The following is a 144,179-nucleotide window of genomic DNA, read 5'->3' on the forward strand; positions in this document are numbered from 1 at the left end:
ACTGATACTATGTCTGTTATTTGACTTTGAAAATGATTTTGTTTCTACATTTAATTGACATAATAGCAGCCTGTTTTATACTAGGAAAGAAAAGAGGCACTAGCACTTAGAATCTTGGGCAAGGTGCTGAATCAGGGACTTACCTGATACAAACACTCTAACATTCCAGGCTTCCTAAGCCTTTGGAAACCTTCCTCTAAAGCAGGGGTGGGGAACCCTTTTCTTCCAAGGACCATTTGGATAGTTGTAACATTATTCACTTAATATAAACTTATGTTGCTATGAAAAAAGCTCCTAGGTTTATTGAAGTTTGAATCCTACCTGTGATTGCCTGGGCATGACCAAAGCAAAAAAATCTGTGGGCTTATGTGACCCTTGGTCTGTATGTTCCCCACCCCTACTCTAAAGTAGAGCTGGCATTTCAATTTCCTTTAGTACAGTGGTCGGCAAACCGCAGCTCGCGAGCCACATGCGGCTCTTTGGCCCCTTGAGTGTGGCTTTTCCACAAAATACCACATGCGGGCGTGCATGTACAGTGCGTGTTGGGGTCCAACCCCAGCAGGTCCAGGGGTTCCCAAAGGTGTGTACGGAGTCAGCAAAGAAGGAATGACACGGAGACAGCATTCAGTTGATCAGCAGCCTAGCCAGGTTCTCTAGCCAGGATCCAGCCAAGTTCTGTGTTTTATTGTCTTGTTACATCTGTATTTATACCAGTTAATTTTAATCCTATCAATTTCTATTCCAAAGGTTAGGGCGTTTCTTATCTCCATTCCAGGGAGTAAAGATTATGTAGCTTAAGCATAATTGTTCATAGTTAAAGTGATTGACTACCCACCTGGAACTTAGTTAAGGGGTTTTATTCCCTCCCTAACTTCAGGGGAAAATCCCTACCTGGGGAAACAACCTTTCTCGGAGAGGTGACCTTCGTTAAAACACATAGCGCCAAGAAGGGGAGCAAACATATTAAGAACAGTATGCCATATACGCCAGGTCCCTTGAAACATAGGCTGTGCAGATGTTTCTTCCCTGCAGCGACTGTGTCAAGCAGCAAGGATGGACCGGCTTCCGGCAAATTCCCCCTTTTTTATTTTTTAAATGATAGTGTGTGTAAATCAGCGGCCACGTCTTGGATTGCATTGTTTAAGACGCAGAAGGAGACTGGGAAAAGACAAATAATTATTAAAGTTATGAATAAAAATAGGCCTGTGCTTAAAAGCATGGGGATAATGCTTTGTTTAAAGATGTATCCTTTTAAGGGCTTCTTCAAGAGCATTAACCTTGGCTTCTAATTTTTTTTTTTTCTGTTCAGATTTTATTTGAAATCTAATTCAAATTGCCAAAGCTACAAAATGGGGGAAGACATCTGTATTAGTTTTTCTAGGTCACAGCTTTCTAAAACAAAATACTACAGCCAGCAGATCCATTATACACATTTCTGATGAAATTCATTACCACAATAATTTCATATTGAAAAACAGCCACAACAAAAGTAATTTACACAATATAAAACAATGACAGGTCTACAGATGCAGTTACTCATGAGTTTACACATGCTTCACAAATAAATAAAAATCCCAGGAATGCTCTTTCATTTGATTTTTTTAAAAAAAAAACAGACTGTTCAGGCACAAAACAAAATTGCATTTCCAATAAGTGACAGCATCTTAAAAATGTATGTCAATGTTTGTTTTTCTTTAACTTTTTATGAGACCTGTGTGGAGATCGGGACTGGGATCTGGATTCCTTCCCTGGTTTTTTAGGGGATCTAGACCATGATCGCCTAGACCTTTTAGGTGTTCTTGAACCAGATGGTGATCTTTTGGCCTTTTTGCTAACATCTCGAGGAGAATCTTTGTGAGATGACCTGGACCTTGAACTCTCTTTATGTGATCTTTCTGAACGCTCTGATCGCTCTGACTTTGGTGATGGTGACTTCACTCGTCTACCACTGCTACTGTGAGATGGGCTAGGGGACATACTGTGTCGCCTTTTCCTTTCTTTCCTTGTTGGAGTACACTCATCTTTTTCCTTCTTGTCTTTGGATCGAGATTCCAATTTTTCTTTATCCTTCTTATCTCTTTCTCGTTCTCTTTCTAATGCTTTCTCTTTCTTTCCTTGAAGAAGTTTACCTCTGTAGTGTTCTACTTGCTCCTGAAAGCTCTGGCCTGGTTTTATAGGTCGTTTTCCAGATTACAGTTCATCCTGAAACTTCATAACTTTGAGCTCAATTTCATGAAGTTTGGCTCGTTTTTCCTCACTCATTTCAGAGTACTTAGAGAACTTGGACTCGGTCATTTCTTCTTTGATTGGATTAGAATATAAATGATGTTCTTCAGATTTGGAACTTTGAGTATCTTCTTCATCTTCACTTTCTTCTTCTTGATTTTGATTTTTTTCTTTTTCTGATTCTTCATGCTGGTCAAATAACTCCCATTTAGAAGTTGTGACAGCCTGTGCTTCCAATTCAGATTCATCTACAGCTTCCCATTTTGATGGAGCAACTTTAAATATAGGCTCATTCTTCTTTGAGTCTTCAGTGGCATCCACTAAAGGCACTCCATCAAGATCATCAATGGGAGTAGAATCAATAGGAATTCCATCCACATCTTTCAAAGGTGCACCATCACGCTCTTCTTCAATAGGAGCACCATCAAGGTCATCTCTTACGTCCTCTGTTTCCTTTTCTTCAATAATATTTACAAGTCCTAAGAAAATATTTTGCAATTTGATCAAAAATGGTTCTGGATAAATTGCCCAATCTTTCCATGCTCTGAAGCAGGTCATTACCCGTTGCTTAAAGTTTTCAGACTGTAAATGGCCTTGAATTGTACGATAGGTAGCATTGAGGTCTGAAAATATCTGACATAACTTTGTTTCAAAAATTTTTCTATAATATGAAGCATTGGCAACTTTTGCTGAAGAATTGTACAAAACATCAGAAACCAAATACAATCTGGCAATCTTTTTGGGAAGGGGCGTCTTTAGGCTTGACAATGACTCAGTAATGCAATCCACTATTTCTTCAGCAGCTTCAGCATTATTAAGACAGAAAACCATTGCATCTCCAATATCATTTTTCCTTGGAGCTAACCGCTGCAGGATTTCTTCTAATTTGTCCCTCTGTTCTTTCTTAAGTGCTCCTTTTTTATTAGACTCCTCTACAAAAGCTTCTGTTTCTTGCTTTTCTGACATCCCATGCAGGTATGGATTTAATGGTGGTGGCCTCCAAAAAGACCCATTTTTGAACATACGAAAATCTTCCGTCCGCCACTTAGTTGGAGAATCTCCCTGCAGAAGAGAATAAAGCTTCCACCTATAGTAAGCATGGGCTGGTGTCTGGTTTTCAAATAAGAATCTGAACACGGGATTGTTGCTTTCTCTGTTCATAATCATAGCTTCAAACATTGGCCCTTCACGTACAACAAACTCTATCATTTGATGTATCAGGGCGAGCAAATTCCTTTCTGTTGGGATAACCACTTTGACTATGGCTTGCGACAGAGTCTTCTCAAAATCCTCCTTGTTTGTAGGTGGTGGTAACATGGGAGCATTGGGGTTTTTTAACCGCTCTCTAGGCTGGGCATTAAAAGGCAGTCCTGATGGAGGTGGGGGAAGCACATGTTCCATCATAGACGGCGGAATGTATATTGGATGTGGAGGAATAGGCATAGCTTTACCCCAACCTAACTTCATTTCAAAAGACATAATCATCTTTCCATTTAAATTTTTTAAAGCTCTTTCAGCATCTCTTCTATTCATAAAGGCCACAAAGCCACAATTTCTCTCCCTTGCTCTTTCTTCATCAGTTCTAGGCCACATAATTTTCACACTGGCTAATGGTCCAAATCTTCCAAATTCTTGGCACAGCATTTCTTCATTCATCTGTGGATTAATGTTTCCAAGGTATAAATTAGTAGTGCTTGGATCTCCCACATCATGTGACCCAGGCGCATAATCATCAAGAACAGATGATCTACTTCTTCTTGAAGGCGCATCCATGGAACGCCGCTGACCATCAGAACCTGACTGAGGAGGCTCAAAGCGACTTAACCTGCCTTTTGTTTTATGTCTCTCATCACACTCTTCTTGAATTTGCTTCAATTCTTCTTTGAAGAGTTCCAAATTGCTTTTTTTCTTTTCTTTCTCCCCTTTCTTCAGTGGAGGTTTTTTGGTTTCTATCACAAGAGGAGAGGGTGGTCTTTCATTGGATGACTGATTTGGAGGGTTTTCTTGATCTTTAAATCTTGAAGATGGCTTATAGATTTTGCCTCTTTTTTCATCTGTTTCATGTTCTTCTTTAGCTGCATTAACAACACCTCCACGCACAAATGTCTTCACTTTATTACCATCACTTCCTTCAAAAGCAGCAAGAAATTCCTCATAAATCTCAGCAGCAGCCTTTTCATCCTCCTTTTTCTTCAATTCTTCTTGCTCCTTCTTACTTAAAGTTCGCCTGGCTGTACTCATTTTTCCAATACTGAATGCTTTAAGTTTGTTTTCTCGAAGAGGGTTTGAAGTATTCTGGTGAGGAGAATCACAAAGGCTTTCACGGGCACTTCCATTCCTATAATTATGTTTTCTTGGTCTCTTAGGTCTAGTTTGACTTGGCATATCACTTTCTGAGGGTCCAGATGCATCCATATGTGCATCTGAAGATCCAGATGAATGAACATCTGATGATCTTGTCTTTGAACTGGCCTTCTGAGAGCCACCTGGCATTTTGTCCGCCATCTTGAGCTTTGCTCTTCCTTCCGGCTTCTAATTTTTTGTCTATTATTTCTTGGGTACCTAGGGGTCCCTGTTAGGGTGCCAGATGTTGGGGTCCAGCCCCATCAGGTCCAGGGGTTCCCAAAGGTGTGGACGGAGTAGGTGAAGAAGGAATGACACAGAGACAAGCGTTCAGTTGATCAGCAGCCTAGCCAGGATCTCCAGCCAAGTTCTGTGTTTTATTGTCTTGTTACATCTGTATTTATACCAGTTAATTTTAATCCTATCAATTTCTATTCCAAAGGTTAGGGCATTTCTTATCTCCATTTTAGGGAGTAAAGATTATGTAGCTTAAGCGTGATTGTTCATAGTTAAAGTGATTGACTACCCGCCTGGCACTTAGTTAAGGGGTTTTATTCCCTCCCTAACTTCAGGGAAAAATCCCTACCTGGGGAAACAACCTTTCTCAGAGACCTTGGTTAAAACACATAGCACCAAGAAGGGGAGCAAACATATTAAGAACCGTATGCCATATACGCCAGGTCCCTTGAAACATAGGCTGTGCAGATGTTTCTTCCCTACAGCGACTGTGTCAAGCAGCAAGGATGGACCGGCTTCTGACAAGTGCGATTGAAACTTTGTGGCCCATGCGCAGAAGTCGGTTTTTGGCCTGGGCAAGTCTATTCTGAAAAAATGGCGTTAGAAGAAGTGGTGGGTGTCGGTCGGTCGGGCGACAGGAGACACGGCGCAGATGGGCTGCGGGATACACAGCCTGGGGGGGGGGGGGGCGCGAGCGATTCATGCATGAGTTTAGTGAGCCAGTCAGCCAGCAGTCTCATGTGTAGTGGTTAGTGCTAGTCGCATCCGCAAATCGCACGCAGGTGACAAAAGTACCTACTCGAAGCATAAAGTTACCTGTATTTTTCCAACCAGCTGCAAATCCTACAGGTATTTTTGTCATCAATTTAAGAATTATAATTCTTTTGTGTTGGTGGCTTTATTATTATAAAATGAAACATTTTTTAGGTGCCCTGTTTGACATGGCTACAAAGAAGAAGCAAAGAAAAACAGAAGATGAAAACCGTGAATTTAAAGTTGAATGGATCAAGACTTTAGCATTTATTCAAAACTTAAATGGCCTTCCAACCTGTCTTATTTGTCAGGAAAAATTGGCACATAATAAGAAATCAAATTTGGAGAGACACTTTACAACTAAACACGTGTCATTTAGTACTAACTATCCTGTCGGTGATGCAAGGAAGAAAGCAGTTGAGGAACTTCAGAAGAGTCAAGAAAAATCAAGTTCTGTATTTAATTACTGGATGCAATCTTCCAACAAGGTTAATATTGCAAGTTTTGTGGTTAGTCAAGAGATTGCTAAGAGGAAAACCATATACAGACGGCGAATACATAAAAAGTTGTTTTATAAATGCATCCAAAGAGCTATTTCGGGATTTTAAGAACAAAGCAGATATTCTAAAAAAAATTAAAGAGTGACTATTGTCTGCTAAAACAGTGAAAGATAGAACAGTCAAAATGTCTTTGAATATTACCAACCAGCAAGTCGAAGGTCTTAAATTGGTTTCAGCTTTATCAATAGCAGTTGACGAGTCTTGTGACATAAATGATACAGCGCAAGTTTCACTTTTTGTACGATTTATTTCATCTACAGGTCCTAAAGAAGAACTTTTAGGATTATTGCCACTCAAAGGTCAAACACGTGGAGAGGATATAGCAAATGCTGTAATTGAGTGCACTGAAAAACAGCATATTCCACTCGATAAAATTGTCTCAATTTCAACAGACGGGTCAAAAAGTATGACCAGCATAAGAAACGGGTTTGTTGCTATTTTGAAAGAAAAAATAAATCACGAGATACTTACTTACCGTTGCATCATTCATCAAGAAGCGCTTTGTGCACAGACATTTCCAGAAGAAATTTGCAAAGTTATGGAATTGGTGATTAAGATTATCAACTCCACTATAGCTAAAGCTCTTAATCATCGCCAATTTAAAGAATTTTTAGTTGCAACGGAGAGTGAGTACGCAGATCTTCTGCTGCATAACAAGGTACGTTGGTTATCAAGAGGAAACGTTTTGAAACGTTTCACTTCCTTATTAACAGAAATTAAAGCATTTCTCCTTGAGAAGGGTGTTCACTATCCAGAACTAATGAACGATCGGTGGATCCAAAAATTTTATTTCATGGTAGACGTTACGTCTCATCTAAACCAGCTTAATAGAAAACTACAGGGGAAAGGAAACACAGTTTTTTTGATGTTAGGAGAAGTTATTTCATTCGAAAACAAATTATCTCTTTTTGCTCAAGATTTTGAAAGAGAAACTTTGATTCACTTTCCAAGCCTGTTGAAACATCCCCAAGAAAATAATTCTGATGTTGACATTTGCTATTTCAAAACAACACTTTTACATATGAGGGAAGCTTTTCTCAACAGGTTTCAGGAATTCACCAACAGCAAAGCGATGTTAGCCTTTGTTAAAAAACCTCTCAATTCTACTGTAACAGAATTAAATTTTTCTCCCTTTAATATTGACATTGGCAACTTTGAAATGCAATTACTGGATTTAAAGAACAAAGAACTGTGGAGCTCGAAATGTGAACGTCTTTGTGCTGATATAGAAATATTGGAGAAAAACAAATGTGAACTTAGTTCACAGCACAAGTGGTCTGCTTTGAAAGACCTGGAGAAGAAAGATATATTGATTTTTAACACCTGGAATAGTATTCCTGACTCATATAATCAACTGAAAAAACTAGCATTTGCTGTTCTTTCCTTATTCAGGTCTACATATTTATGCGAACAACCATTTTCAAGCAGGAACCTTATCAAAAGTAAATTGAGAAGTCGTCTTATTGATGAGAACCTGGAATCGTGCCTAAAATTAAAAACAACAACATACAAACCTGACTTACCCAAACTTTCCAAGGAGATGCAAGGCCATTGTTCACATTAGTGTTTGTCAGTCATTGCCATGATTTAATTTTATGGCTATTGTAAGGTAAATTGTAAGGAATTTAATTTAATCAATAAATAATATTGTTATTAAGTATGATATCAAGTTTTATTCAATGTACCTATAGTTTAACTAAGACTTAAAACTTTAAGTAAAGTTTATTAAGTTAATTTTAGGGAACATTGTGGAGTGAAAGGAGATGTAGTGTCGAGGATTGAGAAAGGTATGTTGAGATGGTTTGGACATATAGAGAGGATAAACGAAAGGAGATAGATGAAACAAGTACACAAGACGAGTGTGGATGGGAGAGTTGGAAGGGGTCTACCTCAGCGAACGTACCTCAATCAGATTGAGGAAGTTTTTAGCAAAGGCCAGCTTAGGAGTACCCTAATGAAGTTAATAACAATGTACCTATCTATATAGTCTAAGTTTAAAAAATTTGGCTCTCAAAAGAAATTTCAATCGTACTATTGATATTTGGCTCTGCTGACTAATGAGTTTGCCTATCACTGCTTTAGTATAAGCTGTTCTCTAGTCCACATTTCAGTCAATGGACCAAATGGTTAAAGCCTATTCCATCCACTGAAACTAAAACTTGAATCCAGAATCTCTCATACTTGACCTCATATAAATAAAATTATCCTGCTCCAACAACATATTCTTCCACAATTATCCCAAACCTTTAAGATCCATTCTCACACACATTACCACTATTTCTGTTGCTATAAATTGGACCCGAAAAGAAGAATAATACAGTTCTTTCAGTGTATAGTGAACCTCCTCTTGGGTTAAAATCGCTACCTCAACTTTTGGGGCCTTCTGTGAACTGAATCCAATCATAGGTTTAGAATCCAACGCGATATTAAACAGTACTTCCTTCGGAGAGTAAGTAGGGCCTTGTCAGACAACTGCTTCAGGGAGGCCATTGTGGTTTTTTTAGGCAAAGATGAAAGAACTGCTTTTCCTAGTGGGGGGGAGACTTGGCAGAATTTAGGGGTTCAATATTCCCCGGCTTTATCAGGAGCTTCCTATATGACCCCATTCTAATTTTAAGGAACTCATTCCTTCCCAATAAATGCCCTCAGTTTAATAGCACCCTGGGAGGGAATTCAATTTGCATTTAATTTAGGCAACCACAATATGCGACTCTGGGTTTGGTTCTCAGAAAGCATAGCCCTGAAACTAGGGTAGACAAGAGTTTTTTTCAGGGAAGATGTTGAAGCTTTAAAGTGATTTATGCAGGGCTCATGCTGGGAATTTCAAGCCTAGAATTCATTCTTATTTTTTTTCCATTTGTTCCAGCACAGGTAGGACAACCAGTCAATCCCATTATACTAATTAGTTTGACTAAAATATCCTAACATAGCAAATACATGGTTACCCAGAACCTCACCTTCTATAGGTATTTGATTGGGAGTATTCAGTGGTAATATTTTGCATACCTCTGTTGCCACATCAAACCATGGACCATCAGTGCTGTCTTTACTAAGAGCAATAGAGTCATTGGTAACTTTAAATCTATCAACTAGAGAATCAATTCCAGAAACCCAGAACCAATTCAGAAAATTCATCCTTCCGATTCTGTTCCTCTCGCCTCACCAAAATTTGTATCAGTTAGGACTCACAGTAAGAGGTGTGAAATACTAAATATATTGTAAGAAGTGTGTTCATGCAGTTGTCAGGTCTGATAAAGCAAGTCCAAAGTCTGTTGGACATGACGTTAGAAAGGCAACCTGGAATTCTTAGGCACATGCTAAAGCTGCAATCTGCAGGTAGAGCTGCTTCTACTTCAGGGAGGCCTCAGCTCTGCTCTTAAGGCCTTTCAACAGAATGAATCTAACCCATAATCTTCTTTAAATTAAACTGATTATGGACTTTAATCAGATCTACAAAATACCTTCAAGCAACACCTAGATTAGCATTTGATGGATAACTCGGGACTATAGCCTAGCCAAGTTGGCACATCAAAAGACTACCATATGCTTCTGTATTTTTAAAGATAGAGCAGGTTCTACTTTTGTAATTAAAAATCATAAACATGGAGAATATGGTGCCAAAAGCTAAGAAGGAAGCCCCTGCCCCTCCCAAAGCTGAAGCCAAAGCAAAGGCTTTGAAGGCAAAGAAAGCAGTGTTGAAAGGCATCCACAGCCACACACACACACACACACACACACAAAATCCACAGGTCGCCCACCTTCCGACAGCCAAAGACACTGAGGCTCCGGAGGCAGCCTAAACATCCTCAGAAGAAAACACCCAGGAGAAACAAGCTTAACCACTATGCCATCATCAACTTCCCCCTGACTACCAAGTTAGCCACGTAGAAGATAGAAGACAACAATACACTAGTGCAGTGATGGCGCACCTATGACACGCGTGTCAGAGGTGACACACGAACTCATTTGTTTGGTTGATTTTTCTTTGTTAAATGGCATTTAAATATATAAAATAAATATCAAAAATATAAGTCTTTGTTTTACTATGGTTGCAAATATCAAAAAAATTCTATATGTGACACAGCACCAGAGTTAAGTTAGGGTTTTTCAAAATGCTGACATGCCGAGCTCAAAAGGTTCGCCATCACTGCCCTAGTGTTCATTGTGGACGTCAAGGCCAGCAAGCACCAGATCAGACAGGCTGTGAGGAAGCTCTATGACATTGATGTGGCCAAGGTCAACACCCTGATCAGGCCCGATGGAGAAAAGAAGGCATATGTTCGACTGGCTCCTCACTATGATGCTTTGAATGTTGCTAACAAAATTGGGACCATCTAAACTGAGTCCAGCTGCCTAATTCTAAATATAAAAATGTTACACTGGAAAAACATAAAAATAAAAACCATAAATATATCATTGAAAATTTTTCTATTTAAATGATAGCAGATATGTTAGACTGAAGGTTTTTTTTCTTCTTTGTACTTAGGCAACAACATAATTGAATCTCTTTTCCTCCTTTCTTTCATCCTTGGCCCATCCTCCCTGCATTTGAGCTATCCAAGACTAATGATGCAATACATGTAAAAGTTCTTGGATGGTAATTCCAAATTAATACAGCTTCCGAAGGTAGTTTTCTTTTCCTAAAATGATAGGCTATACCCTGAGAGAATTTTACTTTTAAATCCCAGTAGCTCCATCATCTTCTATCACATCAAAACCACTAGTCATCCTTTATGATATTCTGAATTTTTAATTTTAAGTGGATAAAAAGTACACAATGACTATTGGTTAATGAAATAAAAGACATATTCATTTAAAAATAAGAAGGGAGACACTTTGCCTTAGTTTCTTAAACAGCGCAGGGATAGATAGTCCAGTTCTACACAGTTTAATATTCTGTAATCTTGTTTAGTCTATGTTATGCTCCTAAATAGTTAAGCAGAAAGATTTTAACCTACTATTTCCATTCACATAAATTAATTTTCCAGGAAATCTCTATGCTGTCTCTTTTCATTGGTAAAGAAATGACTAACCAGTCAACCAGCAATGTTGGTGTCTTTGGCTACAAAACAGGGTGACTTCTTTTCAATAAAGACCCTAGAGAAATTCATCTGTGTTCTGAACACATATTTATCTCAATTAATTTTTTCAAAACAAAAACAGACTCCTAATTAAATCACACTGGACATAAACCTGTCAAAAGTGTAACGAGAACCGAATCACATTTTAAAGAATACATAATTTTAAAATAGGAGGAAGATGTTGCATAGGAATTAACACAAAGGACCCATTAATTTGTTATTTGTGAGTTCTAAATAAGTAACGGATTTTTCTCCTAAGCTAACATTTTGTGATTTCTGTGCTGTTTTATCATTTTCATCAAGGACTGAAAGTGTGTAATGTACAGCATGCTGACTACATTTAATAATAGTGTGTTATATATTTGAAAGTTGCTGAGAGTAGATATTACATGTTCTCACCACAAAAAGGGTTAACTATGTGAGGTGATGAATTTGTTAATTACCTTGATCTTGATAATCATTCCACGATGTCATCACGTTGGAGACGTTAAATATATACAATTATATTTGTCAATTATGCCTCATAAAGTGGGGGGGAAACTCAATGGAAATGTTGTCTTATGTAGCGTTGCTTCCTTAGAATTATTGCTTTAAAGGAAACCAATACACTTGACTTCAGAGAAGTTGGGGAAGGACATTGTTTACGTGCCTTTGGAGTGTTTGTCCTCTCAGTCTGAGAGACGTGGGTGGAGCTTCCTGCCTGAGAATGGTCTGAGGAGATCAGAGCCACTGTCTGTGGGGGTTATCATTTTTGTGTCTCTAAAATAGAAGATTCCCAGGATGGGTGTGGTGGATCAGGATATTTATATAATTTTTTATAGTTGACAAGGCACTTCCTTCAATTATCTTATTTAATCATCTAATCCTCACAATAATCCAATAAATTAGGTACTATTGCCTCTATTTTTAAAAAGAAGAATTTGAACCTTTGCAAAATGAAGTTCCTCACCCAACTTCACACAGCATTTAGCTACATTTCTAACTCACAGGTTTTTTTTATCAAGTCATTTTTGTAACATCTCTTATGCTGGGTAAATATCTCGGATTTCGATTAGGGATAAATAAAGCTCAAGTCTCCAGACAATATCTGCAACCTCAACAACCTCCTTCTTCATCACTCACTCAGTTCTTAACCCCGCTAGCTTTCTTACTCTTTCTCGAATGTGCCAGAATCATTCATATATCTATGATGGTTCTGTTTTAATGGAGAACCCTGCTACATCTCTATGTATCCCCAAACTTTGGACAACTGTAAAGTGATATTTACCTATAAGATATTACTCTTACACTACTTGTATCTCTTTGGGACAACCTCCAGTTACATTATACTATGAACTACTAGAGGAGCCCAATAGCCAATTACTTCAAGGAAAAGGCTACAGTGATGACTTTTGATCACCAGAGGGCACCACTGGTTCATTAATGGGTTCTTTAATGCTAATATATTTTATTACTTGATCCATATATAAGGTTCCTTCTCTTATTCAAAGAGCATTTACTGATCACATAGTATGGACCAAGCAATGTACTATGTCCTGGGGGATACAGCAATGAGTAAACAAAATAAGATCTCTATTACTAAGCTTGTTTAAAAACAAATAGAAAGAAATCTCATGTTCATAGATTATGACTTAATATTATTAAAATGTCCCTACTACCTAAAGCAATGTATAGATTTCATGCAATCCCAATCAAAATCACAATGACATTTTATAACAAAAAATATATAAATTTCATATAGAACCACAAAGTACCAGGAATAATTAAATCAATCTTAAGAAAGAAAAATCCACAACTGATCTTTGACAATGTTGTCAAGAATACACAATGGGAAAAGGAGAGAGAGTCTCTTCAAGAAATGCTGTTGGGAAAACTAAATTTCCACAATCAAAAGACAAAATTGGGCCCATACAAATAACAAACAAAACAACTCAAAAGGGGTTAAAGACTTAAACATATGATCTGAAAGTTTAAAACTCCTAGAAGAAAACATGAAGGAAACCTTCATGGCATTGGTCTTGGCAATGGCTGCATTGACATGACACCAAAAGCACAGACAAGAATAATAAGCAACCTAAGGAAGATGAGTCTAATCATGAAAGGATTTGGTATAGAATAGTGGTTGCCTAGGAAACTATATTTTTTTCCTTCATCATACTATCTATGCTAATCTGATACCTGATTTGGAGTAACCTCATCCTTCCAACAGCCCCAAGACCAATCTAGAGCTGTAAGACTTAGGACAAGAACTGGAATGTTGTTGCCAAAACAAAGTTCATCTCGTTGGGTTTAATTAGGATGAGACAAACTTTGGGCCTGTAATAAGTTACATAATGATACATGTGATTCATAAACAGCCAATAAAATAAAAAATATGCCAAAAGTTCAAAACAAGAGATGCATCATAACACTACACAATCAAAATTGGTTTCTTTTTAAATAAGAACGGCAGTTAGCAATCCCAAAGGTACCGGAGGTTAGAGTAAAGCCAGCAAGAAAGCAAGGTACTGCTACCAAACTAAAGGGGTTTGTTTGCCTACACGCATCAGAGCCCAATCAAATGCAAACAGGAGTTTGCAGCCAAGAAGTAAAAGTTTATTAATTAAGGAAATGATGCCACACCAAGAGTCACTGGTGACCCAGTGTTCCAAGACCTGGCTCCCTAGGGTATGGCTTCTAGGGGATGGGTGATACAGAGGACTAAGGGAGTAGGGTCATGTTCTGTATTGATTGGCACAGTGGTCTTAATCCTAACCCTGCTGAAGTCGAAATTAGACTTCTTCCATGGTGGGACAGATGGAGATGGGACCTTGGAGGGAAGCCCTCTTAATTTTATATCATCAATAAAGCTTTCCATGCAACCCCATCCTCCCATGGGAGACTCAGGAAATTCCTTTCCAGTGGTACCCCAAGAACTCTACTTTCACCAATAACTGTGGACAAAAGAGGACACATGCTCACCTGACAAGCTCAGGGAAGGCCTGCATGTCAGTCTTGCAAACTCAAAGTCCTAAAGGAACTACAAAGGATGGTCTGAAATGAAACTTTAACTGAAAGCAGTTATGGTGGGCAGTCAACTCCTAGGCCGGTATCTTTTTTGACAAGGTCAATCTTTACCTTAACTGAGTTTATTGTCTTTTTGCTTCTATGATAATATATCATCGAAATGTTGGGGTAATTTGTAACTTCCTTTTTTTCCCGGACCTTTCAGGATACAACCAAATGCCTGGGTACCAAGATAGAGACCACAGCTTCCTTCATTGTTATTGTTACCATGTTAATTGTTGACTATTAACTATCCTGTACCCACCTGAGTGATGTGTCAGTCATTTCACTTTTTATCCAATCCCAGAGATTTCCCCACCCTTTGCTTTCTCCCACCTCCCTAATCTATCACCAATGGATTTCATGTACCCCACTTACCTTTATACCTTTAATGGAAGGTATAAAACAAGGTGAAAAACCACCATTCTCCGGAGCATTATCCCAATCCATTGAGATTCTGCTTCCCGGCAATTGTTGACAGTTTGGCTCAAATAAACTCACAAAAATTCTTTAAAGGCTTGAATATTTTTATGTTAGTATAACAAAAGGACTTTTAAGGGCAGAAGAAGAAGACCAAATAATGCAAATATAGAGATAAGGGGAATAAAATAACTGCATGCTATTATTTAGTACAAGTAGTGATCATCTGTTGAAGAGCTCCTGAGTGCCAAATGCTGGGTCACACTCTGAAAATGAAATAATGCAACATAAAAAAAACATTAATAATAGTGGCATCTTATATTTAGGATGTTCTGGGTTTGATGAAAGGAAGACATGTGACAATAATTACAATGCAACATGGTAAATTCTATAATCTAGGAGAATACAGTCTAAGGTCAGGTGTGAGAAGAGACTGAAATGGAGAATAGTGAATAGAGCAGCAATCGCCAACCTTTCCAGACCTCACGGACCGCCAGTTGGGGACCGCTGGAATAGAGGGTAGTAACTACCAATATTTTTGTCTTTTCAGTATAGTTTCCCCTCCTTTTTCTGGTGACCAAGCTCCTCTTTTCTAGGAAAAGTTATCTCATGTGTTTTTGTGGAGCTATATGAATATTCTTGTGACTCAGGTCTAGTCAAATTAGGTCAGTAATGATCTTGTGTTCCAAGCCAGGCCTTTCTGTGTGTTTTCTTTCAAGGACTCTTGAGAAGGATTGTCCTTCCCCTGAGGCCAGTGAGCTTGACAGGTGGGGGCAGGGCTTCTGGTGGGCATTTTGTAAGCCAATGGAAGAGAAGGGATGGGAGAGACAGAATCCGAAGGAGCCCCAGGATCTAGTCCTGCTGAAAATCAGCTACACATCATATCCAGGAAATCTCATGTGAGGCTTTTTCCTTCCGCTTGCATGTAAAAATAATTCTGGTTTTTACAAAGGATATCATATATTATAGCCCTTTGGTATTGTCAATGTAAGAAACTTCCAAACCTGTAAGGATTTTTATGGGTTTATTTGAGACAAACTGATGACAACTGCTGGGAGGTAAAATCTCAATGGATTGAGAAAATGCTCTAGAGAAGGGCAGGTTGCACCTAATTTTGTGTGTTACAGTCAAAAGAGGAGGGGTTTATGAAATTCATTGGTGATAGATTAGGGAGGTGGGAGAAAGCAAAGTGGGGAAATCTCTAGGAGTGGATAAAGAGTAAAATGAATAAACACAGGCTTTTACATTTGTAGTTATAGGATAGTTATCATAATAAAAATAACAATGAGGGGATTTGTGGTCTCTGCTCAGGTGATGGTGGTTGTGCTTTGAGGGGTCCAGAAAAAAGAAAATTACTTTAATATTCCAAAGATATGTTATCATAGATGCAAAAAAAGACAACAGAGAGACTCAGTTAAGGCAGAGAGTGACCACTACTAGGCAAAAATACCAGATTAACACATCACTGCTTGCCATGAACTGCTTTTAGTTAGGAAGTTGGGTGGTTTTTTTGTTGTCTTTTTGTGTGTTTCTTTGTTGTTGTTAATCCTCACCCAAGGATGTTTTCCCATTGATTTTTAGAAAGATTGTAAAGGAAGGGGAGAGACAGAGAGAGAAACACTGATGTGAGAGAGACCCATAGATTGATTGTCTCCCACACATGCCCCCACCAGGGCCAGAGATTGAGCCTACAATCGAGGTACATGCCCTTGACCGGAATTGAATCAGGGACCCTTCAATCCGAGGCCAATGCTCTATCCACTGAACCAGTGGCTAGTTAGGAAGTTTTAATTCAGACCATCCTCTGTGGTTACTTTTGGTCTCTCGGTTCAGAAGGTGGTCAAGCAGGCCTCTCCTGAGCCTGTCAGGTTTATCATGTGGCTCCCTTTTTCACCTACAGTATCTACATAAAAAAAAAAAAAAAAAAAAAAAAAAACATTTTGAACTTCAATCTTGAATATTCTGTTAAGGAATAATAAAGTCATAATTTCTCCATTCAAAGGCAGACATGTCTAATGAATTCTGATTTGTTTATTTTTTTTTTGCATTGTTGTTAAAAGATATCTAAAATAGTTCAGAAACAAAAGAGAAAAGCAAGTTTATGAGCTATCAGACTACAGGGCTTCTTAGATTATTCAACCAACACAATGGCTTGTGTTTGATTCTGAGATCATGAATCTGGTATGAAGATAAAAATACATACAGGAAATAAGGTGGATTAGTGAGTGAGTGGAGAGAGACTAATTTAAAACACATTGTAAAATTTACCCATTGCCGACTTAGGACACTACACTTTCACTTATAAGTGTATCTTGAGAGACTTCACAATGAAAGTGAATTTATGACTGTTTAGCTCCCACCATAAAGCTGTTGGAATTGACGAGTTCATTTTTAATATTTGATTTGAAAATCTTGGTCACAGCGGTAGCAAGTTAAGATGCAAATTACCTTTTTCAGGCAATAGGAGAGGTGCACATTTTAATTGCATTTTCCATGAATAGCAATTATAAAGTCCCCTACTGGATAGAAAGAGGCATCATTGTTTCACAGCCTGAATTTTACTTTGGATGGTTTTGGAGGAAGTCTTAATGATCTTCTCTTTTGTCTTGTTTTGTTCTCCGGTTGCATTAACAATCTCCCCTGCTGCATCAGGGTATTGTCAAGAAGGACTAGCAGGAAATGAGCTTTTTAAAAGCAGTCAGTTAGTTTCAAATGAGACAAAGTGAATGGGTTCCATGTGACTTGGGATCAGAAGTGAATGTCTAGATAAAGGGACTTCCCTCAAGGACACCTGCCCAGAAAACAATGAGCTTGGGTTTGCATTTAAATGCAATCCGCAGATTTTTCCTCTAAGACATATCAGTGAGACTAAACAAAAAATTAAATCCCACCTCCTGTGACCAATCAAGGACAACCAGCTTTTCTCCTGATGTAGCTGTAGCTCTTCACAGCTTCTTGGTCCACTCTTAAGATAAACAAAGACGCTTTAAACAATGCTGTTACCAACTCTATTGCTGGTGTAATGAATTACCATATTCTCTTGCTGGGAGACCCAGAGGCCCACATGTGATAGGCTCCCATCTCCTGTCTGATGCTTTCCCCATAACACAGTAATCATAAAGATGCATGAGTTTGCTAAGAAAAGAGCAGGAGAAGGGAAAATGGCATTGGGGATTAAAATTTGAAAGGGGAAAGACTACCTTATTCCTTTCATGATGCCACTGATAAGATTTTAGAGTGAAGGTCCCAAAGCAATATCAAGAGAAGTTACAGGATGGGAGGTGAGCACGACTAGTAGCTCAGGTCCAGGGCCCAAGGCTGTCATGTTATGTACTGTGGTGGGCAGTTAGAAAGACATGAGCAGACATGGGCCAGGTACAGAGGTCATCAAGGCAGAACGCCCTGGGTGCCTAGCAGTGGACAATTGTAGAGTAGGACCTTGTCCCCAAGGTGACCTTTCCTCCCCTAGCATGCAGTTTGAACCCCCTGACCTTTCATATCACTGGCCATGCGGTTTGGATGACCTGACCTTGTCTTCCCTGAAGATAACAGGCCTCAGCTGTGTTTCAGCTCCAGGCCCAGAAAAGCAGCAAAACAAGACAAATTATGCCACAGCTGCCCTCAGGACCAGCTGCATTGAATAATAACCCCTGCCCTGGCACCAACCAACCAGTGGAGACCCCCAACCCTGAAAGCACACACCTTGGAAGCTGCTGAATATTCTGTTGAAATCTTCCCCCGGGACCTCCCCTAAAATCTCCACCCTCAAAATCCATTGGATGGAGGACCCAATGGGCTCTCCCTCCTGGGAGCACCCCCTCCTCCAACCCAACCCACACATCACCTTTACCTTCCTCATGTCTAAGCTCCCAGGGGCCCTTCCTTTAGCTCTGGAACTTGTTTCCTAAACCCATTTCTTCTAAAAATCACTTCTCTTAGCCAGAACTCAAGTACCGGGATTGTTGAGCCCAGGCCCAGTCTGACCCCACCAGTCTAATACCTGGTGCCGATCCCACTGTGTACAACAGTACCTGTGTAGTCGCATCCTTGCTGAGCTGGTCGCCACAGTGGTAGCTGGGACAAGGGACACGTGAGGCTGAGAGACTCCAAACAGTGCCAAAAAGTGTCGGATAAATAGTGACTAATAGTAAACTTTGAGTTGCATTGGTAGACAACCAGTGCAGAGAATTTATGCATTTTGTATATTAACTCCATTTGCTTTTGTATTTAATTTTAGTGCTTTTTCCATACTTACTCAATTTTTTTTTTCTCTGCCTTGAAGCAAACAGGACTTTGCAATTGTAACTAAACTTATAACCAAAAGAAAAAGAGTACTGGTAGATGCTATACCATATTCATTGTATAAAGGACAGGAAAAATTCAATATTGCAAAACAAAGAGGAAATTTTACATTTTGCTGTGTCTGAGATAGTTGGAATTTTACCAATACAAGCTTCTGCCATCAGGAGCTTCCTTTCCTTCCTATAAGCAAAGACGTTTACTATATTGAAAATATGTTTTAGTTTTTACCTTTATATCTCATTTCTATTTTAGGTCATCTTAACTCATTAATTATTTCACTATTTCTGGGATGTCCACAGTGAAATTTTTGGATATTTAGAGTATATGTATGTATGTACACAGAGGTTATGAATGCATACACATATGTAGGGAGAGGGAACACATATACATATGGCAGGGTTATGTAAACTTTGTAATTTCCTACTCTGATAAAACATGAAGCTGATGTTGCTATCAACACTTTAATTGGTTAATGCACATCTTAACATATTACAGTAAACAGAAAGTCAATTCCACTTCAGTAATGGTACTGTTCTCATTAACAGTGATCCAGAGAAGAAATTACATTTTATCAATTTAGTCTGCAGCTTATTCCTGGGAAATGTAAGTCATTACTCTGTGCTATATTTGCATATTTAAATATTTATGATCGGTTTCTAAATATTTATACTTTAATACTTCTGTAGACTAGCAGTAAATGAAAACCTGCTATTAAATGTGTACTCCAATTGAACAATTAAGCTGAATCAATGGAGAATGGTAGGTGCCAGATTTCTCATTGTTGTAGTGGGAGGTTACAGATAAGCCAGGGGAGGAGGCTAGAATGATCCGCGTGGTAGTGGATTAGGTTGGAGATATTAATGTGAGCTGATTTAGCTTAAGATAGATCAAATGCTGGCATATGGAAATATATGTAGATATGTGTACATGCCTAGGATGGTTGCTTTGTCAGCCGAAAGGGCCTAGAAACAACCCTATAGTGCTGAGCACATCTGGTGCCCTGATCTTAGTTGCTAATGCTGTTCTCAAGTGAACAGAACCCAGGCTCTTCAGATCCTTGAAGGAAGGGTTGATATTATACTGGGACAGGAATTATAAAAGATAAGGCTAGGCATTTTGTGATGTCAGAAAGTAAGGAAGTAATAAAAAAATGTTTTAATAAAAATAAAAACAACTATGTTGATGGGAGTATGTTAAAAGGACATAGGAGCCCAATGAAAGAGCTCCAAATTTCCAAAGCTAAACAACAAAGTGAAGTAACATTGGATTTTAACCCAAAGCATAAAGTAAGTGCCAATGAGTTCATATTAATATAAATAAATCAAGTAGACTAGAACTCCCCTCTCTTTAAGTGTGTATTGCTCATAGCAGCTGTGAATGGGTGAATTGTGTCCTCCTCAAACTGCATTTGTGAAGTCCTGGCAGTACCTCAGAACTTGATTTTATTTAGGTTAGGGTCATTGCAGATGCAATTAGTTAAGATGAGGCCATACTGGAGTAGCAGGGCCCCTGATCCAATAAGACCAGTATCTTTACAAAACAGAGAGGTTTGGACAGAAATATAAGCACGGGGAGAACGCCTAGTGTCCCTGAAGGCAGAGATCGAGGTGATGTGCGTACAAATCAAAAAACTCCAAAGATGTCAGTCAGCAAACCACTGGAAGCCAGGAGAAAGGCACGGAGCGGAGTCTCCCCCATCACCCTCAGAAGGAGCCAACGCTACCTACATCGTGATCTTAGATGTTCTTGCCTTCTGAACCATGAGATGATACATTTCTGATGTTTAAGACAGCCGGTTGGTGGTACTTTGTTATGGCAGCCCCAGGAAACTAATGCAGCGACTTCCTTTCAAAGAGTAGAGTATGGAAAGAGAAAAGAAAATGAGTGACTTGACAGTGGAAAAACCAGACAAAGACTATCTCAGCCAGATGGTCAGGGTTAACATCAACAGTGATGAGCAGCCTTGAGAGCATGTACCTTAATTTGATGTGCTGAAAAGAACACTGTGCCTCTGTGGGTTTCCTCACAAAAACCCATAACCCCAGTCCAATCATAAGAAAAATATCAGACAAATCCCAATGGAGGAACATTCTACAAAACACCTGACCAGTACTCCCCAAAACTATAATCTAAATCAAAGAAAGTCTTAGGGACTGTCACAACCAGCAGGAGCCGAAGGAGGTATGACAATTAAATGTAATATGATGTCCTGGATAGGGTCCAAGAACAGAAAAGAGCCTGGGTTAAAAGGAAATCGGATTAAATTAAAGACCTTATTTAATATATCAATATTGGTTAATTAATGTATCTTATGTTGATAATAGGGGAAAATAAGAATTCTCTGTGTTCTCAATTTTTATATAAATCCCAAACTGTTTAATCATGAAAAGTTTGTTTAATAAATTAAAAAGATTGGATCAGTTACCCATCTGGTAATGGACTTAAAATGCATAAAGCAAAGTACTGTGAAATATAGCTTTATTTTATAGAAAATTTAGTTTGCAATAATTCCCAACATGCTCATAAAAGCTAATGTACACATTAAATAAAAAATAGTACCATCATAAATTATTAATATAAATTACACAGTTCTGTGAGGCAGGATGTATATTTCAAAATGATCTCCAACAGTTCTTTTTATCCTTTTAAAACCATAACTAATAAATGTTTTTTTCCTCTCAGTTTACTAGGAATCATAATATATTTTGACATATCCTCTGACAGTTACATAAACAACTTGTGGTTCATTTAATTTTAGCTGAACCATTTTTTATGTTCTATGGTAATGACTTAAGAGAAAATAAAGGCGTATAATACAATATTTACTAGTAACTTTTTATCTTTTGAATTACATACAAAATGAAATTTGTCTGAGGGTTTGGGGCAGACTTGTTCTGTCATTCCTTGCCTTGTCAATTTCAGGCCATTGCTTGTTAAAATCAACCTATGAGGCATTAAAATACCAAGTCATGTGTGGTATGTGGTATATTAACTTTCCCAATAATTTTTTCATAAATACTGTGTGCGTGTGTGTGTGTGTGTGTTCACAACATTTAAGGTCTACTCTCTTAGCAACTTTCAAGTATATAATACAATTGTTAACTATAGACACTAGGCTGTACATTATCCCCAGAACTTATTCATCTTATAATTAGAAGTTTGTACCCTTTGACCAACATCTCCATATTTCCCCACCACCCAGTCCCTGGCAACCACCATTCAACTCTGTTTCTATGAATTATATTTGGAATTAGATTCCAAATATAAGTGTCACCATATGGTATTTATCTTTCTCTGTCTGGCTTATTTCACTTGGTACATGCCTTCAAGGGCATTGGTGTTGTCACGAATAGCAATATTCCCTTCTTTTTTTTACTGCTGAATAACATTTCATTGTCTATACATCCATTCATCTATTGATAGACACAAAATTTTAGCTGTTGTGAATAATGCTGCAATGAACATGGGGCTACAGATATGTCTTTAAGATAGAGATAATGCTTCTTAAAAAGAGATTAGAAATATTTTTACTCAGAATTTCATATCTGGAAATAAATAACTGCCCCCTTGCTTTCTTTCACTAATAATTAAGGTTTTTCTTTGTTGGTGAATCCACCTAGACTTGTCAGTCTGAGTGTTTTGGAATAAGAGAGTTATCATAGGAAGTAGGCCTTACACAATTGTTGGAAAACACAGGTCCAGAGAGGGGTTAGACCAAAGATTGAGTCACCAACTACTGAATCAGAGAAGCCATAGATGCAGAGTTTCTGGAGAAGCCTATGAGTAGCTACTGAATCAATGGATGTACAGCCAGGTGTGTGGGGAGAGCCTGAGGTCACTGTTGCTCAGCATGCCGGGCGTCTGGAGGGATAACTGGACACAGAGCAAGCACCTCTGTGCATGTCTGTCCCCATATATGGTTGGGAAAGGGCCTTCAGAAAACAATGGACCCTGCTGTATTTCCGCATCTCAAGTGCACACAGGTCCTTTAGACCAACTCTGATTTGGAAGCATATAGGGAAAGGTAGCTTCCGGCCTACCCACTTTCACCACAGTGAATGTCCTGTGTATGCTCCATTCTTGTAAAAATCAGATTAAGTTACGAAATGTGTCTGTGCGTGAAGGCTTAGACGAGCTATAGACCAATATGCAGGACTTTATTAGAACACATCTTTGACCATCTGAGTACTAGAAAACTTTCTTTATTAGACAAATGAATGGGCCTATGCCGGGAGCCGGTCCATCCTTGCTGTTTCAAAGGACCTGGCATATATAGCATACTGTTCTTAAAATGTTTGCTCACCTTCTTGGCACTATGTGTTTTAACCAAGGTCTCCTCTCTGAGAAAGGTTGTTTCCCCAGGTAGGGATTTTCCCCTGAAGTTAGGGAGGGAATAAAACCCCTCAACTAAGTGCCAGGCGGGTAATTAATCACTTTAACTACGAACAATCATGCTTAAGCTACATAATCTTTACTCCCTGGAATGGAGATAAGAAACGCCCTAACCTTTGTAATAGAGATTGATAGGATTGAATCAACTGGTATAAATACAGATGTAACAAGACAGAAAGAGACAGAACTTATAAGACAGAATCAAGAGAGATAGAACCTAGGCACAGAACCTACACAGAACATTCTCTAGAGACAGAAGAACTTCACTGGAGAGAACATGGCAAAAGATCCTGGACAGAAACTGGCCTCAGAACCTAGAGACAGAACCTAGCGAGAGAACATGGCAAAAGATCCTGGACTGAACCTGGCTACAGAAATTGGCAAGAGAACCTGACTAGAACCTGGTGACTGAACCTGGCTGGAGAACCTGGACAGAACCTGACTGGAGAACCTAGCGAGGGAACATGGCTATAGAACCTGGCTGGAGATCCTAACCAGAACTTCGCTGGAGATCCTGACCAGAACTTGGCTAGAGATCTTGGCTAGGCTGCTGATCAACTGAACGCTGTCTCCGTGTCATTCCTTCTTCGCCAACTCTGTCCACACCTTTGGGGACCCCTGGACCTGCTGGGGATGGACCCCGGCAGGCCTAGATGATTATATTTTAGTGAGGTTCCTACAAATTGGGGTTTCATAAGTGCTCTCATTAGAAATATACCAAGAAAAGAAGCACTTATGGTGCTACTATGATTCTGTGTATGTCTGGGTGGAGTCAACAAATAATACCTATAAACAAGTCTATTATGGAGTGGAAGTATCCATGGACAGAGCAGAGGAGACAAGGCCACACTGGTACCCTGAGGTTAATGGCAGAGGACCAAGGAATTCACAGAACACAAATGGGTATAGTACGAGGTAACACAAATAGTGCTTAAAAGTATTAGACCCCTAGACTTTGGAGTCAGGCAGGTCTGGGTCTGCAACTTAGCTCCCTTGTTACTGGTTCCTGGACCTGGATCAGTGACAGTCCTTCTAAGCCTCACTCTTTACATTCTGTAAGTGCACAGTGCCTTCCAAGAGAAAACACCTCGGTTGTTATGAGGAATCAACACTAATAAAAGAGAAAAATGGTAATTGGCGTACGCGCTACCCTTTTCATTGGCTAATCAGGGCTATATGCAAATTAACTGCCAACTAAGATTGGCAGTTAACTGCCAACAAGATGGCGGTTAATTTGCATATGTAGGCACAATGCAGGGAGGTGAAAGGGAAAGCAGGAAGAAGCCCCCTGCCACTGACAGTGATCAGAAACCCAGGGGGGAGCTAAGAGCTGGGGGGCAGGGCAAAGGCGGCCCTGGGGCCGCCTTTGCCCTGCCCTCCAGCCATGATCAGAGAATCAGGTGCCTTTTCCCCCCTGGCCAGTGATAGCAGGAAGTAGGGGTGGAGCCAGGGATGGGAGCTGGGCACGGTCAAAGCTGGCAGTCCCGGGAGCTAGGGGTCCCTTGCCTGGGCTTAAAGCGAAGCCCACGATCATGGGGCTGCTGCAGCTACAGGTCCCTGCTGCCCGGGCTGGACGCCTAGGCCAGAGGCGTCAGGCCTGGGCAAGGGGCCGATCCTGCGATTGGAGGGTGATGGGGGTCAACGCCTGAGGGCTCCCAGTATGTGAGAGGGGGCAGGCTGGGCTGAGGGACACTCGCCCCCCCCCCCCCCCACACACACACCCAGGGCACGAATTTTGTGCACCGGGCCCCTAGTCTATAATAATAAAAGTGTAATATGCTGATTAGACCGGACATCCTTCTGGATGTCCTTCTAGATGACCTTCTGGATGAAACCAGGGCTGCGAGGGAAGCCCAGGTCCTGGGTGCCAGAGGGAAGCCGGTGCCAGCAGCTGGGGGAAGGAAGGCCTACTCTTGCATGATTTCATGCATTGGGCCTCTAGTAACAGTAATAAATGTCTATGCAACTCAATAGTGTCTAGCACAATGTAAGTGCTTCATAAGCATGCACTCCATGAAGGCAGGGCATTTTCTCTGCTTTATTCATTGCTAGTTCCTCAGCTCCTGACACCACCTAGTTACCTTTTATATGATTAACTAGAGGCCCGGTGCATGAAATTTGCGCACTGGGGAAGGGTCCCTCAGCCCAGCCTGCACCCTCTCACAGTCCGGGACCCCTTGGGCAATGTCTGACTGATGGCTTAGACCCATTCCCCACGGCAGTTGGACATCCTTAGCGCTGCCACAGAGGCAGGAGAGGCTTCCGCCACCGCCACTGCGCTCGTCAGCCGTGAGCCTGGTTTCTGACTGAGCGGCACTCCCCCTGTGGGAGCGCACTGACCACCAGGGGCAGCTCCTGCATTGAGCATCTCCCCACTGGTGGTCAGTGTGCATCATAGCGACCAGTTGTTCTGCCATTCGGTCAATTTACATATTAGCCTTTCACTATATAGGATTGCTTAATTGGTGGCAGCTGCTTGTACTGCTGTTCTTATATTTGTAAGATCCTGAGGTGCATGACATTCATGAGCAAGAGATGGGTTTATTTTAATCTTCAACTCACTTAAGCATGTATTGCCCTCAAAATGTTTAGGGAAAACAGCTTTGCTCTTGGGTTTCAATATACCGGGAGTCTCTACATTCTGAGTTCAGCCATGAGAATCAGTCTTTTTTAATATCCTTACTGCTCAACAGCATTCCCCAAAAAAACCTCTTCACATGAATGCTGTCTTAGAGGCTTGTGGTGGTCTCTTTAGACTTTTGCTCTGGCCTTGTGCATTGTAGCATATCTTTGGTGAACAAAATGCTGTTATTTCCCAGCTCCCAGAGGCTGTTTTATGACACTTTAAGTCATGTGTCATGCTGTCTCCTCTTTTCCTGTTAGTCATAGGAATAGCAAATGCCATTGTTGTTTCGTGTAACCCTTCCAGTGTCTTGCATATAAAGTGGTGACAAGAATATGCCATTTTAAAGGTTATAGCCAGTTCTAAATTCTAGGGTGAATTGGAACATCCTCCATTTGCTCTTATCGCTATCTCTTTAAGTGACCCCTTTCAGACATGCATTTGTAAGACAGCAGAGAAATGAAAATCAAAGTGCCTCAGACCAAGCTGTTGTTGCATAATTAATCATGTAAAAGGCTTTTTATTTTGAATTGTCAGTCTTTGCAGAGATTATTATGTCCTTAAGACATATTGATTTTTCTCTGGCTGAGGGATGGCAGTGAGGGTGAATAAAGAGCTGAGAAACAGCCCAGGCAGTGTGGCTCAGTGGTTGAGCATCCACTTATGAACCGGGAGGTCATGCTTCAATTCCCAGTCAGGGCACATGCCCAGGTTGCGGCTCTATCCCCAGTGTGAGGTTGCAGGAAGCAGCCAATTGGTGATTCTCTGTCATCATTGATTTTTCTACATCTCTCTTCCATCTTTTCTGAAATCAATAAAAATATGTATATTTTTTAAAAAGAGCTGATAAACAATGAATTTATCCCAAAGAAAATAATTTAAGCCCCTGTAAGATGGAAGTAAGCCAGCAGCTGAGAAAGACTTGTCTAGTGGGAGAACTCAAAGAGAATGACACGCATTAGAGGAAGAAAGCTATCAGAGAGCCAGTTTTAACCTTTTCTGCATCATAATTCCCTTTTATTTAAGAGAATGAACTCTACAGCCTGGAATCACTTATGAGTTACATGTCTTTGGGAAACTTACATAGAAAATGGGGATAATAATAATACCTATATTATAGGATTGGTGGGATCATTAAGTGAATACATATGATCTAGTTCTTAAGTGCTTCATATGTGATTATATTACCAACACTATGTTTGTCCCCACCCCAAGATTTAACAAACCTTAAGCATGAGAGCATTGCTCTAGCTGTGTTTGGGGACGTGTGTCCATGTTTTGGAGTGAAGTATGCTCGGGATTGAGGCAGCGGTGATGAGGCAGCTGGGGTGATCTGTGAAGGAGAGAAAGAAGTGACAAATAAGATGGTGAATTTCTAGGACACAGAGTAATCTCAGAACTACTTGGGAAAAGAATTAGACGTCCTTTAATCATTCAGTATGGACACTCAGCTTATCGCTGTATGTATGTTAAAAGTAAGAAGCACCCTCAAGGTCTAGAGAACTTTGGGACACTGAGGATTTAATTCCTGTATTAACATCAGTTTATTTAGATCACAGACATAATTTATTGATCACCTGTGTGATCCTAACACTTTCCTAGGTGTGGGAGATATAGCCAGAACTTACATTTTGGTTGGGGAGAAAGATCATGTGCATTATGCAAACATATACAGGATAAATACAAATTGTGATGTCTATTAAAATAGGGCACAAGGATACAGAGTAATTACAGAGCACATACTTTACATAAGGATATCAGGAAGGGAATCTCTGAAAAAGGTAGTTAGACTGAAACCTGAAATATATAACAGAGGAAGCTGATAAAAACCCAAGAGAACAGTTGGAATAGCAAGTGCAAACGTCCTGAGGCAGGAAAAACGTCAAGACATAAAAGACATAAAAAAGAGGTCAGTCCGGCTGGAGTTGAGGGTGGCAGGGAGTGTGGTAAGAGATGATTGCTGGCCAAATTGGCAGAATCCGGGTCATGTTCAACTTTAAAGGCAAAGGTAAAAAATTGTGGATTTTCTTCTAAAACAATGAGAAAATCGTTCGCAGACTTTAATTGGGGGGAATGAAATAATATGTTTTATGACTTAAAATATAGTAGATGAATTGTCAGTGTGTCTAAAGCAAATCTCGCCGAAACCGGTTTGGCTCAGTGGATAGAGCGTCGGCCTGCGGACTGAAAGGTCCCAGGTTCGATTCCGGTCAAGGGCATGTACCTGGGTTGCGGGCATATCCCCAGTGGGAGGTGTGCAGGAGGCAGCTGATCGATGTTTCTCTCTCATCGATGTTTCTAACTCTCTATCTCTCTCCCTTCCTCTCTGTAAAAAATCAATAAAACATATATTAAATAAATAAATAAAGCAAATCTCTCTACCTAGGCCCTAGATCAAGGACATGAATTTGTCCTCTCTAGTGGAAATGCACAGATATGTGTGTGTGTTTTTGTATAATTTAAAAAAAATTTTTATTAATCCTCCTTTCACTTTAGTTACCATCCTAGTATTTGATAAACTGAGTAAAGCAGATTGCTCTCAATGATGCGGATGTGCCATACATCCAGTCAGTTGTTCTAATTCAGGCCTGAATAGAACAAAAAGGCTACCTTTCCTTGAATAAAAGCAAATTCCCCCTGCCTTCTAGCGAGGGTATTGGCTCTTTCCTGCATTCAGGCTGGAACTAAAACATCACCTTTTCCTGAGTCTCAATCCTGAAGGACGTGGGCTAAGTCTACACCATTCGCTCTCCTTAGTTGTCAGTCCTTCCTCCTTGGACTGGAAGTATGCCGTCACTGTCCTAGTCTCTAGCTTGCTGAATGCTGATATTGGGATATGTCAGCCTCCATAAGTGCAGGATCCAACCCTTACAATAAATCTCTCTACATATAATCCCATGGGTTCTGTTTCTCTGAAGCATCCTAACTCATAAATGAAGTTCTGGCTAACATAAGAAAAAATAGTTAAAACTTATCATCCTAAGTATTAGCCATCAACAATCACTATGTGCTTGGCATGAATCATGGAATCATGTAAATACATGTTTATTTTCATAAAAAATATACAATTGGTTTATTGACCCACTGGGTATAAACTGTGTCTTTCACATTAGCTTGAGTAAAAACAATAATCTATAGTGATGCATTGTATTTTCTCCCAACTAATTATGATATGGCCACTAGAGTACACAAAACTCAGTATGTAGCCCAGGGATGTCCACCACATTGTTAGGGATCTGGAAGAGAAAGATAATAGTAAATTGATAAAATATGTGGGTGGTGAAAAGCTTGTGAATGATGCAGCTGAAGGCGAAGGGAAAGAATGAACTAAACATATCTGAAAGGGGTCTTTTTTAGTCAGAATGAACAGGGTAGGATTCAATATGAAAAAATTTCCATATTGGTATAGCATAAAATGAAAAAAAATTATCTTAAGATATAAGCAGTCTTAGAACAAGGTGTGACTGTCTTTTTCTGGGTGAAAGCTACTCTTTTTGTGTTTAACAGGAAGATTTGGCACCGAATAATAGCATTTCTTCGGTCTAGAGCACTGTCATAAATCTATACGACTTAGCCATCGATCAAAGAAACAAAATCAATGCCAGTGAAAGGCACTCTAAATTTTCCCTGTCCTCCATACATTAAGAAACAGAGCAATTACTAAACTATGATGGCTTGAATACCAGTGAAGAATAATTAGAATACTTGTATTTTAAAATTAAGATTCAAATATAAGAATATCTGATCTATCTCACTCATTCATGGACAATAGAGACCATTATAAACTTTTGAACAATAATAGATACAGAGGCAGAGCTGCCTCAAACAGATTGTCAAACTGCAGCGGGAAGGCCGGGGAGGGTTGGGGGGCAGGAGGTAGGGGGGTAAGAGATCAACTAAAGGACTTGTATGCATGCATATAAGCATAACCAATGGACATAAGACACTGGGTGATAGGGGAGGCTAGGGGACTGTCTAGGGCGGGGGGATAAAATGGATACATATGTAATACCCTTTGTAATACTTTAAGCAATAAAAAAAAAAAATAGAAAAAAAAAAGAATATCTGATCTGATTACTTCTCTTTCTGATTGCTTCTCTTATCCCCAAGCTATTAAATATATGACTGCTTCTCTTCCCCTCAAACACATTAAAACATAAGCTATTTTTTCTTAAACTTGCTATTTATTCTCAACGAAGGCAGGGATAGTTCTTGGTGTTACAAGAATTCTTTCTTGAACTCCATACGCTGTTGTTCGTCTACTGCCAATAAGCAGAAAAACATGCACAGGACTTTGCACGACATCTGCTGGTTAACGTTGTACATGATGCAAAAACTCTTTTTTCCCCCCAGTATATCAGTGGATAACTTTCCCAAGGCTACCCAATGTCCACAGGCCTGGAAGGTTTTCTTTCACCCAAAGTTTCTCATAGGGTCCATTCTTTTTCCTTTTCTTTAACTCTTATAGTCTGTGTTTATTTTCATAAAAAATATATTTTGATGGTCCTACCCAGTTTAGCTCAGTGGATAAAGGGTTGGCCTGTGGACTGAAGGGTCCCTGGTTCGATTCTGGTCAAGGGCACAAGCCCAGGTTGCAGGCTCGATCCTCAGGAGGCAAACATCAGTGATTCGCTCTCATCGTTGATGTTTTATTTTCTCTCTCTCCTTCTCCCTCTCTTTCTGAAATCAAATAAAACAGATTAAAATATATATATTGACAATTTCCCCATGCCAACAGTTATTCTCCTATACTACCACATTTGACCGCAATCTGGAAAGAATTGAAAGTTACAGAAATGTACAAATGACAACCTATTAGATACCTCTGCACCCACATGTACAATTAACAACTGTTAATATTTTGTTATATTTATAGATCCATTCTTTAAATCACAGTGTTTCATTTTGCACAAATACACACTAATAAATTAGAGGATAGAATCTAATTGGGATACCCTAACCCTCTCGTTGCCTAAATCTGATTATTTTCTTGAGCACTAGGGCAATTCCTCTGAAACACATTAAGTTAGCAAACCAGCTAAAGGAGCCAGCTTGAAAGATAGTGAATGACTGAAGGCAGCAGTGAGTTCTAGTAACACTAAGGTCTGTGGTAGGATTGTCACTATGACCATATCTAGTCATGTGAGTGTCCCTATCCTCCAAATTAATATTTTGTTCCTGGGGGTAATTTTTGTGTATTGCTTAAAACTTCAGCTCTATGAGAACATGGTAGTTGGGTTTTTGTTGTTGTTCTTCTTGTTTTTTTACTGTTTTGTCTACTTCTAACCAAATATGTAGAATGGAATATATGTATAGTAGCTCATCAATAAGGACATATTAAATTGAAGAAGCAACTGGATTATTATTTAAAGGCAAAAATTAAGGGATGAATGGATGGGTGGATGGATGAATAATCATTGATTATTTAAATAATCTAATAAATTCTTAGATTATTTTCTTTAATTTATTCTTAGATGCTATTTTATGAGACACAGTGATATCCACTAAGGTGTAGTCAGGAAAAATAGGGGACCCTAAAGAGATGTGTGTGATAGAGAAGGATTCTACTTAAATACATTTAACCTATGTACATTGTAGAGCAATAAAGAAGTACATTAAACTTCCTGGTTCTTGCAAAGATTAAAAAAAGTTTATATATTAATTACAGCAAACATAAAGACAATCGAATCTCTATTCTATCTTTTGAATAAATTATTTAACTTTTCTAAGTTCCTATTTCCTTATCTACTAGTATTTAATAGGATACTGCATAATATACTGGTTAAGAGCAGTGATGTACTGGTTATAAACTGTCTCTCCAGGAAAAAAAGAAAACACATAAAAAACAATTTATACTGTTTGCTGATGTGGTGTAAAGACTCACACTCAACTCCTCAGATATCTGTTGCTGCCATAGCAATTTCCTTTTCATTATACTTCTCTCTGACTGTGCTCCTATGTTTACATCTATTTCTCTGACTTCAATTAGGGGAAGGTACTTCACTTTTAAGAATACCTGTGATTAGACTCACCCAGTGATGGCGAATCTTTTGAACTCAGCGTGTCAGCATTTTGAAAAACCCTAACTTAACTCTGGTGCCGTGTCACATATAGAATTTTTTTGATATTTGCAACCATAGTAAAACAAAGACTTATATTTTTGATATTTATTTTATACTAGAGGCACGGTGCACAAAAATTTGTGCACTCGGGGGGGGGGAGGTCCCTCTGCCCGGCCTATGCCCTCTTGCAGTCTGGGACCCCTTGGAGGATGCCCACCTGCTGGCTTAGGCCTGCTCCCTGGGGAATCAGGCCCAAGCTAGCAGTCAGACATCCTTTAGCAGCCAGTCAGCCCTTGGGGGATGTCCACTTGCCAGTGGGGAGCAGGCCTATGCTTCAGTCGGACATCCTTGGCACTGCTGAGGAGGCGAGAGAGGCTCCCATCACCATTGCTGTACTGGCAGCCATCAGCCTGGCTTGTGGCTGAGCAGAGCTCCCCTGTGGGGACGCACTGACCACCAGGGGGCAGCTCCTGCATTGAGCATCTGCCCCCTGGTGGTCAGTGTGTGTCATAGTGACCAGTCATTCCCAGTCGTTCTGCTGTTAGGGTCAGTTTGCATATTACCCTTTTATTATATAGGATAGAGGCCTGGTGCATGGATGGGGGCTGGCTGGTTTGCCCTGAAGGGTGTCCTGGATCAGGGTGGGGGTCCTGCTAGAATGCCTGGGCAGCCTGGGTGAGGGTTTGATGGGTGTTTGCAGGCTTGTCACACCCCCTTCAGGGTGGGGGTCCCTACTGGGGTGCCTGGCCAGCCTGGGTGAGGGGCTGGTGGCTGTTTGCAGCTGGTCACACCCCCTTCAGGGTCGGGGTTCCCACTTGGGTGCCTGGCCAGCCTGGGTGAGGGGCTGATGGCTGTTTTCAGGCTGGCCACACTCCCTTTAGGGTGGGGGTTCCCCACTGGGGTGCCTGGCCAGTCTGGGTGAGGGGCTGAAGGCCACTTTCAGGCTGGCCAAGCCCCCCCAGTGATGGAAGCTCCCAGCCTCTCCTTTTTTTCTTTTTTTATTCTGGGATTTATTTACCTTCTATAATTGAAACTTTGTAGTCTTGAGAGGAGCTCAGAGCCGGCCAGGGTGGGCAGGAGGGAAGCTTAGCTTCCTCCATCGCCAGGGGCAACCCACTCTTGCTCGCTCCAGCTCCGTGGCCATGGCCGGCTGAAAGCAGGTATCTGGGGTTTATTTACCTTCTATAATTGAAACTTTGTTGCTTTGAGTGGAGCTCAGAGCCGGCCGTGGCAGTGGGGAAGCTTGGCTTCCTCCATCATTGGGGCAACCAAGCCTCCTGCTTGCTCCAGCTCCGTGGCTGTCGGCCGCCATCTTGGTTGGGTTAATATGCATATAGTCGCTCTGATTGGCTGGTGGGCGTGGCTTAAGGTGTAACAAAGGTACAGTCAGTTTGCATGTTTGTCTTTTATTCATGTAGATATTTAAATGCCATTTAACAAAGAAAAATCAACCAAAAAAATGAGTTCGTGTGTTACCTCTGACACGCGTGTCATAGGTTCACCATCACTGGACTAACCCACCTGGTTAATTCAAGATAATCTTTCCAGGGTCTTTAATCTTAATTGTATCTACAAAGTCCCTTTGCCAAGTAAAGTAACATATTTACAAATTTCAGGTATTAGGGCATTGACAACTTTGGGAAGCCATCCTTCTATCTATAACACCCTCTACGGCCAATTTCAAAGTAAGAAAAGGACATCAACTGGTTTATGAACCAAAAAAGAAAAACCAGTTTCTGCTATCAAAATTTAGAGCATGCATTCCTAAGTCAGATTTCTGGGTTTGTCTTGATTGTGCAATATACTAACTATATGACCTTGAGCAAGTTATTTAATTTCTATCTATCTATATAAAACCCTAATATGAAAATAGACTGAATGGCGGAACAACTGAACAACTGAATAACCAATAGCTATGACCACCAGGACATGTGCTGACCACCAGGGGGCACACATGGAACATGGTGGGCATCAGCCACAGTGGGATGGTGGAGCTGGTGAGCAGGGGCACCAGACCCAGGCAGGGTGCTGGTCTCTGTCATCTGGGTGAGTCTCTGGTGGTTACTGAAAATTCTTTGCTCCTGTGCACTGCGATCTCATCTGGCGCTCGCACCTGCTTCTGGCGCTGGCCCCACTTGCACCCACTGCCAGTGCCGGTACCTGGCCTTGATTGCTCAGTGCTGCCAGTGGGTGTGAGTGGTGGCTGTGGGCCTTGATCGCCCCTCAGGGCTTCATCACCTCCCCCTGCTCCTGAGGGGCAATCGGGGCAACAGCCGCTACTCGCACCCGCTGACAATGCCGGCCCTGCTTGTACCCACTGCTGGCGCTGGCCCTGATCGCTCTGCACTGTCAGCGGGTGCAAGCAGGGCCTGTGCCATCAGTGCATGGGAGCAACAGCAGCGGGAGTGAGGCTGCTGGCAGACAGGGGCCTAGGAGCCACAGCGGGAGGGGTCAGGTGGGGGCATGGAGGCTGGGCTGAGACCCACCCCTGTGCCTACCACAGCCTCATGGCCCACAGTTCCTTTCAAGGTGCACAAATTCATGTACTGGGCCCCTAGTATATAAATAAAAAGTAGTATTTCTTTGGGTATTTGTGAGAATATTCAACAGAGATAAATATGCACATGAATTAGAAAAGGCAAATACATGTTAACCATTATTTTAATGTTTGTATCATCTTTTTTTAAAAAAAATATTTTTTAAATATTTAGAGAGAGGAAGGGAGAGGTAGAGAGGTATAAAACATCAATAATAAGAGAAAATTATTGATCAGCTGCTTTCTGCATGCCCTCAATCAGGGATTGAGCCTGCAACCTGAGCATGTGTCCTGACCGGGAATCAAACCCTGACCTCCTGGTTTATATATCATGCTCAACCATGGAGCCACACCAGCTGGGCTATATTATCTTTTCAATTGTTAATAGGAGAAAAAACATTCCTTATCCCAGTAAACTGAAACATTAAATACCCACGTATTCAGCTTTTATTTAAAAGCTCAAAGCACCTGCTTTCTCACAAGCAACATGTAGTTTATGTTCATAATATTTACTCTAAAAGGTATCAAGAGGCTCATGAGCCTTCTGAAATTTTAAAGAAAGATGCAATCAATTTTGCAATGTTTGTGCTACTTCTAATATGTACCAGCCACATTTTGAGATATACTGTTTAGAATATTCTGATAACTACAAGATTGAAGCTTAAGAAGAAAAAGGGACTCTAAAGTATATAATAAAGTTGGAGTTAAATGGTCATGCAATATAACCTTGAAAGAGAGAAAAAAACTAATTCATTTGGAATATATTCCTCTCAGTCGAGACTTGAGTGAAACATGAGGGAGGGGCTGAAGGTACCAGAAGACAATGCTCTTCTGTGATCTACAGAATTCTGACAAGGCATTATCTGGAGCAAAGGCTAACTTACAACATTTTGTGTGTTTTACAAGAGGTTGGAGAAAGTACCCTAAGTCTCTCTCTTAAGCCTTTGGACCAAAGATTCTGCAAAGATTTTTCTCAAGTATCCAAAATATTCCATATCTTTGAAGCCAGAATAAGGCTTCCAGTTGGGACACAATTCACTCAATCATATATTTAATTATTCAACAAATATTTATCATGAAAATCCAAAAATTATTCAAAAAAGAAGCCAAACTAGAATAAAGGATGGATGGATCTGTGAGTTCGCTTGCTGCTCCAGCTACAGGGTAGCTCCTGAGTCCTAAGGCCATGAGTGCGTCAGGTATTGACTCTCTGCCTCATCCACATGATGGATATAGAAGTGTGTGGAAGACACATCCCTGATCCCTAAAAATTTATGAATAAGGTGGGGAAAATATGAGATGTGTCCACCTGGAAGAGCTAAATACTTTTAAACGAAATGTCTAGCAATCATAAAATTTTAAAAGGTCTGGTTTGTTATTCAGTGACTCATGAACCAGGAAGCAACTGGTATAGAAAATAGCAAAGAACTCCAAAGCAAGAGAATTTTATAGACCAAAGTGAGCAGGAACAAGGGCATTTGCTGATGGCTTAAAGCAGGCTTACTTCCCTCGTATGGAGCAAAGATAAGTGTTGGATCTGGGTCAGGTGACTTGTCCGAGCAGGCAAGCACGGATTGCTTGGGCTACGTCTTCCTTTTCCGGGAGAGCTAACTACAGAAAGCTAGCTAAGTTATGGTTTAAGTTACGTGGGGCTTAGCATAAATGCCTGTGTTTTGAGCCTAGTCTGGACGCTTGAACAGTAACAACAGATGAGTGATCTGAAAGAATCACAAAGCAGCATGTGGCTAAACAGAGAAGTGGGTGAAACACACACAGCGAGTTCAGAGGAGAGCACTGCGGCTGGAAAAGCCACAAAGGAGGGAACAGTGGACTGATGTTTCGTTTGGTGAGAGGTCTGAAGGGAAGAGTTTATTCCATGTAGAAACAATTAGCGTGTGCAACAAGGCCAGTGCTGTGTGTGACAGTTAGGAGATAGCGAGGAAAGCCCTTGGACTGACCTCTATTCCTATTTAGTATTGTCCCTTTTCAACCCCATGTAAGATTTCCATTTCAGTCACCTTACACCATGCTTTCCAGCTTTCCTTATGAGAAAAAATCAGAACCAACCGTAAAAATAAGCCATAGTTTGTCTTTTATTTTCCTCGTGTCAAGTTCTTGGCGAGGCCTCTATTCAACACCTAGAAGGCCTGGGGTGGAGCCTGGCAGCTTTGGCTTTGCATCTGTTCCTGGTGGTCCCGGTGCCACTGTCACCGATGTACAATTGCTGACTTCAGCTGCCAGGGAACCTATTTTTGCAGAGTCCAGGGAGAGATGGATGTATTTTGAAGTACATCTCTGGTGTTCAATTGTAAGATTAATGAACAGAACAGATATTTCTACTAAGAAAAAAAGATGATAGAAAGAGTGTCCTTCTCCAAAGCAAGAAGCACATCCATCAGTCTCACACTCCAGCTGGATCTCAGGGCGAGCTCACTCCTCTTACCTGCTTGGCCTCTGCATTGATCCAGGCGCCTCCTGCCGGGTAGCAATCATCATTCAATAGTAGTGCCCTTTGTAGTCAGCCTATACTTTGACTCCCAATTTACAGGATAAGCCTGCTCAAAAATGATGTTTTTTTTTTAAAGATCATTGATGTTTAGATTTTTTTACTCTTCAAAAGAAAAAAAAAGTTACAGGGATGTAAAGTTCAGCATAAAGAATATAGTTAATGACATTGTAATAACTATGAGGCCAAGTGGGTGCTAAATTCACCAAGGTGATCACTTTGTAAAATATATGTGTCTAATCATTATGTTGTTTACCTGAAATAATATATTACTGTATGTCAACTATAACTGAAAATATGTTTTTTAAAAAAGAAAGTAAAAAATCAATTCAAGTGATATACTAATTTCAGAAATGCTGAAATGTGAGTCTTAGAGTCAGATAAATACATTCTTTTTATTTATTTAGTTTTAAATATATTTTTATTGATTTCAGAGAGGAAAGGAGAGGGAGAGAGAGATAGAAACATCAATGATGAGAGGGTCATTGATTAGTTGCCTCCTGCGTGCCCCACACTGGGATCCAGCCACAATCAAGGCATGTGCTCTGACTGGGAATCAAACCTTGACTTACTGGTTCATAGCTCAACTGTCAATCACTGAACCACATCAGCTGGCCACATTACTTTGAATACTGACAAATATTGTTCTTCTGAATTCTGGGCAGACACTAATTGCACTTCTGATCTATCTACAGAAAACTGACATAGAGGTATTGTATTATAATTTTCCCACACTAGAGTGTGTCATCTTTTTGAGGACAAAAACTGATGCATTCATCTCTTTAAGCCTGCTAACAGTAGGTGCTCAATAAATGTCTGTTGATTAGTGTAATAGATGGATGGAGAGAGAGATGGACATATACCAGAGCCAAGTAGCCCTCAACATGGAGACAGTGTGAAGAGGAGCAATCTCACTTGACCAAAGTCCCAGAGTTGTAAAGATAAATAAAACATCTCTCCAATTCTCAAAGAGTTGGTAATCTAGCAGATAAATGATGCAATGGAAAGTTTGCTCCTTTAATTTGCCTTCTGGAAACACTTCCTAGAAGTGGAAATTCTAGCAACTTTTTGGAAAGTTGTACCTGATTGGTGGTCACAGCAGCATCTTTCTAAGCAGTAATAAGCAGGTGCCAGGTTAGGTGATATAGGGAGGTGAGTGACTGCCCTTGGCCTCAGTTGGGATGGACCACGCTTAACTTGGCTTATCTGGTAAGTCAGAGGTGACTCAGAGCTTTCCCAGAAATCACACCTGGGACAATTGCCAGGCTGGGAAACATTGAAAAATGTGATAGAGTGTCTTTTAGTCTTCTCCTCTTCTAAAAAAAACTCCTATTCTATAAAATAGAACTTTTTACCTTTCTATGTTCATCTGAATTTATTATCTTTTTCCTTTAGTAATGAAAATAATGGTAATGTATTTTACTTACACAATTTTTGTCTAAATTGACTTTCATATATGTTTTATTATAAATTATTTTAGTGAAAATAGATGAGAAGCTGCCTAAAAGAGCAGCCTCACAAATAGGCAAATTTAATAACCTTTCTGGCAAGAATTGAAAGTGGCCTCTTGCCCACACTGCCACCTGCCACCTGCCAAAATGCCTGAATTTGCTCATAGAAATCTATATTTTAACATTTAACTTTTTCAGGCTTTCATAGGCCCCTATGAGAGTGGTAACACGTATCAGTGTCAAATAGTGGTCTTCAAATTGAGCTTTCCAGGCGTGTGGCACATGACCCACCAGGGCATCATCATTCTCTCTCCTTCACCCTTAGTTTGGTCATAGCACTTATGACCTCAGACTCCTCAGGACAGGGGAGGAATTGGCCTGGGATTGGAATTGGCCTACAAAATGCTACCTATGGGTTCTGCCAGCTCTAAGCAGATTTACTGAGAACTAATAGAGATGAAGAGATTCACCTACCTTGAGCTCCATATAAGGTAATGCAAGTGATCACAGAAAAAAAATGCCCGAGATAATTTTGGGATTATCAATTATCAAAATGTTAAAGTCACTCTACAGGAAAATATAGCAAAAACTCTGGGATTCTCAACACTTGAGAGAAATTAGTAACATAAAATTAAAGAAAAGTGCAAAGAAGCTTGCATCATCATATGAATTGGTTTTGTGAATAAATGCTTTATATCCATTTTAGATAGTCATATAGGACCCCAAGGGCATTGAAAAAAAATAAAAGGCATATGCTCTGCACTAATGAAGCTTCCAATCAGAGGGTAAGTTATGTTGTGGAGCTATAGAACCATAAAACACCATTAAAGAATTGAGTAAAAATGTAGACCCAGGACCAAGAAATTCAGAATTTTCTCAAATAAATTTCTAATAGCATGGTATAGTATAATCACTTAACTGTTTTGCTACAATGTTCCCTAACCTCCGTATTCCCATACCACCTTCACAATTTTTATCATTTCTGCATAAGATGTGTATAATTATTTAAATGAGATTTAAAATCAAAGTTTTTATTTTTAAATAGATGTTTTATTTTAGAACAGTTTTAGATTTATAAGAAAAATGTGAAGATGGTACAGAGATTCCCATATACCCCACATCTGATTTCCTCTATTATTAAGACCTTACAGTAGCAATCTGATACATTTGTTACAATTAATGAGCCCATAGTGATATGTTATTATTAACTAAAGACCATAATTTACTGGGATTTTTCTATATTCTACTTTGTCATTTTTTATGTTCCAAGATCCCATTCAGGTTACTATATTACATGTAGTCTTCATAAGCTCCTCTTGTCTGCACCAGTTTCTCAGAATTTCTTTATTTTTGATAACATTGACATTTGGGAAAGTAAGGGTCAGGTATTTTGTAGAGTCTCTCAATTGGGCTTTGTTTGATATTTTTCTCATGATTATATTGGATTTATACGTTTTTGTGAGCAAGACCACAGAGCTTGGTCTTGCTCATCATACAGTATCAAGATTACATACCATCAATATGACTGAGCTCTGTTGCTGTTAACGTGTTTGTTTTTCACTTCAACCTCAAATAACAAGTAGAATTCATATCACACTTTGGGTGAGCTTTTTATGTTTTTCTAATTCATTTCTCACTCTTTTTTTCTCTTAGTGTTTCAGTTTCAGTAAATTCTGTTGACCTATTTTCAAGTTCACTGATTCTATCCTCTGCTCTGTTGGATGCCCTGATGAGCCCATGGAAGGAATTCTTATCTCTGTTTCTGTAATTTTATATCTAGCATTTCCACTTGACTTCTTCCTATAGTTTCCATCTCTCTGTTGAAATTCTCCATCTATTCAGCCATATTATCCAACTTTATCACTAGAGCCTTTCACGTATTAATTGTGCTTAATTTAAATTGTCTGATAGTTCTAATACCTGGGTCATATGTGAATATGATTTTATTTATTGTTTTGTCCATTGACAGCATGTTGTTGTTTTTTGTTTACTTCTTGTGTGTCTTGTAATTTTTGTTGAAAGCTTAACATTGTGTATAGGACAGTGGAGGCTGAAATAATTACTATTTATGCCTGGAAGTGAGCACACCTCTTCTTCTGCTGGTCTTTTAATTAAGGGGGAGGAGAGATTTTTTTCCCACTTTCAGTGCACTGCTGACTGCAGTCTCTTCTAGTATTACCTTGTGCTTGTGGGGAGGACTGGTTTGCTGAAGGACTTTGCACACTGTTCTGTTCCACCCTCAGCTTTAGATCTTCCTATGCACCTGTGCTTCAGAGAGGCTTTCTCTCCAAGCTTTGGTCCACCTCCCAGCAGAAGACTGCTGCTGCTTGTTACTGAGTGGTTGCTACTCGGGTGGTAGGGGGAGGCAGGTTCATTGTTGCCTTGATCCTGGCTCGATCTTAGACCGACTCTGTATCATTGCATCTCTGGTCCTTCAGTGATCTTTGCCCTCCCCAGTGGCTGGAGACTTCATGGCCTTGGCCCAGGAGATGTCCTGCCCCTGCCAAGACGTAGAGAGTATTGTCCTATTTCTTTTTCTAAGCCACAGCGAGTCTTGATCTGTGACCTGGGTGTAGCAAGATTTGCTCCCTCCTCCCAGTAACATAAGGCTTGCCCCACCGTGGAAAGAAGCATCCTGATGGACTTCCTGTCTTTCCCTAGTCGAGGCCCCTCCCCTTCTCCACACCAGCACCACGAGGGAAGCCTTTTCTCTTTTCTCACCTATTCTAACCTTTCTGTGAGCAGCCAGGAGAAAGCCGGGAAAAAGAGCCTCTGAGTGGGTGAAAATCCCCCGTGTATTCAGCTCCTAGGGGCTCTGTGCTCTCACACTTGCCCCCACTTCACTTTCAGGAACTTTTCATTAGAGTTTTTAGCTGAGTTCTTCCTATCAGCTTGTGAGGAAGACCCATCTTCCACCTGTGATCTTTCTTGTGGGTCAGTGTCTGTGGCCTGTCGTTCCTTCGACTGCGGGTTAGATGGTGAACCTGCAACCCCGTCTCTCCGATGGATTCAAGAAAACTTTGTAGATTATCTTGCTTTTTATGATTGTTAGTGTATAAATAATGTCTTTCCCAGATTTTTCTATCCTATGCAGAAGCCAGAAGTTGCCAATACATTGCAAAATAATGTATAATGTATACAGAACATTACATAATAGCTTTTTAAGTATTTATCCATAATAACCGATAATCATCTAGTTTACTACCAACATTATTTCACTCTTTTAAAAATGCTACTATGCTGGAAGATAAATAGGTTTGATATCAAGACACCTGGATTCTAGACCTGCTTTGCAATGATTAGGTACATAGCCTATGGGAAATTATTTAAACACTCTGGACTTTAGTCTTCTCGTGTGCAAAATAAAGGTGTCATATCACATTGATCTCTAAAATCCTTTCCAGCTCCAACTTCTGTTATATTTTGTATGTTTGGTAATATGTATTTTTACTAGCTTTTAATTGTGTGTACATTGTTTAATGAATAAAGAGTTGAAATTATAACTCAGAGAAAGAAATTTTCCCTATAAACAAACTACTTCCTGGCACCAACTTATGTGCTTTATAAATTGCAATAAATGGTAACTTTAGGAAGTGAGGTATTAATTATCCCATATAGAGTGCCTGTGCTTTAACGGCTGAGGAGTTCATTAATTTTAGCAATTGATTGAATTATTGGCAACATGTAGACAGTGGTAACTGCACAAATTGAAAAATTGTTAAAAGTGAGTTTTTCCTAAATAATACCCATGGAACTGTGCCTCAGATTTCTAAGCAGCAGGTGAGTTTATAATTCACATGGAAAAATCAAATTACCCAGAATCTGAATGTTTTTATATATATATATATATATATATATATATATATATATATATATATATGTATATATATATATGCTTATTTGTTATTCATTTTTATACAAATAATTGTTTATATTAATCTTATCAAGATTTCAGTTTAAGTCTTGATTTAGGCATAAATAAAAATTACTTATTAAATTTTTACTATAATAAGGAAGCACAATATTTAATATAATTTACAATAGGGGAAATATGTGCTACCCTATTTATTCCTTGATTTGTTATCTTACAGGTCTCCAGAAGCAATATTGAATTTTTAAACTACGTTGAGTCTCCTCTTCTAGTTTCAGTTGGTAAATATTGACATAGAATTTGTGTGAATGTCAGATATTGCATTAGAAGTATTGTTGTTTGTGTAGTTGAAATACAGGCTGTAATCTGACCAGATGGCTGATCTACCATACTGAGCATCTAGTGCTCCAGGCTGATGGACAGGGTGGCTTCTAGGTGAAATGTGAGACACAGATCCCCCAGTTCCAAAAGCAGACTCGACTCTAGGTCCTTCCGAATGTGCTGGTCCCAGCCCCCACCCCTTCCCTTTGTGCTGTCATGCCAAACCCAATCCAATTTGTTGAGTACACACTGTGCACAAAATAGCAAGTGTAATGATACAGTGAGGCATATAAAAATGTAGGTAAGACAGTTTTGCTTTTAACATGCTTATAGTTTCAGGGAAAACAAAGACAAGTACTCAACCTTGTAAGGATGAGTGTCAAACCCAATACAGACAAGCTCTGTAGTTTCCAATAGGGTACCATGCATTTTTGTAGTGCTTTAGAGCCAATGATTCTATAACCTAACTGATTGTCAGAATTACCCAGTAACCAACTGAACTGAAATCACCAGACCCACTGCAAGAGTTTCAGGGACACCACCACCATCACTTTTTGAGAACCATTGTACTGACAGTTAAACTAAAAAATGTATTGGTGACAGCTCTCTGTAGCACAATTTAGAGTAGCAAAATGACATGAGAAGGTAAAATTGAATGTATAGTTTCATTTGTCCATTCATGTAGCTTGATGTTTACCTGCTCAGGTGCAAAGGTAATTAGAGATAAACTCGACCAGCACCTCCAGTGCTGTTGCTACCAGATCCTCAACAGTGTTCGCACAAGCAGAATGGTCCTGGTGGGTGGAATGTGCCCTGATCTTAAAGCCTTTTTTATACCCATCCTTCGGGGAGGGAGTTCATGTCTCCTGCCATGAATCCTTCTGGCAGATAGAGGAAGCCTATAAATTCTATTCAGAAGGATATTTTCCATGTTTAATATAAAATACATAAAATTACGGAGAAGAAAATACATTGAAATACAGGCCACAATATATTTTAAATTAAGATTAATATGTGTTCTCATAAAATAAAATCTAAGGAGTTGAAAATAACCAATTTCATGTCAAAGTAGTGATACGGATCAAACACATTTCAAAATATCTGAAACAAGTGTGCAGTATTATGAAAATATCTCTGATTTTTATTGTGGCAAAGTCAGGTACTACTAATATTTCTCATTTGTTGCCTACATTCAGAATAAAAATAAGGATACAATTTTTTAAAATATATTTTATTGATTTTTTACAGAGAGGAAGGGAGAGGGATAGAGAGTTAGAAACATCGATGAGAGAGAAACATTGATCAGCTGCCTCCTGCACACCCCCCACTGGGGATATGCCCGCAACCAAGGTACATGCCCTTGACCAGAATCGAACCTGGGACCCTTCAGTCCCCAGGCAGACATGACTAGGCCAAACCAGTTAGGGCAAGGATACAATTTTATAACCCATCTTTTTTATTTTTTGCATACTCTCTGAATTCTATCCATAGATGCCTTTGGGATCTATGAACTCCAGGCTAAGGAATCTTCTAGAGAGCAATGGCTTTCCCAATGCAATCCTTAGTCTAGCAACATCACAATCACCTGGGATGTTGTTAGACATGCAAATTCACAGGTCCTACCCCAGACCTACCGAGTCAGTAAGTGCAGATGAGGCCCAGAAATCTGTGTTTCATCAGATGGGGATGCACACACGTTTAGGAACCACTGTCCAGCAATCAATTCTACTCAGAAAAAAAAAAGAAACTTCTGGAACTAAGGAAAGGGCAGCCAAGCAAGACACATAGTCAAGAACTGGAGCAAAATGGAGCCTTCTTAGAGTTTCATGCAAAATTTCTTATAGGAAGATGCATGCAAGAATTATTGAACACTAGAAAAATAGAAGACTTGAAGACCATCTATTCCAGAAGCAGTTTGTGTTAAACAATAACTTAACAGTGTTAATAATTATATTGAAATCTGCTGACTTTAAGGAAAAAGGTTTTGATTGAATTTGAATATGTGAATGAACGAATTGTGTCATTATCAACTTTGTGCTATGGATGTATGGATGGATGGAAGAAGAATAACATCCCTCACTCAGCATATATGCTATTCCAAATATATCCAATTCTTCATCTTCAAATGAAAAAAAAAATGAGAGAGGGATATTAAGGGACTTGCCAGAAGTCAACAGTGAATTTGTTTCAGATCCTGAACTAAACAGACACCTAGGCATCTTATGCATAATCTAATATGGAAACTTTTACCCATGTCACAGCCTATTCTATACAATTTTCATATACTCTAACCCAGACTCTCTCCAAAAAGCAGAATTGTTCCTTTGAAAGAGTTTGCAAACTAGGTAATAATGCCCTCATTGAGCAGGTAAACTCAATGAGTAGAAGCAACAATTTAACTTCTTTACATGTTATTCAAAACAGGCAAGTCACACACATACATGACATAAATGATTCTCTTTCAGGAAGACAACTTGAGACATTAATTGAAACAATGCTACTGAGTCCAAAGGTAAGTACATTCCCAAATACTCGGGAAGAACAAAGAAGAAGGGGGTTCTTTTCTTGAATGGAGACATATAATTCAATGTAACAAGTCAAAATGAAAGAAGAGGAAATTGAACCTGGCTGGAGGGCACCCTGACAGTACATAGGAATGAATAAAGCAGCACACTTGGAGGGAGACGCTAGAAGATCCATTACACTTGGGAAGCGTAGGATAGTTTCTCATGGCAAGGTGTCACTTCATAACACTGTTGGTTGGATGACCAATTTGTTACTTTTGTGTCCAATTTTGGCATTTGTGAATTTAACAAACTTTCACGATCATGCTGTATAAACACTTTTATACAGCTTGTTGTCCAAACCCCTCTAGTAATTCCAAATAACATTTCACATAGATCTTCAAATAGAAAATAATTCTCTTAAAATAAAGGTCATTTATTTCCTATGTGTTTTATCTGACATTTTATTATAGAAATGTATTATAAATAGAAAAAATTTAAAATTATTCATGAAACTATTGCTACAGAAGATTACTAAGAAATAAAGACAATCTTGCACAAAAATTATGGGGACTTGTCAAAAACATGTCAACTATTCAAAGAATATTTAACCTATGAGATACAGATAAGAACAGGCAAAGAATAAATGAGGAGAGATCAAGGCTATTGTAGGAAATATGTGCATTGAAGTGAAAGACCATGATAATAAAAGTGCTCATAAGTTTGCTCACACTATTCTCTTGGGAAAGCTTTTGTACAGACCTCTGAATCTCACAGAAAAGGAAGAGTGAAGATGTCTAGTTCAACTGCTGCAGAGCCTTGCATAGTCATAACAATTTTGTTAAATGGAAATGTTTAAATTAAATGACTCATGGCCATGAAAAATATTTCATGTTCAAAGTACCATATTATGGGTGGACTACTACTGCCACAAACCTTTACCCAGATTCAATAGCTCATAAGATTAGGTCTCCTTATTCTACAGTTAATTGTGTCATACAGTATAGCATAACTGAATCCTGGGAGTTCAATTAATTATATCCATAGTCCTGGGGATTATTCAGGGTATATATGAGTGGGAAATCCTGAAGGTCATCTTAGAATTCTACCCAGCACAGAGTTCTGTGGAATGGTGAGAACATAGACTTGGAAATCTGACAGACATTAAGAGCTTAACTTTACCCAGCTGGTATATCATAGGTGCTTAATTAATACTTGTTGACTGAATTATGAATAAGTGAACAAGTGAACAGGGAATGAATGAGATGAACATTTCAAAACTTGTGTTTTCATCTAAGAAAGAAAAATAATAGCATCTAATTAAAGAATAGCTATAAGAATGAAAGAAAATGATACATAAAAAGCGCTTGGCACATGTGTCATTCAGTACATTGGTATCTATTATTAATCTTTCTACTTGGCATAACATCTGGACATACCATTTCATAAAGACTTTTACCCCCCTCCCCCAACCCCATTTTCTGTAGCCGTCTGCTGTTAACAGTGATTCTGCCACTCTTCTTACCACTGTTTCTTCTTTTTGCCTTATTTATAGAGCCCTTTTTCTAAAGTCTGATAGCATCGGGAGCCAATCATAGTATTTTCTTTCTTATGCTTGGTGAATTAATTGTATCAATCAGGAAAGTAGAGTTACAGCAAGAAAAAAAAATAGTTTTCACATATATTTTTCATGCTGTGTGCCATAGGTAGGCTGTAGACCTCTTCTATGTTCCCAGATCCAGGCAGATGAACCAGCCCTCTATAGGACATTGCTGGTCTCAACGCAGAGAGAAGAGAAACATGGTGAGCTACTCACTGGCTTGTAACTCTCTGTGCAATCATGGTGCTCATTTTCCTGGGGACCCTAAATCTCATGACCAAGGGTGGCATCAATGTGACAGGACTGTACAACCCTCTCTCAAAGAGGAGCAGCACATGTTTTAAGGCACTCGACCATCCTGCATCTTTGCACATTTTACTACTCTGGGGTGTGCTGCTCATTGCTGCTTGAGTTTTAAGTGTTGCTCTATCACCAGCCCAATCTTTGGTTTGTGTTTTGTGATGCTTTGTGAAAGGGAAAATATTCAGCTTCTTTTAGAACTTATCTCAGGAAAAATGATTTTAGTAAAACACAATTAAAAATAATATTCTGAAAAATATTACTTGATTGTTTTTAAATAATCTTAATTTAGAGATCCATTTTAATGTACGTTAGCCATTTTTTATTTATTGATAAGCATAGCAATACTCCATTCAGAACCTTTCAAAAATTAGAAATTGTTTGAAAATCACATCACTCAATAGCATTTATTGGAAAATGAGGTGAGTCAAAAGTACATTTATTCTATAGTATTGTCAATAGTTTATACTCTCAATTTCTACTTCCAGACAACTTAAAAGAAATTTTACTTATCCGTTTCAATGATTAATAACAGATTGCATTATTATTTCTATTGCTTTGACTGAAGGAACAGAATGTACACTATAATGTAAAGGCCAGGATAAATACAGCAGTTTCTAGATACTTGGTTGCTCGTCAATTGGGAATTAGACGTTTCAGAATATTAGAGAAGTTAGCCACAAAATCATCTACTATTACATTAACAACATATTAACCATAAGTCAAATTATGCCCCCTTTACCCTAAAACAACTTTTTAAAAGAATCATGTAGAACAGTTCTTTGAAAACATAAGAGAATTCCTCTAGTCTTGAAAGTTTTCTTAATTTTATCTGAGACACAAGTGCCCTCTTGTGGTATATTGTAGATATTTGCAGTGACTTTTTAAATATGTTTTATTTTTTTTTTTCTTTACTGTTGAGAATATTATAGATGTCTCCCCTTCTCCCCTCCCCCCTCCCATTGCCTCCCTCCACCTGGTTCCCACCCTGCCCTAGCCTTCACCACCTATTGTCTGTGTCCATGGGCTATGCATACATGCATGTAAATCATTTGGTTAATCTCTTCCCTCTGAAATTCAATGTCAACTTGTCTGGCAGAGAGACAGCCTTTCAGGTAGAGCAAGGGGTGGACCACTCAATCCTTCAGGCCCTCAGCAGATGCAAGAATTATCAAAAAGGAGTCTGGAGGGAGAGAACATAGCACAATGCATTTCTAAAAATCGTAGCGCACAAAAATGCAATGGAACATAAATCTGTTCTTTAAAATGAGAGAAAATTTTTAAAAATGCAATTTACAGTATATGATTGGGTATGTAGTCTATTAATGGAACCAGATTGAAAATATACATTAATCAGCTTCCAGGGAAGTCAGTTCATCTTCATGATTGTGGCACAGATCTTCTCCTTAAGGGAGTAATAAAACTCTATATTTGGTTCCTCTGTTACTAGTAGGCCTGGGTCAAGGGTTCCTCCTTCCGAACTATCCCAGTTCCTGGCCTCAGCTCCTGCCCCACCCTGCTCAGTCTTGTGAACAGATAAATTGACTCAAAAGACAACTATAAACTAAGAGGAAAAAGCCTTTTCCATTCATCACAGCACAAAGCCTGCTCTGTTTCCTTTTGTTTCTTTCCTGTGTTACGCTTGGTTCTGTGCTAACCATGAAACATAAAAATAAAAACTGAGAGAGCGCTTTGGACAGGAAGTAGGCAGTTCCCTAAAACTTCCGGGGATATAAGCATCACTTCATGTATTCACCAAGAGTTCAGATTCCTCAGGTCGGTAGCCATCGTTTCTGATTTAGAAAACTGAGTTGCAGTTCTATAAACCTGATTTTTCACATTCACTTCAGTTATTTCTGGGTCCATTTGGCTACAGAAATAATTCTTAGACGTGGCTGCAGAACCAACTGTGACTCCCAGGATCTGCTCTAGAGCATGTCAATCAGAATTTCTCAGAACAAGTCCAGGCACCCCCTGCTGGTTCTAACCTGCAGCCCATCTGAGAGCCACTGAGTGAGAGAGCACACAAGCAGGGGCGCCTGAGCCCAGTCAGTTTAAGGCCACCAGGGACACACCTAAAGTTCAACAAGGTCAGGTTTATTGCTTCTGCAGTGAGGGAGATTGCATGCCAAAGGAACAGTGATGTCTCACTAAACAAAGGCAAAAACAGAGTTATTTTAGGACATAGGAGTTGGGTGGAGTTGTGGTTGGATGGGCTGGAAAGAAAACAGAGCTGTGTAGGGATCAGCTTTGGGTCTGCACTTCAAAGTAGACCCAGGGCCCCGCTTTCTTAGAGCATCATTGTTGAGATGGGTGTGCAATGTTGCATCCAGAAACCCTGTTGCAGAATTTCTGCCTGTGGCTTGTCAATCAAGACTGCTTTTCTGTGTCAAGGTGACTTGGACCAGAGAGGGGTATTAAATTCTTACTGATATGATTTCAAACAGCAACGTTTCTCATAGCCTGTGATTTTGGAAAACAGAGTTTTTCAGTGTATAAAAGAAGCAGCAGTCACCCAAAGAAGGGGACCATTACAGCTGCAAGGGTGTTTGGGGGGGAAATACTGTATCCCGTTAACTGTGCAGCTGCCTTCCTCTGTGCCTGTTATTCCAGTCTGATAAATGGAAGGGCAGATGTTTGAAGTCCAAGCTAATTTTTACCTTTTGAAAAATAACCACGGGTTTCTTCCAGAAGGAAGAAGAAACAGGAAAAGAGGGTCCTAGCATGTGAGCATGTAGATATCGTTCATGCATTTATTTAACAGAAACTTATTGGGTGCCTACTATGTGCTAGGTCCTGTGTTGAGGTCTTGGAAATTTAGTAATGAACAGAAATCACTCTCTGCCATCAAGAAACTTACACATATACTGGTTAGAGAAAAACTCAGAAAGGTAGGTGATTACAGCAGGGTATAAAAGTACTATCACTTGAAAATAAAGTGCTATAACTTACTTAAGAATAGGTGCCACGGACAATTAACCCAGCCTTGGGTATTCAGGGAACTGGGAAAATGTGACACGAGGCCATGGAAGAGTGAGGAGTAAGGTGGAGGGAAGGAAGAGGCAAGCGCAGAAATTTGGAAATAGAGGAAAAAGAACTTTAAAAAACAGAATCATCTGCGCTCTAATCCAGGCTGTACCACTGGGTGGGCATCACTGTAACTCTGAGCTGCAGTTTTCTCACTTGACAAATAAATATAACAAAACAAAGAAACATTCATGGGTGACAGGAATGTTCCTAAGTGATAGGATTACATCATTGAATACAAGATACAAGCTTCCTAGCCCTTACATAGCCTGCACTAAGGTGGGGGATTACCAAATAAATAATAATTACAATTACAATGTACAGTATTTACTGTGTTATGTGATAAATGCAGAATGGGGGAAATTGGAAGTGCCAGTGGAGGAAACCTGGGAGAAGTAGGGAGTTGAGGATTAAAAGAAGTGACATCTGTCAAAACACCTAGACATGGCACAGGGACACGCTGATGATGTCAGATTGGTACAGGCAACTCTCTCAGACGCAAGAAAGGTGTTATGGGACAGCCACCTGAGTTAGAGGGAAAGGGCTGTCCCTACCTCAGTACCTGTCTTCTCGTATGAATGAGTTCAAATGAGTGATTCTGATGTTTGCGTTGTGATAAAGCCACTTTATTAAAAAAGTAATTTATTGAGAAAGCAAAACATGCAAGTTTATTAAAGAAGCAAGGCAAGAAAATCTATAATCGGGCATAATGCACTGATGGGCTCTCAGCTAATCTGAAGAGCGAGTAGAGTGGGTGTTTTTTTTTTTCCTTATATACTTTTCTGTCTATAGATCTTTAAATTCCTCTGCCAAATGAATATCTTGTAACTGATCAATTTTCTTTCTTTTTTTTTCTTTCTTCCTTTTCTGGTGGTAAGCATTTTATTTAATTTATTTATTTTTTAAACATTTTTATTGTTGAAAGTTTTACATGTGTCCCTCCCCCCCACAATTGACCTCTTCTGTCTTCTACCACTCCCCCCCCCCCAGCCCACCCCCCGCCCCCTGCCCCAGGCCTTCACCACCCTATTGTCTGTGTCCACAGGTTATGTATCTATGCATACAAGTTCTTTGGTTGATCTCTTCTCACCCACCTACCCTCCCTGGTCTGGAACAGCTCAGTTTTCAAGGTCCCTCTTGTACTTTGTTGTGGCTTGCCCAGAATGTGTGAGGAGCACCTGGCAATTTTATCTTGCCAAGCCCCAAGACTGCTGGCTTTTCTGTTTAGGGAGTGGGATGAGATAAGACTGCACTCTTCCATCCCCTTCCTCCCTCTCTGCTGTCTTTGGGGAGACATTAACCATTTGCTTTCAAGTGTCCTTGGTTGGGGAAGGTAAGGGCTTGCTATTTACAAGCTGGCTGCAGGCCGCCAAACTGTTTGGCCTTGTTTAATTCTTTTTTTGTTTGTTTGTTTATTTTGTTTCAGTTTCCCTATTCCTCCTGCCTTGGAATTTCTGTAGCTTCTCGCTATCCTGTAAGAAAATCACAGAAGCCCTGCGTGCTTGGCTAAGCTATGGGGAACTAGGGAACCTGCCATAGCCACTATTTTGACCTAACCCAGTATTTTCCTTTTCCTCTGAACTATTGCTCTTCGAACCCCAAGGAGCCTGCTCTGACCCTTAGACAAACTTCTCGTTCTGTACCACAGCCCTGGATTCTAACTCAGAGGGGATCCTCATGGAGAATACGTCCTCATGGAGGAATCAGACAGCAGTTGACTTTTCTTGCAAACAGTGACAGCAGTTGGAGAATTTAAGGTAGGGCCCTCTTTTGCTTATACTTTCTTTTATTCTTAGTTTCCCTTAATGTATTCTCCCTCTCCCCCTCCCCCCCCCCCCCTTTATATTATGCTCTGCTTCAAACCAAAAGCTGATTAAAACAATGATTCTCAACACTCCCCCTTAAGGTCCATGGAACCCACTCTTAAGTCCAGTTATAGCATTTCTGTGCTCTCCCACCCCACCCCCCTCATAACTAGAATGTATGGGAAGAATTTTGTTTCTCACATTTACTATGAGTGAGAGGCTCTGTCCACATGGTGAACACAAATCAGGGGTGCTGAGTGGCCTGCAATGCAGGCGCCAACTCAGGTTACGTAAAAAATATCCCATTGAAAATGCCAATAACACCTCCATTTAGAAACACTGAGTTAGGAAAATGGAACTTTCCCCACAAAATTGAGCTGTTTTGAAAACTGGATTATGATGCCGTCAAAGTCTCCCTCACTTGTTAAGGTGCTTTTATTTCACTCTCAAATGCTTCAGAATATACAATGTGATAGTGTGTATGTGTCCATTTAAGCTGCATTTTTTTAGGAATAATCAATTGTTTTTCATCATAAATGTACACTGCAGATCTGGTAAGCATTGGTGAAGGTTAACTATGGTTTAACATCACACGTTTTGTTCAGTAGAATAACATACGTTAGGTCTATTTTATTTGTAAAATTTGTTGTTTAATAATTAGCAAAAGGGTGGTTGTAAAGGCTTTTCATAAATGAAATTCTTGTTATTCAAGATGCGTAGATTGGCTCTCTATATAGTGAAAGCATTCTTACCCTCTGGTATAAAACAGGCACCTCAGTAACGAGGTCTTAGGCTTAATTGCTAAATGGTCCTATTTTACAGCCACTGTTTTGAAGGGCTTTTGATGTACCTGAATAGTCAAGTTGTGGCAAAGTAGCTCTAATTACTGGTGACTACTGTTATTTGCTGGAAAAAAAACCAAACCCACAGTATTTACGCACCACCAATTTATGATTAAGTCAATTTTCAATATTGCCCTAACCTGTCAGTCCCTTAATCAAGTCTAAGAGAACATTTAACCAATTGAGCTGGGACAAATATCAAGGATGTCAACATCACACTCCCCTCCCACCACCTCCCCCTCCCCTATCCCCATCCTTAAAATTTCTATCTATTCGCACCACTGATATGAATTAGAAATGTTGTTTTGCAAAATGAGAAGTAGAAATACAGAATGTTTAGGATATGGAAAAAATATATATATCCTTTTCCTTTCTTTTTTTTTAATTTGGTGGCAGCATGCATTTGAATCCTGGTTATGTCACTCACTCACTTGTGATTTTAGGCAAGGCACTCAATCTCTCCAATCTCCAGTTTCCTCTCATAGAATGAGGCAGTGTACCTACCTCACAGGAAGTTAGGAGAATTGAGTGAGTGAATCCCTGTAAAGAACTCAACATTAAGAGCCTGGTTCATTACAGGCAATAACAGCCTGTTGATCTCCTTCATTCACTCTTCCTTCAAACAAAAACATATCCTGGAGGCTGTCTCTTACTTGTTTTTGTTCTCCTAGCATAGAATAGACTGCCTGATCCAGAATTTGTGTTCAACATATATCCATTGAATAAATGAATTTAACATCTTTTCATTGGAACTTAGCTGTTGTTTGATACCATAGCTCTCTGACATCCTGGGAATCTGTCCACATGTCTGCTATATTATTCTTCTTCCTGATACTTTTTGAAATGTCAATGAAAAATACTCCACTCATTAGTAGAGGAGATGCTGTCAAAGATTTAAGTCAATATCTTTTTTCCTCAATAAAGCAATTGAAGACAATCCAGGCTTTCCTGGGATGTAGGATTTTATGTTATGTGCTTCAGGTTGATTCATTTTTAGATATATTTGAAAATACTGTTTTGCTAAGAATCTTCATAACTTGATGATTAGAATATAAAGTGGAAATCTGTCGATTTGTATCAAGAGCCTAAAATATGTTAACAGCAGGTAATCCCATTTCTAAAAGTTTATCCCAAAGAAATAATAATTCACATGCATATGTAGAAAAGTAGTCATTGTAGTGTTATTTTTATGAAAAGAAGGAAGTCACCTGAATCCTATATAATAAAAGCCAAATATGCTAAGTGTCCGACCATTTGTTTGACCGTTGGACAAGTTGCTATGACGCACACTGACCACCAGGGGGCAGATGCTCCAACCAGTAGCTTAGCTTGCTGCTGGGGTCTGGCCTATCAGGACTGGGCAAGATGGGCTGGACATGCCCTGGAGCCCTCCCGTGGTCCTTCCCTGGTCTGGATCATGCACTGTTGAGGTCCCTTAGCCTGTCACAATCTGCAGGCCAGGCCGAGGGTCCCCACCAGTGCACAAATCCAATCTTATACAATAAGAGGGGAAAGGTTAAGTTAATTCTGATAACCACTTATTATGCTCTCAGCTACATACTGAGGAGAAATAACTATATATATTCACTAAAGGTAGGTACAGATGTTCATAAAAACACTGTTTATAATAGCTCCAAACAGAAATCTACTGAAATGCTATCTACAGTGGAATAGACATTTATTTGTAGTATATGCATATAATGGAATATTATATATTAATGAGAAGGAACAAACTATTGCCAAACAACATGGATAAATTTCAACAACATAAAGTTGAATAAAAAAGCCAGAAATAAAAAAGTACTACATCATTACATTTTTCAAAACAGGTAATACTAAAATTAATATGGCAATGCTATGAAACGAGATTTTAAGCAGCTATTAAAACATTCAAAGACATTGGTTACTAATGTAATGTCCCTTTCATTTCATGCTGTGCAGGGAGCAAAGGGGCTTTAGGTTTTTCAAAGTCTCAGAGCTTATGCATCAGACATTAGCAGGGATTATTAGTGATGAAGGGGCTTAGATAATTACTATTTTTTTCTTTTAGTTTGTGGGTTGTTGTTTTTTTTAACTTTTTAAATAGGGCTCATGTAATAAGTTTTTTCTCAAACTGATTTATAAGCAGAGTTTTTTCCTAAGTAGGTGAATTCTTTCAGTTCCTCTGCACTTCCCTCATCCCACGAGTAATAAAACATGAGGTTTTTCCCTATTCCAGGCTACATTTTAGTAAAAGAAAGGTTTGTGACAGTAAATGAATGAAGTGTTATTCTATTTTTAACTTATTTAGAACCTGTTTTCTGAAAGTGATTTGCTATCATCTAGGTCAGATCTCCGCAGCCCAATTTATTTGGCATTGTTACCTATGGGCTCCACTGTATCGCGTAATGAAGATTAGTTGCTTGGAATCCTGGATAAGTATTTTCCTTTTATGTAGCTAGATAACAGTGTATTGCTGCCTATATTGCTATTGTTAAAACAATAAAAAGGGATTCTATATATCATATCTTTCCTTTACGCTTAGAGACTTCACCTATTAAAATGTGAACCGAGCAAACTCTACTGCAAATGCTATTAAGTTCGGCTGGACCCAAGACGGTCATGCTTGCACAGCACATATCACTGACCCATGAAGGAGCCCTCAGACCTAGGAATCTTTTTATTGTCTGACTAGTGCTTTGGCCCTTGTCTCGGTAGCACATCTATCAAATAGATTCACTTCAGACACCATTACCGGGAGCCCCTACTAAAATGTTGACAGAAAACAATCTTACAACCAGCTCTGACCCAAAGGAGCAGCCGGCTTTACTCTGCCACCTCAAACCACTGCTGGGGATCGGTGAACACTTTATTTTCCCACTTGAACTTGAGCTCTTCCGAAAGATCACTCCTGCCGATCTTGCGGAGATGGCGAGCCAGAAGGCGAAGCTTATCGGTGGAATTCGGGAGTGATTTCTTCCAGGAGCAGAGGAGTTCGTGGATCTGTTCTGTGAGATCATCTGGGTTTTTCAGTTTGATGAGCTGAATGGTGCTGCGGCGAAGGGGGAGGGACGAGGAGAGACTCGTGGCGTTTTCTTCTGAGAGCTCCTCGGCCAACCAGTAGAGCAAGTTATCCCACAGGGCTTCTGCCAGGCACAGGGGAACAGTGTTAGGACTCTCTCTTGGGGCCTGTGCTCAGCTCATCCTCCATCCCTGTTCACAGGAACCTAAGTGCTCTCTGGTTTGTCCCCTGAGCAGCAGAAAGATTTGGGAACCACCCAGTTGGACCATTGAGAGCCTTTGAATTTCTGGGGTCTTCTCCTACAGAGGGTTGAAAATGCTTCTCAAATGTCAACTTTCCTAAGAGCCAAATGGGCTTGTGCAATAGTTTGTCATCCTGCCTCAGAGAGTCCTCTTAATTAGGACACGGAGGGAGGCAAAACTTGGCATTTTTAACCAGCCCCCAGCCCTATTACAAGTAGCATATATGGTAAAGGATATTTTTTAGGTTCAAAAAATACTTTCCTTAATTAGTACTAAGCTGATGCCTAAGTGTTAGGAGCATGTGGACAATTGTCACACACACACACACACACACACACACACACACACACACCACTACAGACACCCACAAACTCAACAAGATCCATTCCCCACAGATCAGTTCTGTGGAAGGTTCTCCATGCCAACATTTCCCCTGGCCTCCAGACTAGTATTCAGAACCACAAACATCTCCTCTGAATATATCCTGTGTGCTCAGCATGCTTCGTCCCTTACCCTGTGACTCTCATCTACCACCTAACCTCACGATTCATTTTTCTGTTGTTATTTTCTTCATTGTGTAACTCAGACCCATCACTCTCAGTAATACCCCCAACCTTACTCTCTCCTTCCACATCCAGCACTAGTCTGCCTCACAGTCACTTTCCCACTCATGCTCACCCCCGCACCACTTTCCCCAATCAACTTGTCCATCCCCAATCCTGACTCACACTACCTTTCACTCAAGTATTCCTTCCCATTGACCTGCTCACTCAAACACACCTGATTTTACACTATGAGTCATCCCACTTTTCTGTGAAGGCTACCAGGAAGTGGAGTCAACACATTCTTGCTCTCCATTGTCACTTTCAAACGAGCATTCTGCAGTATATGGATTTTGAATTCCATGCTACAGGCCTTTCTCTCCCTGTCCACATCATCTGTCTGTTGCCTTCAGCAGGCAGAATTATCAGCAACTGCCTTGGCCATCAGTACCATCACTGACCGCATAGTTCCTTAATCTTGTCAGCATCAATGATTTGCGTATGACTCCATGTTGGATACTGACTCTCATGGCCAGTTCTCATGTTTCATCATCAACCAGAATTATTCCACCTCCTTGGCCTCAGCTTCTCCATGTTACTGCCCACCAGCACCTCCTAAGCTTCCACAGCCTCTGTTTCATTGCTCCTGCTTCATATTCTTCTTGCCCCCATCACCACTAATGTACCAATTCCTTTGATGCCCTCAGTCATTCGGTCAAACCTACAGGGTGTCACATGCTGCTTCTAACAACCAGCTGTGTACATCAAGAAGGGTCTTGGATCTTCCTTAAACTATGCTGTCCTCTTTAGCTTTCATTTCTCTCAACTTGTCCATCCCCAACCCTGCTTGACTCACACTACATTTAACTATCAGGCTGTCCAGGGTTATGAACCTATGGTGAATGTGATCAAGAAACTATGTTTTTTCCACTATTTAAGCCCTTAGTAGATTGCAAATCCATTAAAAAATCTTTTTCCTGCAATCCATTTAAAGTTTTCCAGAGCAATGCCCCATCCTTAAGGATCTTCTACCATCCTTAAGCCCCACACTCACATGCATTCTGTGTCACTCAGCCAATGTCTGTTTCTCCTACTTTACCCAAAGCCATTTGACCTAAGTTCTCATAACCTTATTTTCATTTCACAATCATTTTCTTACAAAATCTAACTCCTGGTGTTTGCCATGTTCCATCCATCACAGTGTTTTTCATCATCATTTCCCTTCACACCTGTTCCTTAATCTCTTCCTCACCACAGGTTCTTGCCATACTTCTTACAAACACTCTCAAGCCTCCTATTTCCCTGCTTCTGCTACTCTTTCAACCTACTGAGCTATCTCTTCCTTCCCTTCCCATAAAATCTTTAATGTTTGTTTTCAGAGCTAAAGGACAAGGATCTTTATTTTATCTTTTTTTTTTTAACTTTCAATATTATTTTGTATTGGTTTCAGGTGTACAGCATAGTGGTTAGACAATCGCATAGTTTACAAAGTGTTCCCCCCGGATATTTCCAGTATGCACCTGGCACCATTTATAGTTATTGCAATATTATTGACTATATTCCCTAAACTGTGGTTTCTCTTCAGATTGTATAAATGTTACACCTTTTACCATAAAATCTTTTAATGCCTAATGTAAACTTGATGCCTCGAGTTCATCTCTGCCGGCTCACTTCTTAAACCCTTGCTTTAGGGATTCTGGACCCTCTTTTAAAACTCTACTGAAGCCTTTCCAGTTTTCCCAGAGCCCTCCTAATTACTCCTTACAACAGCTGATTCTCAGTCTGTCTCATCTGACTTCACAAGGCGTTTTACCGCTTCCCTTGGGTTCCCTCTTCTGCCACATGGCTCTTACTGCGTTGCTGAGTTCCTTCCTCCTGATACAGCTGAATTAGTGCTTCCATACTCAGACCTCTTCTATTTCTATCCTCCCCCCTCAATGAACTCATCAACTCTTATCGCCTCAGCCATCTATTCTTTGTGAAACAGCCCAGATCTACTAGATCTTCATCTGTGGCTTTGTTTTCCTAGATCCTGGTATAGCATATGCAATGTTCACCTCCCAGTTATCTTTACCAGGATATACCACCTTCTATTTCTCAAATCAAAATCAACTTTGGCCTTTCCTTTTTCCACCTGATCCTTCACTCTATCAACTTTTTCAGTAAATGTGACCATTCAGTTGAGTAAGCTAAAACATGTTATATTATTCTAATTTCTCAAAGCCTATTTCTTATCCCCTGTACCAAAGTTCAACTGGTTCTAACTCTACTGGTAAACATGTCTCAGCTATTTCCCCCAGTTTTCGGCCTTACTGACCCACTCTTGGTCATGACCTATCTCTCTTTTCTGGAGAATTGTAGGAACCTGGGTTCTAATTCATATCCCTGCTATCAGTTTTGCCTAACTTTAGTCTCCCACACAACTAATAAAGAGAAGTTTTCAGTCTAAGCAGATCTTATTTGTTCCTTGTTAATACATCTCTCATAAACTATTGTCTGAATGCCTTAACTAGCTTAGCATTTAAAGCTTTTTATAGTTTAATCCTGCTCAAACCTCACCTTACATCATCCTTCCTGCAGCAGCTCAGATGGTATTGGTCCTGTAAGACCACAAAGTGTAACAACCTAGGACTTCCTGGTGCAGGTAGGGAAGAGCAGGGTGCCCTGTGCCCTCCCGTGGTTGTGACAATGGCAGTGAGAGTTATTTGAACATCAGATTCTTCAAAAGTTAACAAACTTCCTGGACTTTCATCTACTGCTGTTTTTCATTTGGTTTCATTTGGTTTCTTGTTTGGCGGAGGTGTGTGTGGGGAGTAGGGGGTAGCTTTGGTGTTTTCTGTTTTTATTTTGCTGTGTCACCTGCTGTGTCTTTGAAAGCAGTTTTAGTGCCTCTGAGAGGATGTATAGCACTAAGGCTTATTCCCAGCCTACTTTCTTCTAGTGTAATTCAGTAAAGCCTGGACATTTTCTGTACAAATCTATAAAGGTAATCCCTGAAGGGAAGGCTTTGCCATCAGTGGTGGGTTTAACACAGAAGTGAAACACACTCATGTGTTTTCTGGAGACCAATAAATGATTAAAGTCATTATTAACATCACAGAATGAGTTGTTTCAAAGGCTAAAATAGAATAAAACTGTCCAATTCTACCCTGCAATCCCCATCATCGTTATGTAAGTGATTTCTGCATAACCACAATAAAAAGCACAGGTTTCTGTTGTGGTTTCATACCAGTATACTTCCATTTTAAGTCTATTGCCCTCAAATGTAGATTTGAGGTGACCAAACTTTAAGACTCACAATTAATAGTCAGCATTTCAGAAAAAACTGCACTGGTCTACTTACCAAACTAAGCAATTTCTAGTTATCTTAGTAAAATATTGCTTAGTAGACTTTATATTTCTTATAGATTTTAATATAAATTTAACTATGTCTACATTCGAGTATGCTTTGAATTAAACATGCATGACTTACAAATGAAAACATTTATTAGGGTGATAAACTTAATGATTATTGAACTGCAAAGCTCTCTATTCATTTTTATAAAAGGATTTGCATAAAATATCCTATATAATAAAAGCCTAATATGCAAACTGACCAAACAGCAGAATGACCAGTCGCTATGATGAGCACTGACCACCAGGGGGCAAATGCTCAATGCAGGAGCTGCCCCCAGCCCGCAGGCCCCAGGCCAGCCAAGGCAGGTATGAGCGTGCCCCGCCATCACCCGGCAGGGTCACCCCACAAAGGGACGCGACCAGTGGCGGCAGCGGTAGGGGGCAGGCCGGCAAGAAGGTGGTGCCAGGCCGGCCAAGGTAGGTGCCAGCAGGGGCCCCCCAATCACCTTGCCGGTCGCCCCACCGATTGGCCCTGATCGCCAGCCAGGCCTAGAGACCCTACCCTATATATTGGGAACAATTTCTTAGATTTAAAAATTAAAACCTGGCAAAGCTACTCTAACTCTGAAAAAACAGGATGATGCAGTGATGATATGGATAGACACTGGCTTGCACATTTTGTGGTCAGCCCTGATTCTGACACTTATAACTGTGTGACAAAGCCAATTACTTAACTTCTCTCTGCTTCAGTTTTCCACCCATAAGATGGGGAAAATAGTACTACTGCTTCAGGAGGATCATGTTACATATTACTTTTTATAATCAGGGCAAAAAAATGTAGCTGTCCATACAACAACAAGATGCCTTTCATCTGAATGAAAAGTATGGTCACTGGTGCATGCAGCATCCCAGATTGCAAGAGGGATGTCCAACTGCTTGTTTAGGCCCATAAATCAGCAGTCAGACATCCACCTAGAGGTCCCGGATTGTGAGAGGGCACAGACCAGGCTTAGGGACCACCCTCCCAGACCCCCTGTTCATGAATTTGGTGCAACAGGCCTCTAGTCTACACTAATAAAAGAGAAAAATGGTAATTGGCGTACAATGATACCCTTTTCATTGGCTAATCAGGGCTATATGCAAATTAACTGCCAACTATGATTGGCAGTTAACTGCCAACTAAGATTGGCAGTTAACTGCCAACTAAGATTGGCAGTTAACTGCCAACAAGATGGCGGTTAATTTGCATATGTAGGCACAATGCAGGGAGGCGAAAGGGAAAGCAGGAAGAAGCCCCCTGCCACTGACAGTGATCAGAAACCCAGGGGGGAGCTAAGAGCTGGGGGGCAGGGCAAAGGCGGCCCTGGGGCCGCCTTTGCCCTGCCCCCCAGCCATGACCAGAAAATCAGGTGCCTTTGCCGCCCTGGCCAGTGATAGCAGGAAGTAGGGGTTGAGCCAGCGATGGGAGCTGGACACGGTCGAAGCTGGCAGTCCCGGGAGCTAGGGGTCCCTTGCCTGGGCCTAAAGTGGAGCCCACGATCGCGGGGCCGCTGCAGCTGCGGGTCCCCGCTGCCCGAGCCGGACGCCTCAGCCAGAGGCGTCAGGCCTGGGCTGGGGCGGAGCCTGCAACCGCGGGGAGCTGGGGGTCCCCTGCCCAGGCCTGACACCTCTGCCAGAGGCCTCAGGCCTGGTCAAGGGGCCAATCCGGTGATTGGTGATCGGAGGGTGATGAGGGTCAACTCCTCTGGCCGAGGCATCAGGCCTAGGCGGGGGGCTGAGCCGGGGATTGGGGGGATATGATGGTCCCCTTGCCCAGGCCTGAAGCCTGGGTCAGAGGCGTCAGGCTTGGGCAGGGGGTGGAGCCAGCGATCAGAGGGAGATGGGGGTCCCCTGCCCAGGCAGATTCCTGGGCCAGAGGCCTCAGGCCTGGGTGGGGGCCAGAGCCAGTAATCGGGCGGAGATGGGGGTCCCCTGTCCAACCCTGACACCTCTGGCGGAAGCGTCAGGCCTGGGCAAGGGGCCGACCAGGTGATCAGAGAGTGATGGGGGTCTACGCCTCTGGCCGAGGCATCAGGCCTGGGCAAGGGGCAGAGCCAGTGATGGGGGGAAATGAGGGTCCCCTGCCCAGGCCTGACGCCTCTGTCAGAGGCGCCAGGCCTGGGCAAGGGGCCGATCCTGTGATTGGAGGGTGATGGAGGTCAACGCCTGAGGGCTCCCAGTATGTGAGAGGGGGCAGGCTGGGCTGAGGGACACTCCCCCCCCCCCCAGTGCACGAATTTCGTGCACCGGGCCCCTAGTATAATATAAGAGAGAAAAGGCAGCTCTGTAGTGAGGGCACTCTTACCTAGAGGATCTGTAGAAATTCTTTTGGTACTCTGTGGCCGGTTGATTAATTTTTCATGCTATTGGGGGAAAGAGACATAGACTAAGTAGAAGAAATCATTAATTTGTGAACAAGTCACAAATAAAAATCCATCTGAACCTCACCCATATTTGAAAGCAGTATTGAACTGCATACCTTGCAAATTAGATTGTGTATTTGTGCATGCATGCTCAGCAATTGCTTTCCTACGATGAGGCAAAATATGTTAACCCAAATCTTTCAAGAAATTTAAATCTGAGAATACACATTTAGCCCTGGCTGCTGTGACTTTATTGGCTGGGTATTGTCTCAAGCACCTAAAGGTCAGGGTACATTCCTCGGTTGCAGGATCAATCCTTGGGAGGGGGTTGTGCAGGAGGCTGCCGATGATGTTTCTCTCTCCCTCTCCCTTCTTCTCTCTCCAAAACTCAATATAAAAATTTTAAAAAAGAACACAGATTTAACTATTGTTATAGCAGTTATCTGTGAGTAAGCATTTTTCCAAGTATAATTTAAAACTATTAAACCAGCAAGCCACCTCTGTGCTGTAAACATAGTATTTTGGAAAGGACTTCATGGGGCAGGCACCTGCTGTGACACACAGCACAGGACCTGGCACCTAACGGCACTAAAACAATAGTGTTAATGAATAAATGAGCGAATCAATGTGCATACAGGATGCTAAAAATAATCAAGTCTTTGAGCGGATATTATTCTAAAACCAATAGTTTATCAAGATGTAATAAAAAATATAATCATTACTTTTCTACACTGTCTGTAGAACAGTCTGTTCTCACTTAATCTGAGATCATTAGAAACAGCACAGGAAATAAAGTAAAAACATCTGGGTTTGGAAACCTGTTCTGTGCTCCGGACACTTCATCTCCTCTATCTCAGCTCTGAAAAGTGATTTATATATTTTTTAAAAACACACATCACAAAATTCTGTACACAATGTTCATAGCAGCTGTACTTGTCGTAGCCAGAAAACTGAAAACAGCTAATATTTTCTGCAATGGGTGAGCAAAGTGCGACACATCTACATGGGGGATACTTTTCAGCAACAAAAAGGACAAGTCACTGATACATGCAACAACTTGCATGGACTTCAGAGAACTCAGCTGAGTGAAAGGGTCGCCCGTTCCCTGGCTGCATTTACATGACATTCTTGAAATTACGGGCTCATAAACATGCAGGACAGATTAATGATTGCCAGGCATTAGGGATGGTGGGGGAATGACCGTTAGCGGAAGCACAAGGGAGATCTTTGTGATAACATGACATAGAAGTGTGCATGCACTTCGATGACAACTTCCTGTTTGATGTTATACTCTAGTCCTGTAAGATGTAACCACTGAGGACAGTTGGGTGAGGACTATATGGGACCTCTCTGTATTATTATTTTTTTGAATTTATGTGAATCTATCATTATTTCAAAATATTTTTTTAAAAGCCTACTTTACAGAGATGATTCAAGGAGGATGGAAATTCTCTATGCAAATGAGTAGAACACTATCTAAATCATAATGAGCGCTCAATACAAGTTGATTAATTCTGAATATAATTTTGTAGAGATTCTTGTCATAGCCATTACATAAATTTTATATAAAGTTATATATATGTATATGTATATATATATGTATTTCCCCTTAAGAAATTTTAATCGTCCCTAGCCAGTTTGGCTCAGTGGATAGAGCGTCAGCCTGTGGACTGAAGGGTCCTGGGTTCTATTCCCATCAAGGGCATATACTCGGGTTGCGGGCTCAATCCCCAGTAGGGGGCATGCAGGAAGCAACCGATCAATGATTCTTTCTGATCGTTGATGTTTCTATCTCTCTCTTCCTCTCTGAAATCAATAAAAATATATTTTTTTAAAAAAGAAATTTTAATCTGAGGCAATTAAGAAACAACAAACGAACAACTTAAGTTCAAATATACTAATACTGTAGCACTGCAAAATACACAGAATTTTCAAGACATCAACTATGTGCTTAAAACTCTCAAAACAAGAGGAGAAATGCCAAATTAAATAGTGCAGCACATTCTACCATACCCATCAAAGGGCACGTGGACTTGATTGAATCCAGGACAAGAGATACATGTTGCATTTTTTCTTCTCTTCACATTAATAATTCTCCCCTCAGTCATTTTCTTTTCTTCTTCAGAGATATCTCCTAGCATCTTGATGCATTCAGAGTGATTCTAGTGTTTAAATATATGTCTTTTCACACACATGAAATGCAAGCCAAGCCCTCCGTCTGGCACAGAACCATGGAGGCGGGGAGTGTGGCGGAGCAGCACAGGACACCCTGGCCCTTTAAGGCGTCCGGGCCGGGCCTGTGCTAGCCTCACACATGACCTCCTCATCAGGGAAGTTCAATGACCCCTCCCTTCCCCCCTGTTTTCTTGTATTGCTGGATTTTTGTCTGTGCGTTATTTTTGCCTTGCACAGTACTTTTGAAATCTCCCTGGTGCTCAGGGTCAGCTCCAAGCCAAACCAGGAAGCCTTTGCTTGTCCTATATAGTATCCCCTCCCACAGGTTCCCAGCATCTACACGTGGTTGCCTCGTCAGTGGTCGGCAGAGCCAAATATCAACAGTACAACGATTGAAATTTCTTTTGAGAGCCACATTTTTTAAACTTAAACTATATAGGTAGGTACATTGTCATTAGCTTAATTAGGGTACTCCTAAGGCTTAGGGAGAGCCACACTCAAGGGGCCAAAGAGCCGCATGTGGCTCGCGAGCCGCAGTTTGCCGACCAAGGCCCTAGGTGATCCCTTGGTGGAACTGCCTCTAATTATTCCCTACTTTCCTCTCCCAACCAAAAGGTGCTATGCTGTTGTATCTTCTCAGGTTCCACTTTTTGCTGGAAGGTTTGTTATTTCTCTGAGGTAACCTGCTTTTATGTAGACGCTCCCCAGAATTTTACACATATTTTAAGCACTAAGTGGTAATAATGACATAAAAATCTCTCTTCAATCTGGTGGCAATATCCCATTTTCAATGGTAACTGGGGTGCTCACTAATTCCAAGGACACCCACAATGCTGTTGCCATTTAGCAGATATAGAAACAATAAGTGATAGACCTCTCCCCTTGAATTTGCACTTGCCTACAAGTTCTTTGGTGTCTACTGCGGAACCAGAGTTTGTGTAGCAATGTGCTAAGGATTTTAAGACCCTGAAAGCTCCCTCTAACATGGATATCACAGAGCAGGACAGCTAACATCAGTGCTATGCAACCAGCAACAAGGATAACAAAAAAATGTCATGCCGATGTTATTATTTCTTATCATTTACCCTTAGGCACTTACGCATGAAGAGAATTTCACAAGTAATTGTTACAATATCATGTGGCAACCACTCCTCCATGCTGCCTTAACCCTCACATTCCTCCCACCCCCGCACACTTATTGCAGATTTTTCTGGTAAATAGGTCATTTCTTTTGTCTATCATTTCTGGTAAATAGGTCATTTCTGTTGTGTATCATGTTTTAGAAGATATACAAGTGAAAGTGATATGAATAATAAGAGATTGAGGAAGTATATATAATAATTATATTTCTGTGTATCTTTAGCATGGATTTTGCCATAAGCCTTTTAGATGCCATGACTAAGTACCGGTTTTCACTGCTTATTGTGCTCTGTATTTATTTTGCATAGAGGCCTCTTCAACTAAGTAATAGCTGCTATTTGCTTAACTTGAGTTCATCTCTTGCTTCATAATAGTAAACATTTATATTTTCAGTCTTTATAATATACAAATCCTATAGAATCTCCATTGCAAATAAGTTAGAATATTCATCAAAGAAGTAATCTGGTCAAAACAGTGATGTTAGCATTAAAAGTTTGTGCTGCCGGCATGGGTTCAACTACAAATCAAATAAAAGCTTCCTTCAGAGTTGAGTGAGGACAAACTGGTGTGAACTGGGCTAAACTTCTGGTTTCCAGTAAGGCATGTAAGAAGCGGGAAGCTGCTACTCTGTCCTAACAACAAGGAAAAAGCTGAACAAACGGAAAAAAATTAACAACTCTCTTTATATCTGGAAGAGAAATAAGGTCACAGGGCAAACCCCTGTCCCATTTTGGAAAAGATTGACAGTTGATATGGCGACTTTCCAAAGCAGAAACCCACAAGCACTGACCAGCAGGAACTAGCCCCGCCCCCCCTTGCCCCCACCCCCAAGGAAACCTGAACTGTAATTGACAAGTTGCTGGAGGCTCAGTGTCCACACAAGACTGTGAGTTACACACCCTAGGGGACCCCTCAAGGATGCTCCCACACTTTTGTGAATGTCACCTCCAGGAGCTCAACCAGCTTCTCACAGTGACTATCTGAAAAAAATCCCCTTGTCCGTCTGTCAGGGAGAGGGCAAAAGGAACCATTTTCAAATACACCACAGCATTCTGTTCTTCTTACCATAAAAAGGTCGGCTCTCAGAAGAAACAATTCAACCAAAGCCTCCCCTACTGGGGGGGTTTCAGCACCTCACTAACCTGGGGGAAGGGAGATGCCTAACTTCAGGATCTAGATTTGCCAAACACCCTGAAGGGGCAAAGGATCTGAGAAGCAATGGCACAGAGTTAAGAGTGGCAGATATGAAGGAAGCAGGAGTCTCACTTACTCAGGGAAGAAGAAATACACCAGCATAAAAGAGGAATGACTTTGAAGTCTGGGTCCCAGTATACACAGCCTTTGCCTGGGTAAATCATGCAAGTTGAGGCAAGCCATCCAAACATTCTCACTAAACTCCAGCTGGTGAGACAGAGGTGATGGGCCCGACCTCTGAAGTATGCTGTGAGGGTGGATGGAAATACTGTCTGGAAAGGACGCAACCCACACTGGCAGTTCAACAAATGGTTGCAGAGACATATAAGCCGAATGCAATGTGTGGGCATTTTTAGAACCCTAGAACCCTGTGGTGTGTTTTTTTTTTTACAAATTAACCATTAAAAAAGAAAAGAAAAAGAGAGTAAGTCATGAATATAGCACATGCTGAATAGTAGATACTATCCTATTATAATAAAAGGCTAATATGCAAGTTGACCAAATGGCTGAATGACTGGTTGCTATGACATTCACTGACCACCAGGGAGCAGATGCTCAATGCAGGAGCTTCTGCCTGGTGGTCAGTGTGCTCTCACAGGGGGTGCACCACTCAGCCAGAAGCCAGGCTGACAGCTGGCAAGCACAACAGCAGTGGTGGGAGCCTAGCCCACCTCCGCAGCAGTGCTAAGGATGTTCGACTGCCAGCCTAGGCCTGCTCCCCGGGCCTAAGCCATCAGTCAGACATCCTTCGAGGGGTCCCAGACTGTGAGAGGGCTCAGGCCAGGCTGAGGGACGCCCCTCCCAAGTGCACAAATTTCGTGCACTGAGCCTCTAGTTAAATAATAATAGCTCATTTTATGTATGACATTCTTATCTCTTAAAGACACATACAGAATTATATACAAGCGATATAGTAGCTGTGGTTCGCTTTAAAATACTCAAACAAACAAACATACCCAGGTGTATTAGATAAAACAAGAATGGCAGAAAATGATGGGTGATGGGTCCACATAGGTTCATTGTATATTTTCTCTATTTTTGTGTGCCTCAGAAAATTTCCACATGAACATATGCACCAAAAAAAGAAAGAAACAACACACACATACACAAACAAACAAAACAACAAAAAAACAACAACTTTAGAACAAATATCTTAAAAGAGAGCAATATCAGTTCATCAATATCCTGTTGCTTTCCTCGTGGATTTATTCTGATTGCACACACAGTGTAGAACTTCCTGATGGCTTGGACAGAAATGTGAAGTGCTTTTACATAGGGAGATATGAAGACCAGAATAAAGCCACAGAGAAATAAGATTACTGTGCAGAGGGGGGGCGGGGAGAAATGGGAACCAAGTTGAGAGCAATAAGAGCTGACCCAAAGTGGTTTCAGTGGAGATAAATCTAGAAATTAAGTTTTTTTTGGACATGAAATCAGGCTGCTGCCAATTCTTAAAATAATGAAGTTCTATGTCTTCGCTTAATGCGGTTCTTTCTTGGTTTTAAACCCCTGCAGTCAAACTTAAGGTTCTGTTACTTCATTCTTTTTTTCAATTGCTTCTCTGAAAGTGATCTTTTTTAAGGCTTCACTCTGATTATGGTTTTGTCAAGAGAAAGGGATTAACTATCTCTCAGCCTTTGAAGAAGTTAGTCACAAAAGGAGAAACCTTAGATCCCTAGTAACCAGAGAGAGCAATTTAAGAAACTCCAACTGATCTATGGAGTTGGGCCAATCAGAAGAAAGGGGATGGCTGCAAATATTAAGGAGCCATAGACCTGGATAATTCAGGACATCTGTATGGAATATGCATGGAGTCGGTATAGTTTTCAGAAGCAATTAGAATAGGTAAAGTGCTTCAAACATACCTAGAATTTAGCAATGAAGTGCTGACTATTGTTAATATGCTTTACATTTTTCTCATTGTTCAAAGCAAGTCTGGCAAAGGCACACAGCCTGGATTCATAAATGCAGCTATGTGGGAGATACATTGATTTGGAAAGTAGCTCAACAAATCAAAGATGCACAACACTGTTAGAACTGGCATCAATTTCCACCTCTGCTCTTTACTGTTCCGCTTTTAAATTAGAATTGCAACAAGTTTTTCTCAATCCCAAAGACTTGCCAAGGTACCCATTCAACTTGGATATAATTCTTTCTAGAATATTCTAATATATATTTTTTTAATTTCCTGAATTTTTGTTTTGTTTTTGTTTGTTTGGATTATAGACAGAAATAACTTTTCAAACAGAAAGTATGATATCAATATTGTTGGGAAAGGCCTGGATAGCTATATCTTACCAGGCCTTGCCACAGTGTGTGTATATCCTCATTTTAGTCACTCCTTCAAAGGCATGAAAAGCTTCTGCTCCATGTAGCTGCTAGCTGGGGAAGGATAGAGGTAAAGCTTTTGTCAGTCACTGACTCTGCCTTAAACCACTTTATCAATTCCCAGGCATGCATTCATCTGTGAATTAAATCAACAAAACATCATTGAATGCATAGTAGGAGATGGGATTACAAAAGTGAATGAGCTATTCTCCAAGCACAGAGGAACTCAGTCCCAAAAGGAGAGAGCAGGGTAATGGTACCACCGGAATCAGACAAACTTTGTTGACACAGTAACTACCATTCTCTAGCTCTTTCCCCTTGAACAAGCCTCTCTGTGCCTCAGTTTCTTCAACCACATATCTGTTCAGCAAATGGTTAATATGTGTAAATGCTTTATCAAGTTACTAGCGGGGAATAACATGATAAACATTAGTTATTACAGTGTTATACCTAATTCTGCCTGGGAAGTTGAAAGGCTTCTTCTAAAAAGATGATAACAGAACTACTAGTAAGTGTGGAGTCAGTGCTGTCACAAGGGCCGCTGTAAACGTCTCTGAGGCAGCTAAGAGCATCATGTGTCAAAGGAGTGAGACTTTAAGTGGACTGGAGCAGAAGAAGTTAGTTGGGTAGTTGTCATATGAAAGGATTGTAGGGATAAGATATGGGGGGTTCTGAAGGGCCTTATAACAGGGTAAATGGCTTGGACTTTGATTAATAGATATAAAGGTCAACTGAGAAGTTTTAGAAGTGTGATAAATATAATTGTTTTTGAGATAATCCACTCCGCCAGTTGTGTGGCCCAGAGCAGAAAAGGGGGCTGGTGATAGGCCTTCAAAGAGAAAGTAGCAATATTTGGGAGAATAAATATGAAATTCAAATTTAAGCACAATTCCAAGATAAAGTCAATAAAACACTGTTTTATCATAGGATAATAGCTCAAACCAGTGTTCAGGGAGCCACCCTAGGAAGCCCCTTCCCACAGCTATCTCTATCTCCCAATGTCTTCCTAGCCTATGACCCACACACACATTCACCTTAAGGCCAAGTCCAGTTGGTTCCAAATCCTAAATCTCTCCAGCTCTATTCTCTACTTTCCATCCTTACTATCATGGTCTTTCATTAACTCATCACCATCCCTTCCATGACTCATTCATTAGCCCTTATTCTACTGTTAAGTTCATCTCTTTCTAATTTATCCTTATAGGCTGTCACAGTGATATGGCTAACAAAATTTGATTATGTAAGCTGCCTGGTCAAAATTTACTGATGGTTTGTCATTACTTAGAGCAGTGGTTCTCAACCTTCCTAATGCCGTGACCCTTTAATACAGCTCCTCATGTTGTGGTGACCCCCAACCATAAAATTATTTTCGTTGCTACTTCATAACTGTAATTTTGCTACTGTTATGAATCATAATGTAAATATCTGATATGCAGGATCTATTTTCATTGTTACAAATTGAACATAATTAAAGCATAGTGATTAATCACAAAAAACAACATGTACTTATATATGTGTTTTCTGATGGTCTTAGGCGATCCCTGTGAAAGGGTCGTTTGACCCCCAAAGGGGTCGAGACCCACAGGTTGAGAACCGCTGACTTAGAGGATAAAAGAAAAGCTTACTTATAAACTAACTAGATGCCTACTTCTCTCAGTGATGGCCGTGCTCATTGCAACAGTACCAGCGGCTGAGAGATTTTCTGTTTGCTCATGCACTAAGGACCTCTGATTTGAATCTCTGTCTTGATCTCTATATCATGAAATGCCACATTCTTTTGACAAATCTTGACAGAAAGCCCCACCTATGACAATTTCACAGAGACCTTTGGTAGACCTAAACAAAGCCTTCAAAGCCCTCCATAATCCTTTCCCCCACTTATTTCCAATCTGATTTCTCCACATCTTCTACTGAGGCCACAGAGGTCGTTTCCTGAAACACCTGTGCTTTTCAGCTCATACCATTGCTTGGTGTGGAACCCACTGCCTCTTTCTCTCTTCCCCTTTAGAACCTGAATATTCTCTACATCTGTCTTGTTTTGTGACATGTCCCCAGGCCACCTCAGACCACGGGAATCACTCCCTTCTCTGAAATGCCCTAGTACTTACCATCTTGGTCATTCATTTGCAATTAGTCATCAGTTCCTGTCTTACCATATTACTGTATTGTTGCACTATCTCTTGCATTGTTTTATAATTTTTAAAGTATTTATGCTTTCTTTCCTGAACTGGATTGAAACTTCCTTGAAAGCTTGGACTTTGACCTGTACCACTATTATTTTTAGGGTCTATATAATATCTCATATCAAATAGGCACTTAGTTAGTACTTGTTAATTGGAATGTTGAATGGTAAATCTACCCCCAAAAAAAGGAAATCGTTGGAATTCATGAACTAAAAAATTGTTTGAACTGATGAACATCATTGTTTACTTTTAAATGTTGCAATTTTAAAAGAGTAATACAAGTATCAAATTCTTTTTTTATTTGATTTTCTCAGATAGGCAAGAATATATGTACTTTTTTGGTAAACGAATTATTGAAAGCTCTATGACAACATAGTGCTCAATTTCTGGTTTAGTTATACTGCCTGCTCAGCAGAGCAAACCTTCCCCTTCATGGTCAGAGGGTGAAGGAGGAAGAAGGAAAAAGAGGAATGATAAGGGACAGAGAAGGAAGAGAGGTGAAACAAGAGAAAGAGGAATAGTCAGGGGAATTGATAGGAGGAGAGGGGACAGGGAAAAAGAAAAGGGAGGGAGAAGTTGAAAAGGAAGGAGGTGGGAAGGAGAAGGGAAAGATTCTCTTCTAATTACATTGGTGGGTAAAACACTTTCTAAAAAAAAAGTGAGGATCCTATTTCTGACTGAACCAGTTTTGCTCATTTTCACATGTCACATACAATATAAAGTCAATTTTCAGTGACATAGTCAAAAGTGGGTCTTTCAAGGGCATTCTGGTGACTTAGAGGAAGGTTAGACTGCTGGCCTGGAGGATATCAAGGAAGAGCAAGGAGAGCCAAACTGAAACACTGGAAAGGGTGATATGGTTTTTAAAAACTTTCATAGGTTAAAAAAATATTGACATGCTCTCTCTACTTACCAAGACTCTTGTGACTCCCCTCCACCATTGTCAGTGAGTGGAGCATGAAGCAACATATATGTTATTGGAATTAAGTCTAGTGTAGAAATCATGAAACTAAGTTACAGAAAACTTTAAAATCACCATTTACTAGTAGTCCACTATTCACCCTCCATACATGCACCAGGGGGTCCCTCCGCCGGGCCTGCAGGGATAGGGCCAAAACCAATCTCTGGGTCCAGGGTGCGGGTGAAGCAGATTTGGGGGCCGACAGTGCCCCAGCAGCAACCTAACCCAGGGCCGCTTCTGCAAGGAATTGGGCTCTCTTCTCTACTGGCCAGAGCATCTGCCCCCTGGTGGTCATTGCTCATCATAGCTACCAGGTGAACAGTCGAACAGGAGAACAGGCAAATGGTCAGAACCAGTGGTTCTCAACCTTCCTAATGCCGCGACCCTTTAATACAGTTCCTCATGTTGTGGTGACCCCCAATTTCATTGTTACAAGTTGAACATAATTAAAGCATAGTGATTAATCACAAAAACAATATGTAATTATATATGTGTTTTCCGATGGTCTTAGGCGACCCTGGTGAAAGGGTCGTTCGACCCCCAAAGGGGTTGCGACCCACAGGTTGAGAATCGCTGATTTAGGCTTTTTTAGATAGAGAGATGTGCTTTTTCTAATCTGCTTCCTTCATTTCATTTCATTTCATTTCATTTCATTTTATTCTTGAACCTTAAGATAATTTTGTAAATTATTACAACTAAGCACCCTAAATAGAATTGAAGTGCCTATGAATGTAAAAATTTCAATAGCTTAGAATCTTCTCATTTATTTAGTCAAGATTGTTCTTTGGTATTTCATGTAGTTACCAAAAAAAAAAAATTATACAGAAGAAAAATCATGCCGAGCAGGGCATGCCCACCACTGCCTTACCACTTGGCTGCGAACCATGACAAGTGGTGAGGCAGTGGTGGTTCTGATGAAATGAATGTCGCACCAGCCTCTGCTAGCTTCCTCCCTCTGACAGAGAGAGTTCTTTAATGTGGTGAGAAAGTAAGTGTTGAGGCAGTATCATTATTTACTAGAAATCACATGTCATGAGTTCAGTTTTTAAAAAAAGGAAGTTCAGGCCAAGCAAAACTCGGTCAGCAGGAGGCTTACGGAAATGTGTAGGTGAGGTCTGTCTGCAGCCTCCCACAGGCTTCGGCAGAAACAGCCACCAGGCCTGGAGCCCTTCTCTCCGTCAAAGCTAAGCCTCCTGGTCAGGAAGAGTAAAGGACAGTCGCAACCCAAGCACAAATGACCAGATGGCACAGACAGGCCCCTGTGTGACATTATTTCAGAAACTCACATACTACTTCCTTCCACCCCCCCCCCCCAAAAAAAAAAATCGTGGAGAGTTTTGAAATTTGCTTCTGCCAAACACACATAGACACAGTGTGAACTGAGTTTACTCAAGTATTTTGTCAAAGGAGGAAGTTAAAGGCACAACTTCGGGAAGATTTAGGGACAAATCATGGTTCTTTGCAGCCATACATCTTCACATATATGGATTTGGAGACCATTTTCAGAAGATCTTATTGAGATGTGAACTGTCACCAGACCCTCTTTTTCTGTCACACCTCATCACCCCTCTCTGCCCATCACATGCGCATTTGCCCCGATGGTCTTCTAGCCGGGACTAGAAGCTCGCGCCTAGTGCCATCTTGGTACTGCTGTTCTCCTCACTGCTGTGCTCTCCTGGCCACACAGGCCGGTGCGCTTCTTTCACTGTTGCCTCTCAGCACAGAAGACCCCTCCACAATGAAGTCTTCAGTGGCCACCCCATCTGTAATAATCACTGCCAATTCTGTCAACACCTGATGCTAATTTATTTTCCTACTTGACACTTCCAACTTTCCCCTTCCCACTTTGGTATTAAAATGCAAGTTCTTTCTATGAATTCATTCATTCAACAAACATTTTTTGAGCACCTCCCATATGCCAGGCACTATTCCAGATCTTTGTGATTTACAGCGAATAAAACACATACAGGAACCTGCCCTCAAGGAACTTACGTCCTTGTTGTGGAATGGAGGATTTTCTAAATAAACATAATAAATGAGGACATACATGTTCAAAAGTAATGATGCTAGAGGAAAGAAAATAGTTCAGAGGAAGTTAAGGAGGATCAGCAGTGTCAGGTTGTGTGGGTAGGAGGAGATGGCAATAAAATGTAGAATCAGGGATGGTCTCAGAGAAAAGGTGACATCTGAGCAAAGAGGTGATTCTGTTAGCCATTCAGGTATCTGATGGATGGAAGAACATTCCAGGCAGGGGAAACCACTAACACAAAGACCTAAAGCATATGTGGAAATTTCCAATAACAGTAAGAGAGTCATTGTGGCTAGAGTTCAATAAGTGAAGAGGATAGAAAAGAAGGTCCTAGAGTCAGGAGGGGCCAAGTTCATATAGAGTCTTTCTCTCTGAGTGAAACCAGGAGTATTCAGGGTGGAGTAAAAGCAAGAAATGATCTGACTGACAGTTTGAAGAAACACTCTGAGTTAAGAATAGTCTGCAAAGAGGCCAGGGAAGAACGAGACCATATATACAGGAATAGCATGTATGTCTCCCTCATGGGATACAAGCAGTGTTTGTACAATTAACATATGAATAAATACACTATGGTGGCTGAAGGATAAAATACACAGAGATCCTCATGGGCATGAAGTAACAGGTGGTATGTTTTCACATCTTTGGGAATCAGATGTAGTATATTAGCATTACATCTTATGTTTATGTGTCATATGAATATGTTTGTGTTTAGATCTAAATACATACATATAAACATTTTACTGCCTGTCTTCTGTGTAGAAAGCACTTTTAATTTTGACAAACGACCTCACTTAATTTATGCTACATGTATAAATGTATGCATAATATAGTAGTGACTAATGCCAAGCTCTATATATAAAGGCTACATTCATTTCCTCAAAAAAAGCCCATTCTAAAATTGTCTAGCTGAGGTTGATTTTTTAAAATTTTGAACTTTATGGAAGAAATCTGTTCTTTTAAAAATGATGGTCATAGTTTCAGTTCCCACTTAGGTATGTTAGTTTGAAAAGATGGGAAACATTTCCACAGCCACAAGTTCTTCCTCAATCCCAAGAACGTGTTGTAAGGACTGTGTTTGGGCATAAGAAAGAGTGACACTGACTGGCCCTATGCGAACGCCCCGGGAGAGGAGGTCAGGACAGGGGGCACGTTGGCAGTAGATACACATAAGAAGGGAAGCAGATATGTAAAATGTACTATTTTTAAATACGTCCCTATAGGTTCAATAATCAACATCCAGGTTGGACAATTTTAAGGTTTGAAGAAATTGTTTGACTCAGCTAGTCATTCCCAAATGTTTGTCAAGCACATCTATGTGTGTGTGGCACTGATGATACAAAGTGAGCAGGACAACGGAAGTGCCTGCCCAGTAAATTGCTCTCATTCTCATCTGAGGTAATGTTACCCTCAAAAAGAAAATTAGCTCCTGGGCAAGATAAAAATAAAAAAGCTTACTCTTTTAATGTGTAAAACATATACATATATTTAAAAAACCCATATACTTATCTCATAAAATATGCATATTATATGAAATATGTATATATATGTATGTACTCTATATGTATATATACACACAGTACATAAACAGACGCACATAATACCTGTGATATGAAAATATAATGGGGAAGACTGGTTAGGGAAAAAGTTGTCTAAAAAGATTCCTTAGGGTGGCAAAAACAAACAAAAAAGATTGAGGAGAGAAACCAAGATGGCAGCATAGGTAAACACCGGAAATTGCTGCCTCGTACAACCACTTCAAAAATACAACTAAAAGATAAAACAGACATCATCCAGAACCACAGGAAGGCTGGCTGAGTGGAAATTCTACACCTAGAAGGAAAGAGAAAAGCATACCGAGACTCAGAGGAGGTGCAGTGTGGAAGTAAGGTGCAGAGGTACGCACGCAGAAAGGGCTGGAGGCTGAGGACATGGTTGTCTTTTTCAATCAGGAGGGAGTCTCAAGTTCCCGACTGCTCTGAACTCCAGTTCTGGGTGAGTCTCTGGGGAACCAGACTCATACGGGAGAGTCCTTCACAGCTGAGCTCATGCTGGGTAGCCTCAGGCAGAGGCTAAATTAGCACCTCCTTAGTGATCCAAGAGCTAGTGTACCCAGAGGTCAGAGTGGGACCATCCAGATTACAACTCCTCAGATCCACAAGGGACACACTCAGGGGGCAGACTCAGTGAGCACCAAAGCCCCACTGAAGCAAGTCTTGCCCCAAAGGGTGTCTCCAGCACAGAAGTTCTCCCACTGCAGACACAGCTGATTCTCACAGACAATTGGCCTGGAGGTCAATTCCTCCCAGTGATACCTACAACAATCAAGGCTTAACTACAACAAGACTGTGCACAAAGCCCACAAGGGGGTGCAACAAGAGTGTCCACCTCAGGTAATTGGGGAGGCTGAGCCACTGGGCCCTATAGGACACCTAGCACAGAAAGCCACTCTATCAACACAGGGAAGCATAAAAAATGCAGAGACAAAGAAACAGGTCACAAATGACAGAAATGGAGGAAAGCAAACTACTGGATATAGAGTTCAAAACCACACTTTTAAGGTTTTTCAAGAATTTTCTAGAAACTGCCAATAAACTCAGTGAGACACTCAAGAAATCTAGTGAGACTGCCGATAAATTTAATGAGATCCTCAATAAGTCTAGTGAGACCCTCGAGGTTGTGAAAAAGGACCAACTAGAAAGTAAGCATACACTGATTGAAATAAAGAATATTATACAGACTTCCAACAGCAGACTAGAGGATCACAAGAATCAAGTCAAAGATCTGAAATACGAAGAAGCAAAAAACACCGAACCGGAAAAGCAAAAAGAAAAAAGAATCCAAAAATATGAAGTAGTGTAAGGAGCTTCTGGGACAACTTCAAGTGTACCAACATCCGAATTATAGGGGTACCAGAAGAAGAGAGAGAGCAAGATATTAAAAACCTATTTGAAGAAATAATGACAGAAAACTTCCCCTACCTGGTGAAAGAAATAGACTTACAAGTCCAGGAAGCACAGAGAACCCCAAATAAAAGGAATCCAAAGAGGACCACACCAAGACACATCATAATTAAAATGCCAAGAGCAAAAGACAAAGAGAGAATCTTAAAAGCAGCAAGAGAAAGACAGTCAGTTACCTACAAGGGAGTACCCATACGACTGTCAGCTGATTTCTCAACAGAAACTTTGCAGGCCAGAAGGGAGTGGTAAGAAATATTCAAAATAATGAATACCAAGAACCTACAACCAAGATTACTTTATCCAGCAAAGCTATCATTCAGAATTGAAGGTCAGATAAAAAGCTTCACAGATAAGGAAAAGCTGTATTAAATGAAATGCTGAAAGGTATCCTTTAAGAAGAGGAAGAAGAAGGAAAAGGTACAGATACAAATTATGAACAACAAATACACATCTATCAACAAGTGAATCTAAAAATCAAGTGAATAAATAATCTGATTAACAGAATAAACTGGTGATTATAATAGAATCAGGGGCAGTGGATTGACTATTCTCAGGGGTGAGGGGAAGGGATGTGGGGGATGCGGGAAGAGACTGGACAAAAATCGTACACCTATGGATGAGGACAGTTGGAGGGGGTAAGGGCAGAGGGTGGGGTTGGAACCGGGTGGAGGGGAGCTATGGGGGAAAAAAGAGGAACAACTGTAATAATCTGAACCCTGGACTAGGCATGGATGAGGTCAGGGAAGGCTTCCTGGGAGAAGCCACACCTCAGCAGAGGTGTGAGGGGTGACCACGAGGAATTGCTCAGGCAAGTGGGTAGGGAATGTGGTACTAACATGGACTTGAATTGAAACAAATCTATATGAATCCCTAAATGAGCTAACTTGGCTAATTTAGCTAATTAATTCATGACATCAGATAGGCCACAGAGAAAACACTGCAAACCGAAAGCTGTATCTGTGGTCACATTTTGGACCTCAAGCCTGTCCTCGCTTACATCATGACCTTTTTTTCCATTGTCGGCCATCATCACAGTGAGGCCCTCACTACCTCCTGGTAGAGAAGTCTGACAGCCCTCTTACTTGTCTCCCTCTGGCCACCCTGTAGCAGCAGAACCACATAGTGATCTTAGGAAGTAATGTGCTAAATCGAGCTATTGGGAGACGCCCTGTTGTGTCATTCCTCTGCTCTCAAATCTTTGTGTGAATCCAAATCAATTCTTTAGCCCTCAGGTTAAGCATTTGTGCAGTCAGACTCTAAACCGCTGTTCTAAGGCAGTTCAAGACCCTTTAAGACCCAGGGGTGGGGAATGTCTGTATAAGGCCCACAAGATCATTTGTTTTGGCCCTGCCAAGGCATGAGGAGTAAGTTAGTTAAATGTCTGACTAAATAGATCAGGCCAATTTGTAAGTTGATAATTTTGTATGGCCCGTGGATGATGTTCTAAATATCCAAATGGCTCTTGGCAGAAAAAAGGTCCCCCACCCTTGCAAGTCAAGTTCCTAAACTTTTAGGGGTAGGCGAGGGCTTTCACTCATGAAGCTTTCTCAAGGAGCAAAGGCAATAGAAAGTAAATGGGCACAAATAAATCTAATAATTTCAATTAGGGGTAAGTGTTAAAAAGGTAATGGGTTAAAGCGATTTTAGATAAGGGGGTGGGGACACTAGGCTAAGAAAGTGATATCTGAGCTGAGACCTGAATGTTAACCAGCCATGTGACTGAGAGAGGACAGCCCCAGACATAGGAAGCAGCAAGTGGGAAGGCCCGGGTGGAAATGAAAGTGAAAAGAGGGAAAACAGAGTGGCTACACACCTAAAAGGCTATACTGTTCTTAACATACACTTTTTAGTATCAGCAGCTTAATAGACTCTGCCACCCTACACATGCTTCCCAGGAACCCCAGGACCTCCCCAAAACTACTAAGTAAAGTGTTAATGTCTCTAAGGATCCCGCACTTCTGCGCAAGTGGCTATTTTCAGTTTGAATGAGCAGAACCCATGTCGTATCATTTCTTACATAATTTTAATATCACCTCCACACTAACCATAGTATACATGATATTGTCATACAACTTCAAGGGTGAACCTGGCCATTCTAAAATCCATCTCTAAGAATCCTAGGTTTATCTGCCAAAGAGGCATCAGCGCACAGGTTTCTGGGTTAGCATCCCAGCTCTGACACTTACCTAGCTATGGGACCATGGGCAAGTTACTTAAAATTTCCATGCCTCAGTTTCCTATAAAATGAGTACAGTGAAAATGGCTCCTAGGGTTTTTGTGAGAATTTAATTATATTGTGTTTTAAAGCTCTTGGAAGATTTTTAACTCATTGAAAATATTATGATGGTTATTATATGGCTTATGAATTCCTGCTAAGCTATGCCTACCATCCCCACTCAAATTCATTTCACTTCCTCATCCTAGCATACATTTTTCTCCATTTCCAAAGGCCAAATTTCTATGAACTTACATGGTTCAGATAAAATTCCACAATCACCATGAAACTTCTGATTTCAGCCTCCAAGAAGGCCAGTTCCCTCTTCTGAGCAACTGTTACTACTGCTGTTTATGCCATAGCTTCATCTGTTACTCCCTTACAAGGTGATTTGTATACTGGTTTTGCAAACCCACTAGATTGTAAATCACTTACAGCAGTGCTGTCCCATAGAAATATAGCTTGAGACACATAAGTAATTTTATTTATTTTATTTTAGTCACATACATTTTTAAAAAAACAGATGAGATTAATTTAATAATGTATTTTATTTCATCTCATAACCAAAGTATCACAGTATTAGGTAACTAACATAAATTATTAATGAAATATTTTACATTTCTTTGTACTGAGCCTTTGAAATCCAGTATGTGTTTCACACATACAGCACATCTCAATTAGGACGAACCATATTTCAAGTGCTCCATACACATGTGTGGATAGTGGCTACCACTCAGGACAAGGCAGCTTTAGGGCATGAAGTACCCTCTCTAGCTCTGTGTTTGTCATCCTGTCTAACATGACACATTCCCTATTTCCAAAGTTCCGTGAATATTTGTCAAAGTAATTACTTTACTGATTTATTTAACATCATTACAAAATCTAACCTGATAGAAAATATATTCCTGCTAGTCATAACACAAAAAAGAAAAAAAAGCATGGAAAAATAATCTTGGCATCTTTAAAGAATAAGTTTGTTCTTCCTCCAGAGTGATAAAACAACTTTTCAGTTATTTTCTCATTAATAATATTGTTTAAAAGTACTAAGCCATGGATAACTAAAAGAAATAGTATGTATGGTAATAAAATTTTCTGTTGTTTGATACATTTCGAGAAACAATTCAATCTTACTTTCCTGATAAGAGTAAGAATCCCAAATAATAAAAGGCTAATATGTAAATCGACCGAACAGCAGAACGATCAGTTGCTATGATGCGCACTTTCCACTAGGGGGCAGATGCTCAATGCAGGAGCTGCCCCCTGGTGACCAGTGCACTCCCCTGCTCAGCCAGAAGCCGGGATCATGGCTGGAGAGCACAGTGGCGATGGCAGGAGCCTCTCCTGCCTCCACGGCAGCGCTAAGGATGTCTGACTGATGGCTTAGGCCCACAGGGAGCAGGCTTAAGCCATCAGTCAGACATCCCTGAGGGCTCCAGACTGTGAGAGGGAGTAGACCAGGCTGAATTTTGTGCACCAGGCCTCTAGTTTTAAATAAGAGTAATTAACTCTGAAAACAAATGTGCAGGATTTGGTAAATCTTGGTGAAAATATTTTGATGTCATTTCCATGCTCACCACATGATTTTTCCTCAAAGGGTTGTACTCCAAAATATATCCAATGTTTTCATAATGATCTCCCAGTCACTCAAATGCAGTCACAGAAACTGAATGACATGATTTCCATAGTCATTAACTACATACTGTCAGGATCAACTCAACTTGAATTGTTCCTGTTAGAAAGTTTATATGAAAGTGGGAACCTTGGTATGTATTCTACACTCTAAAATTGTTGCTACCCACTTCTTCCTTATCAACTTTATTGTTATCTTTTTTTTTTTTTTAACTTCAAGTATCCGTGTGCAGAAGTTTTGATTGTGGTAGAGCATTACAAATAATTAACGAAATATGGTAATTAGGGAAGTAAAAGAACTCACCTTTGGTAGTCTCAATGGTAATTTACACACTGGCAACTGATAGTGGTTTTCATTAAGTATGAGAGATTGGTCCAAGTTGTGGATTGTCTTTTGTTTAGGTAGTTTGTAAACTACAACAGTGCCCTTATAATGCGAGCAGCTGTAGTTGCCAAATTCATCCACCTCTTTGATTTGGAGTTCCAGCCTGGGTTTTCTTTGTAAATGAAAAATAAGCTTGTAGTCTTTTCCATAATCCTTCCCATTGCCTACATAAAAGTAACATGCACTTGTTATTAGATATACCACTTTGTCTTAATTTTTAAAAATCCAAATAATCATATAATTCTTTAATGCACTTAAAGCGTTTTGGTGTCACTGCCTCTTGTCAAAATATATCCTGACAAAGCAGCAGCAATAGACCCCGAGACTGTATAAATTACCCAAAAGATTTCTTATCTGTAATTCGACCAAGGAATCTCCACCTGCTTCTATGTCTAATAATCTTCCATTTTCTATTCCATTTTGCTATACCAAGAAACAATTAGAAATAGCCAGCTCACCCTGTGTTTAAAAAATTACTTTCACCTTTCAAGAATTGTTATTTTTTTTTTACTTTCCCCTTTCCGTATCATAGTGCACACTGTCATGACCTCGTAGTGAGACTCCAGATCCGGTGCCACTTAGCAACCTGTGGCTTCTTAAATTAATGTTACAATTAATTAAAGTTAAAATGCAATTCCTTAGTCACTCTAACCACATTTCAAATGTTCACTAGCCGAAATTGTTCAGTAGCTACATTACTGGGCACTGCAGCGGTAAAATATTTCCACCATCGCAGAAATAGGCAGTGCTGTTCGAAAACTTCTACATGAAATGGTTACTAGAGTCACATTACTGGAATTTCTATTAAAACCTGGTGAATTCCCCCAAACAATGATATGCCAAAGTCTTCACATTGCACCCTGAAAATAATGAAGCTTTAGTAAACATAACCTTTCACCCATGGGCGTTTTACCATGACAATCAGGATTATTTTGCTTCATCACAGCAACCACAAACAGACACTACCACATTCCCTAAGGCATGTCTGCATTACCCTTAGCCAGGTATAATGCAGCACTTATAATATGTTTTTGCCATAAAGATATAGATCCCAGTCCAGCCTCTACTACTTTCGTACGCTGTCATATTAATCCAGTTCTTTCACATCTCTGAGCTTCTTCGAGCTTTACTTAACATTCTTATGTTTAAAAAGAGAGAAATAAAACTCCTATGTTTTATTCTAGGTTTGTTCTGGGAATAAAGCGAGATAATATGGATAAAAAGTATTTGGCACAGGGCCTTGCATATAATGTGTTCAATAAATGATAGCAAATGATAAGAAGCAGAATTTTTCATTGTTTTGGATTTGTATGACAAAAGTAGCCCACTTAAATTTGGTCTGCCCATTTCCCAGCACCTTCTGGATTTTGTAAGTACTGGGGGTTTCCATGTCATTCAGTTAAAAGCTTACGTGCTGAATTACAGCTCTGACTGAGACAATGCACACTCTGGCTTGTGTGCAGAATGCCAAAGGTCAATATAAAGACTAAGGGGGACTCCCTATCGATCTATTTTTCTCTTAGACGTTAAATAAAATCCATGTCCCATGGTCCTCACTCGAAGAAGTCATCTCTATTTTACATAATGAATATAGAGATTTGGACATATCTCAGAGAGCGGTCATCTAAATGTACTAAAGTTTTAAACACTTAATTGCACAATGCTATTGTGTTAAGTCCTTTCAAACGTTTTTGTCTTCATTCTTCCAACAAATACTCCATATATTCCTTCTAACTGTCAGGCACCGTCCTAGGTGCTAGGGATTAAATGGTGCTTGATAACAAGACACACCCTCCCTTCGTGAGACTGTAGTCAGAGAAACTGTCAATGACCAACAATTAAATGAATAAGTAGAAGATTGCATCTATGGCGAGGTCCACAAAAAAAAAGAAGCACATAGACTCTGAAGAAGTTAAATAAGGACTGGAAAGAAGGCATCTCTGAACACGATCATCAAGGTAAGAGGTGAAGATGCAGGCGGAGATAGTTACAGGTAGGGGTAGGATGGGAGGGGAGGAGAACCCTACGCAGACAGCCTCTGACTTCATGAGATTCACAGAAAGGACCCAGACCCTGATGCAAGGATGAATAGCAATTCCTTACTCCTGGCTTCTCTTAAATAGAGAAAAACCAAAAAAGCAGTGAGACTCCAGACCTGAACATGGGTTTCTAGAAAAGACAAAGCAGAACTGATTCTGGCATCCTGCCTGACTCATTTTCTTTGAGTGAAGATGAGCTCTTCTCTGTTCCTCATTCGGGGGAATTGCACACACACTGGCTATCTTCAGGAACTCTTGTTTTAGCATATGCTCCCTGGCATTACAGGCAAAAGTACACTCAGTGCCACTGCCCATAAGAAGCACAGTAACTCACTCCTGTTTAGGGCAGTAGGTAAACACAGCTGTTGTCCTAAGTATTACAGGAAAATCATTTGCATCATTCATTTGGGTGGGCCACTTCCAGTTTTTGACTATCTATTCTTAGAGAGATTGTCCCATGGTGGACACCATGATTTCTGCTCCGGCTGCCAAGTAGGAAGAAGGGTTTCTTCCACCCTTCCTTCCTCCCCCTCTTCTCCTCCCTTATCCCTTTTCTGACATCTTTGACACTCTCTAAGTCCCGGCAGCTGCCTCAGATGGCTGAGACTCTGCATGTGAGGGTGGAAGAGATACTTCAAATTGGGACACTTTGGTTCTCACTTACATCAGCGACATCAGGAAAACAACAGCCTCGGCTTCAAGCTGCATCATTTTTGATGCAGCGAAGAGCCCATGGGGCTTGCAGTAATTTCCAGAATCAGAGAGATTCAGCATTAAAAATCATTGGGATCTATATTAATCTACAAGTCAACAGAGAATATTACTCCAAGTCATGTCTATTACAAGACTGCTGGCCCAGAAACCTATCCCTGCGTTCTCCCTCACACCTCATCTTTAAAACATTTTTTTTTTTTATTGAGTTCAGAGAGGTAGGGAGAGGGAGAGAGAGATAGAATCATCAATGATGAGACTAATTGATCAGCGGCCTCCTGTACACCCCCTACTGGGGACTAAGCCCGCAACCCAGGCATGTGTCCTTGATCAGAATCGAACCCGGGACCATTCATTCCACAGGCCAACACTCTATCCACTGAGCCAAACCAGCTAGAGCTCACACCTCATTTTTATATGCATACCTGTTAGATTCTATTCCACCTCAAAGAAAGGAGTTAGAGAAGGGAAGGAGTTGAATCAATAAAAAAAAAAAAAATTCTGTGATGGCAGCTCCCCCCGAATCTTTTTCTCTTCTCTTACTCAGCTCTTTTCTCTCTGTTCTCTTTTTCCTTCCTTCTCTTGTTCTCGTCATTTCCTTTTCTCTCTTCTTTCTCATTGATTCCCTCACTTTTCCCACCTCTCCTGCCCCCTCTCAGATTCACTCACCCTATTTGTTTTTTCTCAGCATCATCACATTTATTGAAAGTCTTTGATGAACTAGGACACAGCATAAGCATATGAATGAAACATAAGTAAACAATTAAATAAGTAAAATAATTCCAACTTGTGGTAAGATTTATAGTGGAAACAAAAAGCACTAGATTAAAAAAAAACCACTGGATAAATATGAGGATCAGCAGGAAGCAGGGGTGTGTCACCAGATCAGAGGTTCCAGCCCACTTTTGTGCCATGAACTCTTCTGGACTTTGGTGAAACCTGTTGATTCCTTCTCAGAGCAGTCTTTTAAATATGTAAAATAAAATAAGTGGAATTACAAACAAGACAGTTGTACTGGAATATAGTTCTATCCACATATCTCTTAGGAGTCTGTTGACCCCAGGTTAGATTGTAAGACAACAAGAGTTTGGGTATTATTTTAAGTAGAATAGGAGGTAATCATAAGGTTTTAATTGGAGAGTAATAAAGTATTATTTATAAGAGGTCACTGTTGTCACAATATGTAAATAGATTTCCTGTGACTAATAGTGAAGAAAGAGGAATATTTAGGAGGCAACTGCTTTGGTGTAGGAAAGAGATGACCCTAGCATGGACTCAGAGAGTAATCATAGAGAAGACGATTTCTAAGAGTATCACTTAGAGTCTGCCCATAAAGGAAAATGCCTCCTCTAAAAAGCAAAGGAAGAGACTGGAAAGAAAGAAGTAAATGAGTTTCTTTCTCTCCCTGCTCTTCAGAAGCCCCTCAGTCCTCAGAAGTTTTCCTAGGAATACAAGTTGAGCAAACTCCTTCTGAAGTCTGTGGCTGATAGCCTGTAGAATATGCAAAAAGATGTCTTTATACTTACTTGAAGCAAATATGTTTCCAGTAAACCTTAAAAGAAGTTGTTCTCCTTCTTTCACCTGGAAGTGGCGAGAGGGCTCTGGAGGACCACTGCAGGCTTCCAAGCGCAGGTTCCTAAGCTCCTGGTTTAGATCTTTAGAAGGCACCACTGAGATAACCACTCGGTGTGGACTGTCTTTCTGGTGATACAGTACAATGCAGGCACTGGTGCTGAGCATGGCTTCCTCTAAAGATTTCACAAAAGAAACCAAATGGCTATTGTCCACAATGGAGGACAGGTGGACCACAATAAACCTGCATGGGAGAGAAGAGGCATGACCGAAGGGAAACATCCAGTCTCAAAAATATCACTGATGACTGATAACACCCACGAAAGGAGCCATTGTCATCTAAATTTCCTTTAAAATCAAACATTCTTTAAAAAAAATTTTCTAATATACCTTTATTGATTTCAGAGAGGAAGGGAGAGGGAGAGAGAGATAGGGACATGAATGATAAGAGAGAATCATTGATCGTCTGTCTCCTGCACGCCCCCCACTGGGGATTGAGCCCCCAACCCAGGCATGTGCCCTTGACCAGAATCAAACCTGGGACCCTTCAGTCCATGGTTCTATCCACTGAGCCAAACTGGCTAGGGCAAAATCAAGCATTCTGATGACCAACTGGTTAGATTCATGAATGACTTTAATGAAACTCTGGGCAGTCAGGAAACCAGCTCAAATCAAAACAAATTCTAAAACAAGATGTTCTTAAACAAAGAAATGTTGTAGTCTCAGCTCAACTGTAAATATGGCACCATATTTTAAATTATATTTTAATTAGCATTACTAATACGTATTTCAAATTATAGAAGAGAATGATGATCAAAATAATCTATTTACTAGCAATAAGATTCAGAATATGTATATCATCAGTAACTAGGGGTTGAAATATTCCTCTCCGTCAGGTGTTGTAAGGATTATTATGATGGGTTGAATTATTACGAGTTGAATTGTGTCCCCTCTACCCAAATCCATATGTTGAAATCCTAAAACCCAGTACCTCAGAATGTGACCTTATTTGGAGATAGGGTCTTTACAGAGGTGAAGTTAATGTGAGGTCATTAAGATGGGCCCCAATCTGATATGACTGGTGCCATAAAAAGAGGAATTTTGGGCACAAAGATATGCATACAGAATCAATGCCTGGTGGACATAACAACAGCAATCCACAAGCCAAAGACAAAGCCTTGGAACAGGTCCTTCTTTCACAGTCCTCAAAAGGAATGCACCTTGCTAACAACACCTTGACTTTGGACTTCTAGCGTCCAGAACTAAGGCGATAAATTTCTGTTGTTTAAGTTTCCCAGCTTTTGCTACTTTATTCTGGGATCCTAGCAAATTAATACAGACCCCTCCCCTTGGTTGGATCATCCATCATCCAGCCCTTCTCCAGAGAACTGCCCGGCAGGAACCCTCAATCCAAAGCAGCCCCACTCCCAGAGACAAGGACTGCCTGACACGGGGGTGGAAAGCCAGACGCCTTGATAGTCACACTGCAAAGCCTCGTTGTTTCTTTTATTCCCTTGCAGGATTCACCTGAGGGCCCTTTTTCAATAAGTCATTTGCATTTACATCTTAGACTCGAACCTGACCCAAGACAATTGTAGACAAGCTGTTCCATTATGAAATAAAGTCTATCTTTGGACATATGATTGCCCTCTCTTTATGAATGTCTACTTCTCATCAACCTTAAAGTGGTCTAAAACTCTTCTCATAATGAGCTGTCTAGAAAGCATGGAAATGAGAAAGCAAAATGAGGACACTGAAATAACAAATTCAGTTTATAAATACATAGTTATGAGATGAGCATACTATGAACAGTTAATTACTATCGTCATGGAATTTCAGAAATGAAGGTGCTATTTTAAAACTATTTTGGAGTTAGAAGCAACCTGTAAAAATAAATCTAAGTTATGAGTGGTTTCCAAAAGCAGTTATTAAACTATCATAAATGAAATTACAGATAGCATATTCATGTCAGCTCTGGTTTGCATTTTAAGCACACCCTAAGGGACTATTCATACTCCTATCTGAAGAATAAAAATGTAATCCTATGATCCCATTTCCGTAAAGCCAATAATAAGTCACTGGGATAGAACGTCATCAGCTTTTATTGTTTACTATTGTATTACCTCTCTAAGTGTTCACACAATTCAAATGATACCAAGCCACTCTGCGTGGTTCTCACCGCAACACCATCAAGACCAAACCAGCCACTGTCGCGGCTTCTGAATCCCAGTAATTTCAAAGATTCACAGGCATTGTTCCCGGGTTTTCTTATAGAAGCACTGTTTGTCCTATGTAATGATAGAAGAAGAGAAATTTGTAAAATCTATATAGCACAAATTGCAGTTAGTGCATTTATGTTTTTCATTAAGTGAATAATGTAATAACAATTCATTAAGTATATACTATGTGCCACTAATTATGCTGTGCACCCGGAATATAAAGATAAGAAACATATCACCCTTGCTCTACAGAACCTCATAGTATTACAATGTTATTCCATTACAGGACAAGGTAATATGTGTGGTAATTCAGGTCATCAGTGCATGGTGGTTTAGTAGCAGAAGGAAGGTACTTAGGGAAGCTCGCTAAGTGAAAATACTGATATTCCTGGTATTCGGCATGAGTTTTGGGGATTGAGAAGCATTTTACTACTGGCAAAAGAGTTAAGAGAACAGCCCCCAAAACATTAATAAACTCTCTGATGTAAACTTGGATGCTTTAGGATATTAGAGTAGTAGTATAGCATGAAAGGTAAGACCACAGACTCTGAACAAGACTGTGTACTTTCAGTAACTGCATGACCATTGACAAGTTTTGTTTTTTTTTTAAATCTCTCTGTATCTCAGTTTTCTTATCTATAATATGAGACCAATCATAGTATCTGCATTATAGGATTCAATAAGTTAATATTTAAAGCACTTACAATTGCAGTAACTGCCGGGAGCCGGTCCATCCTTGCTGTTTCAAGGGACCTGGCATATATGGCATACGGTTCTTAATATGTTTGCTCACCTTCTTGGCGCTGTGTTTTAACCAAGGTCACCTCTCCGAGAAAGGTTAAATCCCCAGGTAGGGATTTTCCCCTGAAGTTAGGGAGGGAATAAAACCCCTCAACTAAGTGCCAGGCTGGTAATTAATCCCTTTAACTACGAACAATCATGCTTAAACTACATAATCTTTTCTCCCTGGAATGGAGATAAGAAACGCCCTAACCTTTGTAATAGAGATTGATAGGATTGAATCAACTGGTATAAATACAGTTGTAACAAGACAGAAACACACAGAACTCAGAACACAGAACTAAGGACACAGGGCTTGGAAGACAGGACCAAGAGAGACAGAGCCTAGGCACAGAACCTACACAGAACGTTCTCTAGGGACAGAAGAACTTCGCTGGAGAGAGCATGCCGGAGGATCCTGGAGAGGGACTGGCCTCGGAGCCTGGAGGCAAAGCCTGGCGAGAGAGCATGGCAGGGGATCCTGGACTGAACCTGACTGCGGAGATTGGCAGGAGAGCCTTACTAGAACCTGGTGACCGAACCTGGCTGGAGATCTCAGACAGAACCTCTCCGGAGATCCTAAGCAAAACCTCTCTGGAGATCGAGACCAGAACTTGGCTGGAGATCCTGGCTAGGCTGCTGATCAACTGAACACTGTCTCCGTGTCATTCCTTCATCGCCGACTCCGTCCACACCTTTGGGGATCCCTGGACCCGCTGGGGTTGGACCCCGGCAAGTAACCATAAGTGGTATTAATATTTGCATCCTAATTCCTACAGTAGTCACAGCCAATTAGCTTTCTGTACAATTCTTCTTGCTTAACTGACCTCACCCAAAAGCCCTGAAAGAAGCAGTGATAGGTACCATGTGATACTTTCCCCCCAACCAGAACTGATTTGACTAACAGAAGACCAGTTTCCAACACCCAGTGAATTTGATTCTTTTTCTTTGGAATTTGACTGAAAGGTCTAGAGATTGTAACTTGTCATTGTCCTTTGATTGTCATGCCCTGGGCTATGAAAGTGAATGAGAAGAGAGATCATTATGAAAGAAAATGGAAGGGCAGATGCTAAGGAAGAAGAGGAGAAAAATGAAAGAAGTCAGCATAGTCCTAGAGATGGAGAAAACAGAGATTACCTATGGTAGCCTTACAGTAGATTCCTTTTTTTTTTTTGAATTCACTTAAATGGATATCTGTTCTTCACAACCAAAGGAAGATACTGAACCCTTGATACTGAACATCTTGCAGGAAAAATAAAAACCCCAATCTAATGATGCTGCAACTACAACAAAAAGAACCATTCTAGCTAGGTACTAAAAATGAAAACCCAAGTGTGGCTCACACATCTTTATTTTTTTAATAGAATTAGTTATGGGTTTAAAACTACCTCAGTGTCACAGGTTGCGCTGTTTATGACCTATAAATTAGCAACTGAACTAGATTTAAAATGTCTACTGTGAAAACTTTAGATTGTGTTGATCCTTCAGGGGTCAACCAGATTAGAATTAGGAGGATGGGGAGAAAATGACATCTAGTTCTTGGCTTTTGGTTTATAACGCTTCATGTTAATAATTTACTAGCATAGGAAAATACACTCATACTGAATCTAAAACTTCGGTCATTTTACTAGAAACTGACTTAATTAAATGTGATATTGGGTTTTTTGTTTCGTTTTGTTTTGTTTTGTTTTCTGATGGCAACTCTTACTTTTTTCTACCAATAGACTAAATTTTTTCGTGAGGACATATAGGGTCTCAATTGTAGTGGGGCTGACTATGCTCCCAAGTCTAGGTGGCTATGTAACTTGAGCCAAATAGTGCATTAGGCATTTATTAATGCTGTTTGGCAAAAAAAATAAATTTTCCCATTCTGAGTACATGGTAAGGGTTGTACTTCCTTGTCCCCAGTGGTTGAGCGGGGCTTGTGACGATTCTGTCTGGTTAATGAATAGTGAATAAAGGAAGTATATGTCACTGTGAGGTGAGGCATATGGTTGCTAATGTGGGTCCAGCCAAACTCTTTCTTCTGCCACCATGACAGCAGCAGACAGTGGTTGCCCTTTAGGGTGAGTCCGGGAGTGAGGATGACTAAGAAGCACCCTGCCTCTGATGGCCACAGAGCCTGTGAGAGACATAAGGACTGTTGTTATAGCCATTGGGTTATTAAGTTTTTGCTTATCATGCCATAACCTAGGCTAACCTGCCCTTTATATTAGATCTTCCTATGGGCCCAGTGGTCTGTTCAGTGATGGGTTTGTGACAGATCTATATTTAGAATAACACTCTGGATCTTTACATTTAATGCGGGGGAGAACTTCCTCTTTTCCACTGATCTTGGGATTATGAAGATGTAGCCACATTGCAGTATAAAGGTTGAGCATAACAGAGAGTGGAATTGGCACAGGGAAGACAGAGAAGTGAGACATTGAGCTCATTCTGGTTCAAGAAATACATAAAGATAAATATAATCCCAGATTTTTAATTATATGCATCAAAGAATTCTATTTTAAAAAATCTTTTTTTTCCTATCACTTAAAATCAAGAGTCCTTAATGATATAAAAATTAAATTTAGACTTCATCTTTCCAGCTTTCTTGTGATATAATTGACATATAACATTGTGTAAGTTATAGGTGTAAATTACAATGTGATGATTTGATGCATGCATTTATTGTGAAATGACTACCACAATAAAGTTAGTTAACACATCCATCACCCCAAATTTAGACTTAACTATTATAGAAAGAATTCATATTCAAATTAAATGATTTGGTGGCATTCTTACTTATCCCAGCTGTTCTTAACTCTACAAATATATGCTTCCATTTATATATGGGTGTGGCAAATGTAGGTTTACAGTTGTGAGTATACAAAACATAGAGATTCTTATATTATTATTTATTAGTTACTGTATTATTTTCCAAATGAACAACTATAAACCTACTTTTGCTGCACCTTGTATGCTATTAGCAAACTTTGACAACTAGTATAGCAGAGCAGTGATAGCACTTGACCCTACTCAGAGATAACATTCTGATGTACTAAGAATTCTATGAAACATATTCAACCTCTATTAATTGAATTTGTTTATTTAAAAATAACTGACCTTGCTACTTCTTGAGTTCAAGACTCTTCCTATGTCCTAAATTCAAGGCATTTAGGGAATTATAATCAGTCCATTTGGGGTCAAGTGCTCAATTATAATGAACGGGGTCATTGAAAAATATGAAAGATCCCATTAAATCCACATAGATACAAAGGACAGTTTCTAGAATTTGTGATATAATTCCTCCAAAATAAAGTGGCAGTGTAGACAAAGCCACAGGTGTCAACTCCAGGCTGCCTTTCTGACCTGGATGAATGCCTAATGCCTCACAATTAAAGGACACTCCGGAGATTTTTCTCAAAAAAGATCTGCTCCAAAGCACCTCATTATTTTGTTTCCACAAGTAGAACTTTTCCAGGACAATTTCTTTTACATTTTTTACACTTTATTTTTTAGAACAGTTTTAGGTTCATAGAAAAATTGAGAGGGAGATATAGAGATTTCCTATATATCTTGGGCCCACATGTGCATAGCCTTCTCTATTATCAACATCCCCCACCAGAGTGGTGTGTTTGTATCAACTGGTCGACCTACACTGACATATCATAATCATCCAAAGTGCATAGTGTTGTGATTTGGAAAAATGTATGACATGTATCCGTCATCACACAGAGTATTTTCACCACCCTAGAAATCCTCCATGCTTCGCCTATTCATCCCTCCCCCACCCCAGCCTCTGGCAGCTACTGATCTTTTTACTGCCTCCATAGTTTTGCCTTTCCCAAAATATCATATAGCATGTGCCATATAGTATGAAGCATTTTCAGTTTGGGTTCTTTCACTTAGCAATATGCATTTAAGATTTCTCCCTGTCTTTCTGTGGCTTGATAGTTCATTAGTTTGGGGCACTGAATAATATTTTATTGTACAGTTATCATTTATCCAGTCACCTACTGAATGACACCTCAGTTGCTTCCAAGTTTGGGCAATTATGAATAAAGCTGCTCTAAGGTCTTTGTGCAGGTTTTTGTGTGAACATAGTATTCTACTCCCTTGGGTAAATACCAAGGAGTGCTATTGCTGGATTTTGTGGAAAGCGTATGTTTAGATTTGTAAGAAACCAACAAACTGTCTTCCAATGTAGCTGTACCATTTTGCATTCATACAAGCAACAAGTGAGAATTTTGCTGCTCTACATCCTCACCAGCATTTCAGCTTGTCAGTGCTCTGGATTTTGGCCATTCTAATAAGTATGTCATGGTACCTCACTGTTGTTTTAATTTGCTTCTCACTGGTGACATATGATGTAGAGTCTTTCCATACGCTTATTTGCCAACTGTTAACGTCTTTGATGATGTGTCCATTAAGGTCTTTGGCTCATTTTAAAAATCAGATTCTTTGTTTCCTTACTGATGAGTTCTAAGAGTTCTTGTGTATTTTGGACAATAGTCCTTTATCAGATGTGTCTTTTGCAGAACAATTTCTCCCAGGCTTATCTTCTCATTCTGTTTACATTGTCTTTCCTAGAGCATAAGTTTTTAATTTAATGAAGTCCAGCATATCAATTATTTTTTATGGATTGTACTTTTGGTGTTATATCTAAAAAGTCATCACCATATCAAGGATCATCTGGATTTTTACCTATGTTATTATAGTCTAGGAATTTTATAGTTTTGCATTTTACATTTATCTTTATAATCAATTTTGAGTTATTTTATGAAAGATAAGGTCTGTGTCTAGATGTCCACTTGTTCCAGCACCATTTGTTGAAAAGCAACCTTTAGGAAAAATCAATTAATTATATTTATGTGGATCTATTGCTAGATTCTCTATTCTGTTTCATTGATCTATTTGTCTATTTTTTCAGCAATACCACTCTGTCTTTTTTTTTTTTTTTATTGCTTAAAGTATTACAAAGGGTATTACATATGTATCCATTTTATCCCCCCGCCCTAGACAGTCCCCTAGCCTCCCCTATCACCCAGTGTCCTATGTCCATTGGTCACGCTTATATGCATGCATACAAGTCCTTTAGTTGATCTCTTACCCCCCTACCTCCTGCCCCCCAACCCTCCCCGGCCTTCCCGCTGCAGCTCGACAATCTGTTTGAGGCAGCTCTGCCTCTGTATCTATTATTGTTCAAAAGTTTATAATGGTCTCTATTGTCCACGAATGAGTGAGATCATGTGGTATTTTTCCTTTATTGACTGGCTTATTTCACTTAGCATAATGCTCTCCAGTTCCATCCATGACGTTGCAAATGGTAAGAGTTCCTTCCTTTTTACAGCAGCATAGTATTCCATCGTGTAGATGTACCACAGTTTTCTAATCCATTCATCTACTGATGGGCACTTAGGCTGTTTCCAGATCTTAGCTATGGTGAATTGTGCTGCTATGAACATAGGGGTGCATATATCCTTTCTGATTGGTGTTTCTGGTTTCTTGGGATATATTCCTAGAAGTGGGATCACAGGGTCAAATGGGAGTTCCATTTTCAGTTTTTTAAGGAAACTCCATACTGTCTTCCATAGTGGCTGCACCAGTCTGCATTCCCACCAGCAGTGCACAAGTGTTCCTTTTTCTCCACATCCTCTCCAGCACTTGTCGTTTGTTGATTTGTTGATGATAGCCAGTCTGACAGGTGTGAGATGGTACCTCATTGCTGTTTTGATTTGCATCTCTCGGATGATTAGTGACTTTGAGCATGTTTTCATATGTCTCTTGGCTTTCTGAATGTCCTCTTTTGAAAGGTGTCTATTTAGGTCCTTTGCCCATTTTTTGATTGGGTTGTTTATCTTTCTTTTGTTAAGTTGTATGAGTTCCCTATAAATTTTGGAGATTAGGCCCTTATCAGATATGTCATTGGCAAATATGTTTTCCCACACAGTGGGTTTTCTCGTTGTTTTGTTGATGGAATACCACTCTGTCTTGATTGGTATAGCTTTATACCAATCTTATACTAAGTCTTATAGTCAGGTAGTGTCAGTCCTCCAGCTTTGATCTTCTCCTTTAATATTGTGTTGGCTATTTTGAGTGATAGTTTCTTTTTTAAAAAGAAATTAAATTAAATTTGTTTTCATATGGCTTTTTTAAACCACAGTAATGTTATATGCTTGTAAGTACAATGGTATATAATAAATTCAAAATATTTCTAGTATACCTCCAAGTATTCAACCTCCAAGTTGAATACATGTGAAAAGTCATATTTGCTCAGTAAGCATTCATTTGCTTCAGAATTTGGCTGATATCATTTCACTTTATTAAAGGTCAACCTGTGTTGATAATATAGTACTGGCTGTTGAGTACAAAGGAAAATACAGCATGTGTGATGTTACTCTTTATAAGATTACCATTTCTTAATGTAAAACATGCTGACTGCAGTTGATAACACTGTATTATATAATTAAAATTCGCTAAGAAGGTACAATTTAAATGCTCTCACCAACATAAATAAATAAATAAGAGATAAATATGTGAGGTGATGTATGCGTTAACTAACTAGATGGGAGGAATCCTTTCACAATGTATACACATTTAAAATCACCATGATGTATGTTTTAAATATCTTACCATTTTATTTGTCAATAAACATAATAAATAAAAAAATAATTCTGTTTAGTTTGAATCTTTAATACATTATAAATTTAACATACAAAACCCAGGATTATAAATACTAAGTTGAGAGTAAGTAATCTGTGACCTCTCCCCTCCCCCCCAATTCTAAAGAAACTAGGTCCTGATAAACCGGCTTTACAATATATTTTCAGGCTTGCATAAGCAGAAGGAATCGTAAAGGAATGTCCAAAACTCCCTTCCAAAGAGTGTATGAAGCTAGGGTTGAAGATGAAGGGGCAATTGGACAGGGATGATGGGATTACTAGGAGGACAGATTTCTTTCCAATAATATAGTTATGGAAGAAAAGCATAAGTGATAATCAAGTGAGCAGAGCAAGAACTGTGATCCTTGGGATTCTATCCATAAAAGGTAAACTTGAGAACTTAGCCAAGATTCTCAAGGAGGCTAATGCAGTCTCAAGGAAGTAGCACCTGGTTCTCAGCAGAGACAGGAACAAATGTCATCTGGAGAAAAACAGCTCCATTCATGCAGAATTCTCATCCGTGCATGCTCAGAAACAAAGTCCCAAACACGAGGTAAATACCATGAGTGATAGCAGAAGCAACTGGCAACGTCCTCAAAGACGACCGTTATCAGAATTAGTAGATACAGAATGAAAACAACTATATATGAAAACCTTAATAAGATAAAGGACAGTATCATAAAAACAAGCAGGCAGCAAGAATGACTGGAGAGATTTGGATAAAAGCTAAATAGAATCTTAACACATAACATGTATAATTGCTGAAAATAATCAACACTAATAAAAGAGAAAAATGGTAATTGGCGTACGAGCTACCCTTTTCATTGGCTAATCAGGGCTATATGCAAATTAACTGCCAACAAGATGGCGGCTAATTTGCATATGCAGGCACAACGCAGGGAGGCGAAAGGGAAAGTAGGAAGAAGCCCCCTGCCACTGACAGTGATTGGAAACCCAGGGGGGAGCTAAGAGCTGGGGGGCAGGGCAAAGGCGGCCCTGGGGCTGCCTTTGCCCTGCCCCCCAGCCATGATCAGAGAATCAGACGCCTTTGCTGCCCTGGCCAGTGATAGCAGGAAGTAGGGGTGGAGCCAGCGATGGGAGCTGGGCACGGTCGAAGCTGGCAGTCCCAGGAGCTAGGGGTCCCTTGCCTGGGCCTAAAGCGAAGCCCACGATCGTGGGGCCGCTGCAGCTGAGGGTCCCCGCTGCCCGGGCCGGACACCTCAGCCAGAGGCATCAGGCCTGGGCAAGGGGCCGATCCTGTGATTGGAGGGTGATGGGGGTCAACGCCTGAGGGCTCCCAGTATGTGAGAGGGGGCAGGCTGGGCTGAGGGACACTCCCCCCCACACACACACCCAGTGCACGAATTTCGTGCACCGGGCCCCTAGTAACTCAATAATAGATTAAAACTCTATTTTAAAAGTATACACTGTTTGTGGCATTTGAACTGCATTGTGAAGAAATTACTTTGGCTATAGCACACAGAGAAAGGAAAATGGAAAAGAAGAAAGGAAATGTGGAATTTAGAAAGAGATGGCTTAATATACATCTAATTGGAAACCCAGAAGTACCTAATAAGTAAATGGATGAGAGGCAATATTTGATTAGAAAACATATAAGGATTTTTCAGAAAAAACAGAAATTCATTCTTCAAGAAGCACAATGTATTGCATTCAGAAAAGGCTTTTAAAATTCATATCTAGATACATAATAGAAAAATGCAGAACATCAAATACCAAGAAAAGATCTGAAAAGCAGCCAGCAAGATAAAGCAGATCACCCATAAAGTCATGAAAATTAAATTCACTGCAGTCTTTACAACATTGATTTTTTAAAAATCCATAAACAGTGGCAACAATATCCCCCAAAGAAATGAGAAAAAAAATCAATCTAAATCTTATGCCTTAGCTGGTCTCCAAAGAGGAAAACATACCTCTCAGTTTTCATGCCCTTGTGTAGCACTCTCCCACAATGAAGCAGAGTTCCCTCTGTGACTCACTTGAACCAGTAAAAGTTACAGAACTGATGATATGATAACTCCAGACTCCAGAAAGACTAGTAGCCTTAGCTTTTGTGCTTTTTGTAGCCCTGATACTCCATGTAAGTAGTCCAGCTATCCTTCTGGAAAGACCCGATGGCAGAAAGAGGCCATATGGAGAAGTCAGATGGAAGAAAAAGGCCTTGGAATTACATGGAGAGAGAAAGAAGCCCAACCATTTCTGCATATCAGCTGGTCCCAGGCTTCCCGCTATCACTGTCAAGGCTCCGGACATGTGAATAAAGCCATCTTGGATCCCCCACCCTCAGACACTGAAATATCTGGAATGCTTAACAAACCCCAATCAAGACCAACATGAGAACCACTCCGTTGAGACCCCAAACAACCCACAGAATCATGAGAAATAATAAAATAGTTGTTGTTTAGAGTAGTTTGTTATGCAGAAATAGGTAACACCCAGAAAAATTCTATTTTAAGAAAATGTATACACAGACAAATGGAAAGACATCCCATGCTCATGGATTAGAAGAATTAATATTATTAAAATGTCCATACTGTTCAAAGTGATCTATAGCTTCAATACAAACTATAAAATTCCCAAAGGCATTCTTTACAGAAATAGAAAAAACAATCCTAATATGCATATAGAACCAAAAGAGAACCTGAATAGCCAAAGTAATCATAAGCAAGAAAAATAAAGCTGTAAGCATCACACTTCCTGATTTCAAAATATATTGCAAAACTACAGTAATAATAACAGTATGATACTGACATAAAAACAGACATATAGACCAATTGGAACAGGTTTGAGAGCCTAGAAACAAGTCCACACTTCTATAATGGACAGATCTTTAACAAGGATGCCAAAAACACAATAGAAAAAGGATACTCTTTACTAAATGGCTTTGGGAAAACTGGGCATACACATGCAGAAGAATGAAATTGGACTCCTTTTTGAAACCATATACAAAAATTAACTCAACATAGATTAAAGACTTGAATGTGATGACATTGCCTGAGGATGATGTAAGAGTTTACATACAGAACTTGAAGGAATTCTAAAAAAAAATATTAGAAATAATGAGAGGGTTTAGAAAGATGCTGGCGTCACTACCATTGCAGAAAATCCACTATATTCATTTATAAATGTATCTCCAACAAATAAAAAGCAAAAAAAAAATTAAATGCTATTTTTAATAGCAGCCTAAACTATCAAGTATCTAGGAATATCTAGCAAAACCTGTGTATATGGCCACTTTTCTAACACTTCATTGGGAAACAGAGAACTACACAAATAGAAGCATATACTAGTATTATTGTAATAGATAGAAACTCTCAATATGGTAAATATTTTATTTTCCCCAAAAATCGGCCTATAGGTCAGAGGCAATTACAATAAAAATCCCAACGTTTGTTCTATTTTATATAAATGGGAACATTGCCCCCAAAAAAAGTTCTCCTAAAGAAGAACATGATATGATTTAACTACCAGATAGCAACTTATAAAGCTGTAATTATTAAAACAGTATTAGATTTGCTCAAAACTATATTTAAAAACTGGTCAGTGGAATAGCTCAGAATAAGGAAATTTGTTATATGACAGAGGAAGCATTGCAGATTGTTGGTTAAAGGAAGAACCATTCAATAGCAATGCTGGGAGAATATGTTAGCCACATGGAAAATTAAATTCCCACATCACACTGTATGCAAAAATCATCAATTTCAGATGAATTGTAGCCATACAAAATTCAAAGCTTTAAAATTATGTGATAACAAAGATGAACATTTTTGTAATTTCAGGAAATGGAAGATTTTAGCATCAGGACAAAAAGCACTAACCATTAAAGAAAAGGTAATAAATTTGGCACATAAATATGAAAATACAGGCTACAAAATGACAAAGGATTAGCATTGAAAATGTGATAAGAAACACTACAAATCAAGGTAAAAATTTTAAAATGAGCAAACAAATTAACAGATATTTCACATATAAGAAAACACAGATGTCTAACCAAAGAAATTCTGAAAGACATCATTTTCATTATAATCAAAACAGTGCAGTTTAAAAACACATGAGATTCATTTTACACCTATTAAATTTTCAAAATTATAAAATCTGACAATATGCAAGGCTGGAGAAGATGAGGAGCAATGGGAGGAGACTGTAATTTCGTTCTACCATTTGGTAAAACTTGTAAAATTGAACATGTGCATACCCTATGACTCAACTATTCATTTTCTAGGTATTTACTCTGAAGAAGTACTTGCTCAAATATACTTTGAGTCAAGAATAGATATAACAGCACTATTTGTATTAGCAAAAAAAACAACAACAAAAAAACACAAATAAAACTGATAACAGAAAGAACCTAAATGTTCATCAGTAGGAAAGTAGATAAAGTAGCAGTTATTCAATAGAATTTTATAAAGACGTGAAAATGAATGTCCACAACTCTAAATGAAAAGGCAAGACTATAAGACTATCCACAGTAAGATACCATTTTTACTTTTATCAAGCATAGACAATGCCAAATAAGACACTGTATAGAGATGAATAAAAATATGTGATAAACTAAAATAAATATAAGCAAAAGAATGATTAAAAATTTCCAAATATGTTTAAATTTGGTATGGATGAGGAGCAATTATGTAACGAGGCTGAGGGTGAAATAGGGGAGCCGCAAGTAAGGAGACACAATTGTAGGGATAATATCCAATTTCTTTAGTTATGTGGTAGCTTTACCAGTTTGTCCATTTTATTTTTATATGATTTGACATATATTTTACAAATATTCTTGTGTATGATTCACATATTACATTTGAATAAAATAATTTTGAATCCAATAGCATTAAATAGAAATGACCATTTTTTTATGAGCTACTCTTTCCTTGTAACTCTTTAAAATATTTCTTGGATAGTGTGGAATGTTTCTATTTAATAAATTTTCCCTTTCGTTACTCTCAATAAATCTTTTCTGGCTCACAATGAAATGACTTTCATCTTTTCCCCAGAAATCATTCAGACATGCAGGAATGTAAAGCAATAAGGACTTTAATTTTCATAGTCAGACTATGTTTTGGCCTCCACCAGTTTTTATCTTTTTATGTTATGAGGCATGGATTTCTTCACCGTGTTTCTATTTCCATAGAAAATGTTCAACTGGCTTTCACCCTTTGAGGAATGCATGTTAGATAAAGAGTGATATAGGTTCTCATTTGATTATTTTATGCTCCACTAGATGGAGAAAAATACATCTACCATATTTAGCACTGATAATAATTATGTCAATTTAGCATTATCAAAAGTACAGAGAAATTACCCTGGCTGGTATGGCTCAGTGGTTGAATATCAACCTATAAACCAGGAGGTCATGGTTCAATTCCTGGTAAAGGCATATGCCCGGATGGCAGGTTAGATCGCCAATGTGGAGCATGTAGGAGGCAACCAATGATTCTCTCTCTCATCATTGATGTTTCTATCTCTCTCTCCCTTCCTCTCTGAAACCAATAAATACATATATTTTTAAAAAATTTATTGCTTTTAAAAATAGTAGAGAAATTAATAATATAATTTACATTTCCACAAATTTTCTCATTAATTTTGTTGTTTCGCTTAACATTTTTTGAATACGTACTAAGTTATACTTTTGCTGACTGATGATAAATGAAAAAAGGAACTTGATACAACGGTAAGATAGGATATGCATAAGGAATGGGGCTGACACAGAGGTGCAATCAGTCCCTCTGGAGGAAATGAAAATCTTGGTGGGGGGAATATCCTAGATATGAAAACAAGTAAAAAGAATCTAAAAATGCTAGAATGCTCTTATCTCCCCAGGGAAGTGATTCTATTGATATTCCCACCCTGGTCAGCCTCCCCCTCCGCACCAACCAGGTGTGTGGGGGCTGATGCTTAACATATATTGAGGCACATTAGATACAGGCTCCAGCTGTTAGCTGGAACTAAGTCATAATATTGGAATCCCAAAAGGGCAGCATTGACCATGAAATGAGAAACAACAAAAACAACCTACATCTCTTTGAACATTGGTGCAAGAAAGCAACAACAAAGAAGCACATAAAAACTGCTCCCAGTGGAAGGGAAAGGAAGAAGAAAATTTGATCTGATTAAAAATTATAACCAATATTTAGAAAGGAATTTCTAAGGGCAAGAGAATGAAATTAGTATGAGAGATAATGTACTAGATTATAGCATACTAATAGACATGATAGTAACCATTATGCTAATAGGTGATAGAATAATCTGAGTGAGATCACAAAATGAATATGTTTACAATGACTAAAGTTTTAAAGGAATACATAGAAAGTGTAATGAAAAAGAAAAAGAGGAGCTTGGAAAAGAAAGCTTTTTTTAAATTTAGCAAGTCTTTTTAAATGAGAATTATAGTGATTGAAATGAAAAGTTTAAACAACTGATGAGAAAGTTGGTAATATATATGATCAATCTACAAAAATTACCCCAAATGCAAAATATAAAATATTAAAGATTAAGATATTATATTTTACCCATTTAATTTTATTTAATACTAGAGTCCCGGTGCACAAAAATTTGTGCACTCGGGGAATAGGGGGGGGTCCCTCAGCCCGGCCTGTGCCCTCTTGCAGTCTGGGACCCCTCGGGAGATAACGACCTGCTGGCTTAGGCCTGCTCCCGGGTGGCAGAGGGTAGGCCCAATCCCTAGGTGCAGCCCCTGTTCAGGCTCAGAGCAGGGCCGATTGGGGAGTTAGGGTGCCGCCCCCTGTCATGCACAGAGCAGGGCGGATTGGGAGGTTGTGATGCCACCCTCAGTCACGCTCAGAGTAGGGCCGATTGGTGGTGTTGGGGCACCGTCCCCTGTCACACTCAAGGCAGGGTTGATGGGGAGGTTGCGGCGCCACCCCCTGTCACACACAGAGCAGGGCCAATCAGGGGATTGGGGCACTGCCCCCTGACACTCACAGAGCAGGGCCCATCAGGGGGGTTGGGGCTCTGTACCCTGTCACGCACAGAGCAGGGCCAATCGGGGTTGGGGTGCTGCCCCCTGTCATGCACAGAGCAGGGCCCATCAGGGGGTTGGGGTGCTGCCCTCAATCACCCACAGAGCAGGGCCGATCAGGGGCTTGGGGCACTGCCACTCTCACACTCAGGGCAGGGCCGATGGGGGGGTTATGGCTCTACCCCATCACACACAGAGCAGGGCCAGTGGGGGGGGGGGGGTTGGACGCCGCACCCTGTCACACACAGAGCAGGGCCCATCAGGGGGTTGGGACACCGCACCCTGTCACACACAGAGCCGCAGGGTGATCAGGGGTTTGGGGAGCTCCCCCGTATCAGGCACAGAGCAGGGCTGATCCAGGGGTTGGGGCACCTTCCCCTGTCACGAACAGAGCAGGGTGGATAGGGAGGTTGTGGCCCCACCTCCTGTCACACACAGAGCCGCAGGGTGATCAGGGGTTTTGGGTGCTGCCCTCTGTCACGCTGATCCCGGTGCTGGGAGGCATATTACCCTTTTACTATATAGGGTAGAGCCCTGGTGCATGGGTGGGTGCCGGCTGGTTTGCCCTGAAGGGTGTCATGGATCAGGGTGGGGGTCCCCACTGGGGTGCCTGGCCAGCCTGGGTGAGGGGCTGAGGGCTGTTTGCAGCTGGTCACACACCCTTCAGGGTGGAGGTCCCCACTGGGGAGCTGAGGGCTGTTTTCAGGCTGGGGGTGACTGAAGCTCCCAACCGCTCCTTTTTTTCTTTTCTTTTTTTTTTTTTATTCTGGGCCAGCTTTAGCTTTGAGGCTTGGCTCCAGCTCTTAGGCCTCCGCTGCTGAAAGTAGGTTTCTGGCCTCTGGTTACAATGTTGCGATCCTGCTGGCTGAAGCCCGGCAGGTTTCTGGGGTTTTGTTTAGCTTCTATGTTTGTTACATAGTTGGTTGCAGCTCAGAGGCCTGCAGCGGCAGGCGGGGAACGTTGGAGTCCTTCGTCATTGAAGCAAGCAAGCCTCATGTTAGTTTCAAGCTGCCTGGCTGCCGGCTGCCATCTTGGCTGACAGTTAATTTGCATATCTTGCTGATTAGCCAATGGGAAGGGTAGTGGTCGTACGCCAATTACCATGTTTCTCTTTTATTAGATAGGATAATTGATTATTGTATTTACATCAACTTTTTAATGTCACTGTGCTACTTTCTTTTTTTCTTTGTTATCTCTTTACTATAAGAACTTTTCCTTTTTTCTTTTTCACTTTGCTTTTAGCTTTATATTCAATACCAGATTTTTTTAAAAAATCTCTTACATTTTACTTAATCAAGTCAGTTCATTAATTTTATTTATTTATTTTGTTAAGAATATGTGAGTAGTACATTATTATGAGCCCTTATATTTTAAAAAAGGGGAAAACTCCTTTGTTGGTGATAGCCCTGATTCCACATCTTCCCTTCAAAATTTTGAAAATTTTATTCCATTTATTCCCCTTGGTTTTTAGTGTGACAATGAATGAGGCTGAGGCTACACTGATTTTGTGCCTTCTTTCATTAAGTGTCTCTGCTGAATGGATGCTGATAGAATTATATTTTATTTAAACAGACATTTCAGTTTTCCATGTTATCTCTTTTCTTTTTCATAAATTTTGCCTAGTAATCATTCAGTACTTTCTAACTCAAGGTTTTAATCAGAATCAGAAAACTGATTAATCCTTTGATTAATCCTTTTGGGGCTGCTTGGATATCTTCTTTGATTGTACCTTTAATTATTAGTTTACATCACTTCAAATGACTTCTTATCATACTTTGTCCCTTTTCATCTCAGTTTATCATCTTTGTATCTCAGCCTGTTGTTCTTTCTTTTTTATTTTATTTTTAATTATAGTTTACATTCAATATTATCTTATATTTCATCCTGTTGTCCTTTCATCTACTCCTGGTCTATTCCTATGTCTGTTTCTTGGAAATTTTGCTTCCTGGATACTACTAAACATACAAAATAGAATCCTCTGGTATTCTTCAGGTAACTATAATTCTCGCTCTGTGAAAGCCAGGATGATGCTTTTTCTTCGTTTCTGTTTTTGTTTGTTTGTTTTGTTCTTCTTTTAAAATCTTGGTATTGATTGGTATTTTTTTTCTCCTCTTAAGACACCAAGTAGGATTTTGTGTTTTTATCTTTGAATGAGTATTTGCCTACTCACTTTCAATTCAATAGCCATTTGAATCTCTTTCTCAGATTTGGATGGCAGATCCATGTGCATAATTTTTAAACCAATTTTCGGTGTTTAGCCATTTTTTACTGAGTATAATTCCTCTGGACCGATGTGTAGCCTTCTCTTACCTATGCTAACTGGATTTCCACTGCTTTGAATGAACCGAGTGTATGAAAGGTGCCACGCTCAGCATGCATTTTTATTAGGGCTCTTATTGCCTCTATCTTTATCTGTATGCTTGTGGGAATTTCATTTTTGACAATGCAACAGGCTACCTCCAATTTCTCTCTACATTCTGTTCTATTATTCCTGAGGGATATGGAAATATAACCAAGGACGGGCAAAGAAACATTGATCTAATCACTTCCAAAAATGATATATGTGTATTACAGAGATAAATGTATATTTTCATTGGTATGTGGAAATCAGATAATAGGGGACAGGCAAACTATTACTTCTATCATATTTCTGGAAAATGGTATTGCTTTGTTTTATGATGTAAAGTACATGTCAGTCACAAATTATTTTTATTAATCCTTTGCTGTGTACTCTACAGATGGTATAAATACTCTAGCAACAAATTACTAGTCAGAATCAATTTTTATGGACAAGTTCTTATGTTTAAAATAGATAAATATATGTTATATATGTATTTTAGGGAATATTTAAAAGGGAATGTCTTAATCTATTAGACTGATACATTTTAAATTAGAAGTTTCTGGATATATCTGCTTAAAATCTTACTTTACTATGACATATAGGTACATGGGTTTACGAAATTGCCACTGGGATATATACCAGTATGTGTTATACATATTTCTGGCAAATGGAGCTTATACACATATATATCCCAAGTAATGAAAGTATGTATAACTGGATTATGCCTATATTTCTATGCTCTCTCTCACTTATCTAACACTAGGAAAAGTTTGATTTATTCTCCCAGCCAAAACCCAGCATTCCACTATTGCCAACACAGGGGGAAAGAACAAACGACCCACTTCTCCATTTCTAGCCTTGCATATTTAAACTAAATAAATAATGGCTACTTGGAGCCATGACTACAAATAGAGCAATCTGGGCCCACACCTAGGTTGCACTACTTCATAGGCATAGCTAGTTTGTACAAGTGCTTAATCTCAGTCTTCTCACTAATAAAACAAAGATGAGATGGTAAGGAGATTGGATGAGATACTATACATAAGGGACCTGGCACATACTAGTTTCTCAATTAATAGTAGCTATTTCTATTAACTGTCTGAAATTGTTTCTCCTTCTGTTTTTTAAAAAAATTCTTTTTAGAACCAAAAAATAGAAAGATTCCCTTCTACTTTTTTCATTAAGAAGATAAAATAAGTATTAAATGAAAGACAGGAGTTTAGATCAGGAGTACTGTTATTCAGTGTACCTTATTCAGTGTTAGCATTTCATTTGCAATTTTATTTCTGGCTGGTAGCTCAATATATATTTGTCCTTATTGGTGGGGATTTTGTTTAATTATAAACATCAGGAGAGGAAGGAAGCCACCTATATGGTAAATATAGACTCAAATTTAATTTGTTGGAAAAGGTCAAGTTAATCTTTTCCCTATATTAACAGAATACTCCTAAATACAGAAATTAAAATCACCATACCACATCTTTGTAATTAATCATATCAAATTCTTTGAAAGTCAGGACTAATTTTGCCTGTTTTGTATCGTATAGCATACTTTTGGGCCCATTACAGCATAAAATCATTACCCTTTATGGATCCACATTTTATTTCTATACTAGAGGCCCAGTGCCTGAAATTCATGCACGGAGGAGGAGGAGGGAGGGTCCCTCACCCCAGCCTATGGGATCGGGCCTAAACCGGCAGTCGGACATCCCTCTCGCAATCCGGGACTACTGGCTCCTAACTGCTTGCCTCATTGCCTCTAACCACTCACCTGCCTGCCTCATTGCCCCTAACCACTCTGCCTGCCTTGCCTGATTGCCCCTAACCGCCTCTGCCTGCCTGCCTGATTACCCCTAACTGCTTGCCTGCCTGCCTGATTGCCCCTAACCACTTCTGCCTTGGCCCCCACCGCTGTGGCTTGTCCGGAAGGACATCCAGAATGTCATTCGGTTGTCAGGTCTAATTAGCATATTATGCTTTTATTATTATAGATTAAAAATTTCATAATATTTTAATGCTGATATTTAAATACAAGACATTTGATTACGTTTTTCAAGCATTTATGTTTCTTTGTTTACCATCAAGTCAGTTAGAGATATGAGGATCTAACTCACCGGTTGAAGTATAAAGAAACCATCGTTTTTGTTGTGGTAGTGGCTCTTCTATTATGATCTGTCTCAGACCCAAAATTTTTTTTATCAGGGTGTGAAGAACAAGGTAGGCATACAATGACTGGCTTCTGGAAAGGATGTGTGGATGGGTGCTGCACATGAATCAGAGGGCTGGTGGATAGTACGGAGTAGGAAGTATCTTGCTGTGTTTTTAAATATGCCACCAGAGATGGGTCAACTGGTTGGATCTAAACAAATAAACAAACAAAAATATATATATATAGGTTGTCCCCCAAAAAATATATACACACTTTAACAGCTGATAACTCAATTTTCACTCCTTTTCAGGTTTAACTGATTTGAAATAATGGGTGAAGCCAGACTAAGTTTTGAACAAAGAAAATTTATCCTAAAGTGCCCTTAGACTTTTTTTTATGGGGATACATAAAAGGTAAAGTTTATGGTACAAACCCAGCAAAAGCCCACAAACTGAGGGCACACAAATACCAAGTGAAGTGATTCCTGATGTTTGTGATTCCATTGCTTCACTTTATCAGCAGTGCCTGGACCAGAACGGTCATCAGTTTGAAAACAGGCACTGACAAAAAAATTATTCCTTTCTGTAGATGATTTTAAATTTTGAAAATGAACTATCCTATATAAAAAAGGCTAAAATCAAATTGTCCCCTTGACCGGGAGTTCGACCGGGGATGGGGCCGGCTGGCCAACGGCCCACGACCCCTCCAGCCCTCCAGCCCAGCCAGCCCGGCCCAATCAGCCCCGATTGGGGTGGGCCAGCAGGACCCCACCCATGCACGAATTCATGCACCGGGCCTCTAGTATGTTAATGAACACTTTATAATCATTCAAAGTGTGTATACATTTGGGGGGACACCTTGTGTACATATATATTCCTATATTTAATTAGCAAAAGATGTAAAGTATCAGCATATTTATAAACCAGTTTTCTGAAACTTTGAAGGAATGTAGTTTTAATATATCTCTCTATACATTCTTGGCTGAATCAACTGCATTAATTTATAAAAAAGCACAACATTTAGTCCCTTTTTAAAAAGTCTTTGTGAAATCTAGTTTCCCTGTCCTTTTTTATAAATAACCGAGAAACACTCTTAATTGTAGGCAACAAAATGACCTAGAAAACAAAATAAGCATTTTACGTAATTTCTAATTAAAACTATTGTTAGATCAAGTGATCCTTAGAAACTAGAGACACAAGACTATATTTACTTAAGTGTTTTCTCTCACATAAGAAAAAACTGCTTTAGCTAATAATAAAAATAGCTAGCATAATTCCAAAATTTCAAAGTTTATGAAAACTATTTATAAAATTAATTATTCATAATATCTTTTATTTAAAACTTTTCTTCTTTGCTTACCTTTTGTGGTAACAACTGGGAGAAACAGAAGCACCTGGGAAAGAGTTGAGGCCAGAAGTACAGGGAAAACTGAGGAAATGCATGTTCTAAAATATACATTGATATAACATTGCTCACCTTTGTATATATTGAATTCTTTAACAGTCTAAAACAGTCTTCCCAAGAACAACTTTTTTATAATTACATATAACCAGACTTTCAAAATCATAAATATTTTAATGGATTAGCCTCTTTTTTGCTTCTGAGGTGGAAATCTTGAATCATATGAATGTCCAGTGCCTGGCATCAATCCTATCATACTCAACATATATTTTTGTTCATAACCATCACAAACAAAACAATACAAAAACCAGCTAGAAAAAATCTTTCAAATAAAGTGGAGATTCATTTTGCAGTGAGATTCAGTATGCTCCAAATCATCATTTTATTACTAAAAGCACTGTATGTTAGGTGGTTAAAAGTATCAGAGAAGAATTCATTTACTGTTTTATTAAATATTTTGATCTTCTTCATCTTTTAGGACCAGGTTTGATGACTCACACAATCTATAAGAAGGAAATCACCAGTTATTAATATTTACCTTTAATTGCACAAGCACGGGTGAGCCGAAAACTCCCGGAGGGTAATGCAGGGATATCCGCGAATCCATGCTTGGCTTGAGAGTGAGGCCTTTCTTTGTTACTGTGAAGGACTCTTTCTTTAAACAGGACACGACAGAGAAGATACCCAACTTGTAAACTTTCACTTCAGCACAGGTCCCCTGTGTGATTGAAGGACAGTAGGACAAGGACGTTAGCACAGCACTGTTCTGACACGCTCTGTGGCTGTGAAAAAAATCTACATGCTGTCCCTGGACTCGCCCAGAACTGAACATAGGCAACCAGGAATTTCTCAGTTTTGAGCTACATAACAGAAAAGAGAAGATGTCAGTTTATTTTTTAATTTAAAATAAATCCCAAAGAGAAAATGTATATGTGCCATGAGCAATCACATTCAGATTTTTAACAATTAATTAATTCTGGAATCCCATCCTCCTTAAGTTCACCAGAATGGACTTTAAATATTGGCTTTTATCCAGAAGATTCAACCCTGCTTTAGGACTGAAATTTCATTGGGTACTTTCCGTACACACGATAGCACCTGTACCGTCAGCAAATTCTTCCTTCTGACAACTCAATCTCCTAGTAAAGTTATTTTCTCTACTTCTGTCCTCCATGCAGTAGGAGCAGTTAACTACAAAGAAGGACATTTGTGTTTCATTTTTATATAGTGATATTTAAATTTCAAGCCTTTTTTATCACATAAAAGAAACTGTACATAAATGAAAACAGAATTATCTACTCATATAATCTCCGGCGCTTAGAATGAGAAGGAAGACTTAGAAGCAATTTGATCTATTCATGCTTTCCTGAGCACCAGCCGAGCTCCGCCCTGGTGTGAGTGGATAATCAGGCAGACACACAAACATTTCAGGGACAATCACAATGCAAACTAATCTATCATTTGAAAACTGACTAAGGAAAATATTTCACAATATCACTGCATGACTCCGTCGCTGGGAAAATTCAGGGCATGGTGAATGTCCCTAATTGGCTGGAGGGAATATGGTGAAAGGTAAGAAAGTGTTCTGGGAACCAGTGGTGGTTGGCCTGTATCTCAGGCACATCTGGCAGATGTTAGGAAACAGGAAGGGTTGTTGATCAAGGGAGTGTCATGAACAGAGCTCTGATGGCGGTTCATCTGACTCTGGAGTTAGAATTCTTAAATGTCATATGAACCACATGAACATTTGGAAGGAATCCAGAGCTTAAATTGTCTTGAGCTAAAAATAGAGATAACTAGTACTAGAATATTCTAAAGAGAAAAGTATATGCTTTTATTTTTTTCCAGTAGACAATGGTGTTCTCTCTCTCTCTCTCTCTCTCTCTGATTATTCATTTTTTAAATATATTTTATTGATTTTTTTTACAGAAAGGAAGAGAGAAGGATAGAGAGTTAGAAACATCGATGAGAGAGAAACATCAATCATCTGCCTCCTGCACACCTCCTACTGGGGATGTGCCCACAACCAAGGTACATGCCCTTGCCCAGAATCAAACCTGTGACTTTTCAGTCTGCAGGCCAAACCGGTTAGGGCTGATTATTCATTTGCTAAACATCTTGTGTACCTACTTTGTGAAAACCACATGTACCTGAGCACTTTTTGCTTTTATGTCAGGCAGAATGGCCAAGATTAAAAAGCCCAAATCAAGAGCTGTTATACTTACAGGCTTCCTAGACGAAATATAACATGTATTAGTTGCATAAGTTGGAGTAAATAATGAGAACAGGCTTAGCTTTCATATTTAACTGGATATCCTTATTTGTAAATCAGAAAAGACCAAACCAGAAAAAGTAGAGATGTGTTACAAAGAATTTCTTGTATACACAGAATGTTTTCACATTTATGCCCTGCCCTCCTCTTCAAATGACAATTTACATAAAGCAAAAAAAGACAAATATTTAAATTGTTTCAAAGTAAGTTCACTGGCCCACAGAAGTTTCTTAAATTTTTGTTCCCATCAAATCTATGCTAAGTTTAGTAATTGTGAATATTCTTTCTTCAAAATGCATGGATTTGTGGCCATAGAATTATACAGTAAAGTGTACGATGGGGGGGAAAAAGATCATTTTTAACTGCTAGCATGTGTTTTAGGCTTCCTTTTATCTTTTTAAGTGTGCAATAGTTTTTCATTTTGTCCTTATGACCCTCTCAGGTAGATGTTATTATTTGTTCATTTTCCAGATGAAGAAATTGAGTCATAGCAAGGTTACATAATTTACCAAAGTTCACATAGCAAGAAAGTATATGAACCACATTTGAATCCTTCACAATCCACATCCTAACAACCACATATACTGTCCTTCATATATGAACTAAACACAATTTATAGACTAAAAATTATCTCAAAGCATACACACACATGCACAGGTGTTCATTTTAACATAATTTTCCAACCCATGACTGATAATAATAAAGCTACTATCATCTGGGGACTCTAACATTCTTAAATTTTGCAGAGATCCGTCACAGTGAAAACGTTAGTCTAAAGCCTGGCTGGCATGACTAAGTGGTTGAATGTCGACCTATGAACCAGGAAGTCACAGTTTGGTTCCCGGTAGGGGCACATGCCCAGGTTGTGGGCTTGACTCCCAGTGTGGGGCATGTAGGAGGCAGCTGATCAATGATTCTCTCTCATCATTAATATTTCTCTCTCTTGTTGCCTTTCCCTTCCTTTCTGAAATCAATAAAAATATATATTTTTAAAAATGTTAGTCTAAAGCTAATCTGACAAAGATATGAAGTTAATTAAGCCATGGTGTTGGTTTTGTTAACCACGTAAAAACATTTGCTGTGTCCTAGACCCAAGTTCTCCATCCCTCAATTTGGCCAGTAATTTCTGTTCTTTGATCTTTGTGACTTTAGAGATCCTCAGAATTATACAATAAAGCGTACCATGGAAAAATTATAATTTTAACTCCTAGCATGTGTAATTTCTGTTCTTTCTGCTCTTTGTGGCAAAAAAAAAAAAAAAGGTGAATGCACTAGAATAAATCTATGAGCCCTTCCATTTGTTACTAATGAGTAATTATATCTATACTACAATCTGGTAGTGTAAGCAATATTTAGAGAAGGAATCAAACAGCAAGTGTAGATGTAGCCAATGATTTACCAACCTTATAATTTCCTCTCATTCCATCCAGGGAACTTGGGGTTAGGTAACTTGACTGAAGATTTCTGTCAGACATTTTCACCATGATGTCTTTGTAATTTCCCCTGTAACATGCGGTAAATGGAATTGCAATGCATATTGGAAATGGAATTCTCATTTCCATATCTGAGCACTCAACAGTGATGACATTGCTGACCAACTCTTCATTATCACTCACTATCAAAGAACTCATGCTGTTAATTATTCGGCATTCTAGATGTTGTAGAAGGTATGAAGGCGCTGTGATGTAACAAGACACTTGAGGGCCCCTATCATCACTTAGCACATCGAGATACCTGCAGGGATGAGAAAGGACATAGTTTTTGCAAATATTTGATTTATGAATTGTATGGGTACATATATAAGAGCCTGGGCTCTAGGGTCACATTTTCTTTTGTGAATCGCAGTTCTCCAACTTACTGATGCTGTGACCTTGGGCAATATACTCAACAATTTACTCTCTGTGCCTCAGTTTCCTCAACTATAGCATGGTATTAAAATAATAACTGATTTCATAGGAAGGCTGTGAAGATTAAATGAACTACTATAGGTTAAGTAATTAAAAAGTTATGCCTAGCCCTGGCCAGTGTGACTCAGTTGGTTGGGCATCATCCCAAGCACCGAAAGGTTGCCCTTTGGATTCTCAGTAGGGGGGTGTGCTGGAGGCAGCCGATCGAATTTTCACTCTCACATAGATGTTTCTTTCTCTCTCCCTCTCTCCCTTCCTCTCTCTCTAAAAATCAATAAAAGTATTTTTAATCTGTACTTAGAACATAGTATTACATATGTTACTTATTATTATTGTTACTATTTTCATTGGTGTTATTATTTAAATGATTGATTCATCCCTCGGTTTTGTTCATGTCCCAATATGAATCTGAAGATTGCTGAAGTTTCTTGATAAACCAAATACTAACACCTGAGTAGTTTCTTAACTTTTGGGGGGAGTAAATGTATATCTGGTATTGGAATTGTCTAAACATATTAGATCACCTTATGATGTTAATTCCATTTTTTAGAAAAACTGAGAGAGGTACAAACGTACTGTGAATTTATGACTAATCAAGGTAATTAGAAACAGAAATAGAATATTTAAAATCCTCAAAGAATCAATCCGAAAGCATATTTTAACAGAAAGTTTAACTATGTGTGTTACTCTTGCTTTAAACCATCACCTTTGCCAAATATTTTAGAGTCTTATAGACTCAAATTCAAATTTGAGATCAGTCACTTTCTGTTTGACCTTAAACATCAATAATTACTATTAAAATTGCTAATTATTATCTTTTTCTATGGGCTAGGAATTAGGCTATACATTATTTCATTTAATCCTCACACTATGAGGTCAGGTAGGTATATCATCACCCTCTCTCTATATAAAAGCCTAAGTGACCCTTACAACTGGACAACCAGCCAGTAGCTATGACATGCACTGACCACCAGGAGGCAGATGCTCAATGCAGGAGCTGCCCCCTGGTGATCTGTGTGCTCCCACAGCCAACCTCCCACAGCTGGCCAACCTCCCACAGTCCCTCCCTGTGGCCAACCGGCCCCCATCGGCCCAACTGGCCCAATTGCTGGCCAGGAAGAGGGACCCCACCCATACATGAATCCATGCACCAGGCCTCTAGTTTTACAGATAAGGAAAGTGAGGTCTAAAAATTTTAACTTTCTGAAGATTACACTGATGGTAAGCTATAGAATCAATAATTTAATCCATTCACCTTTAACACAAAAGCTCAAACTTTCTAATATAATATCATATTTCCTCAAATCATTCTAAAGTCCTGAGATTTTTATGCCTTACATACTGAAACTAATATCTCATTCACAATAGTATAAAGATTAAATGAAATAAAACTGAAATATATTTAGAGAAATCAGAGGAGCTATATAAAATATAACATTAATAATCAGGTTTAAGAGAAACCCACACCTGAAACCTATATGCTCATGTTGACCAATGTCACCCCAATAAATTTAATTAAAAATAATCAGTTTTAGAATTACCAGGTCTTAACTATTTTTCAGTTATTAGTAACTTAAATTTTATAGTGTACTTGAACATAGACGTCTAAAAATATATGTTGAAATTGCAGAGAGGGTTATTTATTTGTATTTATAATCCTGAGCCCATAGAAGTAGAAGAAAATTACCCAGCCCAATGGTATGTAGAAGTATTCTCTGATGGTGGTGATTATGGTAATTCAGAAAATGAGAAACATTGTCTAGTAGGATATAATGACCCAGGCTTCAAGAATGACTTCAAGAAGAATGACTCCAAGAATGACTCTCTTCTGTGCCCCAGATGAAGTAAGGTGAGGCGACCTGTAAGTGCTTTCATTCACCCTAACCCTAGTCAAAGAGATAAGGTCCAGCCTCGAAAATAATCAATGGGTTTGTTCCAGTTTTGTTTTCCTTTCGGTCTGTATATAGGAGGACAACTACACTAGAAAAAATAGACTTTTTTCCCCCAAAAAAGAAACTATTCAAGAGGAATCACAACAGATTCTGTGATAGGTGTTTTTTTTTTAATAACACTCATCTTTTATGTGTCAAGTGGGCCTCTGTAGCCTGAGAGATTGCAATGAATAGTCATCTTCTTAAAAATGCAAGCCAAGCACAATTGGTTTGTAGGCCACAAAGAGGAAACCAGCCACTAGAAAACACCTAAAGGCGTGTGAGAGGGAGTAATGCAGCAATGACTCATCAGCGGATGCTTTGAGTCATTTCTGAATGTGAGGATCCTCAAGTGTTAATGTTTTTCTCAAGTGAAATGGGCAGCTATTTCAACAGTTGTTTTGCGGGGGTGCTAATCCTTTCGAACCATGGGGGTCTTTCATGCACTGAATGTCCTTCTGGAATGCCTATAGAATTTATTAGATTTTTCAGACCTACAGCATCCTCACAGCAAAACTAGCTCAACCTCTTATTTGATAAATGAGATGACTAAAGTCAAAGCGAGCAGAATGACTTGCCTGCGATCACCGACTCATTTGTGCTGTTGTCCTGAAATGGTACCTTGCATCTGAAAGAGCATCACACCTGGTGGCAGCGAGGGGACAAGTGAAGGTTGATCATGTGAAGGAGAAAGTGAGGGTTGTTGAGGTGAAATAAATGAACACACTAACATTTAGCTTAGCGTGAACCTCTGCAAAGTAACATGGGACTAGGACCTTCACATGATTTTCTTATTTGAGTAATCCCAGAAAATAGATATAATTTCCTACAAAGAGGGATCAGTAATGAAGCACATTGCCCAGGGTCACAGAACTAGTTTGTAATAAAACAGGAGGTAAAATGTAAGTCTGTCTGACTCACAAACCAATGATATATATATATTTTTTTCATATTCCACATTGCCTTCTAAGGGTGTTATTTTTGCTGAAAAAATATAGCTTGTGAGTATTTTATTTGAACAAATAGGGGTAATTACCTACTTGTATTGGGGAGATACTTCACAAAAAAAGATCAGTCTTATACACTTTTTGAAGTCACCGTTTCTTTGAGAGTTTTATGGAAGCTCTGGACCAACGAGATTTAATTGGTATGAAAATATGCATTCAGGTTTAAGAACCTCCCAAAGCTCTTCCCTGATCCCTCTAGAGCTCTGATGACAAGGAATTCATGGTTATTTATAAACTAGAGGCCCTGGAGGGCAGGTGGGGAGGTCCCTCAGCACGACCTGCACCCTCTCCAATTCGGGAGCCCTCAGAGGATGTGCTACTGACGGCTTGGGCCCACTCCCTGTGGTTCTCTGCTCTCTGCAGGGCCTGCCTGCTCTACACCATGGGGATGGGCAAGCAGGCCCTGCTAGGTGCTGCCTCTGGCCCCGATTGCCTGCTCCCCGGGTCGCCGCGGCAACAGCACAGCAGGCCCTGCTGGGTGCTGCCTGCGGGCCCCCCTTGCATGCTCGCAGGTGGCCTCGGCAACCCCCCAGTAGGCCCTGCTGGATGCTGTCTGCGTGCCCGCTTTCCTGCTGGGCTCACATTGCCAGGGTGATGCCGCCAGCATCCTGCCCAGCTGCTATGGGCGCCACCATCTTTGTTGCAGAGTGATGGTTAATTTGCATATTACTCTTTTATTAGATAGTATAAAATAAACCTGAGAATTTACTGAGGAATGTAAATAAATAAACCTGAGGTTGGGAAATTCTCTCCCAAATTTTGAACACTTTGCAGCCTTCTAATTTTTTCTTATTATAATTGAAAAAAATAGTGATTATAAAGTGTCCCCATTCTGGATAATGATACAGTTTAACTACTTTCTCATATCATCAATTTCTTCCTTCTTTAAAAAGTATTTAATATGTTTGTCTCATGTTTGTCTCCGAAAGCTATAAGAAACAAACAATATTAGTAATAGCAGCCGTACAAATTTTCATAGAAGTAATTTAAACTGAATTACTGATTTGCAATATCTTTTGGAGATATTAAATGTAAATATAAAATTTTATTCATGTATGCATGCTATGACTGCTAACTACAGAAACACATATGAGTAGGCATAGATAAGCGTCTCTCCCATTGGTTACGTTTACTTACTCCTTTTCCATTATGTTGTCTTTTTGCTTTAGACTCTTTGAATCATTGGGAAGAAGACCATTTGTGCATTTATTGGCCGTATCGCATGTTACTGGGGCTGTGGTAGTCTCTTCTCTTTGGTTTTCTGAGCTCTCTTGAATTTCTCTTTCTGTTGTCTGGGTGATGTCATGTGTCTCTTCCCTGCTGCCATTCGTGTCTTCAGCAGTCACGTGTGCCATTTGTTTATAAACTCCATTTTTTGTATTATCTGGGAACATTTCGTTCTGAGACTCTTCTTGCCCTGTGACATCTCCATTCACTGATGTATTGTTTTCTTTTTCCGCTGATTCCAAACTCATGTGTGCTTTATTTTTCCTTAATCCATCCTGGTGCGTGTCATGACTTTCCTCCCCACTTGTGGGAGAAACAGTGGCTGTTTCTATGACATTTTGTTCCCCTCTTGCAGCAATGTCTGTTGCTTTGATATCCTGAATGGCAGACATTGTCCGCAGTGGAGTACACTCATCATGCACGCCGCATAACTTACACATCTGCTTTCCTTCTTCCTTTAGAAGTGCAGCAGTGCTCCCCAAATATTCATTTATTTTCGTGAGGCAGTCTATGAAAGTAATGATTTCTACGCACACATACACACAGAGAGACACATAAAAAGAAATGCAAAACGAAACCAAATTATGTTTCTCCCCTGACATGTAATGAGTTACGGCAAGATAACCTTAGAAACCCTACCAAGGCCCCTACTGGGCATTAAGCCAATCTCTCTCCTGAAGAAGTCATTTGTACGACTGTCATTCTCCTAACACATCTAGGAATGGGGGACAAATTGCTTTTAATCTAGTAGTAAATCAAATCCTTTTTGTTGTGAAAATTCTTTGAATATTGGAGGACATATATTCTAACCTCCCCATAGACTGTTCAAGTGAGGTCAATATCTCCCTTAGCCATGCCTTATTAGGTAAGATTTTGAGACTTATTCTTTCTCCTTTGAATGTACTATAGCCCATCAATTATCCATTTATAATTATTTGCCTAAAATTTAGCGAACACTCTAGATGAGACTTGGGTAGAGGTATACCATAGCAACATTATTTCTGTGGGTGTGGATGCTATATTGAGTATTTTGTTTGCTTTTACGAGAGCTGGATTAGGTTGACACTATTTCTCCTGCTGAGCTTGTGATCCTTGGCAATTTTCAAATTAGTTTTTCAAAGGATAGCTGTAATTATACTGATTCTCTGATTGGAAGCCGCGGTGGCTATTAAAACACCATTAAAGAAAGTCAAGCCTCTTCACTCTAGTGTATACCCTCATCATGGATCCCCATTTCTTACCATACTCCTTTTCATTTCTCCTCTCCTCATAGCGGGCTCACCTGACGCCTTCTTACAGTCTTAGTAACTCTCCAGTCTTCAGAATTCAATTCTGAAGTATGGAATCTGATATGTAAGACCCCATAGCTCCGTGTTTTTAGAATCATAGATAAATCATCCTTTTACTAGTCTGGACTTAACTTTGGGATCCAGTTCTGACAACTGATTTTTTGTCTTGTAACTGAGATCGCGTGTTTATTTTGAATATCTGTTCTGATAGCTGAGTCCTTATCATTTTCTATGAATAACAATTCAACTTAATATGTTGCCTAAGAGCACATTGAGTTCTCTGCAGAGATTTGAATCCTGGCTCTGAGTTCCAGCTGATAGCCTCTGGGTCAGTTGTCTTTGGATATATTTTTTCAGATGCCCACCATTGCCCTTCAGACTGAACATTATTGGCCCTAGATTCCTGAGTGATAAGACCTGCCCACTTGCCTTGACACCATATGATTTAGCATTGGATTTCATGATGCCTCCGTCTTCTAATCTAGAGTAATTGTTACCTGAGGTCATATTCATCCTTCCTGCTGTACTATACTTCTCAGCATCCATAACTGGGCCTATTCCCAATAATTTGAACACAAAGGGGCAGGGGGAAATCCAATTTCATAACCCAGATCACCCTAGCCTTTCCAATTTTTTTCACTAAAGGTTCAAACTCAAATAAGTCTAAAAATAGAATATCACATTCCAATGTAGAAAAACGGCTTGTTCTGCCTCAAAGTAAGCCTATATTTTCTTACTTCTAAGTCTTGGATCCTGCTGATAATATCTCTGCCTGGAATGCTCTTTCTTTCTTTCTTTTTTTAATTTAAAATGATGTACTTTTTTAAAATTTGTATTTATTTTTTAATTTTAACCTGAGGATATTTTTCCATTGATTTTTTTTTTTTTTTTTGAGAGAGAGAGAGAGTGGAAGAGAGAGGGAAAGACAGAGAGAAACATTGCTGTGAGAGAACCATTGATTGGTTGCACCCTGCACACGTCCTGATCAGAGCCTGGGCCCAGGAGGAGCCTGCAACAGTGATACGTGCCCCTGACTGGAATCAAACCCTCGGTCCACTGGCTGATGTTCTATTCACTGAGCCAAACTGGCAAGGGCTGCCTGGAATGCTCCTTCAAGATTCCCAGTTTCTGTTCCTTAGGCTTCAGTTTAAATATAACATTTCTTTAGCGAAATTCCCAAATCCTCGCTCTAAAAATGGGACCTCACCTGCTTCTGTAGCCTTAACACATTTTATTTGTATGTTTCTAATGGAACTGGCCTCATATTTCCTTGCATTTTGGGGGTTGTCTAGTCTTACTGCCCCTATTACGTTGTGTGTCCCTTGTGGACAGAGACTCTATCTTAGCCTTCTTTGTATGCCCCTTAACCCCTCTCAGAGTGGCTACCCAACCAATATTTCTTTCAGAAATAACGAATAAAATAAATACTTGCCTTGTCTCCAGGTACATTGATTCTCCTTGTCCAGCAGGACACACAGCTGCTGGCAGGTGGAGCGCAGTGTGCCTGCTGTGTGCTCCAAGAGCTGCTGAAGGGCCCCACCGAGCTCTTGACCCAGAAAGACCACTGTGGCTGTCCACGTGGCCCCACCGGCCCCTTCACCGTGGTCATGGCCCAGGAGTGCCTGCTTCAGCATCAGGTTCTGTCTCCAAATCTGCTTCAATATTTGGCCGAGTTTACCGGAGCCCATATCTTCTGTATCCATTATATGCTCCAAGAGGGGAATGCTTCTTTCCTGCCAGCAAAGCCTAAAGGTTTAGCAAATTCAAACTTGGCAATGGTTATTTCTCCTAAAATCTAGGAGGTGATCCAAGTCAGCTAGCCAAGCACTTTCTCGAAACATAATAATTTATTCAGCTTCTTGTTGACCAGTGTGAAGTTACTAGGTAACCAAAGGAGGGGCGTTCCGCACCCTGGGTGCCATTGTGTACAGAATAGGTTAATCACGGGGATGGCGCTAACTCACACAACCCCATCCTCCATGTAAGTTTCACACTTCAGTGCCCATAGACTTCAAGGTTCAAGGGAACAGAATATAGATTCTGTGGAAAGATGAGAAGCTTATTATAAAGGTACCTTGTTTGAACAATACTGCTAATAAGATTCCCAGGTGATACTTAAAAATACTTACGAGTGAAATAATATGGTGTTTGAATTTCTTCAACATAATCTGGGAGCATGGGGGTGGTGTATAGATGAAATAAGACTGGCTGTAAGTTAATCATTGTTGAACCTGGCAAAGATTACACATGGGTCTTTACACTTCTAATTAGCATATATTTATAATTTTTTAATAATGAGTAACTTAAAAAATATATTCCTTTGCTGGGGCAGAGTCTATTACCATTGCATAGGTAAGTGTAATTAATACTTTCTTATATGCACGTCTGCTATCAGTTTGAGGTAGAGATACTTGGCTTCTTTACTCTCTGATAATTTCCCTCTAAGTGGATAAAATGCCCCCCTCACTAAAATAAAGCCAACCTGCAAAGTGGCTTTCTCTGAACTAACAAGGAGTCTTCACCATATTTAATGTATTAAAATTCAGATTCTGCAAGTTCTCACCACGCTGGCCCCAAAGTTGGCGCATTGTATGTGATGATGGGGGTGGGAGGGAACCTGGGGATTTGCAGAGGAACCCAGAGCACCCTGCTTCCTCCTTTCCAATCCCCCTTCTCTAAGCAGGGAGGACACAGCAACTTGGCAGAGGGCCCTGCATTCCAGACAGGCTCCCTTCTCAGAGGCACTGGAAGGAAATGAAAGCTCTGCAAAAGGAGCTGGAATGCTTCCTCCCACAGGCATTGTGTTATCTCATCTGAGGCACTGGAGTTCTTAGAACTACACCAGGACACCTGGAACGCAAGATGGGGAAACTCAAACCTAGTGCCTAAAGAACAAGAATGAATGCCACAGGTCTAAGTCCTCCCCAAGCTGCCTGTGGTGGGAAGAGCCCGAAAGAAAAGGGAAGGAGCAGTGTGAGGCATGGTGGCTAGGATTCTCTAGGAGAAATCGGATTTTTAAGTGACCTGATGCAGTCATAATACGAGTCCATATCACATCATGAATCACATTGTTTTAATACTTTTCACCCTCTTTCAATACAAAAGACTTTCTGGTTCAATTTTCTTTTTAACTCCTGAAATATGTGTGACTCTCAATAATAAATGTATACATGGCTTTAATTCAATGCCAGTTCTGAAAACTTTCTATATCATTTCCTGTATATAGTCGCTGGGAATAGGGCTTGTTAGAACTTTGGAGAGAGGCAGGCACATGAACAAATTATTAAAATACAGCTTAGACTATGTTGAAAGCTAGAGCAGAAGTATGAATAAACAGAGCCATAAAAGCTTTGAGGAGTAAAGCTTGAGTTCCGATTAGAAGCCTGGGAGGTGTTTGAATTAGGAGCTAAAGGATGATCGGGATGTGAGCATGCCAGACAAGGAAGGGAAGAAACACTCCAGCATAGGACATATGATTGAAGATATCGGAGCATGAAATGACAGTGTGATCAAATAGGGGAAAGTGTGGTGTTAGAGGAGGTTTCAGTCAAGGAGTCAGGGATGTGGCAAGAGCGGAGTGTACTAATTGTGGGGAGTCTGGAGAAGTTGGAATTTTGTTTTGCAAATAAAAAAAAAAGAGAAACTAAATATTCTTGAACCAAGTTAAAATATGATCAAACCTTTGCTGGAGGGATGCAAAAGGTTTAGGTGGTTAAAAGAGCGTGAACAGTGCAGGCCAGGGTAGGGGATGCTTTGAGAGGGGATTTGAAGCAGAGTGAATAGAACTTACTGACCCACTGGTGAGAGGGAGATGAATAGGAAGCATTGAAAATCCATCCTTTTCATTTATTTTAGAAATAGTTATTGGTTGCTGGTGCAAGAACGGTGCTGGTAGTGGACTATGACTACAATTTTTAGTTTAGGTGACTGAACAGATGGTAAAAAAAATAATTAAAGTAAGGAATTTAGAAAAAAAGAGGCTTAGTAGCTAGACAATTTGATTAATTTTGGATTTGTTGAATTTGAGATAACTCAGGAAAATTTTTTGGAATGTGTTAGAAAATTAGAAGAAAAGGCAGAATATTGGCCTATTTGACTATCATCAGTGAGTGGGTGGCGAATGATTCCCTGGAAGTGGAAGAGACCATTGGAGATCATTTTAAGCATTGAATAAAACTTATAATAAAATGCTAAATCACTGGACCAATGTACATTTTTCCCTTTTGTTATGTAGAAAATATTCTTTCTCAGGGCAAGGGGAAAAAAAATCCCAAAATATTTCTCCTTAGCCTCATTGACATTCATTCTTCTCAAGTCTAAACTTGTTCTCTGTCTGGCTTCCCAAGAACATGTAACATTTGCAAAGTGAGACCTTCCACAAGCCACGCTGCCTCTACTTGTTAAAACAGGCATCTGTATGCCCTTGCATCTTGTTTTTCAATCAACTGATGTCACTAACCACAGAAAGAACCGACATTTGCAGGCAACATTTGTGACACCCACAGAAGTTGTTTGTAAAAATTTATCCTGATAGATTCAACATTTGATTAACACCTTCACCCTAGTTATTAGTTAGTATGACCTTTTATCCTTTCTTATACTTTTTCTTAAACTAAGAATTCTGTTCTTCCACTAACATTAAAGGAATTAGTATGCAATCTTGAATATACAATACGTTATGTAGTTGAAAAGACAACTGTTCTTTTTGATATTAAAAGCAAAATGAATAGAGACCAAATTCAAATAAGTTGGATAGTTGCTTGTTTATTCTCTCAGGCAGAAGATGAGTGGAATAACTCAACACAGGAAGAGAAAAACCTATTAGCAGTGAAACTTTTAGTGTCCCTCCCCCATCCCCCACCCCAAAGAGCTCGCCCTGCTCCTGCCAGATATCAACAACAAAACACCTAGTCATAAGCCCAATCTAAATATATGAGCTTCCAATACCTCACTTTCAAGTATAAGATAACTGTCAAGGAGGGCAGGCATTTGAGAAAGACTTTAACATAATGCTAGAGATTAAAGAAACATAAATAAAGGACTTGAAAAAAATAGAGGCAACACAAAGAAGAGTAGAAAATATCATATAAATCTATAATTGACATTCTTAGAGTCTGGGACAAGAGAGGTTAATGTGCCCACAAAATAAACAATTTTCTAAAAATGGGAGCTTTCAGACAATAAGAAAGACCACACTGAAATTAAAATATGATAACATACATTTTTTTAAACTGGTGTCAGGATAGGAAGAAGCAGTTGAGGAGTTCTCCCGGAAGGTCAAACAAAAAGACAAAGAGATGATAGGGAAAAAAGGAGGTTAAAAATATTAATGGTTCGATGCAGGTGGTCAACTTACATGAGTCCTAGAGAGAGAACAGAATAAAAGAAATAGTATTACAAAGTTTCCCAGAATAGAAGCACCCGAAATCTCAGACTGTAAGGCCCAGAACAATAAATGCAAAGAAAGAAAAAAACAACAGTACAACTGGTCATAGTATCATGAGTATTCAAAATACCAAGAACAAAGGTCCTAATAGCCCCCCAAAAGGGAAAAAAGGTCACATTTAATGAGTAGGCATTTGCTGTCTCAACAACAACCACTGAGACCTAGAAATAAATAGAGTTGTGACTTCAATATTCTGAGGGAAACCTCTTTTGAATTTAGAATCCTTACTCCCCCAAAGTCTCATTCAACTGATGTGGTGGGGAGGGGCATTTTCAGGTATGCATATCAAAAAATTGTCCTTCTGTGTGTCTTTTCTTGAAAAGCCATTAAGGGATATACTCTAATAAAAGCAAAAGAATAAGAGAAGAAAAAAAAGTCAGGAAATGGAAAATCCAGCAAAGGAGAGAGATGACGCAGATGCCTAAAATGAAGCCGTAGGTGACAATAATGTCATGGGCCTCAAGAGCTCTAGTCCAGGTTATAACAGCCACCTGAGCATCCCAGGAGGGCTGGAAAGCTACCTGATGTTTAACCATTTTAATAGAACATTTGCAATTCCATTGGAGATTTCTGGGAAGAATTATTGATAACTGAGCAAATGCAATAAAATGAGACAACTGATCAACTAAATTCAAAGGAAAGGGGATGCTTCGAGAGGGGATCTATAATCATAATAGACTACCCTTGCTATGCATAATATTTACATAGCCATAATAACAAAAATATTTATAGTTACTTTAACTAAAACTGGTGACATAAGTCCATAACCAGGACCTGTGGCCTTTGGCTGGGTGCAGGGGCGTGTATGTGGAGAATGAGTATAGTAGTATGGGTATGAGATCAAAAAGGCTTATTTCTACAGTAGGAAGTCAAATAATTAAAAATGAGAAACTAGTATTTAGGAAACTGGAAGTAAGTGTCAGATGAAACTACTAAAAAATTAAATGCTGTTGCTTCTGTAGAAAGATGTGGGAGAAAGGAAAACCACTCCAGACCTCTAGGAACTAGTCCAGAGCTATCTGCTAGGCCTTGGTGTCCACTTGTCAAACATGAAGAATTTCACAGAACATCAACATCAGACAAGGCCACTCAGTGGCCATGATTGATCAAGGCAAAATGAAAACCATTCCATAATCATATCCAAACACAGACAAGATATGAACACTGTCCAGGCCACAAAATACCAAACATATCTTCTTCTTCCAGTTACATGGGTGAGGGCTGCTTCCTACTGCATGTAGCTTTAGCATCTTTCTAGTCTGCCCTGCCCATTTACAATTTATTGAGATACTCAGTCATGGAATTGTCCTCATTTTTAAACAGCATCCAATCCAGAGCAGGAAACTTTCCCAAAATTACACAACCAAAGCCCAATGCTATAATACATTTAACGCTCTTTAACTGAGATGCCCCACAGCTTCCCATGGTTTAAGTTTATCATTTCCTCACTGAAATGAGTGATAAGCCCATCGTGTTCAATTACAGGTGTGTTCCTATGGTCATTGGCTGGAGGTCACTGACAGATACTTGGGTACTTGGGTTGAGAGGAGCATAAGGACCAAGTATCTATTGCTTTTCTCAGAGTTGTCAAGTTTTGGTTCTTTAAAAACACTAAACATGGATTACTTTGAAACAAGCTAAATGAACATATTCAAAAAGAACTATGGCCAAGGTTACATTCACTACAGAGCCCTTGACGATGAGATTAGAATTGACATAGCATATTCACCTCATGTGGGTTACTTAAGAACAGCTAACATATACTCTGTTAAATTTATAAAGAGTAATTTAGCGTTTGAAATGCTTGGAATTCAGTGGCAAGTGTACAAGAATGAACTTAAATTATAAGTAGTCCATGGGCTGGGCATGATCTTCAGCCAGAGGTGGAATAATTACCACCTGGCCATGGCTCAGTATAAAATAATTGGAAGGTCAACAGATGTTTGATGAGTAAGACAATAATGAAATGTAATAAACAATCCACAAGTTCTTTTTTAAAAATCAACATACTGTTCTCCTAAAAACATAATTTAAAAAATGTCTTCATGTCAAATACTTGGGCAAGGTTCAAATTTCCAATTGTCTCATAAAAGTCACAAATGCCTTTTTTTAAAAACACACATTTTAAAAAGTGAGCTCTAAATAAGGTCCACACAAGCAACTAACTCCATGTTATTGATTTTCATATAAATTAAAACAACCGAAAACTCATTTTAAAAACAGCAATTTATGCCAACAAAAATGGTGATAGAGCAGTTTAATTATAGATTTGAAATGTCTTTTATTTTTGTCATTTTCATGTGTTGATGAGAAGTGGTTGTAAAGTTGATTCAGACTAAGTCCTCAAATTTGAAAACGAAAGCAGACAGATTTGCAGGGATAGTTTCATTCCATTGAGTTTAAGTACATTCTTGAATCTTTACCAGTCAATGGCAGTGAGGATTGATTTTTGAGATGTTTTGTCATACTTTGGACTTTAGTAGTGAAGGTTCTTATTGGCCAGTTTGCAGTTACTATGGAAAGAGCATGGTTGTTCAGAGTGTCCGGAACTGTGTTAGAATTGAAAAGTAGGCCCTGGCCGGGTAGCTCAGTTGGCTAGAGTGTTGTTCCAATACACCAAGGTTGCCGGTTCAATCTCCAGTCAAGACACATACAAAAATCAACCAATTGCCCTAGCTGGTTTTGCTCAGTGGATAGAGCATTGGCCTGTGGACTCAAGGGTCCCAGGTTCGATTCTGGTCAAGGGCACATGCCTGGGTTGCGGGTTTGGTCCAACGTGCAGGAGGCAGCCAATCAATGATTCCCTCTCATCATTGATGTTTCTATCTCTCTCTTCCTCTCCCTTCCTCTCTTAAATCAATAAAAATATTTTTTAAAAATTAAAAAAAAACACAAAAAACAAAAATCAACCAATGAATGCTTAAATAAATGGAACGACAAATTGATGTGTGTCTCTCTGTCTTCCTCTCTCAAATCATTAAATAAAATTTTAAAAAATTTAAAGAAAAGTAATTAAGAGTATTTCATTAATTGGATAGCAAATGCTCCTTTGTTAAACAGCATTAATGGCCTCTGAAATGAATATCAGTGTTTTGGATAAAGGTTTTGCAACACTTCTCTATTGAGTCATTGTGTTTGTAGAGATTATGACTCATTATACAGTCATGGGCCTATGATTTCAAAGCAATGAAGTAAATTTTAGTGTGAAATGAAAACTAGACAGTTTTCTGCTCTGCCAGACTTTCTGAGACAGCTTTTTTTAAATGAGGGTGTGCCAGGTGCATTCCTACATGACATCCCAGTATTTAGAAGATGTTTCTATACCTTCCTCATGCTTGACTACTACCAGGGCATAGTCAGAGATTTGAGAAATAGTTCCGTCAAACATAAAGAATAAATAGTTTTTTAAAAGAAGAAAAAGAAAGGGTGTAATATGTTCTGACACTAGGTATTCCTCCAAGTTCATGGCTAGGTTCCTTCCTTCCCTCGGGGCAGGAAATCCAGTGAAATACAAAACTATATTCTAGATCTCCCTCCATAGAATGTCTGTTCTACCTACACACTATCACATCTCTTAGCAACCTTATGGCTAGACTTATCATACAAAGATGCCTCTCTCTGAAAGTGGAGTTGTCATCAGAAGTCATATTCCTCACACTGCAAAAATAAATCTGAAAGACACAAATTCTTCTGCATAAACTATACCCTTAACATCATGGAAACTTTTTTGAAGTGAAAAAGGATGCTGAGAGATGCCCAACTAGAGGCTTTTCAGAAATAATTGAAGGTTTCCCACTGAATTTGGATGGGCTGAGGTTCCCCTCTTAAACCGCCCCCCTCGCCCATCATTACTAGAAGAACAATATTGTGCACGTTGAATCCTCAAATGTCTTTGTTTCTCAGAAATAAAATTCATTATAAATAAAGTATTAAGTTCCTCACAATCACCACTTTCTTCCCCCCTTAGATCGTTATCTTGCCACATTTGATCTTACACTTACCAACTGCTGTCTCAAATTACTTATTAACCAGATATTAACCATATTTAATATCAGAAAAAAAATACTAGCCATCTTCGTTTTTTCTTTACTTTCCCTCTTCAGTGCTCTCATCACCCCATTCAGGGCCATCCTAGGATCTCGGTGAGTGGGAATGGGTGGGAGGACCTGCCGAAGGTGGCCCGAGGCAAGCATTTTCATTGTGAAATGATCACTGGCGTCTTTTTGGCCTTGTTTTCCACCCATCTCTCCCTTTCAGCATATCTTCCAAGTTGTTCTTTCTCTCCTGCTATCTTGAGTCACCTGCCAAAAATCATTTGGATAAACCCATTTGCACCAGAGTCTTGGCAGGTCTGTGAGTTTCCTCACCAACATGACTTGAATTTCTTTATGAATCGGTAATGGTAAAGTCGGAGCTTCTGTGAGATGTCTTTCCAGGTGCCACTAAGCCTACGTGTTAACCCTGCAAGTGAAGTGATATCATTGGGAACATTTTTCTCTTTCTGTTATATTGAGCACTATCAGAAATGCATGATTTTTTTACTGATCCGTTTCTTAATTCAGAATTACCTATAAAATGGTAAGGGAACCTCATTTGATTTTGATTTTTTTTTAACTCTTTGTGATAAGAGTGGGAATGTGAATGAGTTAACTTCTATTCTCATGAAGGACTCAATTATTGTTAGGGCACAGGTGATCCAAGAATGTGCCACCTTTTAAAGATGCTGTTACAGTTGCTGGTGGACCCAGATAACAGTGCCAATGTAATCCCTGGTTCCCATACTGAACTAAACCTGCTTTGGGTTATTTAGGTCACATACTGCATAGATGCCCTTCTCTGTGTCATTTCTCTGTAATGAGTGAGTGTGCTTCGGTTTTTCTCTATAATATACGTTTATTTTGGGAGCTCATTAAACGGGTTAGAAAATTTAAATAGGTCTAGCAAGTACGGAAGCTAAAGCTGAAGTTAGAAATACTCTGTGGTATTAAGATGAGGATCCTTTTTAACTCTTGGCTGCTACCTACAAAGGAACTGCGAAAGCTATGTGAAAATCAGGCCTACACGTCTTTTATATATGTTTATTGTTATTGCTTAAGAACATTAGTTTTGTTTTAAAAATAAAAATCCAAATAGATCGTGAATGCTCTAAGCCATTTTGTCCATGTGAGGGTGAAAGTAAGAAAATACTAGATTATATAGTAGAGCCCAATTTATCCTCCCCACCCCACCCCTCATACCGCCTTTTGCTATACATACATGGGTGTAATCCCTCCTTAATCTTAAATTGGTTTGTATTTTTCTAAAGTCTAAGATCACTCCCGAAAAATAAAACTAGGTGCTTAGGGATGAATGACTTAATTGCATTTCAGTAAAGATGCCCTATGGATTCATTTGAGTACACAGGACGGTACAGTTAGTCTGCATCTCTGCATGGGAAGTGGCTAACTTGTGTTTTGAAGGAGTTAATTCCCTCAATGCCTTATATCCTAAGAAGGAGAAACAGGCCAGAATGTTCAATACCAGAGGACTTCACTTGTTTCAAACGTACAAGAGAAATAATATATTGATCCATGGGAAGAACTGACTCCTGTTTGGGAACTCTTAAAAACCATGATTTCATTCATTGACGCTTCAAAATTTTAATGATAGCTTAAGTAGTAAAAGAGTTGATAATTACTAATTTAATAAGTAGAAGTGTAAGGAGTTTACCTTGTGTGATAAGCTATAAGATTTTAAGTAAGAATTTTTCACATATTCAAAATAGTCCCTCTCATTAAGAAATTCTAGATTTTTTTTTAAAGTACCCGGCTCTCAAATATTTTCTTGTACTTTGTTCTCATTTCAACAAGCTCTAAACTTAATGCGTGGAAAACAATGCCAACATTCTTAAGAACCCAGAAAGTGGAGTCTTCAAGGATGGACAGCAGAGGACATGCTAGGAATTAAAAAAAAAAACACAAGAAAACATCTTCTATATGCTTTTGAGAAGAAGAGGTGATCCACAGAATGGCTATTTGTGAGTATATAGAAGTGTTTTGAGGATTTTTACAGTTGAAGTCCTTTTTCATTTTTTACAAAAAAGGAAATAGCAGTGTGTTTGCATGACCTTGAAGCTTGATATTTTCAGCCATTACTTAATTCAGCAGCTCTGGCAATGCCCTTTTGTATCATACAAAATAAACAAAGAAGCAGAATATAAGAAGGCCGTGAATTCTTGAGAAATTTTGCTATGTGGATACAGCTTCAGCCTCTATGCACTGCTTTTTCAACATGATAACTGTGATATCCTTCCTACAGCATAGCTGTGAGAATTGGGCCAATAATAGATATTGCAACTCATTTGGAGACAACTTTAAAATATATTTTAATTGATTTCAGAGAGGAAAGGAGAGGGAGAGAGAGATAGAAGCATCAATGATGGGAGAGAATCATTGATTGGCTGTCTCCTGCACACCTACCGCTGGGGGTTGATCCCACAACCCAGGCATGTACCCTGACCAGGAATTGAACCGTGATCTCCTGGTTCATAGGTCGGCACTCAACCACTGAGGCATGCTGGTTGGGCCATTTGGGGACAACTTTAATCAATGCCGCCTGTGAACCATGACTAGGCCAAACAGCAAGATCACATCATCTGCAATAACCTACTCAAGTGAAGGCCAATTTTTATCACCAAATCTCTGCCAGATAAAGTGAGGACAACTGACCCGTGCACATACAAATTCCAGAGACAGGGGCCCTGATGTGAGACATTTGCCGACCAGGCAATGTATGTTTGGGTTTATTGTGTGCTAAGCACTGTCCTAATATGTAAATAGATTAAAAGAAGTAGTATTGGGTCCTTGTGGAGCTAAAAAATGTAGTTGGAGTGGCTAAACATTAAATTTAGTAATGATCATAGGAAACCAAAAGTTTATATGAAAAGAGCCAATTAGCCACGTGTTAAACAGGGTTTTTAAAGAGAGAGTGCTGTAGATTAGACAAGAAAGGTAAAGGGAAGAGAGAGCAAGTAGCACAGGCAGGCAAATGGCGTGGTAGATGTTAAATATAAATAACTTTAGACATCCTCAAGTGCAACTTCAAACCTGTTGGAAAGTCCCCGATTTGCAGAAAACAGCAGGTGAACCATGAGTGTGGCAGCCAGGAGAGCTAAATGGTGAAACCATCCCCAGGGATGCTGCATCATCTAGTTATACCAAGCACATCCTGTTGCCGTGGGGACAAGAATTGTAAAGCAGCCAGCATCTTGAACTTAAAAAAAAAAAAAAAAAGACCTCTAGGTAATATACCAATTTATTTTTTAACAATGACATTTTTGTGCTCAATCCTTGACTCTCTCAAGCTGATATATACTTAAATTTGGTTGGCTCAGAGAAAACTTCATGGATGTGAGTTTGAATGAAAATTTAAGCATTGTTTGTGTGTGTGTGTGTGTGTGTGTGTGTGTGTGTTTCCTAACCTACAATATATGAAACACTAAAAGAAATAATTTACTCACACCTGCTTCCTCTCTAGGATATCCTGGGATTTTTACTAGTATTCTATGTTAATTGCCAATATGACTCCCCCCGCCCCCCCCCCCCCCATGTTTACTCTCAAATGATGTTCAGGGACACAAAAATAGCAAACCAATGGAAGCATGCAATAGCTGGTAATTATTTCTAGCCCCTGTCAGCTGAAAATTGAGAGTTAAAGCCTTTGGATCTCTTATGAGCCTTGAGGAAAGTGCTGTTTTGTGCTGTAGCTGATTGCATCTGCTACATAAAATATAGTTTCCTTTGAGGTTTTGAAAGATATATCCTTTGGAAAGCCTCAATACCATGATAAAATCGAGCTTATAACACTTTGTCAGCTCAGACTCAAGGGATTTTCCACAAGTAGAGAGTTCATGTTCAATGTTTAGAAGAAAACAATAGCAACCACCTCAAACAGTTGTGTCCTATACCGGAAATGTAAGGGGCATCTGAATATACATACATATTTACACATACATTCTAAAATTTGTTCCATGTGTTGTGAAGAAATGAAATCCGTCCATTTTGGTGAGCAGTAATCATTTCAATTTTAAGCCCTAAACTGATCGAGATAACTTACAAATATGTTCATTCATTACGACTGTTTGCTAGGCATCTACTGTGTGTCAGGTGCCCTTTAAGCACAGGACACAAGTCCCATTCCTCATGGAGCTGGGTATGAAAGTGGGCGACTGACCCTGTTAGTGTAGTTTCGCCTACCAGGAGAGGCTAGCTAGCCACCTAGTGCAGACAGACGTAAGTAAACAATCTCTAAATGCTATGTAATCTGAATGTATTATATATTTTTGTTTGGTATTTATATTAATGCTACAGGTAAAAGAGCTGTTCTCAACATGTTGCAGCATGTAACGATTATCTGATATTTCACAACAAAGTTAAAACCAAATGCTTTCAGATCTGATTGTTTTGTTTATCTTGACTGTTAGAGTAAAGCAATTATTAACAGTTAGGCTTGAAGCAAAGCAAACTGCTCTATTTCACAGAGTTACCAAGACTATTCCCCATTGTTGTCAAATATTGTGTCTGTTTTATTCACTATTTACTAAAAAAAAAATGGTTTAAGTTGGTTATAGTTGCACAAAACTACTATAATGACTAAGAAATTGTAGATATTTTTAGGATCATTTTTTACCCCTGTAATGAATTAGCTCTTTTGACTGGTTGAGGATCCATTTTCATGAGGTCAGATCACTGGATGGAATTTTGAATTCTGGAAACTTCAAAAGGCTCATTATGTGATATAAGATTCAAATTTAATTTGAGAGGAAATGCTTCACTAGAATCCATTTCCTGACTGTGTCTTTGTAAACAGATGTGTTTGGAAACTTCCTCTAGCCATTGCCACCTCTTTTTTGTCATTCCTGTTTGTGTTCTTTTGTGATAATTAGATATTTAAATGTTGAAATTGATTAAGTTTAAGTTTATAAGGTACATGCAATGCCAGAGCTGGAAATAATTCCTAGGTCCCCCATCCTGCCTCCTTGTTTTATGATCAAGGACACTGAGGATGAACTAGCTGCAGTGAGGAGGTTTCACTGCAGAGCTACATCTGTGAGCAATCAGTTCCATATTCCAGTTCCAGCACCTGACTTGGGAGAAAAGGAAAGATTTATTTTTTAAAAATATATTTTATTGATTTTTTACAGAGAGAATGGGAGAGGGATAGAGAGTTAGAAATATCGATGAGAGAGAAACATCAATCAGCTGCCTCCTGCACACTCCCTACTGGTTATGTGCCCGCAACCAAGGTACATGCCCTTGACCGGAATCGAACCCGCGACCCTTGAGTCCACAGGCCGACGCTCTATCCACCGAGCCAAACTGGCTAGGGCAGTGGTAGGCAAACTGCGGCTCGCGAGCCACATGCGGCTCTTTGGCCCCTTGAGTGTGACTCTTCCACAAAATACCACATGTGGGCGCACACATACAGTGTGATTGAAACTTCGTGGCCCATGCGCAGAAGTCGGTTTTCAGCCTGGGTGAGTCTATTTTGAAGAAGTGGCATTAAAAGAAATGGGGGGTGGACATATAGAGAGGATGAACGAAAGGAGATAGACGAAACAAGTATACAAGACCAGTGTGGATGGGAGAGTTGGAAGGGGTCAACTTCAGCGAACGTACCTCAATCAGATTGAGGACGTTTTTAGCAAAGGCCAGCTTAGGAGTACCCTAATTAAGTTAATAACAATGTACCTACCTAATAGTTTAAGTTTAAAAAATTTGGCTCTCAAAAGAAATGTCAATCATTGTACTGTTGATATTTGGCTCTGCTGACTAATGAGTTTGCCAACCACTGGGCTAGGGCAAGATTTATTCTTTTAAATAAAAGAGTTACATGTAAGCTTTACACATTCACTGAATTGGAACTGTTAAACTGTTCACAACTCACTTAAATGTTATTGCTTTCTGTAGGGGAGGAAAATGGTTTCTTTCTTCCCCTCTCTTCTTTATATAGAGGAGGGAATTGGGAGAGACTTGAGACTTTGGGTGAAGAAGAGAGAAAGAGAAAAGGAAGGGGAGGGAAGGAAGGAAGGAAGGAAGGAAGGAAGGAAGGAAAAAGGGAAAAGAGAAGGAGCGATTTTAGATGGACTTTGCTGTTCTAAGAAAAATTCAGCATTGTCATCTGGAAGGTCTTAATCCAAAGTCTCCACTGCTACAGGAATCCCAGGTCTCCCAGAAGCTGACCTGCCTTAGTATCACTGCCATGCCCAGTGACTTGCTAGCAGCCAATGGGAAGGTGTGGCCCTAGCACATTGAGGTGGTGGGTTCCAGAGCTTAGTAACTGGGACATTAGTTAGTTACACTCTCAGCAGTCAGACAGTCAGAGACCTCAGAGACACATTCTATTTTTTTTAATCCTCACCTGAGCACATGTTTTTATTGATCTAGGACACTGAGGATGAACTAGCTGCAGTGAAGAGGTTTCACTGCAGAGCTACATTTGCGAGCAATCAGTTTCATATTCCAGTTCCAGCACCTGACTTGGGTGAAAAGGAAAGATTTATTTTTAGAGAGGCAGGGAGTGAGAGATAAACATCAGTGTGAGAGAGAAACATCGATTAGTTGCTTCCTGTACGTGCTCCACTCTGACCAAGGATTGAACCTGAAACCTAGGTATGTGCCCTGTCTGGGAATTGAACCCAAAACTTTTTGTTGTGCAGGATAATGCTCCTAGCAATTGAGCCACCTGGCCAGGGCAAGACACATTCTTATAACCACTTTAATTTACCTTGTACATATTATGGTCTTAATTTACCTTGAGCAGAGTATTTTCCATTTTTGTTAATCTATTTAATATATAATGATAAAAACCATTTTTGAGTGTTTACCATGTTGTAGACACTTGAAATCTTTACACGCATTATGTCATTTCATCTTCACAATTACCCCATTATTATTATTATGCCCATTTACACAAGATTACTTAGTTTTTGCACAGACAGGCTGTGATGGACTATTATGTCATCTTGGCTAAACTGTGAACTGTTTCCCAGCATCCCCTCACCTATATGGTCTCTTTACTATTGAGCTTGTCAGAAGAAGAACTTGCAAAAAGTTTGACAGCTGGAAGTAACATGGCAGACATTCCTCTCTGAAAGTTGTTTTGCAGCAGAATAGATGATGGACAGATGAAGTGGTGATCACTGGGTTCTGCATGTCTTAGTTCTCCTTCGCTCAGCTGGTAGGTCTTCTCCCAGCCGGCTGGCCCTGATGATCAACAGAGGCCTCATGTACACCCCTGAGTGCTTTGCCATGGTCCCAGAGAGTGGGTCTTCACAGAAAGAACAACTCTTTGTAGCTCTACCTGGGATCCCCTTTTATGATACTTAATTTAGTAAATGGATGTAGTAGGCATCTCAGAGTAGCTGCTTGCTAACATGTCTGATCCTCTAAACCAGGGGTTCTCAACCTGTGGGTAGCGACCCCTTTGGGCAGCGGTTCTCAACCTGTGGGTCGCGACCCCTTTGGGCAGTGGTTCTCAACCTGTGGGTCGCGACCCCTTTGGGGGTCGCCTAAGACCATCGGAAAACACATACATAATTACATATTGCTTTTGTGATTAATCACTATGCTTTAATTATGTTCAATTTGTAACAATGAAATCGGGGGTCACCACAACATGAGGAACTGTATTAAAGGGTCGCGGCATTAGGAAAGTTGAGAACCACTGCTCTAAACCAAGCATGTCAAACTCATGGCCCGCTGATCGCATGCCCTGCTTATGTGGCCCATGTTAGCCTTTGAGTTTGACATGCTTACTCTAAACTCTCCTTTTAGACTTTCACTTTGCTGGCTCCTCCCACAGTTGCAAAGTCTACTTTCTATAATAAATCCCTTTTGCCAGAACAGATGGTGACTCTCCTCCCCTGCCTGAAGCTGACTGATAGAATAACAGTGCAATAAACATTTATTGAATGAATGGGCAATTTAGACCAGTTTAGGGATTGAGATCTGTGCAGTTAGGCTTTAAAGTCCAATAATATGCACTTTGGGTTAAAGTAAGCACAATCCAATTTAGTATTTAATATTTGTTTCAAATACTAAATATGCAAGAAGAACATTTGACTGGGCATTATTAACATTAAAGTACCTCACTATAGTTTTCCTGTACAAAAGTTCATCCTACTGTTATACAATGTGTGATGTGAGTCCAAAATTTCATCAAATAAAAATTAAGTTCAAATGTACCTGGCTGAGAACCCAGAATTTTGTGTCCTAGAAAGCAGGGCAAAGCATTTTAGTGAAGAAACTTTTCAGAGCAGGCATTATCAGCCAAGTCTCTAATATTAAATAATTTCTTATGTGCCTAAAATTGGCTGCAAAATATACTTTCAGGATGCTGAATAGAGTCATTTAATATTATTATGTCAATATATAAAATAAGTGTTAAAAATATCTTTTCAAAACAATGGCTTTCTCATGTTATAGCAAACATTTTTATGAGAGTAATATTCCAAGACATTTATATTTCGTCTGCTTTATTTCCCCTTACCACTATATTTTTATTGATTTCAGAGAGGAAGGGAGAGGGAGAGAGAGATGGAAAACATCAATGAGAGAGAATCGTCATTCGGCTGCTTTCTGCACACCCCATACTGAGGATCAAGACGGAAACCCAGGCATGTGCCCTGACTGGGAATTGAACTGTGACCTCCTGGTTCATAGATCAACACTCAACCACTGAGCCATGCGGGCCAGGCTCTTCTGGTTTTCAACTTTAAATATTGAGCAATACAGTATCACACCAACCTGGGAGGAAAAAAATCCTATATAATAAAGAGCTAATATGCTAATTAGACTAAACAGCTGAACAACCTTCTGGATGTCCTTCCAGACAAAGCCAGGGCTGCAAGAGCCGAGCCCCCTTGCACAAATTTTGTGCACCAGGCCTCTAGTAGGGCCAAAATAGCAGTCACACCATACAGGTCTTTCCTGTGTTTGCTCTGTGTATCTACTGTGCCTCAGCCCCCAAGCTCTTTTTCTATAAGCTTCTGCATGATACAGCTCTGCCAGCAGACATCTTATCTGGTTCTGCCTGTGGGAGTCACTGGAGGCGTTTATAAGGGGGAGGAAGAGCAGAAATGACCTTCCTTCTCGGTCTTGTTTTTTTCCCCTCTCAGTTCTGCCTAGCAATGCAATTAACCCCAGAGTGATTGTTCCCACCCCTTTTGGCATTTCCAGAACAAGTGTCACCAGATGCCTTAGAGAAACCACACCGGCCCGGTGGGACCCCGATCAAAAGGCTGAGCCTCAGCTCTGTAGGCCCCTCCTCTAAGTTGCTACTCTAGTAAATTCCATTTTTCCATTTTGTTCGCACAGCCCTTGGGGAAGTCATTGTTTATTCTTTTTAGCTCTGCGTTTATTCCAGTGTTCCCTTTATTCTCTCAGGGCCTTCCACAACTGGGTCACCATTTCTTATATTAAAATCCTCTTTGTGGAAACACTCAATGTGAAATCTGTTTTCCTGAAAAACCTGGTTTGATATTCTCACTGTTATATGACTTATAACGAATAAAAGGGGATTGAGATCTTCCCTGCCTCCTTCTTCCTTCAATTATTGATGAGTGATTCTAAGGTATGTCTTACATGGCTTCAAGAAACATCCTATCAGCTACCAGGGGGCATCTGCAGTTTTTTTCTTCCTGATTCCTCGTGACATCTGTTGCCAAGGCCCTGAAAGCTATAAAACCCAGGTTCTGCTAATAGGCATCAAAGGTGAGATCTTGCCTGGAAGTCCAGATACAGACATGCTCTTCATTCTGCTGCTCAACCTACTGTGCCCTCGTCTTGCTCCAAAAAAAAATCCATCATGATATAACCTCTACTTTCCAGAGCTGCTTTCTTTGAGGTACTTTGCATATGAATTTTGTGCTAGGTGCTCAGTATCTTTTAGACAAGGAGGCAACAGCTTTCGCTTTTAGACTTATTTTATTGCCAGTCCTACTACAGGGCAGAGGTCTAAGTCACAGGGCGGAGCTGCAGGGCAACCTGTGTCACTTATAGAATGAAGTACTTATTTACCCATGATCCCACAGAGGTGAAGAGATCCCACCCCCATGCCTGCCCTGATTCAACCAGATTATCATCAATTTCATCTGTTTTATTTTCATTTCCTTTGAAGATTTCATTTGAACAAAGGAGTCTTCTGCTATAAATATATTTTCAAGGCTGCTAGCATAGGACCTCCAGGTGTGCCCAGATTGACCTAAATCTGAACATAAAAATGCCCAAGTTTCAAGCTGAGACCATCACTATAAATGTAAAAAAATATTTACATGGCCCATGATTCTTAGGATTCAATATATAAATTTCTCCCAAGTTTTATAACATTGAATAAAGAATAAATTCCTTTATTTGTTAAAGAATATTAATGTGTGTACATGATCTTCTAGGAGACTCAAAGCTTACTTTCCTTGAAATTATATTTGAGGGTTCAAAGAAGTTATTGGAAAAGATGTGGTAGTTACACTTAGTGCTTTGGAGGCTCCAGAGTACAAGAAAAACTCCCATAAATTAAAAAGATCATAAATCAGAACCTGGAATTTCACTAGTTAAACAAGAGAAAATTAAAGAATGTATTGAACTTTAGAGATCTCTAATAACACATAGTACCTTGAATTAATATGCATTAGTTTCAAGAAGTAAATGAAATTTTCATATGAAAGCTATAAAATACTAACAAAAGTGAGGTGTAGATATTTGTAGTACTCTTCTCAATAAAAGTCAATACTTAGGCAAATATTTGAAAATGTAAAAAAGAAAAGAAAGGGAAATGAAAATACAGAAATTTAAAAGAAGTCAGAAGTCTATATAGTGGAAGCCATTAAAACCAGACTTATTTCTGTCATTGTGATAACACTATATATTAGTGTTTATTAGTTAAAACTAGCAAAATGTGAAAAATAATTCTCAAACATTGGGTCATTTACTCGTGATATTTTCAATAATTTCTGTGTGATTCCATAGATTTTTCATATTGTTTTCCAGAGGAAAATGGGTCCCAATAGACATTTCTATGGAATTGTTTGATGTGTTCTGTCCTTATGGATTTTGGAATGGATTGCTCTCGTGTAGTTTTTTCTCTCTTGTGTTCTCCAAGTTAATCTCATAGATAGCTCAATGGTTTTCACAGTGTATTTAATTAAGATAAATATTCTTTACTGCCTATGATGTGACTTTTAATTGGTGAGTAATACCTATTCATGTTTAGTTTTCTTATTTATGATCCATTTAACCCAGTAGAAATAAATGAGACTGTTAATAGCTTTAGTGATGAATCCTTGACCTTTGTGGATATGTATCATTCATGGACTCAACTGCATGAGCTCGATGTTGGTCCTTTATGCTTTTATTCAATCTACATCTTAACAGCATCACAGAGACACAGCAAGTTTTTTTTTTTAATGTATTTTTATTGATTTCAGAGAGGAAGGGAGGAGAGAGAAAAGAAACATCAATGATGAGAATCACCAATTGGCTGCCAACTGCACACCCCCCACTGGGGATTCAGCTCACAACCTGGGCATGTGCCCTGACTCGGAATCAAACTGACCTCCTGATTCAGAGGCCAATGCTCAACTACTGAGCCACACTGGCCAGGCACAGCATGTGTTTTTTATCTCTAGGTTGATCAATGATTTCCAATGACTTTATAATAATTTTGGAGAGTTAGTTGTATCTTCCATTAGAAAGATCAATATATTCCCATCCTTATGAAGAAAGAAACTTTTGTTGACTCAGACTTCACATACCATTCCAGCCAAATAGCCCCAGTATTCAATTTCTAGCAGAAAAAAAAAATTAGCTAATATAAACATTCTAAAGCTAAAATACTATTTTTGGTAGGAATCTCTAACTAGCCTGTAGCCATGACTTACATACGAAACTGCTAGTTTTCCTTAAAGGACACTCACCCCTCATTCTTTTAGTACTAGAACCCTGGGATTTTAACTGAGCATATGATTGCACAGGATAACGATTTCATTTCTCAGCCACCCATAAAGCTAGGTGTAGCCATTTGTTTAAGTTCTAGCCCATAAGATATGGATAAATGAAATGGCAACTTCAGATATAAACTATAAAAGAGTATATTGTGCCCTTTCTTCTTCTTCCTTTCCCTTTTCCCACTAGCTTGGATGTGGGTGTGATGGTGAGAGCTATAGTAGCCATCTTTGTCCATGAGATATGCACCACATGTTGATAAAGACGTAAAGAGCTTAACCCATTTCTGAACTACTTTTACATGAGTTAAGAGAAGAATAAACTTCTATCTTATTTAAGTTGACTTTTATTTTTGCCTTTGTTCCAACATCTAAACAGGTATCCTGACTCATAAAAACTGCAATACATTAAAATCCTATAATAGGTTCTTGAATAGAGTGGGTAATTCTGGCTCAACCATTTATTACCAGTATGAATTTGAGCAAAGTAGTTAAAGTCTCTTAACCTCAAATACCCTTTCCTTCTAAAAATTGTGGGTTGCTATGAGGATTAACATAGCTAGGTAATGGAATTGTTCACATTGATACTTGCCACAAAATAAGCCTTCAAAAATATTAGCTATCATTATTATTAAAGCAGTTTGCCAACCCATTTAGTTATATGGATGTACTAGAGGCCCAGTGCATGAAAATTCATGCACTGGAGGAGGGGATCCCTCAGCTTGGCCTTCTCCTTCTCACAGTCCAGGAGCCCTCAGGGGCGGGAGGCGACCCAGCGATCAGGAGAAGGTGACGCCCCCATCACACCTCTGCTGCTGCCACTGCGGGCAGCGCAAGCCTTGGCCAGCCCTGGTTACCTGAGCCTCGGGCAGGCCCTAGGCGGCTGGGAAACCATCATCTGAGGCTTTCCTGCACCTCGGGCCGGCCCTGGGTGGCTGGGGAACTGAGAGGACTGGGGGACTCCAGAGGCAGGAGCACGGAGCAGCCAGACCTGCCTGGTGGCGGGCCCGGCTGTGCTGCACACCTGCCACCCCAGCAGGGCTGAGGGGACTGGGCGCTGCCATCTTGTGGCTGTGGGTACCACCATCTTTGAGGGCATGGCAGTCAATTAACATATTCCCTCTTTATTGGCTGTGGGCACTGCCATCCTGTGAGGGCATGATGGTCAAGTAGCATATTCCCTCTTTATTAAAAAGGATTTTTGGCAAATAACAATTTTAATAGTTTCTTTGGAAATCATGTAACCAAGCTAGTTAAACTGGTTATTTATTATAAGGATACTTTAGTAAGATCTTTTAGGGTTTATATCACAATTTTGTTTAAATCATAAATTCACAAATTTTCTAGGTTAAATTTTTCTATGATATGGACCTTTATGATATTTATTATTTTTATGCTATGGGTTGGATTATATTCAGGACTTATTTTTAAGTAAAATCTTACCTTTACCCAGAGAGGCATCTTCTTTCACTTTTCCATGAAGAGGTGGACTCATCTATTGCTGCTCATATCCCTGAGGTTCTATAATTCTCATTTGAGTTTGTCAGTCCTATATCCAGCTTGATGTCTATGAAATTTGAACAGAATGCTGCATGCTGGCAACATTTTAAAGATTATGTCCTTAAACCATGCCCATCAAAACATTCTCAATAGCCTTGTTGTAAGAAACTATAGTTATTCATCTTCTTTGAAGGACTGATTTTTAGGATCTGGGGTTTCTCAATTACGCTGGATCAGCTCTTCTGAAAGTGTGGTTCAGTAAACTAAATGTATTGCACAAAAAGATGATTTCCTTATCAAATAAATCTAGGGGCTGCTAAATTAAACAAGGTTCAACATACTTCTGGTGTTTTTTTTTTTTTATTTCTGCAGGACTACTGTGAAAACTTTAATATGATAAATATTCCATAAATCTCTAGGAGAGAGTATTAATTGAAGAATTTTTCAGAACTTACTTGATCAAGTAGTGTTTGCTTTTTATAAAGCATTATGTGGACCTAATATGAAAGCCTAGTTTTGAAATGCTAATTTTATGGTTGGCTTAAGCATGGCCATTGGAGAGCTGAATGGTCATATGGATTCTCTGTTGGCATAACCATCCCATCAGGTTCAACTGTTAGTCAAATGCTTTATTGGATCTGTCCCTTCTTCCTTAAACCCCTTTAGACACTATGTATTAAAATAATGACCATTCCCAGGGCCTATCCTCAGGCCTGAATTTCGGCTTTCTCTTCTTACTTGATTCTTGCCACTGAGGTCCCTGTTGGCCTACTAGCCAAGAACTTTTTTTTTTCACGACTTTGACGTGCTGTCTTGTCTATTAAGCAAATCCATCTGCTCTGAATTCACAATGATACCAATATGGCTTGTGGATGACCCACCTGCTAATGTTATTGACTGAACCCATTTTTTTCCTCACAAACTATTATAAGTAATAAGATTATTTTCAGTACTCAAAGATGCCACAAGGAACCTGTAAGCTGAAATTCAAAATGAATAGCTAGCCTCCTAGAAATCATAACTAAATAAACTATAAATTTCATTAACTGTAAGAAGAAAGTTGAATCAGAACATTGTTGATTGTACTCTTGATACAATATACTAGATGATATTTGAGGGAGTGGATGGATGACTCTGCAGACTTGGGTCCTGTTATTGTTTTGTATTGTTTAATAGGAAGATTACAGTCTTGTACAGGCCTATGCCTGGGACACGCCTTGCTCAATGAAAGATTTTTATCAATAACACAGAGATGAAAGCTGCATTACAGTTTGTTATCTGGGTAAACCTTTGGCTAAGGATGCAAGAATCCATTTAAGTAGCCTAACTGCAGTCACTACTTATACTAATAATACTTCGGTTAAAGGAGAGGTGGCCTGATGTTGTAATTATGGTGAAGTCGGCCTATACCTCTGACAGTGGTACTAAGCTTGAATTCCAGATACTGTATACCATTTACAAGGTGTGTGGCCTTGGGCAAGTTACTTAAACTCTTAAACCTCTAAGTATCCTCATCTATTAAGTGAGACTAATAACAGAATCTAATTAATAGAGTTGCTTGGGGATGGAGGGAGATAGTTTATGTGCTGAGCTTGTATATTAGTAACAAGCATTTAATAAACACGACCACCCACACATGCAGCACTCCTACAAATATGAAAGGCTCCAGCTTGGTGGATGTAGTGACACATTCTTTTTATAATCTGTGTCTACCAAATGATATACTTAGCCCTAGGCCAGTGGTTCTCAACCTTCTGGCCCTTTAAATACAGTTCCTCATGCTGTGACCCAACCATAAAATTATTTTCGTTGCTACTTCATAACTGTAATGTTGCTACTGTTATGAATCGTAATGTAAATATCTGATATGCAGGACGGTCTTAGGCGACCCCTGTGAAAGGGTCGTTCGACCGCCAAAGGGGTCGCGACCCACAGATTGAGAACTGCTATCCTAGGCTGTTATTCAATATATTAGTCATGTTAGATGTAGTATGTAAAGCAGCGTGAGGGTCAGCTGTGAAGAAGGTAGACAACAGTTAGTACGTCTGCACTAATGACGGCAGTGTATCTTGAACCTTGGTGAAGGCTGTGGAGTGTACGTGAGAAGTTGGGGTAGGCACGCAATTTGTTGAAAGAAAGCAACTTAATATACCCAAAAGGAGGCTGAGGAGGGGCGTCAAAAACTGGCTGAAAGGAAGTATTCGAAGCATCTCAGGAGCATCTCAGTCAACAGGTAGACTCCAACAGTGGTTTTTGGGGGAACAGTGGAGACAGAGTTGGGGAGAACTAGGAGAGAAAAAGCTAGAAAATTACAGCTGCATGCACTACTTAAGAGACTACCCTTCCTCTCAATCTCCATTTCCTATTGAACACACCCTTGAGGGAGGGATCTGATGTAGTGAATGAGGGAAGAGGTGAGCAGGTGAGAGAAGAAAGTTTAGCTCTCAGATTCCGCTCACTACCCCCAGGAAGGCTTCCTGACCTGAAGCAGGCTTGTAGGAAAGGGGTTGGTGACTGAGGACAGCACATTATATATTGAATGGACTGTACTGGATTTAGACTGTCTTGCTAAATCATTCTGGACATTTTTGTCATATAATTTAGATTGTTCTTGTCATTGACACAGAACAGAAAATCTAAGGGACCCACCCTATATTTCGTTCAGGGGCAGGAGAAGAGTTAAGTTCAAAAGCACAGTTTGGGAGGAACAATGGAAGAAAGACTAAAGTTCTTTTCTTATTTATTTTCTTTATCCATTTATTTATTGGCAGATACTTAGGTTCTTTCCACATCTTGGCCAATGAAACCGGGTGCAGATATCTTTTTGAGTTAGTGGGTTTTGTTTTTGCTATTAAAAATTTTTTTTCAATTATAGTTTGCATTCAATATGATTCTGTATTAGTTGCAGATGTACAGCATAGTGGTTTACAGAGAGGTGCCCTGCTCTTGCAAATACCCACCTGGCCCATACATAGTTATTAGAATATTATTAACTATATTCCCTGTGCTGTAATTTATATCTCTGTGACTATTATGGTTTTATTTTTCTTTATGTTGACAGTATTACATATGTCCCAGCTGGCTGAATAAGGCATTTACCAATCTAATGATCGTATGAATGTCTTGCTTCTTATTTGAAAGTGCACTCTGCACTTTATAAAGATAATCTCATGAGTTAAATTGGTGCATGTTTTTTATTATTATTACTGCTTTAGTAAAAATTGCCCACACCCAGGGCATCAAGA

The 144,179-nt window shown here is 39.6% G+C and overlaps 2 protein-coding genes and 1 pseudogene across 2 annotated transcripts; 1 reads left to right on the forward strand and 2 right to left on the reverse strand.

Moving 5' to 3' along the window:
• Positions 1–1,610: 1,610 nt before the first annotated feature.
• Positions 1,611–4,746, reverse strand: LOC132220489 (U2 snRNP-associated SURP motif-containing protein-like). Its single transcript, XM_059673636.1, is given in 1 exon segment — positions 1,611–4,746. A coding segment is annotated over 1 exon segment (3,054 nt). The 5' UTR covers positions 4,732–4,746; the 3' UTR covers positions 1,611–1,677.
• Positions 4,747–9,730: 4,984 nt separating this feature from the next.
• Positions 9,731–10,457, forward strand: LOC132227519 (large ribosomal subunit protein uL23-like; annotated as a pseudogene).
• A 44,011-nt stretch (positions 10,458–54,468) lies between these two features.
• Positions 54,469–119,838, reverse strand: DTHD1 (death domain containing 1). The gene is made up of 10 exons (XM_059682721.1): positions 119,445–119,838; positions 116,634–117,249; positions 112,055–112,385; positions 108,918–109,097; positions 106,944–107,188; positions 87,975–88,139; positions 85,806–86,095; positions 81,449–81,693; positions 62,273–62,330; positions 54,469–55,932 (listed from the first exon to the last, which is right to left on the reverse strand). The coding sequence occupies exons 1-10, from the start codon at positions 119,713–119,715 to the stop codon at positions 55,613–55,615; spliced, it is 2,721 nt and encodes a 906-aa protein (XP_059538704.1). The 5' UTR covers positions 119,716–119,838; the 3' UTR covers positions 54,469–55,612.
• Positions 119,839–144,179: the final 24,341 nt, after the last annotated feature.

This window comes from Myotis daubentonii, chromosome 1 (genome assembly GCF_963259705.1).
Source record: "Myotis daubentonii chromosome 1, mMyoDau2.1, whole genome shotgun sequence".
In the NCBI taxonomy this organism is placed as follows: domain Eukaryota; kingdom Metazoa; phylum Chordata; class Mammalia; order Chiroptera; family Vespertilionidae; genus Myotis; species Myotis daubentonii.

Bases quoted from the DNA above. Each gene is read 5' to 3' on its own strand.
- DTHD1 (XM_059682721.1), bottom strand. From the start codon at position 119,715: ATGGATACAGAAGATATGGGCTCCGGTAAACTCGGCCAAATATTGAAG. The intron at 117,250-119,444 runs GCAAGTATTTAT...ATGTGTGCGTAG, and splicing joins TCAATGTACCTGGAGACAAG to AAATCATTACTTTCATAGAC. The intron at 112,386-116,633 runs GTAAGTAAACGT...TCATCCCTGCAG, and splicing joins GACAACATAATGGAAAAGGA to GTATCTCGATGTGCTAAGTG.